The sequence below is a fragment of the Azolla caroliniana genome, unplaced genomic scaffold, assembly GCF_043228905.1.
Source record: "Azolla caroliniana isolate FFs.n. ecotype wild unplaced genomic scaffold, voAzoCaro1.0.p SCAF_11, whole genome shotgun sequence".
NCBI lineage: Eukaryota > Viridiplantae > Streptophyta > Polypodiopsida > Salviniales > Salviniaceae > Azolla > Azolla caroliniana.
This window is the reverse complement of record NW_028230446.1, coordinates 20,489,088-20,633,266: the sequence shown is the minus strand read 5'-3', so window position 1 is coordinate 20,633,266 and position 144,179 is coordinate 20,489,088. Positions and strand designations below refer to the sequence as shown.

The following is a 144,179-nucleotide window of genomic DNA, read 5'->3' as shown; positions in this document are numbered from 1 at the left end:
GCTAACCTCTGTTAGTCTTTGTATTTTATTAACTTAGCGCAGTTAATCAAAGCTCTGTTTGAAGACGACACAAGAGAAAACATGGTTCTCTCCTGACTCCAGTTCCCAACTATATGATTGGCAGATCTGTTCTATAGAGGTGTTCTGTAGACCTGCATATCTGGCTAAATCTATTTCTATTGGATGTGAAGAGGTTTTGAGCTGCCATGTGATACATCATTGAAAACATTCTTGCATGAGTATACCAATAATGAGTACCTACATACCTAGCATTTTGTTTTGATTATGTAAGCGCCCATCTTGAGTACCCTTGCATAAAGAGAGAAAGGGATTTGAACATGAGAAAGAGTTTCAACTCAGAGAAAGAAAACGCAAAGAAAGGGAAGGGAAAGAGAAAAATAAAAATAGAGAAAAGAAAATGCAGAGAAATGCAAGGGAAATAGAGAAATAAAAATAGAAAACCATAGAGAGAGAGGGGATTTTCACACACAATTTTGAATTTCCCCCAAAAAGTTTTCTCTCTCTTCTTCTTCTTTTTCTATTTTTCTACTTTTTTTACTTTCTTCGAGGTCTTTTTCTTTTTTTTTGCTTTATCTTTTTTTCTGTGCTTGGACGGCCCTGATCATCCAAGATTCCCAAGAACAGTTCAGGGTCATCCAAGCCCTAGATTCACTCTCTCTTCACATTTATGAACCTGAGGTCGAATAGTGACATTTATGAACCTGAGGTCGATAAGAGCTTTTCTCATGCTTATCCGTGCTACATGCCTCGCACACCCAATGTCAAAAAGATCATCCATACAACATTTAATGACATTTGGATGCACCTTTAAATGGTATACCTCATGTGGTGCACTTGGGTCATGGCCACTATGTTGATTGTATACAACAATGGAGAGTTGTTTTCGGTCTCCAATTAACCTATGAACATTCACACGAAAAGTGCATCCACATCGTTTGGTAGTCTTACATCGACGAATGCATTTGCTACCCCTTCTTGATTCTCCCCCACGATGACAAATATAACTTTCTAGATATTTGGCATTTGTATGACACTTCTTTAAGCATGTGGAGTACTTAACTTGAATGTCATCTAATACCTCCCTCAACATGGATTCTTCTACTACATACTCTTCATTTGGGGCGTTACTTGTATAATGATGTTGCATGTCTAAAGGGGTTGTTTTTTGTATGTTTTGACATCCACATGCATCAATGCATGCTTTCACATATACCCTTGATAACCCATGATATCGTGTGTCTATGGACCAACCTTTTTTAATTTCTTGCAATGTATCTTTTAACCCCAAATGACGAGTTTTAACATGGGCATTTGCCACTATTTCTTCCCATTGTTCAACATAGGGTATCCTCAAATTAGGAGAATCCTTTAAATATATTTCTTTATCTTCCATTAACACTAATCCTTGTTTCATTCTTTTCCATGATCTAAGATCCACTATCACTCCGTCATTGGCATCTCTCAATACCGCAAGTGATATATTACAAAGGCCTAATATATCACTAACCATTAATTGATAACATGCTTTATTAAAGGTAAAAAAACCCTTAGGCATAAATAAGCGTGCGTCGGGATATTTCACAAGATCTATATTCATTGGATTGACATTATCACTATCCATTGAGTCATCATCACTAGCACTCTCACTTGTTGTGTGTGCATCTGAATTGACAGAATCACTAGTGGTATAAATATCACTCTCATCTAATGACACCCATGCATCATGCGAAGCATTCGTATCGTGTTCCTCAATTGCATAAGAGGTAGAACAATGTGATGGACTTCTATTTAAGTCGAACATCGTTCATGCCCCTAAACACACATAATATTCAAGTTTGACATTAAAGATTGAAACCACGAAAATAAAAGCAAGAGTAAGTATGCAAACAAAATTTGGTAAAAGGGAATATAAGTGCATGTTTTACTCAATATCTTTCTAGTATGTGCTCATAGTGCTCATTTCTCCTATCTCTCTTTACCAATTTTCTGTTTCCCTCTTTATGTCTCAATATCATGTTTCATATATCACTTCTCCTATCTCACTTTACCAAATTACTATTTCCCTTTTTATGTCTCAATATCATGAGATAATAATGAAAACATATAATGTTTGGTGACATAATAATGAAAACAGAGAAAAAGACGATAGAGAAGTGGTCGACGAGGAAAGAGAGAAGAAGACACAGAATATGTCGATTTTGAACCCTAAATGAAAAAACAGAAAAAAGCATAAATATGTATGGGGTAAAATAGAAATCCATCATGTTCATAAGTGGAGAAAAGTTTATTTGCACACCTGTGATTCTTGCTTGTGATAAAGAGAAGAAGACACAGAAATTAGGTTATTCTTGCGTATGATAAAGAAATCAGGGTGCTCGACGAGGAAACAGAGAAGCGAGGAAACAGAGAAGAAGACACAAAAATTCACGATTTTGAATTTCCCCCAAATAGACCCCAAAATAGTTTTCTCTCTCTTACTTTTCATTTTTGTTTTTTAATGTTTTTTTGCTTTTTATTTTTTCTTATTTGTTTTTATTTGTTTTTATTTTTATTTGTGCTTGGACGGCCTTGATCATCCGAGATTCCCGAGATGAGTTCAAGGCCGTCCAAGCCCTAGATTCACTCCCTCTTCACATTTATGAACCTGAGGTCGAATAGAAACGAGGAAAAAGAACCATGTATGTTGGAGTTATACAAATTTAATGGGAAAGTAGAAAAGGGTTGGTTTCAGCACCTCCTCGCACATCAGGAAAGACTTTTGCAATAAGCACAATTGACTATTTCATAAATGTGAGAAAAGCTGTGAGATGCCTGTTAGAACAGAATAGATACAGCCAAGCTGTGAGATGCCTGTTAGACAGCAGTAGAAAAAATGGTTGGAAAGAGTAGGGACACAGTCAAAGAGTTGTGCTTGTTTGTAAGTAGCAGCTAAAAATAATCTCATTACAAAAGAGGCTGGTATAAGCCTATTTATACAAAATTGGGAATGGTTGTTTGGTAGTTAAGAGACTCTTGTACTACTAAACAGGTACATAAACTAGGAATAAAAATGGAATATCTTGGAAAAAGTGGAAGAGAGAAAAGGCATTTAAAGCGTTGGAGATTCTAGAGAGCGAAGACATTTAAAGAGTTGCAGATTCTAGAGAGAGAAGAATCTGGGAAGAGAGAGAATGTAGTACAGAGATAATAAAGATGAAAGAGAGTGCAGGTCTGGAGCTGCCACCCTCCAACAATAAACTGGTTCCCATGTTCAACTATTAACTTCAAAGTTTCTGACAAGGCATGGATACGTAGACCAGTCAACAACTCTAATTTACATATTTTCAGGTGTTCAGCCTACATGTATACACTATGCGATGCATGGATGAGGTACAGATGCAATCTGCTATCCCAAAAATGTAAAAGGGTATGAATTTTTGGATTAGGAATCAAAGAAGGAGGTCATCAACAGAGATTTTGTCTTTGATGAGGCCAACATGTTGAAGAAAGATTTAAGGAGCAATCTCTACAAAAGATCATGAGTTGGAATTCATCACTTCTCACACAATCCTTGACTCAAAGCATGATTATGTAGATGCAATTAACTAGGTGATCTTATGCAAATGCTGTGTGGAGGTGCATACTTGTTATAGCTTTGGCTTAGTAGAACACAACGTCAACTCTCAAGAATTCCTCTATTCAACCACTCATGGAAGGCTTCCAGCACAAGCTAAAACTAAACATCAAAGTCCTTGTTATGTGCATCTATAACATGAACCTGCATGAAAAAACTTCTCTGTCGAACCTTCCGTCATAACATCATCAAAGCTGAAATCATCACTAACGACCAGCAAATATGAGATTGCTGTTCCAGAGCAAGTGCAAACAGTTCCCAATTGTTTCGGCTTTGCCTTAACAATTAACAAGTCTGAAGGCCAACTTGTTTCCCACATGGGCATCCACCTTTCTGAGTCAATCTTTACCCATGGCCAATTTTACATTGCAATCATAAACGGCAAGTCTTCTCCACCATGAGACTTCTGATCTACAGAGCTTATGCCCCATCTCATTGAGGCAAATATAAAAGCATTGTTGAGAGTGAGACAATGGTCACATAGATGTATAGCCATAACTTATATAGTGCACATACTTTACGTAGAAAATAATAAGTTATTCAATTCATGCCAAATAGCAACAAATAGTGTCTGATAGATGAAGTCCTTCCATAGGTTATTCAACATTGTATTTAAATTCACCTAAGGATTAAGACTTCATGACCAGTACATGCAGATGTAGTATCCCTAACAATCGGCAACGGTTCGGGAACCGCAAAACCACGGCTTAACAGTTTGAACGGTTCGGTTCAGTTGGATTCAGGTTAAATTTTTTGTGAAAAATTTGGTTTTGATTTGGTTTGAGCCTTTATCGGTTTAACAGTTTTCAGTTTGAATGGTTTCAAACCACAAATCAAACGATTTGATGGTTTAGGATTGACACTCAATAAATTTCTTAAATATGTTTTTAACATTTTAAGCCTAATTTTGATCTTTTAAGAAAAATCTTTATATTTTGGAAATTTAAAATTTAAAAGATTGAAAAAAAATTAATTTAAAATGTCAAATTTTGAATTTTGACCTAACTTGAAAACCAAAACCGAACTGTGCAACCGCGGTTTTAACTGTTTAAAGGTTTGAAAGTCTCTAAAACCGTTTGGTTTGAGCTTGAATTTTTTTGTAATGGTTCGGTTTAAACAATTTGAGTTTGACACTCTCGAACCGAACCGTTGCCGATTGTTAAGTATCCCCACAACTAGATGATGTTTATATTCTTATTTGGATTCGTTTTGTACTTATTTATTTTGTTGCTATTGCTATATCCATTTCTGTTTTTACTGTTGTTTTTGTTTTACTTAATTTATATTTATGTTTCTAAATCAATCCAGAAAAAGAGGTCTCATCTTTGATAGTATAGAAATTTATCCGTTCATGCCCATCTATAGATATATCCACGCACATCTATATATATATATCCATGTATGTATACATGCATATATACATACACACATATTTATATATGTATGCATCCATCTATTCATGCACATTCATACCCATGATTATAAACATATCTATCTATGCATCCTTAGCTCAGTGGGATAAAGAAACAATATGCATATTTATCCATCCATCCATGGATATAGACAAGTATATCCATCCATGCATGCATATATACATATCCAAACAAACATCCGTACATATACATCGAAACAAGCATCCATAAATATAGGAATAAATATCGATGTCATAGACATACCTGCAAGATGTCACCAGCTTCAGTTCCGAAGAGTCCGGCCTTCTCAATGATGAAAAGTTGCTCTTTCTCCGTGGTCCACAGCATCCTCCACGTCGCAGAGAGCTTGTCATGGCCGACAGTTGAGATCGTCCCTTGCTGCAAAGACTGGAGGGCGTGGATGGATCGCACTATCTCGGCTCTCCTGCTAGGGTTCCTCTGAGTAGAGAGACCTCGATTCTGGTGGGAGAGGAGAGCGAGGAGATCATCGCGAGCAAGAGAGGTTTCAGCCGACGAAGCGGATGAAGAAGAAGATGAGATGATGGGGCGGGATGCTCTGTTTCTTCTTGCCACCACGGGTTGAGTTCTTCTGTTGAAGCAGCAGAAGAAGCGAGGGTGCAATACTGCTACATCCATAGCTCTCTCTCTCTCTCTCTCTCTCTCTCTCTCTCTCTCTCTACGCGCCACACAGAAGAATGAGATATAAGAGAGAAAGAGAGAGAAAGAAAGAAAGATATATTAACGTCTTGTCTTAATACAGTTGGTTTACAACAAAATAAAACAAAGTAAAAATAGAACTTAAACTAAAAGAGTTCTACTACGGTATTTATCCAATCATCATCAGAACTAAAATAAAACAAAGTAAAAATAGAACTTAAACTAAAAGAGTTCTAGTAGTATACAAAACGTGGTATGCTCGATAAAAGGAAGTGACTTTGCACTACGCCTAATTTCATTTCCACCCAAGCCTCTCGAAAAGAAGTGGGAGGTCAACGGGTTTTGGTGTGGGTGTGACCTAGGGTCTCAGTGTATAGAGTGCCCCAGCCATGGCTTCTAGGCGGTGTAGCTCATGTTCCCTTCTTTTCTTTATTGCTTCTACACCACGTCGAGTTGCTTTGAAACTCGGCATCCGATGGGCGTTTGGTTCTTCTTTGGTTTTCTGCTTCATCAAGGAAAAGGCCGAGTGGTGCAGGTGCGTCGACATTCGTTGTCTCCCCCTGTACCTGAAAAACTTCATTGCTTACATGTTGGTGAACATTAGCAACATTATTCTCAGCATTTTATAACTTATTCTCTCTATGTTGTTTTAGCTTTAGGATGTATCCGTCTAATTTCTTTATATATAGAGTATCAAATAGTTTGGGGAGAGTAGGAGAGGAACCAAGTATGTCTTGGTATTTTGCCCTCAACTCGACATAGGTGGGACACTTGCATGCAAAGTGGTACTCATCCTCTATCTCTATGTGGCATAACCTATATATCCTTTCCTCTCTAGGGACTCCATTAGTGCGACCATTCTCAATCTCAAGTTGGTGAGATGATATTCTAAGTTGTCCAATGGCAACCCTTAGTGCACGTGGAAAGAATACATCTAGATAGTATGGTCGCGTAATAAAACCTAACTTAGAGAAGTGCATGAAGTGTTGCTTATAGTACACCATTTTAGATGGGAGTGGCTATAATGGGGAGATCCATTTATACCGAGTGTAAATTTGTCATATTTCTTGGCATATTACTTTATTGCGGTACTTGCGAGAGATTAAAGTGTTATCAATCGCGTGGTTGTACCTAAGGGGAGGGAGGTTATTAATGTCTAGACCTTTCGCAAGAAGCTAACTCACCATCATGCTATACCATGAGCTAGTATAGCTAGAGAGAGAGAGAGAGAGTAATAATCGGCAACGGTTCGGTTCAACCGAACCTCGGTTCAAGTTTAGGTTTTTCAAAACGGTTTGGTTTTAATAGTCAGAAACTGCGGTTTAAACGGTTAAATTAACACTTTTTTGTATTTTTTATTTTTATTTTGTTTTTTAAACAATCTTTTCATTTTTAGACCTTATTCTCACATTTTAGGAACATCTTTAAATTTTAAATTTGACCTAAGTTGAAAACCGAAACCGAACCACAGTTTTAACAGTTTGAAAAAAGGTTTAATGGTTCAATTTAACGGTTTCGTGGTTCGGTTCAGGTTTCAAAAAAATTAAACAATTCGGTTTTGACACTCTCAAACTGAATTGTTGTCAATTGTTAAGAGAGAGAGAGAGAGAGAGAGAGAGAGAGCATGACTGAGTCTAATTCTAAAGATAAAGTACCTTTGAAATTTTGGTCTTAGTTTATCCACTTTGTAAGGGCCTTCATAATAGGAATGATATTCTTCCTCTTTTGGTGATGCACCCTCAAATATGGTTTCCACCATAAACCCACTCGTGTGGGATCTTACGTGAACGTGTGCACTAGTAGATATGTTCTTCGCAATAGTAGCATCACTAGCAAGGACTCCCCCGCAAGTTGAACATTGTTAAGGTTGTCGTAGAGGATTCGCACTACGTCATTTTGATGTGAACATTTTGTTCTGCCTCCAATGCTAGATAATGCCATATTAGGTTGCTTCTTGTTGCTCCAAGAGTTGACATTGCTACCCGTGGAATGTAGATTTGTTGGTTCGTTTGATTGCTTGCCTTTTTAACATAAAATCCTCTCCATTGGAGCTCTGGTTGTCTTCATCATAATCGAGCATTTTTTATGTCCTCCCTTTGTCAACGAGTTGAATTAAGAGCACAAGACTGTTGAGGGTGGTGGGTCTATTGTTGTCTCCATGTGCTTCAATCCCTCAATGATTTGTTGAGCCAATTGTCATATCCTACGTCTCAACATACATGAACTCTACAATTTGGGAGGCTTATAGTGCTTGTACACCATCCACTCATATATACGTTTTCTCGTCCTTGGTTGAGTTTGTTCCACATTTCCATATCACATGCGCATAAACTATGTTGTGAAACACTTTCCAACATGACAAGTCATGCCTATTTCTAGAGAATCACACTTATGGAGTCACATCATGCACTCCAACAATCACATGTTGATCCTCAAGTAAACCATTGTGGACATTACTAACAATCGGCAACGGTTCGGTTCGGTTTAAGAGGGTCTAAACCGAACCATTTAAAAATTTTGAAACCTGAACCAAACCATGAAACCGTTAAATTTTTTTCAAACTGTTAGAACATTAAATCGTAAAAACCGCGGTTTCGTGGTTTGGTTTCAGTTTTCAACATAAGTCAAATTTTTTATTTTTAATTTTTAATTTGTTTAAATTTATAACATTTCATTTTTTAACATTTTTAAAATTTTGAAGATGTTCCTAAAAATGAGGTCTAAAAATGAAAAGATTGTTTTAAAACAATTTTTTTAATTTTTTTAATTTTAAAAAAAACCGTAGTTTTTGGTTGTTAAAACTGAACCAAATGGTTTTAAAAAACCTAAACCTGAACCAAACCAAACCAAACCATTGAAGTCGTTAAGCCGCGGTTTCGTGGTTCGGTTCAAACCGAACCGTTGCCGATCGTTAGACATTACTTCCACCCTATACATGTGCAACATGTTCTTCTCATTTACTAGAGTGATAACGACTTCTATTATATAATGACTCTTTCTTTCTTTCCACTATATCATTCTCCTATAGTACCCATAAGTGAATTGGTGGTGAATTAAATGCCTACCCTCTCGAGGAATTTTGTAATCTCACATATAGTATTTTCCTCCATCATCAAATCAAATGCAACAAAACAAATCTTCGACAACTTCACCCTATGGTATGTATGGAAACCGTGTTGTCTAAAGGTGTTTCAGGATCTGGTGCGGCCCCCAGAGGAAGTGATCATGGACATATGGTTTGCGCTGATTAGCTTCTTACGAGTGCAATTGGACGAGGTTTGCAGCCATTCTAATGACGTGGTTACTGCCCGTTTGCGCTTTTGGCAAAAATTGCGGAACACGCCTATGGTGACACAAGGAGGAAGTGGCCCGAGGTGGAACTACCAGCCCCCACGTTAGTTGTTTCCGGCTCACTTACCACCCTCCCTTCGTTGTCAAACCCAGGAGGTGTCTCATACTAGTAGCCATCACTGAAGGGCACCGTTTTTAGCTATAGGTACTTACATTAAGTAGTCAGTCCGAAAGGCGATGTAACTAGTCTCATTTTCGTGAACCTAATCGGGGGGAGATTCCCTGTTCTATGTATAAGCCTCCTTGTACAGTCTCTTTGTAATAATTCTTCCTAACTAATGGGAAAGTAGCTTCATTTTGGAAAAAAAAAAAAAAACTTCGACAACTCAAACATATTTTACACCAAGTTTATGAACTTGCAGAAGAGTTTATAGAAAACTTTAAACTCTTTTTAGATGGATCAAAATACACACGATGAGAGTGATTGTCAATGGGGTAATGTACTTGCACCCACTAATTGGTGCAATTTGTGACCCCATACATAAGAGTGAATGACATCCAAAAAAATTGCTACTTACATTTACCTTATGTGGAAAATGGATAAATGTGTTGCTTCCCAAATTGCTATACTTCATGTATGTCATTCATCGTATTTTCTATGAAGAGCAAATGTCCACTAATGAATCCTTGCTTCCCAAATTGCTATACTTCATGTATGTCATTCATCATATTTTCTATGAAGAGCAAATGTCCACTAATGAATCCTTGCTTCCCAAATTGTTATACGTCATGTATATCATTCATCGTATTTTCTCTGAAGAGCAAATGTCCACTAATGAATCAACTTGATTGCATAGTATGTAACTTCTATAAGTTGAGGTGGTCAATCCACTTGTGTCGCATTTATATGCCTAATAAAGAAAACCTTTTGGTACACCTAGAAAATTTTATCTTGTTAGAATCAAGAATAAACATCCATCCTTCTCTCATTTTGCAGGCTACTAGTTTGCTAAGGAAGTAACATAAAAAATTGGGGGAAGTGTGTGTGTGTGTGTTTGTGTGTGTTAAAAGTCTTGTAATTTACTTACTCAATGAAAGATGCCTTAGTATTGAATGAAGCGGAAGCCTTAGATATCACACCCACTCTCCCATCATCATTGTGTTGTTAGCAATTTCTAAATTGTATGTCGAACTTCCATATAGGTTCTATATAAATCAACCCTCTCTTTTTGTAGCTTTACCTATAATATTATTTGCACCTTCTATGACTCATCACAAGAATTCTGCTATGACCATCACACTGAGAAGTAGAGACATAGTTCGTGAGTTGAATTGTGCAATTGGTTGTATCAATCTTCTTCTTTTTGACAATCAACATCCATTTGGCTTGGTTCTCCATAGTACTAGCACTTCTTGTTGGGTCAATGGTTGTTTTCTTTGACTTGGAAATTTCCCTGATATATTATGTTTCTTCCTTGGGAAAATTGAAAATTCAAGTCTTATCAATGGTGGACTAAAAATGGAGCATTCAACTTCACTCTTCTTTTCTGTCAATCTACATCCACGCAAATTGATTTTCCATAGTACTATCATTTTGTGTCGTTTTGGTGGTTGTTTCTTTGCCTTGGAAATTCTCTTTGTTTTTTAAGTTTCTTCCTTGGCAAATTTGAAATTTCAGATATTATTTATACAAATTCCATCATTTCTCATTGTTCCAACTTCCACCCACTAGTGGATCTTCATCCTCAACGTCTTATGAGAATGGAATGTCCAGTTTTCCAATCCAAAGTTCTTGTTGCCAATGTATTTTTCCTTTATGAGTAGCATTAATTATAGATTGGAGAATGATGGCAATGTCTCTAACAGCTATAACAGTTCTCAATGGACCAATTTGTTGTGTTCATCCTCTAGGACATATTTGTACCATCTCTTCCATATTGACCATCACATTGATTGATGCAAGTAAAAAGTGTAGCAATTAATAAAGATACATGTCTACTGTATATTGTTAATTTTTTGCCTTAGATGAAGATTTCGAGCATGCATGTTCGCAACAAACATTTTGCCTAGGTTGTCCACTCATCCCTTGATGTTTTGGCATCTTGTACATTGCCCAAAGCGTGATCTTGCTCGCATATTGCCAATATATAAATTACATGGTTGCCCCCTGCTTCCAACCCATGTAATCTCCTTCAATTATCCCTTGTCTCCTTCCAAGTAGCAATTTTATTTTTGTCCAACATTTTCTCCATTGGGTAGGCAATTACCCATTTCCACAATCATCCCCAAAATGATTTTGGCATATTTACTCCTTAATTGATTGTGGAAATATGCCAAAATATTTTGGGGATGATTGTGGAAATGGGTAATTGCCTACCCAATGGAGAAAATGTTGGACAAAAATAAATTTGCTTAATTATCTTCTTTCACAATATATGAGACATTCGTGAACTTCTTTGACACGTGACCTTTGTTGACTCACAACTAAATTCACACAAACAAGCCATTTCTAAGACCAAAGCACATCGACAAGCTACACTAGCAATCATACTCAAAGAGAATCATACAACAATCAATCACGACGGGAGATTGGTGAATATCATGTCATATCCAATGCATTTAATACGAAGAATATATTCTCGTACACTTACAACAAAGTAGACTTTAACGAAAGTTCTCTAATGACTGCATTCACATACTACGTGTGGTTAAGCGCGACTTCTCGACAATGGATTTACCTATTTCATATGTATCCCATGGATACAAGTGATGTCAAAATTTTATCGATGTGATAAATCTTAGTGCTCTAGTTTATTTTTTTCAAAAAAACACTACTTCGCATTAGTTAGCAAACCAAATACAACAAAGTTCAACTCAAATCCACAATGGGATCAGTATATACAACACGGAGGAAGAACTCCAAAACCAACAAAAAAACCCAGCAAAACTCATACAGCCCTTATCCCCAACAAAACTTAAACAAACCCCAATTTACACCATCTCTACTCATCCAAACGTACTCTTTTTCTGCTATACCTACATATTTACATCCCATGTACAATATTGGAAGCCATCGGTGGAAGCAGCCACCTATGTGTGTAGTAGTTCCACTTAGTGCTCTAGTATTGAGTATGTTCTAAAGATATTCTCCACCCATCTAAAGCCATATTGGCCACTTCTCTTAAAAACTTACCTCTACTACAATATCCATTCTCCTTTAGCATAATTTCCAAAATGTCATAATTTCTTAAATACATATCGTGTAGGAAAAAGATTCAAAAGAACGAGAAAAACTATCATTAGGTTTTAATTTCAAAGTATTTTTAGTTTGTATCATATTTTGCAATGTTAATTTGTATTATTACAGAAAGTAGAAAACAAATAATTAGGCACAATGACTAATTAAAACATAAAGGTAATTATCGAAAAGTAATAGCTTGTTAGATTATTGAAAATCGTCTAGCATACAAACAATTATTTCGTGGCATTTAGCAATAACGATAAATTAAAGGGGCATTTGGGAGTTATGATAAGTTGAGTAATTTTTTGATCATTTGCCCAAATATACAACCAAACATATTGTTGGGATTTCGGTCCCTTCGGATGGGATGGTCGGATATCGGAGATGAATGCCGACAAGCCCGGTTTCGGTTTCGGAACCGGATGATGAAGACCCCGGCTTCGGTGCCGGATGACGAATGTACCCGGAGAGCGATCCGGATGCAGGGACATATCCGTGAATATGTTCGCTATGGGCCCCTGAGGCTATAGTTGTAAATAGCCCAAAGTCATATAAGTATAAATATGACTTAGGGCAAACAGTTTTACTGTTGCTTCTCATTTTTCTGTTTTTCCACTTTAGAGGAGTGAAGAGAGAGCAGCCGTGAGAGAGATAGAGCGTGAGAGAGATAGAGCGTGAGAGAGGAAGAGGTCGACGCCTCTGTGTAATACCGCCGCCTGTGGCGAAGAAAGCGAGCTCAAGGTCGTCGCCTTGCAGCTCGCCATTGTATACTTCTCTGTATAGTGTTGGTTTGGAGTCTTGTACTCCCGTGGTTTTTCCCGTCTAGGGTTTTCCACGTTAATCCCTGTGTACTCGCGTTTTGTTTCTCTTTGTGGTTCCTATTTTCTGCTCCATTGATTCGCGCTTACTCGGTTGTGGCCGAGTGGTGAAGGTGAATAGAAGGGTCTATTCCTTGCAAACTGGTATCAGAGCGACTGTTGCAGAAAATGGAAGGCGGCGGCAGCGGGCATCCGGGGATGATGGTGCTGAATGCACAGAATTACGCCGACTGGAAGATCAAGATGGAGGATCTTCTGATTGTTCGGGACCTGTACGAACCGATCGACAGGTCGGAAATACCGAAGGGGGTACTTGAGTCGGAATGGAGGCTTCTGAACCGGAAAGCCGTTGCAACCATTCGGCAATACGTTGACGTGAGCGTTCTACAACATGTGGCGAACGACACCAACGCATATGAGATGTGGCGGAAGCTGTCGGGCCTCTACGAGAGGAAGAATGCGTTGAACCGGACCTCCCTGATGAGGAAGATAGTGAACCTCAAGTACCGGGACGGCGAGAGTATGGTGGAACACGTAAGCACGTTCATGGGATTCGTGAACCAGCTTGCGGCGATCAAGTTCCCGCTGGAGGACGCAATGCAAGCCATCATTCTGATGTGTACATTGCCGGAAAGCTGGGAGAACTTGGTGGTAACTCTCAGCACCTCCTACACCGAAGATAACTTGTCCTTACAAACGGTAAAGACAAGTATTTTGAATGAAGAAGCGCGTCGGAGAGATAAGGAACCGGCCTCCGACCCGAAGATGTTGTTTACCGAATCGGATCGGGGAAGACAATGGAACCGGAGTCCGCAAAGACGGGAGAAGTCGGGGACCCGGTCGCAGTCAAGAGGAAGGCCCACATGCTTCCACTGTGGGAAGCCGGGGCACTTCCGAAAGAATTGTCGGCATTACCGAAAAGACAATGGAACCGACAACACCGATTCGAAGAAGTCACCGAAGAGAAACGGTGCATACCGGGGAGCCACGGACCGGAATGGTTCGGATCGGCGAGGACAGGACCGGAAAGGAACGACGGCACTCGCGGCAAGTGAAGAGGAGATCATGCTCATCACCGAAGAAGGTGAACTAAACATTGCCGGCGATGAGACGACCTGGGTGGTCGATTCCGGAGCATCGTTCCACCTGACCCCGGAGAGAAGATACTTCTCATCCTACACAGCCGGCGAGCATGGCTGTGTTCGGATGGGAAACGAAGGTACGTGCCGGATTGCCGGCATAGGAGACGTGTGGTTGACAACCCCGACCGGATGCAAAATGCTGCTGAAGAATGTCCGACACGTTCCGGAGGTCCGACTGAACCTGATTTCGGCCGGGAGGCTAGATGATGAAGGCTACACGGGTAGCATCCGGAACGGTGTCATGAAGTTCAGCAAGGGGAGCTTGATAGTGGCTCGGGCCCGGAAGGTCAACACACTGTACCTGATGAATGCCTGGTTATGTCCGGAAGAGCTGAATGTGGCAGCCGACACTGCCGGTGAGCTGTGGCACAAAAGACTGTGCCACATGAGTGAGAAGGGGATGAAGAGGCTTGCAGAAGACAACCTTATTCCAGTGAAGCACGTGCACCTGGAGAAGTGCACCGATTGCCTGGCCGGTAAGCAGAACCGAGCCTCCTTCCACTCAAGGCCACCGACGAGACGTAGTGTACCATTGGAGTTGGTACACACTGATGTGTGTCAAGTAGAAACGAAGTCACATGGCGGAGCCCAGTACTTCGTGACATTCATTGATGACCACAGCCGGAAGCTGTGGACGGCACCGATGAAGACAAAGGACCAAGTGTTGTCCGTCTTCAAAGAACTCCACGCGAGAGTGGAAAGAGAATCCGGCAAGAAGCTGAAAGCGATACGAGCGGATAACGGAGGGGAATACCGGGGGCAGTTCCAGGAATACTGTCGCTCGAAGGGAATCCGGCTCGAGTTTACTGTGCCGAAGACGCCGGAACTGAACGGGCTGGCCGAGAGGATGAACCGGACCATAATGGAGAGGGTCCGGAGTATGCTGGCGCATGCGGAATTACCCAAGGGTTTTTGGGCTGAGGCGATGTCGACGGCGACATACGTGATAAACAGATCACCCTCAGTACCTTTGGGCGGAGACACGCCGCAGAGAGTGTGGACCGGTAGGGAAGTATCCTACCGGCATCTGAAGGTGTTCGGGTGTCTCGCATACGTGCACGTGGCAAAGGACCGGAGAGGAAAGCTAGATCCAAAGACCCGGCCATGCATATTCCTCGGATACGGCGACGACGAGTTCGGCTACCGAGTATGGGACCCGGTCGACAAGAAGATATTCAGGAGTCGAGATATCGTCTTTATGGAGGACAAGACACTCGCCGACTGGGAGTCGGAGAAGAAGATGAAGAGCTCCAAGTCGACCGGTGAGGATAAACTCTACGAGGAGCAGTCCCGACCGGCAAGGGACCGGTTAGCACTCGAGGATCCGGCCGAAGACGGTGAAGAAACCGAACCGGCCGAAGAAGACGAAAATGATACCGGAACCGGCCCCGATCCCGAAATGGATTCGGATGAAGAAGAATCGGAAGAACCGGTTACCGAAGCTCCGGAACGGAGATATCCTCTAAGAGAGAGAAGGGCCCCCCGGAGATTTCCGGAACCAGAGCACGTGCTGCTAACCGACGAGGGGGAGCCGGAGAGCTTTGAAGAAGCAAAGCATGACACCCAGAGCCGCAGGTGGTTGAGTGCCATGCAGGACGAGATGGATTCCCTGCATGAGAACCACACATATGAACTTGTGGAGTTGCCGAAAGGAAAGCGGGCACTTCGAAACAAGTGGGTGTTCAAGCTGAAACCGGGAGATGCCGGAAACCCCCCGAGATACAAAGCCAGGATCGTGGTGAAGGGGTTTCAGCAGAAGAAGGGCGTCGACTTCGACGAGATATTTGCCCCGGTAGTGAAGATGACCTCCATCCGGACGGTGCTGAGCATAGCGGCAAGCATGGACCTCGAGGTAGAACAGATGGACGTGAAGACGGCATTCCTTCACGGTGACCTCGAAGAAGAGATCTACATGCAGCAACCGGAAGGATTCGAGAAGAAAGGGAAGGAGCACCTGGTATGCCGGTTGAAGAAGAGCCTTTACGGACTGAAGCAGGCTCCCCGGCAATGGTACCGGAAGTTCGACTCCTTCATGACCGACGAAGGGTACCTCAAAACGCAGTCCGACCACTGCGTGTTTGTGAAGAAATTCGAAGGAGGAGACTCTCTAATACTCCTCCTGTACGTGGACGACATGTTGATCGTCGGACGAGACCAGGTCAAGATACGGATGCTGAAGAAGGCTCTTCACCGAACCTTCTCAATGAAGGACTTGGGTCCGGCGAGACAAATACTAGGGATGCACATCATCCGGGACCGGAGCAAGAAGCAGTTGTGGCTGTCACAAGAGAAGTACGTGACAAAGGTGCTTAAACGGTTCAACATGTCGGAAGCAAGACCGGTCGGATCGACCCTCCCGACAAACTGCAAGCTGTCCAGCAAGCAAAGTCCCAAGACAAAGGCTGAAAAGGAGGATATGATGAAAGTGCCGTATGCCTCAGCCGTCGGGAGCTTGATGTACGCCATGGTGTGTACGAGACCGGACATCGGATATGCAGTCGGTGTGGTGAGCCGGTACATGAGCAATCCCGGCAAAGAGCATTGGAACGCGGCCAAGTGGATACTCCGATACCTGAAGGGCACGGCAAACGTGTGCCTCCGATTCGGCTCCGGAAAGCCCGAACTCGACGGCTTTACCGATTCGGATATGTCGGCTGATGCAGATACCAGCCGGTCCACATCAGGGTATGTGTTGACGTATGCAGGGGGAGCTGTTTCATGGCAGTCGAGGCTGCAGAAGACGGTTGCGCTGTCAACCACGGAGGCGGAGTACATGGCGGCTGTTGAAGCCGGCAAGGAAATAATATGGATGAAGGACTTCATTAGAGAGCTCGGTATCCGGCAGGAGGAGTACCGACTCTACTGCGACAGTCAGAGTGCAATCCACCTTGCAAAGAACGCGGCCTATCACTCCCGGACGAAGCACATCCAGCGAAGATATCACTGGATCCGGGAAAGGATAGAAGACAAGGAGTTCGTGCTGACGAAGATCCACACGGACGAGAACGGGTCGGATATGCTGACCAAGGTGCTCACACCCGACAAGCTGGAAGCATGCCGGAAGAGGATCGGATTGGAGAGACATCCCATGCCGAAGTGAAGGGGGAGTTTGTTGGGATTTCGGTCCCTTCGGATGGGATGGTCGGATATCGGAGATGAATGCCGACAAGCCCGGTTTCGGTTTCGGAACCGGATGATGAAGACCCCGGCTTCGGTGCCGGATGACGAATGTACCCGGAGAGCGATCCGGATGCAGGGACATATCCGTGAATATGTTCGCTATGGGCCCCTGAGGCTATAGTTGTAAATAGCCCAAAGTCATATAAGTATAAATATGACTTAGGGCAAACAGTTTTACTGTTGCTTCTCATTTTTCTGTTTTTCCACTTTAGAGGAGTGAAGAGAGAGCAGCCGTGAGAGAGATAGAGCGTGAGAGAGATAGAGCGTGAGAGAGGAAGAGGTCGACGCCTCTGTGTAATACCGCCGCCTGTGGCGAAGAAAGCGAGCTCAAGGTCGTCGCCTTGCAGCTCGCCATTGTATACTTCTCTGTATAGTGTTGGTTTGGAGTCTTGTACTCCCGTGGTTTTTCCCGTCTAGGGTTTTCCACGTTAATCCCTGTGTACTCGCGTTTTGTTTCTCTTTGTGGTTCCTATTTTCTGCTCCATTGATTCGCGCTTACTCGGTTGTGGCCGAGTGGTGAAGGTGAATAGAAGGGTCTATTCCTTACACATATTGCATGTCTTTTAGTCAAATACGATCAACATGTTTTATGATATTGTAAATGTGATATCACATGCAAATTCAAGTGTGACATTTTGTTTCGCAAACAATATGTTTGGGTATATTTCTTAATAATTGTTGGTATGCATGAACATAAACAAGGATTGAGAGAGAGAGAGAATCAAACTATGATGCACTAGCATTGGACATCATGTTACGAGAATAACGGAATAAATAAAACTAAAACCTGTGGTGCAAACAAATTGAACTAGACTATGACGTCAATAGTTGTCGATTCATTATGAAACAACTCCATTTTTTTATATAAAACTCATTCTAGCATATCTGATTAAAAAACAACTCCAACATATTTGATTAAGATAAATCTCAACATATTCGATTACCATGATTATCACATTTTGTATATATATATATATATGTTGTCGCAAAGACTTCATCAATGATCTATGCTCTTCTTTGTTTTCTTTTAATACATCCATCATGTTCCACATGCCATGATTTTTGATTGTTTTTCTGAGAACATCAAAGAGAGCAATAATCATGATTGAACCAATTATTAATGCTCAACATCATCAACTATTAAAAGTGAGTTTGAAGAATAATATTATGCTTACTAAGCCAATTCTATATGCCTAATGTTTGATCGTAATTTCTTTTTAAAGCCATCGAGCTTCATATTTTCGAATTGCTCCCTTTGTGTCATTGCAATCATCTAAGCACGTCTTATGTCTAATTAATCGAACTACCACTTCATAATTTTGATTATTTTATTTGCGGGTTATTTTGTTGAAGCTTTTTTTTGTAGCATGCCCACATTCAATGACAACTTTGTTTTTTCATATTAGAATTTGTCTTTTCCCTATCGTAGCACCTCAGTGTGATTCGTGAGATAAACCATTATTTGAATGTCAGTGAACAACTAAGAGTGCATCACACTTTACGAGTGTAACTTCGATGTCAAGGGATCACAAATTTAGTAACTCCCTAAGTGTCACAACTTGATGACTCGCAATGTTTAATGGAACTTGTTACTAACAAGAAGAGGGTTATGGTGAACATTTAATGTGTTTAAGTTGAAAAAGGACCTAGCAAAGTTATTAGAATAAAAAAGGCCCATAGGGTGTTGAGGAAAGGTTAAGTGTGTTCCAAGTCCATTCAACAAATCTAAAGAGAGAGAATTAGCCATAAAACCAAATTCATGAATGGGTCTGTTTGAACTTAGAAAACTATCCATGGTATAGAGTTTTTTTTACTGTTGATTGATTTGTGAGTGATATGTGAATCTTGTTCACTCAATGGGTCATAAACCAATCTACTTTTGATCAAGCCGTAAACTTTCAACTCACTGAAATTGCTAGTCTTAGGATCACAACAATTTGTGGGTTACAAAACTTTCTAGGTTATGTCTTTATCTTATCTAGCAACATTGAAAACATGTGGCAAACAACTCAAGTGAAGACATAAGGATATTAAAACTTCTTTTTTTGTATGCACAAACGATGAATGATTGGGAATCGCTTTGTTCTAGGGTAAATTATTGTAAACAAAGAGTTTTTTTTCGTGAAACTCGTGTATTCTCCCACTACACTATCTTTAGAACAAACTATTTGAATATATTAGAGGATTGGGTTGTTATCAAGCATAATATCATAATGAGACAAGTTGACTAAAACCATTTTATATATAATTGAGACCATCGCTCGATATGCCTCCAAGTTTTTCATTCTCGAATTTCTCGTATTTTCTCATTCTTGGAGTGGTTCATTATAAAATTGCTAGTTGTTGGTTGTTAGTTGTTGTTCAAGAGCAAAAGCATCATGTTTTTTAATAAACAAGGAAAAGATTCACACAATAAGAGGTTGACATGGCAACATGTGATCAGAAGGGAAAATATGTTAATTTTTGGACCCACAAAAGGTCACATGTTCGTATCAAATAGTAGAATTCAAAATTATCAAGTTGGACTAACAATACAAGTCTCATTAACCAAATAGCCAATGTGAAAGTGTATTGAGATGTGAAAGGTTCTCCACCATCAAGACGTTTAAAGTGCAATGTGGGGGAGGAAAAGAAAATTCTCACCGAAGTAGAGTAAAGAGAAAGAGGAAGTAAACAATCACGTGATATAAAGGCGATTGATATATGATAAGCAGGATATTGTAGACAAAGCGATCGAACAAGAAAGATTATTGGATGGAACTCATCAATCACATGTGGAAAGATATACATGTAGAAAAAAAATACATAGTTGGATAAATGAAGACTATACTAGTTGGGTACATGATCAAGAGATAGAGGAACAATGAGACCATCAAATTGGGGATAAAAAAATAAAGAAAACCTAGGGATAAGGAGTAAGAAGAAAATATGATAATAAAGCCAGTTGTCTCTAAACAATGTTAACACAAAGTATCATTAATAAAACATAAAGAAACTGTATAGATGCTTTCAAACAATAAAAAAAGGCGATGGGACTATTGGTTGATGTTTGTGTAGATTCAATCTACACATTGTATCCTCAATAGACTCAAGAATGAGGTCGGCAAGTGCTTTGAGGTCGAAGAGATAATCTGATTTTGCAAATTGATTAGTTTTGTAATGCGATTTTTTTCGTGATCTCGTTGGTATTTATATCATTTTCCCCCTCTTGGCCAACATATTTGCTATTTATAAAGGAACATGCATACCTATCCTTTTACATATGTATATGATAGCATTGGACTCTGTGGTAGGTGCTAATTATTTTATCAGCATTTGTTTCGATTAACTTAAACACAAATTCACCACCTATATGTTGATTAATCGACATGTTTAAACAAGGTGGCAAGTTGAGCAATTTGTTGGCTGTTATGTTTAAAAAAAAATGATGCACTAAATAAGAGTGTGGTCGAATGCCTATGGGTAAATCATGAATATGATAAGACTTTTTAAGTTGGGCGTTTGTACACTAACATTTGACCTTCAAATAAGGTTTATTGTCAAGAGGCTAAGAAACAACTCCAACATATTTGATTACACGATCATATTTTTTAATCACATTCATACAGTTCATATCCAGCTGAAAAGAACATCATCTTTTTTCAGTATCAAGAAAAATCATTGTATTTTAATGTAGCATGTGCTTTTTATTCTTCCATGTAACATTAAAAGGGAACGTAATAAGATTGAACAAGTTATTGCATCCATTTAACATAAAAAGTAAAAAGTGAATGAAAAAGAATACGATACTCCTTAAGCTAGAGTCTTTAAGCTTTTCAATTTTTGACAAGTTAATTTGATTCTATTTTACAGTGTCCCATTGAGTTGTTGCCTTCACGTGTAAGAGGATGCCCATTTTATCCTCTCAAAGATCCCATAAGCACGATTATTTCTGAACATTGAAGCATTGTGTACTTAGTAGATTTTAATGTCACCTCAATATGTGATTCCCACGTTAACATGGTTGTAAGAAGATCATGGAAACCATTAAAGGCAAACAAGGGTACATTAAAAGCCATACTCTTAATGATCAAATCTTAGTACGAACATAGAAAAGGGCAATGATGGGAACCCCTAAGATAAAGACGATTGTCCAAACATAACCAAACGTTTGTAGAAACGTGTTCTTGAAGCTGAAGATATGCTAATTCATGACGTACAAGATCAAAGGTACATACAACATATGTACATGGTATTGTCAACATAATCCTTCAGATATTCCCATGCTTGTAGATAACTAAGGTCTTCCCATCTTGGTGGTTGGGTGTCAAAAATGGTCTCAAACATCACGAGTATTTTGTGGACACTTTGAAATTTCAAAAGGACCGATTCTAATGTCTTTTGTTCACTTGCCTTCCAACCAAAGTCATTAACGTGAATGTCACACTCTTTTGAGGGAAACATGATATACATGTTCTCTCTCCAAAAAACAACTTCACTTTCAAGTTTCCATTCATAAGTAACGTTGTCATATGTAAAAAAAATGGTGGAAAATTCCCATTTGCCTAACGGAAGCGAACAACTTTTAATAAGAATATGAAGACTTTATTTAAAAATGTTTCAAAATTATGATGGCTTTCCCCAAATTCCTATTAGGGCTAAAACTAAAAGTGTTTGGGTAAAATGGTTCCCTTGTTCAACACACACTAGTAAAGCTTTTCAATATGTTAATTGGAAGCGTGAATAAAAATGTATGTGTTATTTATTAAATCCTTTCACAAAATCCTTGTTATGGAAAGAATTAAAAGGAAGCTTGGCCAATTGGTACAAAATAAAATTTCATACTATAGGAAATGAGGCCTAAAAAGATTCACTCTCAGGTGAAAAGGTAGCTTGGGGTTCAAGCTTTAGTTGGGAAGGTGACTTGTTGCCGACTCTTTTTGTAGGTGGACAGAATAACACGAAGTGTCATACAACACCATCCAATAGAGTAAAGAGTACCCTCGCTCATCAAAAGTTTGAATAAAGGAAATGAATGTTGCGAAAAATCTATACATTCTCGTTCTTATAATTACAATTTTTGTGTTATTATTACAATTTGGAAAGGAAAGCGTGAGGGGGAAAACATTCCTGGAAACAAACGGAAAACTCGATCGAACAAATTTCAACATGTGTGAGACAATGATATACATATGCTCAAAACACAAACATGGAGAGAGGGACATATGCAAAGTACTACGCACTAAAAACGTTTCCTATTTCAGTTTTACCTGGGGCTACATGTTGAGGGCAATCGATTCTATTTGGTAGGCATGTGCCATACAATGATCCACATGCATATTTTCAAATGATTGGATTTGTTTCTTTTTAACCTACTGTAAATGGATAAAAGAGAATGGTCGATATGTTTCGTAACACAATTTGGGTGATTACTCAAGGTGCACGATTGGTCCCGACAATTAGAGAAGGAAGGTCCGGGATCACACAATTTGCACATCATGCACTACTGGGTCGAGCATATTATTACAACAACATAGAAGACGGTGAGGAGCTGGATCGGAAGGTGGGTAGGGTTTTCGACTAGTCGGCTGGGTCCCTCGTTCCCGAATCGCCGAGGGAATGGGGAGGAGATGTTCATAATTGGTTTGGACCAAAAGGAGAAACGCAGTGTGAAATGGACAAAGGAGAGAGAGCTCGAGTGTGAAACGGACAATCCAGAATGACACAGAGAGAGAGAGAGAAAGAAAGAAAGAAAGAAAGAGATACACACAAAAAAAAAACGTGGAAAAAGAGATGACGCCAGCGGTGATGCAAGCACTAAAAAGAAGAAAAAAAAAGGAAGGAAAAAGAAAACGAGAATTATGTATGTATGTACTGTATTGTGTAGATAACACATGAGGTAATAATTAAATTTAAATAAATTTGAGGAGGAAATAAATAAAATATGTAGCAGTGCAGCAGGCAGGCAGACAAAGGAAAATAAAAAGAAAAGGAAGAGAAAAATATAAAATATAAAAAAAAACAAAAAAGAGAGCAAATAGGGTTAGTTCACACCAGGCCAAAATATAAAAACACGAGCGCCGAAGTGGCGGCCCACACACAGAGAAACACACGTGTGTATGTATCTGTCTGTATGTGTATGTGTATGTGTATGTGTATGTGAATGTGTATGTGTATGTGTATTTGTATGTGTATGTGTATGACATATGTGTATGATAGTATGGGTATGGGTCTATCTATGCTATATGTAGTATGTAGTATGTACAGCTGTCTATATATATAGACACAGAGGTCATCTTCCTTCTCAGAAATCCTCTGTTTCTCTCAGACTTCTCCTTTCCTGCCTGCCTTCCTTCATCACAGGTCCAGCCAGCGGAAGACACTACAGATTCTCTCTCAACGATCCCATTCATTCTCCTTGTCCTTGGCCATGGCCACTTCCCTGTTCTCCACGCTCGGCCAAAGAGCCCTCCACACCTTCTCATCCCAACACTATCATAATCACAAGCAGAGCAGGACCCCCACCACCGATCCCTCCAATCCGAAGCTCGATGCCTTCGAATCGCAGCTTGCGCAGAAGCTCGAGGAACTCAAAGAAGACTCCCCCTGCAGCGGCACCACTGGCACCGGCAGGCCCCTCACCATTGGATGGCTCTGCAAAGCTATGGATGCCGTCCTTTCCACACACGCGGCCGCTGAGGCCTTCATCCCCGATCTCCGCCAGGCCCTGGGAGGCCGAGGAGCCGATACCAAATGGCTCGACGACTATCTCGATGACAGTGTCAAACTCCTGGACACCGTCCGGGCACTCCTGGATGTGGTCGCCGACATGAAGGCCTACAGGGAAAATGTCGATCTTGTGGTCAACACACTGGAGAACAAGAACAAATTTGGCCCGAGGAGGGCTAGGGTTGCACTCCATAGGTGTGTAGATGCATTGAGGAGGAAAGAGGAAGGTGTGAATCATCACATGGGTCAAGGCCATGGTAGTAGTAGTAGGTCAAGGCTTGAGCATTGCAGCTCAATGCTGAAAAGGATGGGAGAGAAGCTTAGATTGGAAGATGCCAACAAAGGTAGCAGCATCTTCAGGGTCATCTATGCCTCCCAAGTGACCACCATCTTCATTTGTGGGGTTCTGGCTAGTGCCCTCTCTTTCAAGCCGAAGCCCTCCTGCCCATCCATCTGTGTCGGTGGCAACTCACCCTGGTCTCAATCCCTCCGATCTTTGCAACTTAAAGTCAAGGAACACATAGAGAAGACCAAATCTAAGGGAAATGTTGCCGCCTTTGTGCTCGACGAGGTCAACAAGACCGACATGGCTGTCCGCTCGCTCTCGGTCAAGTTGGACAAGTCAATGCTTGGTGTGAAACCATCCTCGGCACCCGAATGCGGATCTGAGGTTTCACACGACATCGCGTTGCTCAAGGCACGATCGATCGAGTTGCAACGTGGTCTTGCTCCTCTCGAGGTGAGCATAGACGAGGTGTTCAAGGTTCTTGTCACCAGCCGAGTAGCCTTGCTCAACATTTATAGTCACAGGAAGCAATGAGAACCAGACATCCAGAAGTATCATTGATAATCCTTTCTTCCATCAATGTCGATGATGTATAACATGTCGAAAATGACATGCTGCTCATGTCAGATGCACATGGTAATGTCTTACTTAACACATCACCGGGCATTCATCGGCACAATGAATTCATTCAAAACGGATGTGCTTATTGAAATTCATCACGAGAAACCCCGATGTCCCAATACTGCCACAAGTTTTTAAGGCAGAATCCATTCAACTGGACTCATCGCGAAGCATTATTGGCATCACGAAATTTTGTTACGGTCATTTCTTGCACTGTAAAAATGATCTTATCTCTTCACCCGCCCAGAGCAAAGCTGTTGACCTTATCCTAAGTCAAATCCATTGGCTTATGTGCTTTTGTACATATAGCATACCCTTTTATGAGTTTGTAAGATATACGAGGCTTATATGAATAACAATTGTGAGTTAGCAAATATAAATTTGATGGGTACTCTTTATACATGTGTACAAACAATGTGATAGTTTCCTCCTATATGATATAGCTGATGATGTCAGAGGTGTACGGTGAATATTTGAAATCTGATAATTGAAAGAATCAGAAAAGTTTAGAATTTGTGGCGAGTGTGTTTAGATTGTAACACCATGAAAGAATCACAAGATTGAAAGACGGGCAGGACGAACATAAGAAAGAGTGGGGGGATTATGTTCGCAATGACTCAACCAATACTTGAATTGATATAACAAAGTGTTGTTCAACCAATACTTGAATTGACATAATGGTCACGAAGAATTAGTATCAGGTTCATGTAAGCCTTATTAGAACTTATTGGCCATGATGATTCGATATCAAGTTCATGAATGTGATGAGGGGTATGTAAGACACAAAAAGATATTAATGCAGGTCAATCAATAAGGTTGCATGGCAAAAACTAAGGGTCGTGCATCCCATACCGATATTTACCAATGTCTTCTAGTAAAAAGCAATCTGATCGGCCTGACCTGAGCCTAGGCGCATGGATGGATTGAATATGGTTTACACTAGTATACTGCCAATGACAAAGGGAGTAAGTAAGAGTACTTCCGATATTCTGAAGAAAGAGGATGAATAAGCGTAATGAAAAGTGTCTTGCTGATGTTCTCATTCTAACAGAAATTGATTAATCCTTGGACTTTATCTCATTTGGCATTTGGCATGTTATATTAATGAGACACATGTTCAAATACAAGTCACTGGTGTTTGGTGGATTTCCATTGATAGTTGAACTTTCGCGTTTCACTCAATCAATTGTTGGTACTATTGCCAAATGCCAAACTTTTATTTTTGAACAATATAATCACGTGAAGTATAGGAGGAGCTACAAGGCCCAAATTTTGCATTTCAATGATATGAAATACTATATTGTTGAAAAAAAGAAAGATAATATTTGGGGGGCGATGTACAATTATTTTGGGTCCATATAATGTAAAACAAAATAGAAATACTTGAGTGGCCTCGTGGCACCTCCCTTCAAACTTAATATCTAATGAGGTCTCTTCATATAATGTACACATGCTAAAGATGTCTATGTAACCTTATAGGTAATAGGACCATAAAATATTCTGCTGCAAATGCTTGAGAACAGTAAGACATCACAAAGAATATTCCCTACCGATCTTTGTAGTTCATAAGTGATCTGGTACATGATGTAATGGTTGTAACTTGTCACTAAACTATTTTCCTTCTCAAAAAACTTTCGTACCTTTTTCTTTCAACTCGTAAAAACATGAAGATGCCCATTAATGATCATTCATGGATCAAAACCAACTTAACTAACCATGTTCTAACAGTGAGTACATCAATCAAATGATACGTTCTTGTTCTTGTAGTAGTTCATTTTATTCTTAACTAATATGCTAGAGGTTATTGTGTCAATATCTTTGCAAATGTTTACTTCTGAAATCTTATATGATTGGTGCACGTTTGATAGTTTGCTACTTGACATTCACTTGTCAATGCCAATATCTTTCTTTGTACATTAATTTTGGAGTTTGCTACTTGACATTCACTTGCCAATGCCAATATCTTTCTTTGTACATTTATTTTTGAGTTCTAACTGTGATTGGTGTCATTTGATAATGTGCTATTGAACATTCACTCATAAATGCCCATACCTTTACCTGCATTATATAAATGTGCAAAATCCTCACAATATGACCTCAACCGTAGGCATAACCTAAGAGAAAGAACGAATTTCCATGCTTGGAGGTAAAATGTCACCTATTGGACCAACGCTACACATTCACACTGCGTGTGAACTCATTCATGAACAATAAACATTGCAATGTCAAAGTGGTAACCATGTGGATGTACTCCCCCATTAAGCTCCCAACTAATAATTAGCTAAAGGAACAAGATAAAAAATCGCATTAAGTACAAGTCAAGAATTTGAAGGCCAAATACTAAGTTATTAAGAACGCTTAAGTTCTTAACAAATAGAGTATGAGGGATAATATTTTTTGATGGTCTCTTGTCTATTCCAACTTTTACTATCATCCTCATAGATGTCAACTTTTGCATCTTGAATCTTCTTCAAAATCCCTTAAGACACTTCTTATATGTTGGGATTTGAATCAAAATGTTTACTTCCCTTATGTTTTTTTTACTTTGTTTCTTTTATTGAATCTCTTATATTAGGGGAGAGAAAGAGATAATTGAAAAGGCAAATACTGAGTTATTGAGAAAGAGATTAGTGAAAAGGCTGTATCGTAGGTGTTCAAAGTGAATCCAAAAAACAGAAGGCACAAAAATTTCCTTTACAGCACTGATCATCCAAAAAATTTAGATTTGGGACGACTTGTTCAGCCTAGTCGGGTCTTACTGATTGGGGCCATCCGCACAGAAGTGTGAACCACATGCTGGCCTTTTATGAGACAGGACAACAAAGCTTGAGCAAAGCCAGCTATGTAAGGATGTGATTGGGAGATGAATCTCAATTAATTCTGAAGTTCTTAAACCCGCTTTTCTTCTTGACAAGTTACAAACAAATGCATTGATTTTAGACCAATTCAGACCATCTAGGTTGACTATTTTGTTAAAAACAAACCAGACTGACCTCACTTTGTCCACCAAAGCACGTGGACTTTGACCACTACTCGTGTAACAAGTGAATTGGCATCCTATGGTAAGTGAAAGTTCTTTGAGATATTCTTCCTCGCCAAATCTTTTATTTGAAGAGCAACAGATTTAGCTCCTCAAAATTCAGTAATGATTCATTGCTTCTATACTAAAGAGTCATTATGATCTCTCCACATTGATCGGAAGTATTATGACACATGTATAAGCAATTTCCTCATACACTACATAAAGTTGACCAATACCATTTGGAATTTAGTATTAACCCCAAATACTAATAATTTGTGAAATCTGGATCTGTAATGTTTTTAATGGTTGACTAATCAATACACTAGTATGGCATTGAAAATGAACCAGAAAATTATTTGGCAACTAAGACAGTTAACAACAAGATCAGTAAGCAAATAAGTCAGTCAAACATACAACATCACTGCTCCAGAATTTGATTACATTGAAGTTAATAACTTAATAGATCAATTGATCCAATAGAATAGTGCTACCCCCATCAAGCAAGAGGAATCGAGACATTCCAGTTAGCAGTGTCGAACTTCCATATCATATGGTTCTGCATATCCTCATTTGTATACATTCCTTGTTTGTATACAAGGTTCTCTTCACAAACTTGGGGGGTGAGTGGCCAAAGCTTCTTTGAACTCGTATATATATCTCGGATTCAACTTAATGGTTCAATTTACAAGCTGAAGCCCATGGTAGCCATCCCAAGTGACAATACATGTAGGTGGCCATCTCATCAGATCACTTCCACTAGCAATTGCCATGAATGATAATACGCTCACCGCCGCACAAGGAAGATTGGTCGGCTGAAACCCTTTGAGCTATCCACGATATTCCGAGCGATGTTCTCCATAGTGCGAAAACCAATCTGCATCCGACACATGGATCATATAATATTGAACCCTCTAATCTCAAAAGAGCAAGTGAAATGTAAGTTACCCGATCAAGAAGAATCTCTTTAAATTGATCTGGACGCAAAATAATCTCATTGAAATGCTTACGAGCAACCTACAAATTAAAAACCTGAGCACTCTATTTTCTACCAGCCTTGAAAATACAAACTCAGTTTAGCACTTTACCTCAGAGACCAGACGATTATTCTTATAAGATTTCCATGGTTGTGGTTCAAGCACCAACACTCCACCCTGCACCACACTTAATCAAATGTGTAGAAGAAACTTAACTCCAACTTTATTACTCCATCATTAAATGCATATTTTGCCTAGATATCGTAAAAAAGGAACCTTATAGTATTGAATAGTGTGAGATTTTGTATCCACGATTTTAAATCCAATAAATAGGAAACGTAAGTCTATCTTCAATGAATCCACAACCCATGATTATCGACCATAATTGCAGGACATATTTCAAATGCTTGAATAGATTGACATCTCCAAAGCCATTTTCCAAGTAGATTGTTTCCTCCAGCCAATATTTTCTCACTCTTTTGTGTTTCCTTCTTTATTTAATATAAAGCATATAAGTGGTATTTTCTAGCATGTACATCTATGCAGTTAAATCATTGAAATGTTATAAGGACATTAGATTTGAATAAAATATAAGCTATTCAGGAATTTGGTATACTATATTCCAAGGTTTCCAAGGCATAGGTATCATCCTTGTTAATGAATTATAGTTACTTTATGCATTATTATGATACAGCAGGAGGGAAGAAAGTGTTAAAGCAAAAGCTTTTACCGGTCTCAGCAGATTTCTGATTTTTGCAAAAAGTCGGATCAATCCATCATCTCCCCAATTTAAATGAACCCACTTTGTCACACTCAAACTGCCGAAAAAATTAAATGTGGTTAATACCTATGAAAAAACAATGCACGAGAGTCAAATAAGTATTCCAAATCTCAAAATACCATAGCACTGTATCATATAATGCAGTAGCTTCTACACACTCTATGAAGTTTTCTGCCCTGAAAGATATTCTTTTTAAAAGCTCCTCATTGCTCAATTTGTAACTATTTGACGATGAGATTACTTCTTTGACACTCTCCTTTGCTTCTGTTTCTTTCAAATTATTCAAGCTAATGCCTTCAAAGTTCTTATCTTCTGTATCAGTAGATCTTTCTCCGTTACACTTGAGAAATTTCCGAGCTTTGTGTACCAAAGCTATCAACAAAGAACATACAACCTTATTTTCCTCTAGATGTTAGCATTTCATTTATTGGCTTCATTTCCTGAGAGGAAAGCTATGCAGTCTTATGCATGCACTATCACATTAGTGTGCCTATCAGTGGCTCAAAGTAAAATAACTTACAAAGAACTTTCCCAATCTTATAGGCTATTTTTCTTTGAGCCACTGATAGGCATGCTATTAATTACCATAAATACACTGCCAGAAAGCAAGACCAAGAATTCATATGCACTTTCAACTAACAAATCAAACCTGGATCAATGTCTATCCCCACCATCCTTTTGCATGAAAACTTTTGTGCTACAGAACAAACAAAATTGATTGAAGATATCAACCTATTAGATTTAGAAATAGTACAATGAGGTCAAAACCCAAAAAATTAATCCACCAGATGCTTTTATTCTACTTTTTTTCAGATTGATATACTGATGAGACACCCACCCGCACACAGACATACATACACAGACCCAGACACACACACACACACATACATACATACATACATACATACATATACAGAGACATAAATGCAGATAGATCAATGACAATAGCAAAGAAGCACATCATGACACAAAATTGGACATGACATAACCACAATACATCTCAGCCTAATATCCATCCCTCAAGTCACATGTTGGAGTTTATATATATTACAGGCAACTTTATTTTTTTCTGAGGCAACAGACACTCTCTTGTTTACGTGAAAGACTGCACTTTAGGGGAAATGGCTTACCAATGGATATTGTAAGATTTCCAGAATTGCAACCAACATCGAGACAGTCTTTCCCTTCAAACCATTCTCTTTTGAAGTGCTTCAGACGTGGATCTTCACCAAACTCATTCAAAACCTAGGCAAACAAACAACGGAAAATATGAAAAAGGTAAGATATGTAAGAGGAGAGAACATAAAGAAATAAAATATCCCATTCAAAACCTACACAAACAAATGGCAGAAAAACATAAACACATAGCATGGATAACAAGAAGTAGGAGCAAGAAAAATTTCATTCAGACATTAATCAACACTCACTCAAGGCAAGATGTTTGTAGCGATAAAAAATGGCAACCACAAAAAGAACCAAAAAATAAAAATACCTAGTTCAAATCCTAACCAGAAGACAAAGTAGCACAAATCAAACAAAATGGCACAAAGCTAACCCTAAACCCTAAACCACAATCCAATCTTCCAATCAAAACCTGTGTTTGAACTGAAGAATAGAAAAAAACGATAATTCAAAATGTAAGCCAAACATTGACACACATGTTATCGCAAAACCTAACCAACACCAATCCAAAACCACAGTATATAATCATTCAAAACCTAACAAACTCGTCAAAAATTCTAAAAGAATTGATGAATTCATCCTAAAACCTAACCAAAACCCATAAAAACCAACGTTAGTGATCATAGTTGCAAGTAAACACATATAACAAAAAAACATCAAACACACCCGGTAGCCATAGTAATGGATATAGTTGCCATAGACGAAAGATCTTTTCTTTCCAGGTTTCTCTTTCTCTTTTCGCTCTGGTTTCTTCCGTTTGTGAGAGAAGGAAGAAACTGCATCGCTTATCACCTCCACATTGGTCTCTAGCTTCTTCTGCTCATCGTCGATGTCTTCCACTGAGACAACCATCGCCTGCATCTGCTTCTGCTCATCATTCTCTTCTTCCTTGGAGAGAACTACGGCAATCATCGTCATCGCCGTCGTTTCTGTCTCCATCGCTGAGAACAGGGGCCTGCTCGAGGTCTTGCACTCAACTGTCTTTTCAAATTCCCAGAGACCTATTTTATATACGGAGGGAAACTTTACACAAAATTCTCCAAGCTGCCCCTTGAAATGGTTTCAAAAATTCCTAGAAGAAGTACCCCTCTTTTCCTCCTATGGTTATTAGGTTACCCTAATGGTAAGGTGTTAAGACTACTAAGCCTAAAACTTGGGTTCGATAATCAAGTTATTGCCTTATCCTAGTGGTAAGTGTTACAGAATTGTACAAAGAAGACAACTAGATGATTTGTCGAGTCTAAGACTTGGGTTCGATAATCAAGTTATTGCCTTATCCTAGTGGTAAGTGTTACAGAATCGTAAAAGGAAGACAACTAGGTGATTTGTCGAGTCCTAATCATTCGAAATTTGACTCTCTCTTCTTTTTCTTGTCGTAATTCGCTTTCCATGGTCATAAATTTTAGATTACTTGTTCGAGGACTTGGGTTGAAAACCCAACATTTACACCTCCTTATTACTCTATGCTTATATCCTTAATTTACTAGATCTCATTGTGGAACGTAGAGCTACATCCATCCATTTGGGATGCTCTCTCTATTTCTTTTATCATAATTCGCTTACCCTAGTGGTGACTTGGTAAGTCGCTACATTACTAGCACCATGTCTCGGGTTTGCAACCCAAATTTCCCACCTCTCTATTACTCCATAGATATCTCTTAATTAACTAGATGCCACTTTAGAATGTAGGGGTTGAACCCATGACTTCTTGGTCTCCATTGGATAATGTTACCAACTAAGCTACATCCATTTGGACTCTCTCTCTCTCTCTCTCTCTCTCTCTCTCTCTCACACACACACACACACAGTCGTGTGAATTGTATGTCCATTTTGACATCCAAGGGGATAGTAAAATCAAACTATCTCACAACTTGCTCATTCACTTTCTCTTCTCTTTCCCTTTGTTTGAAAAATCATATGTATCAGAGAGACGTATATATGCACAAATTTTTTAATGTCCATGAGAGACCAAACACGTTCTATAGAGCGAAGCCAAGTCCATAGTGAGGAGTAAACCTATAGAGGTGGGGATGGGGGTGAGAGTTTGGAACAACATGGGTATACTCAAGAATTTTGATAATGCCATGGGTTTTTTTACTATGGATATATTTTGGAACAAGTTATCTAACATCAAATACTCCCCATAGTTTGAAAAGTATTGTTGGATATCCCTTACAAACAATATCTTAATTTACTTTCTACAAATATAGTTAGGAATTGTAATATTTAGAATTCCCGTTGTAGGGCATGGGACAAGAGTCTATTTATTGGTAACCCTTGTTTGAACAACATAGCTAAAGACAACGATGCTTACCACCAAATATGATGAGAAAGGAGTTGGTAGCATCAAAATTTACACAAGGTTGTCCTCGTGCAAAGCCCCAACCAATTAAAATTTTGCATGGGAAGAATTAAAATAACTAGTTAGCTTTTGCATTGAGAAACTTGAAAAATCTCTATGTTTTCTCTTAATCACAGTACATACACAAGGGACAAGATGAAGAATCATCCCTGTGTATGAAATAGAACACACATAATCAATTATAGCAATCCCATGGAGAACTTGGAAGTTGAGAGTGAGTGTGAACATTCATAAAGGGCAACATTAATGAGTTAATACCCATTATCAATTATCGTGCGCAAATTATCGACTAGAATAGATTGGTCATTAGTTCATCACACATAATCAATTATAACAATCCCATGGAGGAATTGGAAGTTGAGAGTGAGTGGGAACATTCATAAAGAGCAAGACTAATGAGTTAATCCACATTATCTATTATCATGCACAAACTATAGACTAGAATAGATTGGTTGTTAGTAAGGTCGCAAACCAATTTAGCTTTTTTAGTGCATCCATTTGCCACAAAGAGAACACTTGAGTCAACATTTGCCCATATAATGACCTACATTACATTTTTTGAAGTTTTCATTGATGAAATTCTTAACATATCATCATTTCAAATTGTAGAGTATTATAGATAAATTGATTTCATGTTAACTTTAATCTATAAATTAAACCAAGGTTAAGGTTAAGAGCATTATATTAGGTGCTCATGTAAAAACCTGATACCATACATGTTCCTTTGTAAAAGGTTGCATTCTCATTAATAAATTGTAGGTAAATTGATTTGATGTTAAATCTCCTATATACATTAAGTCAAGTTGAAGATTAAGAGTATATCGTGCTTGTTTATAAACCTGATGCCATACATGTTCCTCTGTAAAAGATTGCATTCTGATTACCAAATTGTACCATGCGACATCTAGCTAGATCTTGGGACATTTGAATGTGAAGAGGTGTTCTCACTGCAATAACCATTGATTGAAGTGATAACCAATAATTATTTATCTGAAGCAATTATGTGGTAGGTGAAGACCTATAATCAATGAATGTATACACTTAAACCCTAAAGCCTAAACCCAATGAGACTGGTGCAAGATTTGAGTATGCATGCTTAAATCAACATATTCCAAACAGAACCATCAGATTTTAAGTACCATCTTTCTAACCTGCCATGATAGTTCGGTAACATAAAAAATGAAAATGTATAGTCATCTATCCAAGTCTAGGATGCACCCAAAGATCCAAAGCATGTAACAATTCCATTGTTCTCCATCATATGCACATACAGACATCAAGGAAAACAAGCACATACACAGGCATTGTGACCCATTACCAACAAATGGATGACACTACCTCGGAAAGAGACAAATAACTTGGTGCAAATTACAAGAGCTAGCCAACACATGCAAAAGCATCTTTTGCCCCTGCATTCTATGGGAAACGTTGGTGAGTTTTCTAGAGCATAGCATTTAAGAGATGTGTAGCTTTACTTAATATACTATACATCCTCATTCAAACATGACTTTAACAAAATTGTGTATGCTAACCTGATTTATCTCTCCTATGGATATTATAAGGTTGACATATCTCCTTAACAAGCTTTTGTATGCTCATGTAGTTGATTTCTCCCTTGGATTTTACACATCATAAAGTTGTCAATTGTTTTCTTCTACTAGATTTGCCTCCAAAGACCGCAACACTTGGACCATTGCTACTGTTGGGCACGTTCGCAATAGGAAGTGGCATATCTTTGAAGAATTCTTCAGGAAGAGTGTTTTCTTGAAGCCAAGGTACCATTTGGTTCTTGAAGCTTATAATTCTCCCTCGATTCCATGGAGCAAATTTAAAGGGCGCATGTATTCCTTCTAGAGTGGTATATACTAATTTCGATACTGGAGCTTCAGACTCTTCTTTATCACTTTCAGCTGTCCTCCTACAGCCATGAAAGGAAACAAATGTCTCTTTAAGGCATGCCATCATCACGTCACACCATACAGAAATGCAAACATCCAAGGGAGTATAAAAAGTACAATGAACAAATCAACACTCAAATTAAGGGCATACCCAGTAACTATGATGAACAACTCAGGCAGTTCTTCCATTTTAGCCCCAATTTGCATTTCTTCAAGCCATGTGATTACAGCTGTTGATGCTGCCCCCACAGACATTCTGCAAAACAATCACCAAAATATACGATCATCATAATTAAACTAGTTCTTTATTCATTTTTGTAACATAATTAGGGTTCCAATGCACCTACCTGTGAACATCCACAGACCATACTGTATTTGTCTTTCTATAAGCTTCAGGAAAGATACCCCGCATCCTCGCACCCTGCAAAACTCTTCCTGCACGTGATTTTTGACCCGACCACCATAATGCCTCTAGTAGTGCATTGTAGAATGTTGTATTACTTTCAATTCCTTTGACTTTGATTGAGTCAAAAGTGTGCTCAACAACTTCAGACCAGTTATTTGTTTCATCGAAGTTCCCTTGTATCAAACCAGCAACAAGAGCATGAAAACTGGGCATATTGCTATCTTGCATTTCCTCCAATATTTTGCGAACATCATCCCACCTATTGATGAAAATAAAAGTAATAATGATTTCTGTCAGAAATCATATATTTGGAGGGAATAAAATCAACTAATAAAGACACATATCTTTATGCACAAACATGTGACATACACTCCTAAACCCTCAACCCTCACACATTGTAAATGCATTTGGTATTGCACCCTGTTTGACACTAGGATCCTTTAAAATTCTTGACTATATTGCAAGAAATAATGACGTGGGGATTTATGGTTTTCATGCCATTATCATGCTCAATTACCCAATCAATCACTGGGCTCTCCTTCTTAACCAATTGTAGCATATTTTGTGTTTCTTTTATAGAATATGCTACTAGATGTTTAGACGTTCCCTTCAACCTAGTCTATTTAAGAACTTCGGTGGCTTCCTAAGATCATGCAATCAGATCAGTTGAAGACCAAAGAAGACTCACATATAGAAGCACCATGTCAGTCAAACCCCAAACACGTAGCACACCCATATGCTTGTATATTCAAGGCTACCCCACCCCTAAGCATAAAAAGGAGTACAAAAGAGAGCAATAAAAATATTTCAGGTTGTTTGTGCGCAAGAACATGCTTGTCCGAATACAATTACTACGAACATATAATGTCTCTGTGGCAACCCAACATTGTTTGACCAAGTAGCTGACCAATCAATTCCCTTATGAATCAGCCACATTTTCATGGGTGTGCCAATAGTCAAAGGTATTTCATGAGCTCACAAACAAAATGATACTCTGTCAATATGTTTTGCTTTATCTGAGCTGGGTACCAATGCACAGCCAACTTAGATGCTGGTGAGAGCTTGAATACAAGAATTTTGTAAGTCATCAATATGGGTCATGGCAGAGTAGTTGTGTTAATCATTATAATTCACAATAAGTTTCCAAGTAGGCTTAATATTCAACCTATATAGATGAAAGGGACTCTGAATTTTGCATGAAACGAGAATTGCTTGGATTTATAACAGCCACTAGGAAAACCAGCACCTAGAGGAGAAAACCAAGTAAGAATGGATTATGTTACAAATATTCCACAATATACATACTCTGACATCCCTACTAGGAGTAAGGAAAGCAAGAACATGAACATTCTCTACCAAAGTCTCTAAATTTCCTTTATATGGGGTAACAAATATACAATTAAATATTTAATGTTAGCCCTCATAGGAAGACATGATTCTGTATGGTCAAATAAACGACCCTAAGGCATCGGATAAGCGAAATATTTTGTGCCTAGAACACCAGACATACTAACCAATTTGTACACTATCTATATGGAAGGACACTTAACATAATAAAACTTTTGTGAAGGAAGATTAACATTGAAATTCTCTTCCCGCAACATGTTTTACCCCACCTTTTAGTATAGTTTCATTGAGAGGGAGGGATGAAAGATCTGTTTGATCATCCCCCTTTAAGGATACCTTGTCAGAAATGTTTTTGTTAGTGAACTCTGGAGGTGGAAAGGGAGGAGCGCTAACTGATAACCCACAATGCCTCAATATGTATAGTTTCACTGTGGGCAAGTGAAAGATAAAAACGTCACTTTTACTTGTTGTATCACACTGACAAGAAAATAAGTTCCCTTCTTTTGATGAAAGGCTTGTATTCCTTCCTGGTGCATGAAAGGTAACATTTGTTTGGGCAGAAGTCTGCATGAGGCATGAGGAGCAAAATCCACAAACGATACCAATAACAAGATGGAGAGCTAACATGGAGAGAAGTTTGTTTCTTTCAATGCAAAACCTTGTATTCTTGGTGCCTGAAAGTTGAAATGCTCATCCAAAGGTGCTTGCTGAATGGAGATATCATGTGGAGCAATGTCCACAATTACAAAGATAACAAGACGGATATTCAAGCACTGGGAAACTCCATGAAATAGAAAGGATTTGAAGGCAGATATACTTTTTCCCTCTCTCATCCTACTCGTCACTCCTACTCATTCTAAAAGTGAATCAAGGACTACACAAGTGGGCTTCCAAATAGGACATTGAAAAGGGGTTATAGATCGGGCAATAGCAATTTTCAGTGCACGTAGGCCCCGGCCTCGTGGACCATGATCTCACCACCCTTATCATTGAGAGATAAAGGCCATTATCTCCTGCCCTCGCAGATGCTTTCCTTGCTTCAGAGATCTCTCCATTTTGGATAGACCTATGGTAGATATCTTTCGAAGACAAAATATTCAATTCATCTGACTTGATAATCTCACATGTATAGATAACAAGATTCTTTAGTCACGTTTTATTGTATTTACTTTTTTATTTAGTTACATTATTTTGGCTTGTTCTCAAAGTGGAGATAACACTTTAAGATGTAATCTCTGTGTCTGTCTTATAGGCCATTTTGGCCTCTTAAAAGACCTCAATTTATTTCTTCCCAAAACTACTCATAAACAAGTGTCCACATAAACATGCATATATATTGCACAGATATTGCATAGGTAGAGAAACCCTTCTTTTTCTCACTGTAGAGCATGTCCATGTTACAAACAGCGGTTTTGGGCTTATAATAGCTTATTTTCCAACAACGGAACCCCTCACCACTAAGCCTCATCAAGAACTTTTCATCGTAAATCACATTCACTGTATATTTTCTTGTGCACTTAGTTTTGTTAAATATGCCAATATCTACTACACTTTCTAAAGGATTATGAAAATTGTTTCTCATCAAGGCTGGTATACTTGCTTTTCCTCTAAGCAAACAACAAATCAGAGACAAGAGCTACAATTATTGATGACCACAAATCCCACAGTAGCATTTGGCACAAACTTCTAATTTTATATCCATTAGAACAGGATTTACCTGCTTCGTCTTGCAGAAATGGATACCATTTGACAGTAAGATGTGATCTCTAGAGTCGGACCAATCTCTTTCATCTCTAGAAACTGTGCTTTTGCTTCATCAAACAGACCCGCAGCACAATACACATTGAGTAATGCTTCATATGTTGTTAGATTTGGAGAGTATCCAGCCTCTTGCAAATCATAGAATACTTGTTTAGCATCACGGAAAAGACCTGCCCTTCCAAATGCCTCTATAAAAGAGTTGTATGTATCTATTGTCATTGAAAACCCTGCTTTCTTCATGCTGTCTAATGTAGCTGTTGCTTCTTTATAGAGACCCCCTTTGGCATAAGCATGGATAAGGGAATTGAAAATGTCAGGATGCACTTTGCATTCTAACTCCTTGGTGCTTTTTAAGGCAATGTCTGCTTCCTGTGACCACCTCATAAAACAAAAAGGCAACTATCTGTTAGAGAATAGAAGCTGACAAAAAATAAAGGGAAATTTTCTGCAACACCCCTGAGTTTTCTTTATTCCCCAGGTGCCCTTGGTCAAGACTCAACACCCAAAAGAGCTTTTGTATATGATATCTGAAAAATTCATCTGCTTTTCTCAATTATATGTACTACTTGAGCAATTGTAGGGGTGATTCATCCCCTTCTTCTCTCTTTGGGTGGTTGCCCAAGGGCATTTTGGGAATATGCAAATTTGGGGGAATTTGGAGAAAAAGAAAAAGTCGGGTATTTCAGAGTTTTCCCAGAAGTAAAATGAATATAATAGAGCTAAGGACCTGATATAGAGCTGTTCGTCCATATGCATGGATGAGTCCATTGAAAATTTCTGCCTCAGGTTGTAAGCCAGACATCAACAGATGTTGATAAATCCTCTTGGCATCTTGATGTAATCCTGCCATTCCACATGCATGCAAAAGACCTATGTAGGTTTCCATATCTGGTTCGACAGTGCTGTCTGTCATCGCATCAAAGAGGCTAACGACCTCTTTAAAACATCCTCCTTTTCCGAATGTCTGAATAAGAGTGTTGTATGTCATAATATCAGGTGTTGTTCCACTTTCTTTCATTTCTTTGAAAAGATCCCTAACATCATCAAACCGGCCATGTTTCCCATAGCATTCCAACAATATAGTATAAGTCTGAACATTTGGATTGCAACCTGCATGTATCATCTGTTTGAAGACACCAGCTGCTTTTATAACATCTCCTTCTTTAGCAAAAGCCTCTAATAATACATTGTATGCAACAGCATCTGGTACATTCCCAGAGTTTTCCATTTCTTTTAAAAGTTTGGATACAGCATCTAAACGATGCACACTTCCATATGTTTCTACAAGCAATGAATATGTGGCTTGATCAGGAACCACACCAGCCTCATTCATAGTTTGGAAGACCATCTTAGCTTCATCAATAAGACGTCTAATGCTACAAGCACCAAGAAGTGTGTTGTAGGTTATGATATCTGGTTGAATGCCCTCATGTCTCATCTGTGCAAAGAGCCCAAGCAAGCCCTCCCAATCCATGCCTCCCTTAGCACATGCATTGATCACAGTGTTGTAGGTGATAAGATTGGGGGTTACTCTCTCTCTTTTCATCCTTGACAAGAGATGGAGAGAAGCTTCATATTGCCCATTGCGACCATACGCATTTATAAGAGCAGTAAAAGAATAGACATCCCATTCCACACCTTGACTTGGCATCTCTTCGAAGATATCACTACACTTATCTAAGAGACCCTCTCGCCCTAGTATACCTATCAATATTGTGTATATGTGTTCATGAGGTTTGCACCATTGCTGGCGTTGCATGTACTTGAAGAGCCTAACAGCCCTTTCCCAATCACCACGTTGACCAAACTCACGAAAGATAAGAGAAAAGTCCTTCATTGATAGTTTGTTTCGATAGCTTTCCATGCAACGTGTGATACTTGCCCGGGGTGCTAATGCACTCAACTGATTGATAGCATTTTCTACATCATAAATATATTTTCCAGGTTCTACTCTAATTGCATCTGGTATTACCATCTGCGGTCTCTTCTTTGCAGCCTTTGTAACTAGCCTACTACCATGTTTTCTTAACATTATACCTCTATTCCTTTGTGCCTTATCAAAGGAGGAATTCATGACTTCAGAGGGTAAACATTCTGACAAAGCTGAATCTTTATGTGAGAACAATGTTCTTTTCGAAAAGCCCCAGTCTTGAGGCTTCTGACCTGAGCATGAGCATTTACACATATCTGTTGTATATACAGTAAAAAAACACAGTTATTCTATTGAATATGAATTAAAGTAAGTAAATTTAATTAAAGAAAAAAATTCCAGAATAACCACGACTTGTTCTTTATTTCCCAAATGCCCTAGGTCAACTCTTGAAAGAGTTGTCATACCTACCATTAAGAGCAATTACAAGGTTGATTTGTCACCTATTTCTCTCTGTTGAGGGTTGACCAAGGAAGTTTTGGGGAAAGATGCAAAGTTGGGGTTAAATAGGGAAAAGTGGGAGATATTTCAGAGTTTTTCCTTCTTATTAATTATGATTAGCATTAGATCACTAACTGATTAACACTTCATTCATGAAGCTGATATAAATATAGCACAGTTGTTAAAAAACATGTATTTTATATTTAGAGTACGTTTCAGAATATTCTAAAGTATTCTACCGAAATAGTCTGAACTACTATGGTTAGAATTGCCATTTTAAAATATTTAACGTATTCTATGTATTTAACAAACATTTAATCTTTCAAAAAAGTTTAAAATAAATTTAAATTTAAATTGTTTTTGAAAAAAACAATTTAAATCTTAAGAAGTGTTTAACATATTTTACACACATTCTATGTATTTAGCTTATTCTACGCATATTTAACGTAATATAGAATACACATTCTAAGTATTTAAAGAAAAAATATAGAATAATTTTAGTATACGTAGCATACATATTCCACGCGTATTGTATGCTAAGTATTCTACAAGTATGGCATACCACAAAAATAAACTTTGTTCATGTATAAGCTGATGTTCATAAAGGAGAATAAACAATAGTTTACATCTAGCTAATCACAAAACATAAACATAGAGCAGACATAGTCAAGCGTGCATACAGTAAATATCAACATGGTATACACATAAGTAACAGTAAAATAAATGTAGTTTCCACATAATCTGATGTTTATAGTAAAATAAACATTCCCTATGAATAATCACATGTGCATACAGTACAGTACCATAGTTTACACGTATTGCAATATTCATGTAGTGCAGCAAACATAGATAACACACAGCTGAAGGGCATACATTAAAAAATTAACTACGCATGTTTACACACAAGCTAATCTGCATAGAGTAACACAAACACATTTTATGCATCAATGATGTGCAAACAGTAAAACAAGCATAGATAAACTCACAATACAGCAAATAACCATAGTTATACATAAATCATGATGTTCATATAGTAAAACAACTATAGTTTATACATAACCTGATGTTCATATAGTAGCTATAGATAAACATAATGGTGTGCATATAGCAAGATAAACATAGTATACACATAGTCTGACATGCATACGGGAAAACAAACATAGTTTACACTGTCTAATCTGCATAAACGAAAAACTGACATTGTGTGCACATAGCCTAATGTGTACACAGCAAAAGTCAAATTCATTTGCTCATAACATAATGTGCATGCAGTCAAGTAAACACATTTTATAAAAAATAAGCATTGTTTACACATAATTTAGAGCACATAAATTAATATTAGCATAGTTTACACAAAGCTTGATGTTAATATGGTAAAAGGAAAAAACAAATAGCAAAAGAAACGTACCAATTCGAGTAGTTTCATCAGGAATTGAAACAGTGAGAAACGGTTCATGATGAATGCCCGAGCGTCTACTGAGAACAAAAGAGAAGCTGAGAAAAGAGCTTCTTTCGTTCACAAAATGCCTTTTCTTCTTGCCATATAAGCCATGGTTTAACCTGAGAGACGAACAAATACATGCCGGAGTGACTGGTTCAGGCCCGCTTTCCTTCAGAGAGAAAGAAGGTGACACAGAAGACACAACCTGAGCTTTCATGGTCAATTCTAGAAGAAGAGTGAAACAAGGAAAAAGTGAAGAGAGAGGAAGAATGAGATAAATAAAGAAGACGAAAGAAAAAGAGAAATGGAAGTATGAAGAGAAGAAGGAGAAGAAACGATCAGGTGGCCATAACTGTCTGCAGCACCATAGCCACGTTTAGAACCTCTCCTCGGCAGCAGAGAGCCCCATATCCATAGTCTCCTCTCGAGAGAACAGTTAAATTTTTAATGACATACATTATACATACTGTATACATGTATAGATATGGATATGGTGTGTGGATAATTAATGATTTGTAGAGTTACCAAACCTATGCTCCTAACTTCCCCACATTTACAAAGGTATGCTTGCTTAATTAATTCATCCTCCCCATTCAAAATCTCAATTGTAGTGAGGAAGCCCTTACATATTGACATTAAGATAGAAAACGAAATACATAGTGCCCCCCCCCCCCCCCCCCCATCTTTCTCAACATGATTATGTTTTTTCCATGAGTCAGTTGACAACCCGAATACTGGGTAGCAAGGGTAATTGTTGCTTTGTTGAGGATTTGCTTAATGCATCGAAGCGTAGTTTTGAAGCGTTTTTTTGCATCGTAACAACAAAAGGATAAGCTACTTAACCATTTACTTGTTTTTTATTAGCATGTACCACTCGAAAGCCACTAACCTCATGTACCATAACCTCGCAAACGCTCTACCCAACTCTCTTGTTAATACAAACCTCACTAAAAAGCTCACAAGCGTCAAGGGAAGAACCATCACACATTTTGTGGATCCTTTGCCATAATATAAAACTTATGTCGTATTGACAGATTTCTTCTACGATTGAATAGAAATGTTGGCAACAAGAGAGAAAGATAGGTCAACTTCAAAAGGGAATGGATTGGAATGAAGGACACCGCATGGGATGTGAGAGGTATTAAATACCACAATAAGATGTATCAATTGTGGGATATGCAAACGGGGAATCAATGAGACATTATATGTGTAATAAAGCATAAGGATCATATGAATGTTGGATCAATCCCATATATGAATGGATGTCATCTCTTTTATGTAAGGAGAAGTCTAGGTCAGTATTATGTTGTGTTGATAATTATTGTGGATAAGGATCAACTAAGAGTAGTGACGAGCGACACGTGTGGTGGATGTAAGGCAATCGAGATTTCGTTCAAATGACAAATTTGATGGATAGTTGGTACATATGACCCAAATAATGAGGGAATGAAAACTATTATGGTAGTGTTTGACTATTGTTCTCAAGGTGGGATGACGAAAGAATGCAACGACTTGCAACGAACGGGCTAAACTAAGCATGTTTAATATATCAATAGATTCAATTCCTTGGGTAGTGGAAAATTTAATAAGAAAAATGATAATTATAACTGTAGTTACTTGTACTAGGTGGGTAGTTGTACATGTAGTGACCATTGAAATAACTTCAATGTAATGAAATAAGTCATAACATAAAAAGTAACTTATTGATGGAGATCTTATGTTCATACTCGTAGAACTACGCAATTGTTGTCCTTTACTACATGCAAAAAACCACTAAACCAACCAATAGGTTATGCTCGTTGAGCTCCTAGGTTGAACAAAAAAATCACCATTTCTTTTTCACTTCCTTTACATGATTTGGAAATACTACCCGATACTAGAGCTTCCCCATATGTTCGGTTTGATCCAATCCTACTTTTGCTTCGAAATCTAACTATACAAATCTACCGTGTCTTTTAACATTTATTCACCGAGTAAGAATCGAACCCAACAAGTAATGGATGCCCTCAAGTTGAGAGAGGGAGGGAGAGCTTAGTTGGTAAGGTTGCCCAATGGAGACTTACGAGGCCATGGATTCAACCCTTACATTCCACAATGGCATCTAGTAAATTAAGAGATATAAAAGAGGGAGGGAGAAGGATGAAGAAACATAACCATACATGGCCAACACGCATCAAATGATTCACTAATGGATGCCCTCGAATAGAGAGAGAAAGCCCAAACGGATGTGGTTCATTTGCTAAGGTTGTCCAATGGAGACCACAAGGTTAAGGGTTAAACCTTTACATTGCACGGTGGCATCTAGTAAATTAAGAGGAGGGCCTTAAGGGACTTATTGCATGGGTGATAATATGATGCCGATAGGATTAAAGGACTTAATGGATGGGTAATAATATGATGCCGATAGGATTAAATGACTTAATGTAATGCATGGGTAATAATAGGAAGCCGATAGGATTAAGGCACTTAATGCATGGGTAATAATGTGAAGCCGATACAATTAAAGGACTTAATGTAATGCATGGGTAATAGTATGAAGCCGATAGGATTAAAGGACTTATATTGCATGGGTAATAATATGAAGCCGATAGGATCCCATTCTTGAATTATTACCAAAATACAGATTTCCCAAATTAGGGTATAAACAGTAGAATTAAGAAGTTAAATTAAATCGAATATTTATTTGTAGTTTGTTTTACAGATGAATTATATAGGATGATAAATTAATGCCATGTTCAAAAACTGGAAAAGAATAAAATCTACAGACTAACAAATCAATCGACAGGAGCTTCTTTCTTTTCGTGATCTCTCTCTCTCTCTCTCTCTCTCTCTCTCTCTCTCTCTGTCTCCGTGTTCTGCGTGTCCGCGTCCGAGTCTGCGTGCATCGAAGCTCAGCGATGGCGGTCCTCTCTCTCTTCTTCTCTTCTAACGTCTTTCATCACCATCATCATCTTCTTCTTCGTCGTCAGCAAATTTATCATCATCTTCTTCCCCTTCTTTTGCTCACTCATGTTCTCCTGTCCGCTCCATCGCATGGATTCTATCTCCCTGGCGTGGCTCCCCGAGATTTCAACACGGTAATCCTCTTCGAAATCTCTCATTTCGAAACATCTCTGATCCTTTCTGCTTCTTCTCTCCGTCTTTTCGTTTCCAAAGACCTGTTTCTTCTACCTTTGTTTTGAAATGTTTCGTAGGTATTATAGATGCGGTTCTCTCTCTCTCTCTGAGTTCCATAGCAGAAACGTTAATATTCTAGCAGATTGTTCTTTTTGGACCATTTCATATATTTACAGCACCGCACATTGTCTTAAATTACTTGTCTTCTTTTTCCGTAGCAGAAACTTGAATCCTCCAGCATTTGTTTTTGGATCATTGCATATAATTGATATATGCAAGGTCTTGATTTTTCATAGTTTTTGCAACAGAAATTCAATTCTTTCTCACATTCATTCACTTCCATTTGTTGTTTTTCATGGTCTTTGTCATCATAGCTACTTAATTCTTCCAAGTATCGTTTTATGTCATACTTATTTGCATCTTTCACTTAGTTTTTCTTTGTTTTTAGATAAATTCCCGGAGTTTCAGGTAATCTTCTATTGCGTCATTTTCTTGTTTTTTTAAACCGTTTTTCTAGTACTTATTCGGATAATTTTCATAGATTTGGTCACATACAAACTAAAAAAATGCCTTTTTTTATCACGTTTTTGATTGTTTTTCCCACAGAAATATGATCCTTCTAGCTTTTTTTGTATCATTTAGTAGATTCAGCTGAAAATAATAATATTCAGTTCCTTCTTATACTTTGTTTTTATCACAGAACCAATGATTCCTCTAGCTTTGTTTTGGATCATTTAATCGATTTAGCTGCTGGTGATTTCCTCACTTATTTTGTTTTCTTTTTCTTTTTGATTCCTCTTGAATAATTTAAAGCATGTTCATGCATTTTCCAATTGAGAAAATTGATTAGAAATGCATTTCTTCTTGAATTCTTGTTGGATCTTATCTTAGGTTTAGCTGCATATAATCCTCTGAAATTGGTTAGATGCTTACATAGGAACATTAGAAAATATCTTAGAATATGTGTATGAATATTGAACACGAGAAAATACAGCTGAATATATTTCAATTGGTAGAGTTGCAGATAATCTATCTTCCATTGATCATGACGTAGATGCTTGTGCATATGCATTAGAAAATCTTGTAGAATTTTGTGTGTTCATTTTCAAAGTGAGGAAACTCAGCACACAGTCTTTCATCAATTGGATTGCAGAAAATAATCTTCCTTTTGTAAATGCTTATATACATAAAATTGGGAATATATTAAAACATGTGTATATCAAGTATCTGGAACCAGCACAATTGCTGTGTCTTTAGGAAAGTTCTGCAGGAATGCTTATTCTTTGTCTGGGATGGAAAATCTTTGTTCAATTGGATGGCTTGTGTATTTTCAATGGAATTCTTTAGTTCTTTTGCATGCATACTCAAATGGAGATATTTTATGGCGAGTCAAGTTCAAAACCTTCTTTTTGGTGCCTTTCTTTTGACACATGCTTATTTTGAAATAGTAACATCATACTGTATAACATAACTTGATGCAATGTCAAAACCTTCGTTTTGGTGCCTTTTCTTTGGCACAGGCTTATTCTGAAATTGTAACATCATACTGTGCATCATAACTTGATGCAATGTCACTTTGTCAGACTCAAATTTGTTTCTTCCTCCTTACTTGGCAAGGGTATAGGTCATCTTTTAGCTTTTGCAATGAATCTTTTTCCCCCTCAAAGTTTTTCATGTACATATTCATATGTTTTGAATTATCTGTGAAGATACTTAAGAAGTCAAATTTTTTACTTAGGAGTTGTGAGTGCTTACAGGAATGGTTAGAAAGCGAGTTTTAGATGATCTGAAACAATACGTTTTTTTTTGTTCTGCAGGGAGATGAGCTTAAAGTAAAAGTGAACAAGTTGACATCCACTAAGACACAACTTCCTTATGAGTATTACTCTCTAGGTTATTGTACGCCCCCAGTAATTGAAAACAGTGCAGAGAATCTTGGGGAGGTCTTGAGGGGTGATCGCATCGAGAATTCACCTTATGCGGTAAGTCAAATCTATTTATTAGATGTTGAAAGTAGTTGTGATTACTATCAGACATTTATTCCATGATATACTGGAAATGGATGGAACAGTCTCATGTTAGCTCGTTTTCTACTTTGCTTGCATGAGCTAGCATGAGGTGTTAACAAGTTTTACTACTTCATTCACCTTAAAATTGATCAAATTTCACATTAAAATTTGTCACTTACGTTCACTTCAAAATTTAACTTATATCATCCCATGGTGATATCTATCATCACCCCCGGCACTTGTGCATCTAAACATGCATTTTGGATCTGGGCCCTAGTTCCACTTGCCATGTGAATGCCATGGACGTTTCAGACTTCAGTGAATGCGTACTGTTCATAATCTACAGTAATGGATACACACACTATAAATTTTAAACACATCCAATTACCCTAATCCAAATTACATAACTAACATTTTTTAAGGAATAACAGTTGCTTGACAAATAGTTTCTTGTTTAGAGTATTAATGGCATAGGTGGCTTCACTCGATTGATTCATCAGTTTTCATGAAACTTCAGATACATTTATATCTGACACGTTGGCATTGCAGTTTTACATGAGAGAAGATAAGCTGTGCAGCTTTGCTTGCAAGATTGACAAATTAGACATATCCACAGTAAAGAATATGATGGAGAAGATTGATGAAGACTATCACGTGAATATGTATGTAGAAATTTTATTTTGCTATGCTTTGTATCAGCCTTGGTACAACATATAACTGTTGTTTTTATTAGGATTTTGGACAACTTACCGTTGGCTGTATTGACCCATGAACCAGATGGTAACCCCATAAACACTTACGAACATGGTTTTCCAGTTGGGTTTAAAAACGTTGTGGAGGTAAGCTGAGCAAGAGTCAGTATGGAATTTAAAGAAGATTTGAATTGATAATCAAATGTTTGTCACAACTTCTGTACAGGGAGGAACATCAAAGTACCTCATCAACAATCATCTTTCTTTTACTGTACTATACCATATGGATGCTGACAACTTGTTTTCCCGAGTAGTAGGATTCGAAGTGACTCCTTACAGGTTTAATATTTTATTCTTGTGTTACAAGCTTTATTTATTTATCCGGGGAAAGAATGTTCATTGAATTATTTTTTTCAGTGCCAAGTGTAGCTAGTGCCTCTGAAATACATTTCCAGCATATCGTTTTGCAAGAAGAAATTTTAAATTGTTTAGCTATATTTTAAATCATCTAGAGAACCTTAAGCTCAAGGCTATGTTTCAGCATCTCAAGAATAGGAATAGTTAATGTGATGTTAGATCATGGGGGTTTTGGGCTCCTTTATTGCTCATGCACAAAAATAAATAATTTTGATCTCTTCTATATTTGATAATTATATTTATTGCAAGATGTTAAACGTTTGATGGGCTTTTCTGATGGAAAAACTACCAAAGAAGGTTGTGGAGAAACGCTTCAGTTAGATCAGGTCTTCCTTGCTCACCCTACATTAGACTTGCCCCAGAAAGATGGTCTAACAACCAAAGAAGGTTGAGGAGAAACCCTTCAGTTAGATCAGGTCTTCCTTGCTCACCCTACATTAGACTTGGCTCAGAAAGGTGGTCTATATTTGATAACTATATTTATTGCAAGATGTTAAACGTTTGATGGGCTTTTCTGATGGAAAAACTTACCAAAGAAGGTTGAGGAGAAACATGAATGCAGGATCTTCCCTCCTTAGAGATGTTCTGATAAATGAAATCATAGTTCTTGATATTGAGCTCTAACAACCAAGAGATGCCTGTTTGTTTATTTGGTATAAACTCCATTCCCATATGACATCATGTCTTCAGCCTGAACTCATGTCAATAATCTAGAAAGGTGCTACTTTTTTCATACATGAATGCTGGAGCTATTCAAACAGTTTTCTACATTATTCTGTCCCTCTGTGAAGGTATGTGTTGCGGCTTGATGCGTGTGTGTCTGAAATGACTTACAGATGGCACCTGCTAGCTAACCTTAGTAAACTTAAGGTGACTAATCTTGTGTTCGTCTACTTCCCTCTAGCATCCGTGACTATTGGGCATGTCTGAAACTTGAAATGTGAACCCTTCAAAGGACACTAAGGCCTCAAATAGGATCAAATAGTGATGTGGGAATTATAATGATATGTAGATACCTATGATATAGGTGTCATATGTCGTTTTCATGATATGTGGATGACCCACAAAGGCCTCAAATAGAATCAAATAGTGATATGGGAATTGTAATGATATGTAGATATCTATGTTATAGGGCCTCATAATAGAATGAAATTGTGGCTGCATTGTAATGTGATCCCAGAAGTAATGCATTGTGAGCAATTGCTTCAGGAAGCTCCAATTATTTGATGATTTTGTATTATAATTATATTGATGAACTAATACCTACTGACATTGAATATCTTTGTGTGCGCATTATTGTGTGAATTTGTGTAAGTGTTATAGGCATTAACCTTTAAGGACCAATTTTAAAGCTATTTTTAATAAGTTACAGGTAGGATAGTTGGGAAATCAGTTATCCTAGGAATTAGGACAAACCTATAATGACCTATGACATGTGTTTTGGGAGCATTCGATGTTGGACTATATTGAGGGGACTAGCTACCCCTTCATTAAAGCATCTTGAGACATTGTCAAGACTCTATCGGTGGGGTTAACCTCTCTTCGTTGGATCTGTTATTCAACTACCAAATTATGAGAAGGTAATATTTGGTGATATTGGACACTGATGGTATTTTTTTTCTGTCTTGTCCTTTACTCCGTTGCTCCGGGGTGTGTGTAAGTACTTTCATTCTTTTCGGTAATTTCTTAATATATTGCTCATCATTAGTTCAATTGCACACCCTTCAAGTGAATTGTAACCATTGTGATGTATGAGATTTTGGCCTTGTATGCCCTCAGTGAATTACATGGATTGTCTTTTAACTCCTTCCCTACCTCGTATTATATTAGTTCTCCTTTGCAGATTTAGCCGTTTTAAGTTCCTTTTCTTGTTATGATTTCTGTAGACATTTCTCATGATTTCTATGCTATAATTCCAAGTTAAAATCTTTAAAACTCATGCTTTTTCTTGAGCACATGGACTGGAAGATCTAACTGATTTCTATTTGCTAATGTTTCAGTGTTAAGCATGAGTATGAGTCGCCCTTTTACAAAGAGAAACCTCAATTCCTCACTTGCAATCCAAATACAAAGACATTTGTAGACGGAACACGACCTCATCAAGAAGTTAAAGAGAATGAAGAGATCATATTTACATATGATGTGAAGTTCCAGGTATATAAAAGATTTACTATTCAACAACTATCTCATGTTTATGAATCTCAAATTGTTGTGTTTCGGCGCAGTCAAGTTCTGTCAAATGGGCTTCTCGTTGGGATACATATTTATTGATGTCTGATGAACAAATTCACTGGTTTTCCATAATAAACTCGCTTATGATTGTTATATTTTTATCGGGGATGGTTGCGATGATTATGATGCGCACGTTATATCAAGATATTGCAAGGTATAATCAACTAGAAACCCAAGAAGAATCTCAAGAAGAAACAGGATGGAAACTAGTGCACGCTGATATTTTTCGACCACCTTCAAATCCTGGTCTCCTTTGTGTATATGTTGGAAGTGGAGCTCAATTTCTTGGAATGACCATTGTAACCATGGTATTTGCACTTCTTGGTTTTCTCTCTCCTGCCAATCGTGGTGGGTTGATGACAGCTATGCTATTGTTATGGGTGGTCATGGGCACTTTTGCTGGCTATTCATCTGCACGCCTCTTCAAAATGTTTAAAGGTACAGAATGGAAAAAGAATACGCTCAGAACTGCATTCTTGTTTCCTGGAGTTATATTCTCTGTATTCTTCGTTCTGAACTGTCTCATTTGGGGTGAGAAATCCACTGGCGCAGTTCCCTTTAGTACCATGTTTGCATTGATTTTCATGTGGTTTGGTATATCTGTGCCACTTGTATTCATTGGAAGCTACTTTGGATTCAAAATGCCTCCTATTGAGAATCCAGTAAGGACAAACAAAATACCGAGACAGATACCTACTCAAGCATGGTATATGCATCCGATTTTTACTACCCTTATTGGTGGTATTCTTCCATTCGGTGCTGTCTTTATCGAACTCTTCTTCATATTGACATCGATCTGGCTTCACCAATTCTATTATATATTCGGTTTCCTATTCATAGTTTTCTTGATACTCTTGATAACATGTGCCGAGATTGCAATTGTGCTATGCTATTTTCAGCTATGTAGCGAGGATTATCATTGGTGGTGGCGATCATATTTCACTGCAGGATCATCTTCTCTATACTTGTTTCTATATGCTACATTTTACTTCTTCACAAAGCTTGAGATCACGAAAGTGGTATCAGGTATACTATATTTTGGGTACATGGTTATCATCTCATACTCATTCTTTGTCCTTACTGGGACAATCGGATTTTATGCATGCTTCTGGTTTGTGAGAACCATTTATGCCTCTGTGAAATTTGATTGAAGGCATAAACAAACATATGATCTTAGTTTCAAGACTTCCTTAATTTGGATACATATATACGTAATGGTAGGTCATTCTAGGCAGTGGGTAGTCTGATTTTTTGAAGCAATGAGAAAAAAGATAGAATTGCTTCATCCTCTTGCAGCACAGCTTGTGGCAGTAATCACAACAAGAAAATGGTTTGGGCTCCACTGTTTCCGTATATTTGGAACTCTTGGTATTAGAGCCTTTTGTATGCGTCTCCGTAGAAGAAAAATATTTACCTATCTATGTATCCTCACATTTCATTGAAAAAACATTATCTTTTTTTTGGCATGTAAATTTTGGACCTCTTTGAATGGGAGTACTTTTTATTTTTCACATCTGTTCTGCTTCAGCAATAATCTATAGAAGAGAGACCAACCTTGGTTTCTGATTGATTTATGTACTCGGCAAAAAACAGCAATTGAATACTCAGTAAAAGAAATAGGAAGGATTGAAGAAGAAAAAAGTGGCATGGATTTAGATTGATTCGTCAGATTTGGTTATGAATAGTATTCAGCATCTGGCGATTCCTTCACTCCACTAAAAAGTTTTTTGTATGCAAATTTTGCTATACACATTTTCTTGTTTTTTATTATCCATACTTACCGAAATCCTGAATGTTCCATAGGGTTCCGCATCATGAGATGAAGGTGAGATGCAACTTACACAAGGTAGAGGTATATTGGCCTTATCTTAATTTATAAAGAATGAGCAGCCATATATATTAGCTTTTACTCTTATATACTGATAAGAAAGAAAAATATGCCTACTTCATAATAGAATGATAAAATCATATTAAATAGGACAACTATAAAATACAATAGCAATGATAAACACTAATACGACCCCAACTTTTCTCAAACTTGTATGTATATCTAGATATACTTGTGTCGGTACATACGTACATACATCTGCATGCACATATTGTGTGCTGTATAAAATCTGGTTTTTGAATGGCTCTTCTATTTTCATATATTTTTATTAGAAAGACTGAAATTTGGTACCCATTCTTTTGCAAATGACTAATTCTACTTTTCTATTTCAAGTGAAGTTTATTATTATTTTATCATCCTTCAAATGTAAGGATTGTTGGTGGCAAGTGTCCTACTTGCATGAGTGAATGTGCTATAGGTCTACCATTGGTGATGACAATGGCTTTTCCTTTGGGCCATTTGATTGAGTTGAGGTTTGATTCGTAATATTTCCCATTATGATGCTTTTTCCTTAAAAAACTCTTTAAGGATGTCTTAAAGAATGTCATCGTGGAGAATATTTTAAAAGAAAATGGAATATCCCTTTGTGTTTTTCCCAAAGAACAATACAACTCGTACAAGTGGTTTTGCATTTCCAAGGGTCACTACCAATGTTTGCATTCATCATGATGTGCTTATATTGGGTTGAGGGTGTCACTTCTAATAGCAAATTTCACTTCATTCTTTCAATGCTTAATCACCTACCTCTCAATACCAGTCAACAATGGAAGATGTAGGCTTCTTAATATTAAGTAGGGTTAACGTATGCCTAAGCATGACAAAAATCAAGAAATTTTTCTTTGTTAATTAAATAGATCATTGAAAAAGAAATGTGGCTTTACCTATTAATTAGAGTGGAAAGATAAATGTAGAAAAGTCTTACAGTGGAGGCAATGAAGAGAAAATGAGGATCGTAAGGTAGCTCTAAAGTTGAAGCGCCAAATGGCATTTTTACATGAGAGATCTTGATCCTTTATTTAACATTACAAGCCCATTGGGCATAAGCCATTGAGATCTAATATGGGGTATTTCCCATTGAAAGTATGCTGTAAATGTATTACTTGTATACAATGGTTCATTCCTATATTAAACGAGTGTTTCTTCCATGCATTTAGGTTAATGTCAAATACGTTAATTGAAATATTAAGGTCATGTAAATATTGCAACATAATTCTTATTTACATCCTCACCTTTAAGGTTTTGTCTTTGAAAACTAGATATTTAAGGGCGGAATTGTTTTTTGAATGAGGATGTTCTCCAATGTGAATCCATATCTTGGGGTTGATTTGCACACTTGATCAATACTTGTTTGAAGATGAAGTTTTTAGTTCTTATCCCTTGAAAACATAAGATTGATTAGGGTTCATTTGACTCTTGAACTGTAGAGGTCTTGTGGTTGGGCCTATTCCCTTGTTTAGCCTTAAGGGATTGTATCTCAGTTGGCAATAGACATTTGTCCTAATACTTGTTGCATAATCCTAAAACTAAAAGGCCAACATAAGTGTATTTAGGGAATCATTTTGATGAAAAATGTTAGGCAATGTGGTGTTTGAACTTTACTCAGAATACAAGGAAACCATAACAACTATCTTTTGTGCAACAACATGACTAGATCATATAGGGATAATTACAATCTTGAAATTGAGTAGTGGCACAATATTTACATGCACTTTTTATTTTTTATGTAGTACAAGTCTATTTTTGTATATTCATTGATTGGCGACAAACATGTAAGTCCATATGTAAGGGTGGCATGTACAAACTTTGGATAACAATAACCTCGACTAAGGGCAACAACCACCCTTGTGCTTGTGCTTTCCAAAAGCTGTATTGTAATGATGTATAATGTTGGAGACTTTCTCGCTAGTGGTGATGATCCTACTCACAATCAATATGTGATGGCAAGCTCACCACAAGAGACGGGAATGAGGCTCATATACAAAGGCTACAAACTAGTGGTGGTTGGATGGGCGGGCTAGGTGGCTCACTCAATGCATGGACGAAGCTACTACGTGACTTAGTGGAAGGCTATCCTATGCTCTAGTAGACCAATGAAATTCGTTACATATGAGCGCCAACGTATACATAGATGATAGTAGTGCACAAAAGTATGATGGAGCACACAAGCTAACATGTGGTACACCTGGCGATGGCGTTGCTCGCGGATATTCGAAATCTTAAGGCCTTCCTTGGTGTTTGTTCCTTACATCTTAATTAAACCCAACTAACTTAATTAAACCCAACTAACTAAACACTTTCACTTAAATAAAATCCCCCCCCCCCCTACACAACTTCGAAATCCATATCCCTCGAAAATATCAACCTTCCATTGTAGCTATGTAATCCTCTGACGCGGTAAAACCAGCCTCTGTTTTCTTCTCATATGTTGTGATGAGAACCTGAGCTTCATGGAAGAATTCAGTGTTTGCGGATATTTTCATGGCTCCGTTGTTAAAATGAAAGCACTCTGAACATAAAGTGGACACAACTTCGTCTGCAGCCTCATTTGAATTGAATGAAAAAGTTTCAACTTCAGCTATGGTACCCTACCTACGTTGGTGATGGATTATTCACCTCGCAAATGATAGATTTATGCCTATTCCATGTGGGGATTCACCATCTACATCACAACCTGGTAGGTCCATGCTTATAACACCGGGGGGTGGATCTCATACATCTCATAAAAGCTTTATGTCTATTCCATGTGTGGATGTACCGCCTACATCACAACATGGTAGGCACATGCCTATACTATGTGGCGATGCAGTTCCCACGTTAAAACATGGCATCTCTACGTCTATAATGTCTGGAGATGGACCATATTCATATCATAATGGTAGATATATGTCCAAATCCATGTGCATACCAAAAGGGGATGCACCAACCACATCACAATATGGTAGATGCATGTCTATGCCACATGGTGATTTATCATCCACATCACACCATGGTATGTCTATATCTATACAACCAGGAGGTGCATTGTCCACATTACTGCATGGTATGTCCATGCCTATACCATGTGGGAATCCACAATCTATATTACAACACGACATGTCTATGTCTATATCATTCAAATCACGGCATGGTATATTGATTCCAATGCCATGTGAGAATACACTATCTACGTCACACCATGGTAGATACGTGTGTAAACCACGTGGAGGGACTTTGTCTACATCACAACATCGGCGAACCATGTCTATAATATCTGGCAATGCTCTCACAATTCAAAAGAGTGGTCTTCTTCTTGAGTTTTCAAGCTTAGACGAAGCATTTGATGCATTGCAGGGTTCGAAACAATTTCTTTCCTTGAACTCATTGTTGTGGACTCTGGAAATGTGCAGTAAAAGCAAGAACTTAGACAATGCGATGTATGTATACTTGCATTTATGCAATTATGGTCTGGAAAATCACAGATGGCTGGTTAACCACATTGTTCCAATGTTTGTGGAATGTGGAGGTGTATTCTCTGCTGAGCATGCAATCTTTCGGTCAATGAATTGCAATGAGTATTCTTGGACATCACTCATTCAAGGGTTTATTGAATGTGGACAGCTACAACATGCCTTAAGTTTGTATGATAAAATGCAACAGGATCAGATCCGTCCAAGTAAATATACATATGTGATACTCCTCAAAGCTTTTGGAAGGCAGAAGTGTGTGGAAAGATCCCTTCAATTACATACAGAAATTGTCACAAGGGGGCTCGAGACAGAAACCTTTGTGGGTAATTCTCTAGTTCGTATGTACTCTAGATGTTCAGCTCTACAAGAGGCACGGAAAGTGTTTGACAAGATTTTAGCAAGAGATATAGTTTCATGGAATTCTCTATTGGTAGGATATTGTGAAGTTGGACTAACTGGAGAGGCATTGGAGTTTCTGGAATGGATGCAATCCCAAGGAACATGTCCAGACCATATCACATATACTTGCTGCATAAGAGCTTGTGGAAGTAGAGGATCTATAACAAATGGCCAACACTTACATACTGATGTGATAAAGAAGGGATTTGAACAAGATGACATTGTTTCGAGCACGCTTGTGGATATGTATGCAAAATGTGGTGCACTTGAAGAATCTCATTACTTGTTTGTTCAGTTATCAGTGCATGACACAATTTCGTGCAATTCTATGATAGTTGGTTGTGTTGAGCAGGGACATTTTCAAGAAGCCTTAAACTTGTTGGATGAAATGGAGAAGTATGATATATCAGCGGATTGTTCCACATATGCTTGTACCCTAAAAGCATGCGGTACAATGAAAAACTTAGATAATGGTCGCAAGATCCACATGGAAATATTGAAAAAAGGTTATGAAAGTGATGATTATGTCGGTAGCACATTAGTGGCAATGTATTCAAAATGTGGTGTTTTTGTAGAAGCACATAAGGTATTTAATAAAATGCCAATTCGAGATTTAGTGACTTGGACCGCACTAATTGGTGGACTCACTGAATATGGTCATGCTGATGAAGCGTTAGTATGCTTTGATGCAATGCAATTAGATGGAATTTGTCCATGTGAACTCTTATTTTCCAATGCCTTAAAAGCATGTAGTAGCATTGAAGCTTTGGATAAAGGCAGGGAATTACATGCTGAGATTGCAAAGAAAGGCTTTGAAAGAGATTCTTTTATTGGAAGCATAATGGTCGATATGTATGCAAATTGTGGTTCACTGATAGAAGCCCGGCATGTATTTGAAAAGTTTGTAGTGCGTGATACGGTGTTATGGAGTTCATTAATTTCAGGGTACGTGGAATATGGATTTGCTGAGGAAGCATTGGAGTTTCTGGAATATATGCGAACAGAAGAGGTGTTTTTAGATGCTACTGTATTTGCTTGTGCTTTAAAAGCATGTGGGGCAATAGGAGCGATGGAAAGAGGTCAAGAAATACATTCTGAGATAATTGCTAAGGGTTTTGAACATGATCAAACTGTGAGCAGCATATTGATTGACATGTATGCTAAGTGTGGAGTCCTTCTCGATGCCAAAATGATGTTTGACAAGCATTCATCTCGTGACATTGTTTCTTGGAATACAATAATTTCAGCATATGCAAGCCATGGTTTTAGTGAGAAGGCATTGTACCTTTTCCAACAAATGCAAATATTGCGCCTACCCATAGATGCTATTTCATGGAGTTCTGTTATACTGGGATATGCTGATAACCAAAAAGGAAGCAAAATGGCCTTCGCATGTTTTCTACAAATGCAAGAACAAGCAATGCTACCAAATGATATTATCCTTTTAAGCATTCTGAAGGCATGTGGTGATACCTCATGCCTAGATGCTGGGAGAAGAATTCATGCCCAAATATGTCATGTTGATGGTGGACTTGTTTTTAATCAACTCAACCTAACCACCACTATCATCGAAATGTACGGTAAATGTGGGGATATGGCCTATGCACAAGAACTTCTTGATGCCACAACACCACGGAATGTAGGCATGTGGGATGCTTTAATAAGGGGATATGCACGTCAAATGGAATTTGTTCTTGTTTTCTCTTCACTGAGAAGAATGAGAGCAGAAGGTATCCAGCCAGACGGTATCCTATTCCTTAATATTCTCAATGTGTGCTCTCACCTCAGCTTGATAACTACTGCTGAAAATATCTTTCAGGCGATGATAGAAGATTTTTGCATAATTCCAACCATCAAGCATTATACATGCATGGTGGATCTTCTGGGGCGGGCAGGCAGATTGCATGAGGCTGTAGTGATGATAGAGAAGACATGTTCTTTGCAAGAAAACTCTGTAGTGTGGTGTATGGTGTTAGATGCGTGTCGGAAATGGAAAAACATTGAGGTTGGAAGGTTGGCATTCGATCGTGCTGTGAGAACACCAAAAGAACAAGGTTGTGCGCCATTTATCTTGATGTCAAGCATATACGCAGATGCAGGACGATATGATGATGCAAAGATGATCAAGTCCATGATGTAAAAGATACTTGGCTATAACACCTCTAATTACAACTGACATGAAAATCTCTATTCACTTTGCTCCTTCATGGCAATGAAAGGTAGGAGCTGGTATGAAACCATATGTGATGCTTGATCACCTGAGCCACGGGGATCGGCTATACCTCATAAGGAAAAGTGAGATAATGGAAGCCTGTTGTATCAAAAACTCTTCATCTCCAACTATATTATGGTCAACGTCCGACCTCATGTCCGGCATTCAGATCTTCACCCTTTCAGTTTCTGATGATACCAATGATCACGTACCTGCCTTCTTCTTTTGAGTGTTTGTAGTCTTAAGACACATTTAGTCACCTTGCTGGTCATTTCCTTGTAATCATCGTTTGTGGGTTTCTTCCTCACATTGAGGTTTATCTTGAATAATAAAATGTATCAATAGAAAATATAGTAATTTTTTGTGCCATTTCAATAACACGCCTTAATTGCTAGTTTGTGTCTTAAAAGATGCTAGTTAGACACTTCAAAAATGGCCTCTTTGAGCTTGGGGATTGTACGATGCACTGACATCCAGCACTATATGTAAACAGTAAGACCAAATGTGGGTTTTACATGGGATTTATGAACATGCATGTCAATGTCTTTGTGTACATTATACGGAGCACATGCATATTTTATTGTGAGATTTAAATAACTTTTGTAAGGCTTAAATTTTCATGGCTAATCAAGTAGTATTAAAGCTTGAAAATCGTAGTTGGTGTTCGATATAAGTTTGGCCTCATAGATTGATAAAAAGCAAATGTTTCATATCAAACATCCTCGTGAAGAATGGTTATGTACGTGTATTAATGTTGGTAAGAACTTGTTTAGGTAATTCCGGACGTTGATTTTAGAAACTTGTCATGCTTTAATATTTTCTTGTTGTACTATCCATAATAAATGGATGTTCGTTATCTAGGAGTATAAGTTGAGCTTAAAGAGATTTCATATTTAGAACTCATAAGTTTCAAGTTCACTACACAATGTGAGACCCAGGATGTGGCTATTACATTGTCACTAATGGTTTGGAGCCAAGTTGAACGTCATCTCAATAAATTTCCAAGTAGTATTAATTTGTTTTTGAACGCATATAATTTAATTTTGACATATTTATTAAGTTCTTAATCATGAAGCTTTCCACCGACATTTATAAAAAATTGGATATGTGTTGTATCTACAAGCTAAACTTATTCTAAGCCAGAGTGTCTTCGTAACATATCATAACTCACCAATGGATTTTTGCATATTTATGAAATTCCTCTTCATGAAGTTTTCAACGACCGTTTAGAAAAAAATTGTACTTTTGCTATAGCTATGACCTAGACTTATAAAGTTATACTAGACCACAATGCCTTGATAACATATCCTAAGTTCTAACTTCCTAGTGTTGCCATGGTTCAAACACTAGATCTAAAGAGAAAAGAAGTCATGTGTTTGAGAACAAATGATAAAGACGAGCATATTAAAGATAATAACACAATGTTCCACTTTAGACAACCATAAATATATTATATATGAGGGGAATTCAGCTCATTAAACAAGGCTATGGCATCCCAAAACAAAGATAGACTTCCATTATTGTGGTATGACTCAAAACCATTCATAATATTCTTATCTCCATTGAATTGCATACACACCTCATGCAATTGTGTACCTAGAATGGAGGATTGTTTCAGAATGTACATAAAAAACCATTTAACCACATCTTATAGGGCGTATGATATCATTTCACAAAATTGATTGCTTTGTACTTGGCAATGAACAAGTATAATTCAACTTATTCCGGTCCCTTTGATAAGTTGGATTCTTGTAGTGTCTCATTGATTACATTCCCCATCGATGGCATGAAGGAACTTTCTCGTAAACAACTCCATTCAGATTGGTTTAATATGTCCACCTTTTAAGGGTTTAAAGGTATGCAATAAAATATATTTTTTATCCAATGTTTAGACCTTTACTAATCAAGGTTTGTATCATATTGATTGATATGTTATACTAATGTGTAGACTTGAATGTTGGTTTTTCTTCAACAATGGTATGAGGTGGTACAATATTATGCCCTATTTTTAGAGTCATTTAATGGTTTAAAGGGCATGGCTACACATGTAACTAAAGAATCTTATGTAATCTATTCATCACATAGACATTAACAAGAAAAGGAAGGGAAAGTATCCCTACAAATAATGTCCTAACAATGGCAAAGGAACAAATCAATAAGGATGGAAAAAGAATGAGACATTCAATCGAGAGACACTAAGAAATAGAAAAACAAAACATTCTAAAGGTGAGGGCACATAAAATTACACATGAACGATTCATATAGTGTGAACTTCACATATTCATATTTAAACATGTTATGTATGTTTAAGGAATGTTTTATAGCATAATATCTTCAATTATAAAGCAAATTGCTATTAGTACCCTAGTGTATAGCCTAAATATTATACTTATGATCACAAGTTGGCACTTCAATATTTGTCTAATCTTTGATCTACCTTTATGTCAATAACTAGGAATACGGGACTTGACTATAGATGTTTATTGTTGAGGAAAAGGCCCCTATCTAAGTCAACACAATATTGGTTGCTAGTTTTTAATGTAAAATGAAGTTCATTTCCTAATTGGGATTTTAATTTCACTTTACGAGTAAGTGTTGATCCATCGAGGGGGCATATTTTCGTGGTTAAAATGTGCATATGCATTGCTACTTTGCCAATCCTAGCACCAATGTATCAATCTTTTTCTATCATGATCTTGTTTAATGCTAAACAAACAAATAAATAGGAAATAGCCTTATCCACTTCTAAACTATTGTTATGTCTTAGTTGCATTATGGGTTGATATCGTATGGCTAGTGTATATGCATTTGATGTTACATATGAATTTCGCTTATGCATAATCCTATTTTGTAATTTTGTTCTATTAATAAAACATAGAAACTCATGAACATGCATTACGTCCAATGGTTTATGAGAAAATGATTAGTGAATTTTGAATCTATTTCCTTTTGTGTATCAAAATATATTGTTACGTGCTCTTACCCATGCTCACAAACCAATACATCCTTGCCCCAACAATATTTTAAAATTGCACATTAAGGTACACCAATTGGTTTGCTTCCAAAGCTTATAAAATCATTGAGGAGCTTTCACACAAAATCCTTGTTTTTTTCTTGTAATGGGGTACTGACTGTGCCAAACAAAGTTATCAATCACAACAAGAGTTTATCCATATAAATTTCGGTAGTTTAAATGCCCTAATCATTCTAGGCAAGGCATACTTTACATTGCCAAATCTTGTCATTCTATTAGAGACTCACATAATCTCTCCTTTTTGCAAGTCTTTGGTTAGATGGTTTATTTTAAAAAACATTGTGAGCAAGAATTTATTAAGCATGGTTCTTAACTAATAGGAGAGTCAAAGATTCCTTGAAACATAAGGTTGTAGATACATTGATACATTAAGCCAACAGATGGAAAACTGTACACATTGTTTGTAGATGTTTGAACATGTCATACAAGAGACAAAAATCTGGGATATGAAATGTCAATATAAAATAACATTCCCCATTAAAAACACTTATTTGAGAAAGAGATATACATCAAGTTTTATCATATGTACATTCTGTATTTTAAACATTTAGAAGAATCTTAGTTTGGTAGGTAGGCGTGTGTTTTTGTCGGCACGGATTTTCCATGTATAGTTGGTTGTGTTTGCACATGTATGTAATGTGTGTGTGCAAGTGCATGTGCTGCTTTTGTGTTGTGTGTAACGAGTTGGATTTAATTTCTCTTTTGCCTGGTGAAGAACTTAATCAAACTACTTTTATGCTTAATAGGGTTTAAGAGTGTTGGTGTATTTGGTGAGCTTTGCACATCACTCAATACTTCCTCACTCATCTTTCGGATTCTTATTGTACTAGAAATGACATCAACATGTCCAAAACTAGCAATGCTCCTATCCCCACCTTCATCCCCTTTTTTCTTCACATTTTTGGGTGACATATCTTTCGTGGAACCTGTTTCTAAAGCAAGAATTGTCTCATGGCAGTCTCCAAGTTTTAGACTTCCATTCACAATTGAGTGTCCCTATGGCATTTCCAAACAAAAACCATTAAGAACCATGTTCCACATATGTAATAGCTTTATTTTGAAATATTTTAATAAATCATACAGCTTTATTTTTAAATATTTTAATAATTCACACATTGTCTCACACTTTATCAATGTTCTTTTTAGTCTATAATTTGATTCTCTAAAGCTAGCAATGAGGTTCCTAAAATAGATGGATTTTCATTACTAACAATTTTGATAGCATTTGAAATAACCTTGATGTCAATCTTTCTACATTAATCCCATTTGCACTTTTACATCCAAGTATTATAATGTGACAAAAATTTGAGACATGTATTAAAGTCATGAAGCCATTAAATAAAAATAAATCTTACAAGAACCATAACATTATTTGATTACCTCATCTATTTTCGCAGCAACAAGGACCGCCTCATTTTGTAAAATGTTCGAGTTAGCCCTATGAAAAATACTGGAATCAAAATTGGACTCACCCCATCAAACATACTACTGAAAACATACATAAAGGTTACCATGTAACGAGTCTCAGGACATCTTCGATGGTAGCAAATGCATTTTATTTGAATCCAGGGATAAGAATTGTTTTAAATAGAACTTGATCAATTTTTCACACAATATAGAGGGCATGCATATAGTGACTTCCCAATCTCAAAGAATTGACATGCATATAGATACACCAAGTTATGGATTTATGTAAGACATACCTGTCAAGGGACTCTTGCAACTCTTCTAGTTTGACCTCCAGGGCTTTGTTTCTTGCTTGCTCTTCATTGATACTTTGCTCAAGAGATCTCATCTTGGTAGTCATTTGGATTGTCTCAAATCTAAGGGATTCCATCTTTTCAGCCATTTGGGTTGATTCCAATTGGCTTTCTTTAACCAGAGAATCGAGCATTCCATTCAGTGCCTCACTAGATTGAAGTCGTTCTCGTGTTAGATCTCTTGACAACTCTACCGATGAAAGTTTTCTTCGTAGGCTTTCAATGAGTTGCTCAGCATTGGATAATTCCCTCTTAACAACCTCTACCTTTTCCTTTTCTTGTCTTATTACATCCTGAAGATCTGATTTTTCTTGTTTGATCTCAACAAGCATTTGCTCCATCATGTCAATTCTACTAAACTCAGCTCTCATGTGTGACTCTAATGCAGCCTTTTCAGCCCGAAGCTTCCTAAGTTCATCATTGATTTGATGGCCCCTTAAGCTAGCCACCTTTTCATCTGAAGTGATGAAACACTTCGTAGCAACATTGTGCTCAGAACAATCAGAATTACTGGCATTCGTCAAAAGTGATACTGTGGCATCACTTGAAACATCTGGCTCCACTGTACCTTGCACAGACACAGATGAAAGCTCTGATGTGGATCCTTGTGGTTCTTGCCCGCCTGTATATTCTCTGAAGCCTAATGAAAATGGTGCTTCCTTAAACTTCCTAACAATGCTAGTGTTTCGGATATTTATTGTTTTAATTTGGCTTAATGCTGAGGAAAGCTCAGCTATGAAATGTACAAGCTCCATTTGTCCATGCAAAAATTTGTAGCCGACTGAAGTAAAGTGCTTAGGATTCAAGCCAAGCTCAAAGGGTGAGATAGAGCTTACATTGTTAGGATTACCATCTTTAGCAACACTACAAGTATCGCGTTGAGCCAACGCTTCTAAAGCCATCTCTTCAACTAGCCACATGAGTTCACATACTGCTGACATTAGCTCAGGACTCGTTTTGAATGCTTTCTCACCAGTATCAAAACTAGATGGTATGCAATCCTTAAGAGCTACCGAGATATTGGTGACTTGAGCTATTGAAGGCATTGGATTTGCTTTTCCACAATCTGATCGATCTTCTTGTGCTGAAGACAAAGATGCGAGACGCTCCATCTCAACAAAATCATCTGTTGTATCCAACCAAACAAGGTCTTTGGTCTTAGTGGATTGCTCCAGAGCAGCCTTCTCTTTCTGAAATTCTGTTAGCTCAGTGACCAACATAGAAGCCCATGAATCTGCAATGCTTCTCTCATCATCATGACCATCTTCTGATATTGACGCTTGACTCAGGTCTTGCCTATATCCACGAGAAATAGGAGAATCTAACGCATCATTAACATGACATATTAAAGAAGATGCCCTCCTGAGTGAACTTTGAGGTTGTCTCTCAAACATTGCTAGCTTATCAGTGGGCCAACTATTAACAAGCTTTGCTGCTTGAAGCTCCTTGGACTTCTTAGCCAAAGCTTCTTTTGATGTTTTTATCTCTTCCATGGTAAGACCTTGGTCCTGAAGAAGTCTTTCAGACCTGAAGAACGACTCGGAATGTACAGATTTTGGAGAACTTACACCTCGACGGGAACCCATATTGCTTCTGTATTTTTTATTCATTACCTCACTCTTTTCAGCATCCAAACAATTGGTTTCTTGCTTCATCTGAACTAGAGACCCAGGACAAGGGAGTTTCTTTTGAACCAAGTTCTTTAGCCTCTGACACTCGGTGTCTAACTTATCAATCTTCTTAATGTCATCCAAGTGTTGCTTCCTAAATGTCTTGCCAGATCTTCTATTGATTTCTTTCTCTTGATTGCATATCACAAGCTCCTTGTTCAGAGTGATTATCTCATACTTCAACGATGCATTTTCTTTCTCAAGTGTTCCAATATGAACTTGTAGCCTTACCACCAATTCTTCAAATTGGGACCGAGCTCTCTCTATCTCTGAAATGGTATCAGATTGTTCTCGAACAATATTGAGTAGCTGGGCATTTTCATACCTTGCTGCTGCCAGTTCACCACTAGCATCCCTAAGCTTCTCCTCAAGTTCCAGCCTTATATTTTCACAATCTCTTGTCTTCTTGATGATTGCCTCATGGATTTTCTCTTCTTGTTCTTCTCGTTGATGTCTTAGATCCTGCATGCATACTTTGAGGGCTCCATCTAAATGAGAAATAATGTCCTCTGTAGCTTGTTTTTGCTCTAGTACAACTTCTAACTGATTTTTTATGGACATGTACTCAGATTTGTCCTTCTCCCAACCTAGAAAACCAGCATTTATGAATCAAAATATGCATTTCTTAAAACCTAGAACCATAATACTAAACCCAAAATCCTGAAAGCCGAAAGGTAAAATTGTATGATAGCCACAATGATGTCTAGAGAAATACATCATTTCTAGAAAAAATGGGGTGTGATATATGATGGACTTGTAAAATTGAATTAGCACCTGAAATTGCTTCTTCTGCCACTTTGATATGTTGCTTCACCAATTCATCAGCTGCTCCCAATCTTTCATTGAGATCCCTAATGTTTTCATCAGAATATATCGACGTCATCTCCAATGTAAATTCGGGTGTGCCCTATGTCATTCAAAACAGTGAGTCCCAATGAGATTCGACCAACAGCAATATATGGTGACCAAAGGAACCACAAGAGCAAATCCTATATTTATTGATCTATTATATGCTAAATAGAATGATAGGTAAATAGATTTCAATGTAATTATCCTGGTGCAATACATCATGCATTCATTGATCATCATTGGCACAGGTTCAACTCACATACTATGTGATTCATTTATATAGTTTTAAATAAGAAAATCATCAAGTCTTTAAATGGTGCATAATGTCATGTCACAAAACTGAGGTGACAATGAGAAAATGACTAAGATAACAAGATTCCCCTTGCAAGAGATGAAGTAAACCTATATTAAGGTTTAGAGATAGTCCCATTTGCTCGAGATGTGTCTTGGTCTCACAATACCTGACAATATCTTTCTTCCCACTGTTATTGGCCCCTCTTTAATGTTTAGAAAAACAGCTCAAACCTCATGTATTTAACAAATAATGCTCAAAACAATCTTACACTGACTTAATAATAATAACATGGTACTATACACTAGCATACGAATTAACATGATCTCATTGAACCCCAATCCATGTGAATAAGAATAATGCCTCCTCAAAGTTCATGCATTTAGCAAAACAAGAACCAAAAACAAAATTATCTCAAGATTGAAAATAATTCTTCTTAACATCATATATATAATAATCTTACCTCAAGATCGAAAAATCTTTGCCCTTAAATGATCATATCTTGATGCAAACTGGTATCATCTCATCCCACTTCCTTCATTTGTAAAACAATTTCTTCTCAAACTTCCTTGATTTCACAAAAATAAAACCTTAAATTACACTATAAAAAACTTACCTCAAAATCAAAGAGAAATATAAAGGAGAGATTTCATCCGATTGCTCTAAAAATCCATTCTTCTCAATTGCCTCATCTTGTTTTCTTGATTATATTATGATTACTCTATTACAAGGAAATTGGACCCTTAACACAAAAAAGGGACGAAAAGTTAAATAAGCTAATGGGTACCTCTGAGAACCTAAAGTTTAAGACTCTGTAATAATGTGTGTGTGTGTGTGTGAGAGAGAGAGAGAGAGAATGGGAGGGAAAGAGAAAGGAAACGAGATGACATGCAAGAAAAACAAAATGTGGGTTCTTAACGGGTGCATGGGGGAGTATAAATTTTTTTGAAGAAAAGACACAGAGTAGTTGACGCTTAAAATAAAAGTGAGAGTGAAAGGTGAGCAGATTCTACTATGAGAAAGAAGAATAAGAAGAAGAAGGGGGGGGGGGTCCGCCAGAGCTAAAGCTTCTTCTCGCAGGGGATTAAATTTTAAAATCAAAATAAAAGAAGGAAGAGATGAAAGGGCTGTAGAGGAGAGAAAGGAAAAGGCTACCTAATTCATTTGCTGAAGCGGCAGAAGAGTCATCCCCAAATTTAGCTGCTTCTTCTTCTTCTTAGCAATTGCCATGTATATAGTATTTTATTTTTTTCCAAAAAAACACTACTTCGCATTAGTTAGCAAAGTATATAGTATTAGTATTAGTATATGAGAAGATTAGTAGTCTGTATAGTGGAGCAGGGGAATTAGTTGTGCAAATGACTTGGGGGGGGGGGGGTTGTTGTATATACATATGTATGTATAGGTGAACAAACTCTTGTGTTCTGAAAATTGAATGTGAGGAAGCCTTCCTACCCACCATGATCATGAATCATGACCATTTGGTCGGTCCGGACTCGTGTTACTACAATATAATGTCCCCCCTGAATGGCCTTGGGACTCCGGACAAGGTTTTGTGCTTTGTGTGTGAACACATACTTTGATTGCCTTATATTAATGTCATCATGACCATTCCTCCTCCCGTGTTGTCACTCAAGCTTTCCATCGGGACTGCTTTGATCTTTGCCGGCCTTTCCTCGTACATATGTGTCTCTCGAGTCCTTATCCTTAAGATAATATCGATATTGTTGTTATGTTGTCGTTTTCTTCCTTCTCTTGTTGAATAGCATTAATATTCTAGAGTCGTTTTAACACGAACCGCCCATTAGAATCAATATTCTCAAATTAAATTTGCAAATATTTTAATGAGCTTTTAAGATATTTTCACAACGCTTTTGACCAAAACCTTGTACATTGCAACATTGTCTGTGAGTAGTGAATTTTGAGGAGCTTCCAAACTCATTCATATCACGATGTATAAAGGAGATGCTTTCATACTAAATCATGCATTGATCCAATTCGTTTCCTAAGTAGTACATGCATATTTCTTTGTATGATCAGTAATACAAAGTATCTTATACATATGTTTATATTGAAAGAAGAAGAAACTTACATTGCCAAGTTGAAATGATGTTCCTAGAAAAGTTCAATGTTTAAAATGTAATTTCGATTTTCAAATGCCTTATCAAAGTTCAATGTCTTATCAAAGTTTTCAAACACATGCACTTGATGTGTCTTAGAAAATGGATCGGAATATGCATGCTTGCATTAGGAGGGGAGAAGATAGACTCAAAGAAATAACTTGCCTTCTAACTCTAGTACCACTTATTCTCAATATCACGTCGGTTCTCTAGAGCTTCTTTAATGACTATGGTTTGTCCTCTTCCTCGTCGATTCATGTTCCCCTTGGTCACCTGATTGTATCTTAATTTTCGAAGATAAACAATCATTGACAAAGTTCTCCTAATTTGAAGACAAAAAGAAAAGAAATATAATATAGTATATTGACCTTCAATGTTTCAAACCAAGAACACGTCTACGCAAACATGACTATTCTATCTAATGGTGATAAGTGTATTCTAAACCTCATTGTACTTCATCATTAAAAATGTGACACATCATTAAACACCTTTTTTCTGCCTTGTCATTAAATATTCCTCATCATCCTTTTTTCCCTCAAGCCTTAGACATTGACAAAATTTCCTTTATCTTTTTTCTTGTGGCATCTTTTGCGACTTCTTTTAAATTAGTAGATATTAACTATGGTAAGGTATTGTTCTTAGAAGACCGGTTGTTATCATACCTTATTTCTATTTGCTTGTCTCTAAGATGAAGCACAAAACTTTGATTGTGTGTCAATAAACAAACAAGTTACAACCTGTCCTATTTACAACATTGCCTTATGGTTGCAACAACATGGGTATCATAAGCCCGAAAGATTTGCATAAGAAGATTTTGTCGTCTTTCAAAATGTGTATGACCTTTCCTACCAAAATTCCCCTCCTTAACTCTCTTGCAATTTCCCACTCCTCCACATCAACTCAAATTTAGACATTGGAAGGTACAATGCCTGCCAATCTCTTGGCTACAAGGAAGTTTGACACCACAAACTTTGCAATGTGCAAGATTTAAATAGAGGATATTCTACTCCAAAAATCCCAATCCTTATTCCTTACCAATGTCCATAATCAAGATCTGAGGACCTTACATTGTATGCATATTTAATGATTCATACACTTGACATAATTGGTGGTGTTCAACAAATCGAATGAAGGTTAACCATGTCTTATTGGAGATCTTAATTGTTTTGATGTGATGCTTATTCAATTGCAAGAACATTACATAATTTTGAGTTAAAAGTGCAAGAAATCTTCTTGTTATAACTCTTACCATCATCATAGGATACTCATCACAAGATTCTAGATAACTTGAACAATTATCTACCATGGATAATTTGATATCATTTTGGAGAAACACATGTGAGATCTTACAAGACAAGCTCCCCTTATCTTTGTATTAGAATTATTGAACTCTTGGCCAAATCTTATTAGGTGTACTATTATTTACAATGCCATCCCAATTCTATTCTACTTACCATGTCTCCCTTGTTACCACAAACATTGTTTCATTGGTCTCATACAATATTTTGGCCCTTACAAGATTTTTATTTCTTTTTGCCAAAGAGGTCTTTCGAGCACGTGCACATATTTTTCTTCACCCCTTTTTCCTTAGGAGAAGCACACACATATATGTGGGACTAATATAAACGATAAGAGAAGTTACGAAAGAGACAAACCCATCACTTAGTTTAATGAAGGTTTATGATGGCAATGTTGATGATTGTAGGAAAGGAACAAATGCGTAAGTTGATGGATGTATATGACCATCTATATGAATGTCATTGATATTTATGTATAGCATTGAGTGGGGAATGTGTTTATGCATTATGGTGCTGCAATATAATCTTGACCTCAAATTCAGTGAACAAATACACATCATCTTCTTGTAAACAATTATTAGAGAGCTTTTCCATATAATGTAATAAACTCTTATGCAATTCCATTTTTCATGTCTACATCTACATAATTTTAGTGATTGGGTGCAGCATTTCTACATAATTAGAGAACCATGTAAGAACTTTTTCATGATGCATAATTCCATATATCATATCACTGCATTACCCATTTATGATCCAACGCATGCTCACATGTTTGGCTGTGTCTGTGGATCATGGACCATACAACAATTTCATGACTCATAAACCATGTAGCATTTTCTTGAAACCCAACATTAATAAATCTGATGTATTTAACCAAGTTGAGAAAACCCATATATTCATTAGGCATTCAAATTTTCATGAACAATTTCCGTGTCTTTTCATGTATAATAGCAAATCATAACCATAAAGCATACAAGTTTACAACTAAAATAGCAATCTCTATTGACAAAAACCCTTGAACATTATTAATGTCCTTGCAGTTGCCCATTGAACATGATATAGTTTTCCTTTGGAAAGAGTTCTCACAGTTACAGATAAACAATAATCAGGTTGAACTTCCTCCTTTCACATCCATTCAAGCAAATCTCTACTTTGGCTTATTTTTTAAACTCCCTCAATAGAATTTATACATCACTTCACAAATTATATATTCATTAACTTAATAGAGAATCAATCTAAATATATGTTCTTGTTCATATCATAGAACTAATGGTTCATATCGCAATGAAGAGACCATAACATACTATAACCACAAAAAACTAACATAACTTCAAAGTAACCTAGAGAAAAATGGTTAGTTAGGGTGGAAATAATATGGCTACCAACATATGAGTAACGAACAATTCAAAAAACCATAATGCCAAAAAAACATGACTTGGAGGTAGAAAATAATACAGCTATGAACATATGAGTAGTGAATGATTCAAAAACCATGGTAAAGAAAAAAACCATGACTTGGCATGAGTTCTGGTAAGCATCAACTAGGTGCAACTTGTTTTACCTGGTTATTTGATAATTTAGTGCATTTTCTGGCTGTTTTATAGAAGAGTTCAATTTTCAAAGCTTGTGCTATTTTTTGAGTTCTCATGGAATATTCTTAAAGTGGTCGAATTGGTTGCTGGAAATGGGCTAAAAATAGAAACAAAACCATGACACAAACATAATATATCTTATGGGATTCAATAACTAAAAAGATAAAAAATGAACTGAATTACAATGTACCAAACCAATGATTTTTGAAGAACAGAAGAAGTTGAAAGAAAACATAGGGAAAATCACGGATAAAAGCACACACCCTTTACCTCAAGGAAGAAAATTGGAAAATCATCCATCACCTTCATTTCGCACATATCCTAGCTATGCTTCATATCAAAGAAAGCATGTTATAAAATAAGCAAAATATGTCATTGTTCATGTCTACCAAGTGTAGAAAGAAAATATAGGGAAAATGAGATCAGTCAAAAGTGCATGATTTACCTCTGGAAACTGAATTGGAAAATAATCCATCACTGTCCAGCAGATATCCTAGCTATGCTTTATATTGATACACCAAGGCTACCAATGCTCAACTTTGAACATATTTTGGGTTAAATGAATTGAACCTCAAAAGTTCGCAACAGTCTCAAACTGAGGCTCAATAAACTTCTTACAATTGCAAGAAAAAGCATATACATATACAGATTATACCCATATAATCACACATATGTATAATATTATACATATGATTTTGAAAAACTGAGAATCTGTATTTAAATTTGAAAACCCTCATCTGTCAAAAAAATGTCAAAACACCCAATGATTGACGTGAGATATTACATTGGCCCACTAGATGATACTTCCAGAAAAATGGATTGTGCATTTTAGCTTTTTTTAGAAGAAAATTAACAGAAAATACCAAATTTTGTAGTGAATTGTGATCCATGACTTGAATAAAAAACATTCAAGACATTGCAAGAGAACCATGATGTAGAGGATGCCAGCTTATGTATGGATATCATGCTTTTTACATTTCCATAATAAGGCTAGAGTTTTTAAGAAAAAAGCACGGTCAAGACTCCCAATCGACCCCAGAATCAAGAATCCTTTTTCAGCGTCCATACTTCTGGAACTCCCACTCACTGTTATCTGCAAGAATCCATATATAACAGATGTTAAAATTAAGTTCCATTTCTCAGTAGTATTGTTTTGTTGATTGGGCGAAAGAACAAGAAATCTTGCATGACGGGTGTTTACTAGAATACCCGGAAGTTTTCAGAAATTTCTAGACTACTGCATAGAAGTAGATTTTCTGGATTCCTGTACTTAAAAACTTTGGGTATTCTAGCAAGTACCTAACAAGCTAGAGGTTTTTTGGTTCTCTTTTTCAAAAAAAGAAATCAATCTAACCAAGTGGGCAAACTTGTCTGGTTTTCAGCCACCTGCTAATGCAATGGAAGTGAAAAGCATGATTGCACACACCTATGGAATAAAATAGGAAAATTTTTAAGCAAAAATAAACCCTGACAATGAAAGTACTACGAGCTCAATGAGTATGAAATACAAGTTCGCAATACTCGGTTGCATTCTGTCTGCCATAAGAGTTCAATAGGGTTCACAAATTACATACCCCAAGCAACTGTACATTCCTCGCTTGTTGCACTTGCTTGATTTGCTTGACATTCAATACCTAGGTTTAGTAGAAATCAATAATCTAAGTTTTCACAGTAATAGGAAAAAAGCTATTCTATACTAAATAGTAACTATTAGAGCTTACATAGATCCATGATATGATTCCTGCAGATAGCACAATTATCCACAACTATATCTGTGCATATTGATCAATAACTTGGTTAGCTCTTGAAATAATGATGAATATGAAAATCTTCCAATTATATACATTATGAAACTAGACAAGAACACATACAAACCAACAGAATTAATGCCAATTTGACTATAAATTATACAAAGCATGTGCATATGATATTATCAAGAGAATAACTCTGAAATACATGAGTTTCTCTTATTTTCCAAACATCATCGATCAACCCTTAAAGGAGCAAATCTGTATGCAAATTTCATTTTTTTTCTCGATTATATGTGCTATTGAGCAATTAATGGTTAATTTATCATCTTTCTCTCTCTTTCATGCCCTAGCAATCAGCCAAATGCGTTTGGACAAATAAAGAAAACTCAAAGAGGCACTTGGAGCAATAAATAAAAACTTGGGTATTTTGGAGTTTTTCCATATTTTTCTATTTAATCCCCCCTGTTCCCAGTCTGTGGAAGTCATAATTTATGTTCAATCAAAAATTAATGAGGTGCGTGTGCTAACACCCATTGTAAACACAAAGTGACACCCATGCTAATATATACAAGGAACTTAGCAAATAATTTCTGGAAAATCACATTATAGTTACAAAAGTAGGTGATAAAAGTGTGATGATCTCATTAACAAGAGTCAAAATATAAAACAGATAGATACATTCAACTGAATCTTCTAAGCTCTGGCTTCTTAGGCCTCTCATAATCTAACATTTGGGAACAATGTGAGGAACCATGTTTCTCATCAAAAAACATGCTAATCATGACATAAAATAGAAATTTTGAACAATCAATCATAAAATAGAGACTTCTCCATGTCAACGCTTGTAAATGTCAGGAATAAATCTCTGGTGGAGGAGATAATCCAGTAAGAAAAGAAGAATATACATTGCCAGGTATGAAATAAACCCTGTGACATAGATGAGTGAAAAGCACATGTAAAAATGTACATAGGTAAGGTTTATTTACATTATATTGAGGCCATATATGTAAACATCATCACAAATCTTCATACATGGATATTTAGAAATAACTAGATCATTGAGACATGGAAACATGACCACCAAAACAGATAAAGAGTCAAGATATTTGACATGAAATGAAAGTTAAAGAGTGCGTCTCTAATATCAAGACAAGGGTTATCAATGAAATAGAAAGGGAACGTAGGGATTAGAAGATAATATCAATTAAAAATGGTTCTGCTTTGCTAAAATAACAACCAAGAACAATTAATCAAACATCGATCATTTGTCATTTGTTTTCTGTCCAAATCACAGCATAGGCAATAACTTGAATATAGGGAAGCGATCATCACATGCATGCTCTTGAGTTTACACCAAGTTAACAATAGATGCAAATGTGGAGGCATTTTTTAAATATCCACATAAGCTATAAACTATATTTGATGAATACTTAGTTATGATATTATAAGCCAGACACTGCAACCTGGAATATTCAAAACTAAGGAAAGACTAAAACTGTAAACATCACATTAGACAATCATCAATCGTATGGGATCTTAGGTGATATCAAGACCCAATCTTTAATATGTGTCATCATTCACGTTTTGTGATAAACTGTGAAGTTATAAAGGCCACTTGCATATGAACAAATAGGGATCCAGGGCAAGAAATTTCTTGGAACAACAAATAATATAAATATTGAATGCTAGAATAGAAATGAATGCATATTTTGGCACAAAAACAGAACGGGGTTGGAATTAAGTGATGAATGATTAGAAACTTGAAAGATTGTCGGGGAAACTATGATTTTTAGCATGAACTGATCATGAAGTGTAAATGAGAATTCTTTTGAGAAAAGCCTTTTGAGTACCTGTGTGTATGCGCATGTGGATATTGGATGGATAAACCATAAATGGAATGATAGAATTGGATATTGTTATGCATCTATTGTTATGCAAACGTGTAAAAGTGTCTGTTTGTGATTCTTTGTGATAATTTCAAAGGATGAATGGAATGATAGAATTGGATATTTGCACACTCAAAAATGGTTTAACAGGCCAAGGTTTACATTATATGAAAATGTTTTGAAAAGAAGATTAACAGCATTCCATTTCTTAATCACAAAAATCTTGGGACATTTACTGATTCGAAATTCAAATAGCATATTGTGTGTGCTCTGAAAGGATGATTCTAGTGACTCAAACACAGCCTTTCGAATAAATAGATGATTCTTTATGCACGTAGAGATGATCAGTGATGTTCCACAAAGCATCACAAACAGACACTTTTACAACCTCAGAAAAAAAACCTTTATTGTTTTTTCACTAATTTGTCTTTACTATTTTCCTACTGTACAAACAGAGATACCAAAATGTCAATTTCTTTCTTTCTTTTGTCCCCTTGCTCTCTATCTCACAAACATCAATCCTGAACAATGGGTTCTATGTACGGCAAGAAGGCCTATTGATTGTATTCAACCTTACCTCATTGCTAACATGAATACTACCTCTCTTAGAGCCTTAACACTCCTTCACACTCAATCACGCAACCTATGAATTGAAGTTTCATAATGGAATCAAAATCAGCCAAATATAAAGGCATGTAAGGTATGCAAGGAGGGGCTAGCAGAGGAAGACTATCACTTGTTTTTTACATGCAATTCATGAAAGTTATGATAACATATTAAGAGGGGGTGATGATTTGAGTGTCACACTAAAGAGAACACCTAGAAGGTTGAGCTCATATGTGGATGCCTTATTCACACATCGAGATTTAGTGCTTCAAAGTATGAATATCCTTTCTTAGGAAGGAGACACACATCAAGATAACTTTTGTACCTAGGTCCCATGGGTCAATATTGGCCTCTCTATGGACGCTAAAAATATTTATCCATCTATCTATCTATCTCTTTCTTTCACTTCTTTCATTGAGATCTTTCACATACACCGCGTATCTCTTCCATCCTGTCTATTGAGTTTTGATAGCTAAATCTTGATTCTTGATGCGCAAAAGCTTGAAAATGACAACAGCCTATTATTTTGAAAGTGAACATATGCTGTATACCACCGTGGTATACAGAATCTGGGACTCCTATCTATTTCACGTAAAAGATGGGTTGCTTGCATCAAAATTGCTCAAAGGTTGTTAAAAACACATTTGCAATCGAGACAAAATAACAATTCAGTCTTTCTCGTTTTCTTCTTGCATGCTTATTAGGATCATGTTCTTTTTATACACTGGCCATTACCATTACAATATTTGTCACTGTTAAAGAACATGATCCTAATAAGCATGCAAGAATAAAAAGAGAAAGAACGATAGGATTGGAAAAATACAACGATACCGAACAATCATGGTCGCAAGAGAAAACAGAAAGCAAAATACAAGAGAGGATCAAAACACCAAAATATATATATATATGAAGTCCAGAGGAGATATCAGTATAAACGTTCGGACGTACGCACCCCAAGCCCAGAGCGAAACGGCATTCCACTTCTTGATCTCGAAATGTTTGTGACGTTTGGGAACAGCGGAAGTAGTGGGGGAGGATCTGCTGGAACCTTCTCCTCTTCCTAAGTCTGCCATCGCCACGGGGGGACCTCCTGCTTTTCCTTTTCCTTCACCTTCGCCTTCACCTTCACCTTCGCCTTCACCTTCTTCTCGCTCTTCCACCAACGCCATGGCGCTGCGTCTGTGTTAGTGCGTTGGACAAACAGAGAGAGAGAGAGAGAGAGAGAGAGAGAGAGAGAGTGTGTGTGTGTGTGTGTGTGTGTGTGTGTGTGTTGTATATAGTCAGTCGGTCAGTCGTGGTGGACATAGTGTCGACATTGGAAGTCCGCTTCTTTTGGTTTCACACCTGCCCAATCCAATCCAATCTAATCCGTCATAGCAACCATTATTCAAAACCACCCACCTCTTCGGAGCTTCCTTGCCCTGGGCGGGCAGGCGGGCGGGTGTGTCCGAGTGTTTTTATGTGTGTGTTGTTTCTTGATTTATTGTCTCTCGATTTATCAAGGAAGCCCGTTGTGGCAGAGGAGGGTTGTGGCGTTCTCTCATCAAAATCGTCGGTCCATCAATCACAAGGCAAGAGAGAAAGCTGATGACGATAAGCCATGCTCCAGAACCCCTATGTTTCGCCCATAAGTCTCTCCTTCTACAAAGGTCTCCCTCCCATTTCTTCTCCATACACCATTTGAGCATCGCCTGGGAAATCTTTGCTTGATCGCATGCTTTGTACTTCTATTATTAGGACATGTTTTTCTCTTTGTCAGAAAAGAACCTATGACGTAAAATTGGTTGGCGTCAAACTCTGCATATAGTGCATGCATTTGTTAGGGATTATATGCGCCATATTTTGAAAGACACAATCGCCATATATTTTTCGCTCACTTAAGAAAAAAAATTCACGAAACGGTTGTTTGGAATCACACTTTGCACACAATACAGGCCCACTTAAATGCTTTGTATTTCAAAAATACCCATTTACCTCATGTTTCGAAACTTTTGTCTTTTCATATAGTTCCACATGGGATATGAAGCTTATGAATGTTTGCAACCTCTAATAAGTTTGACATTTACCAATACTCTACATGGATATGTGTTCTACATATAGAACATGTGTTTGTCTAGTCACGTGCCTGGAATTTCTGAGAAAACATTCGGTAAGTGTTTTTTCAAGTGTGAACAAGAACCCACAACAAGAAGGGTGATGCATTTGCCATTGGTTATGGTAGAGCAATGAGGTGTTGGGTATAACTTGATTTATATTATTGTTATTAGTTCTTTATAGAGTTTATTTTTTCTATCTTGTGCCTTCTTTGTACTTTTACATGGTATTAGAGACTTTTGCCTAATCGTTACACTAATTAAGAAATATGTTAGTCTTAATAAAAAAGATAATTACTATATAAGAAATATGGTTTCTTATATAGACACCTAATCGATACAAGTAATACGTTAGTCTTAATAAAAAAGATAATTACTATATAAGAAACAATTTAGATCAACATATGAAGCTTTTGCGGCTTCCACGGTTACATGGAGTGGAGAGGTAAGTGTTTTTATGTGTTGATATATGAATTGGTCTGTGCCATTAGGGAGTGAAGTCCTCTAATCCCTTAGCTCATCGTAAAGAAGGTCGCCCCTTAGGACTTTATAGTAACCCTTAGAAGGGCAAAACTCCAATATATGTGTCGTGTTGGCCCCTTAGGAAAAACTCGAAGAGTAATATAATTGGGCAATATGAATAAAAACGCAAAACTCCAATATATGAGTCGTGTTGGCCCCTTAGGGAAAACTCGAAGAGTAATATAATTGGGCAATATGAATAAAAACTCTTGCATGATAATTCTAAATTGCCTCTACGTAGAAGTAGATTTTGTACTACATAGGGATATTCTAGTTATTACTTACAAATCTAGGTGATGTTTTTCCTAAGTGAAATCAATCTCACTAAACTACAAGTTCGTATGCTTTTCATATGCTTGTTATGTCATGCTAGTGAAAAGCATGATTACACACATATATGGAATAAAATAGAGAAACTTCCAATAAAAATAAGTCTTTATAACTACTTTAAACTTAATGGATATGAAGTACATGAAACACAAGGTTCCAATACTTGATTTCATTCTATATCTCGTTAGGGTTCACAAATTACTTTGAGAAAAGGTCAAGAGAGAGATAGGAGGTTTGGCAACTTGAAAGTTTGACAAGACAAACTTCACCCTATGGAAGAATCATATTGAGGACGTTTTAATTCAAAGAAAGCAATGGAGGTCAATCGATAAGAAAGGACCCACAAACATTGTGGAAGAGATGGTGGATTTTAATGGAGGATGAAGCATTTCTAGGGAGTGAAAGGGAGATTGTTTATGTGTTTATTAATTTTCAGATTTGGAGAGTGTTTTCCTCTTTTCTTTGTTGTAGATGATGGGGAAGAAAACTGTGAAAATCTATATCACTTTGGTTCCAGGCTCTACATGTTGCTAGCAGCAACATAAATTTTTTGACAGCAAACATTGGAACTCATTGGCAAAGTTGTATTCAAATTGCAGGGAGAGGCATTATGTGACATATGACGCTATCAATTTGCATCAAAATAGAAGAGATGTTGAGCAATATAGGTGGCATAACTACTTTGATAACGCCCAAAAATCCATATTCAGTTTGTAAAAAGATGGGGTTTTTTGAACCCAGTGTTGTTGAGACTGCTAAAGCTACACAAGCGTTCAATACTTCTCTAGTTAATTATGTTGCAATTTTCTTTGTAACAGTGGACTATTTTGTATATTGCCTTGGGCCATTTTATGTTAATACCAATGGAGGATATTTTTATGGGTAAAAAAGAAAGGACCCACAAATATGATTGACGAATGCATGTTTTAACATATTGATTAGTAGTGCTCTTTGGTGTTCTCCTCTCGTACACATGACATATATTTTATTCTATCAAATTTTCATTGTGTAAGAACTACTTGTCTAGTTATCTAAATGTTTACATGGTAAATTGTTGCTTGTGTATTACCTTTGCGTCATTGTTCAAGAAGATTCGAGGCATATGCATTGAAGAGATCCAATATGTTGTATGTATTTTATAGGTTGAATGAAGATGAATATGCAAACTTTGTAACTCCATCAATGATTAGAAAACCATACTAATTGCCAAGAGTTATGCATAAACCCTTGACATTGACTATAGTGAGATTTTTGCTCCCATAGGAATATGTCTAACAATCACTTGATGTTCCCCCAACCTAATGAGGGCATACTCCTAGTATCACCAAGTGTGGCAAGGGGTCATTAGCTATAGTCAATTTGCTTGAGGTATGAGCATAAAGGAGTAGGAAATTAGGGTGCATGTCGCGTTTTGGGTAAGAAAAATATGCGGGGTTGAGTTGGGAATAACGAGGAGGTTGAGATAGTTCGTTGACTAGAAGAATGAAGCAAGTGGTCCACTCAGAGCTTAGCTTAAGGGTAGGGAAGTTTTCATAATAGGGTGTGCCAAAGGTTAGATGTGGGATGTATGTCATTTGTATTGAGACTCTGAGACATTGTCTGTGGGATTGCCCTCAAGCTCAAAAGATCTAGGATAGAGTGACTCGCCTCCTTGCGGCATGTGAAGTTGAAGGAACAGCCTCGTGGAGCGCTGCGGCATGGATTGGTCAAAGGGTGGACGGACACCGTCAATACGGATAGTTGGTGCTATGTATGCACGAGAGGCAAAATCGTCAAGATCCGTTTCAAAAGAGGCTTGCAACCCGCATCCCCTAGGTTTCCAGAAATCTGGATGCTGATTGCAGGTTTCACCTTGTGGTACATATGGAAAGCGCGTTGCCTCAAGGTTTTCCAAGGTACGGTACGACCCCCGGAGGAAGTGATCATGGACATATGGTCCGCGATTATCAGCTGCCTACGAGGGCAATTGGAAGAGATTTGCAACCACTCCAACGACGTGATCTCTGCCCGGTTGCGCTTTTGGCAGAAATGGAGGAACACACCTATGGTGATGCAAGGCGAGAGTGGCCCGAGGTGGAATTACCAGCCCCCCCGTTGGTTGTTTCCTACTCACCTGTCACCCTCTCTTCGTTGTAGACCCCAAGAGCCAACTCGTACTAGGCAACATTGAAGGCCATCGCCTTAGATATAGGTAGCTTCTTACAGTAAGTTAGGTCGCAAGGCATTGTAAGTAGGCTGATCTTCTTTTACTTGATCGGAGGAAGACTCCTCGATGTGTGTATAAGTCTCCTTGTAGACTCTCTATGTAATAATCCTTCCTAACTAATGGGAAAGTAGCTTCATTTTGAAAAAAAAAAAAAAAGAAGCTATAGAAATCTAGAGATATTGTTTGCATAAAGCTGAAGAGTTAGGAGTAAAGACATGAAGTTCACCTTCCAAATTTACTATACCAACTATGGTGTTCATATTGAAAAACAACATAAAACTAAAGTTTTGTATCACATGCATTGACGCAAACCATTCTTGTGAAAGTGTTCCATGTTTGCAAACATATAACTTACATAAGGAAATAGGCAATTCCAAACTTCTAAAATGCTCCGTGTTAAATTGGAAAGAAGGCACAAATGTAGTGTGGGAAGAAATTGCATGTGAATGAAGGGAATTAATAAAAACATGAAAAACTAATTTGTGCACATTACTTCTCATGTAAGGGGGACGACGGACTAGAAGTGATGAGAGTACATGTGATTGAGAGGATAATATTTGTAGGTGGAATTTTTAAGCCATATCATAAGGACAGAACTATTAATGTACATGATCTCAAATAGAAAAATAAGCATTCCAACCTTATAATGAAATCAATTGAGACTCATTGCTTGAGTGTTCATTAAGGCTTCAAAGCATTTAGCACACTCCTTACTGCTCCATATTTATGCAGTTGTATGGTAAACCTTTCAACTACTAATTGGGGTAATTTTCATTGGATAGGTATCTTTAAAGTGAGAATGGTTATTGTACATCAATTTAAACATGGAAGTTATTTTTTATGATGGTAATGTTATTTTAGTTGAGTTTGTTTTTTTGGAAAAAAAACACTACTTCAGTCTTCACATTAGTTAGCAAACAAAATACAACAAAGTTCAAACATTAAGATCCACATGGACTAACCTAAGAGGGATCGATATATACAACAACTCCAAGAACATCAACAAATTCAGCAAAACTCACATTGTCCTCCCCCCCCCACAAATCATGTCATAATCCCCACCCCCTCACTTACAATAAAATTATCCCACCTACTCTTTTACAACAAAGTTATATGGGAACACAACTATGGTAACTTACTTGTAAGTTGTACTGCAACTATACATATTTACATTTCCTATACTACAATTTGTTAGTCATACAATACACATTGGATATCTCATCATTTTGATTTGCAATACTTTCTCCATGGTGTGTTTCGTAAACATCTTTATTGAGGATATATCTCATCTGCTCATAATCCAACCTCTAATATATGATAATGGACCGTGGTAAGGCAAGGATTTATAAAGCCATTATATTGAGATAGCAATGGATTCAAAAGTTGGCTTGCACAAAACCAACCGTTTGAGGCAAGAATTTTATATGATGATTATTGTACTATAGATACCACAATGTAAAGGAAAGATTTTGCTAAAAGCAAACTTTGCCTTTTGTGTCCACTAGATGTGACGAGACCATCGTTGATCTATAAATATAATTTGTGCTCCCATCAACCATATCGTGATATTCGACTTTTTTAAGACATGTTTACCTAAAGTTCTTTATCAGTTATGATGCCTTGCAAAGAACTCAACGTATTTAAAGGCAATACTTTTATTTATGTCAAAATAATATTTTTATAATACTCGAACACGCCAACGTACATATTAAAGCATTGGATACACTGACTCTCTTGATGAAGAGCGTGTGGTAAAAATACAAATTTATGATAAGTTTTGATTTAATGTGTAGAAAAAGTTGCTTTTGCAAAAAAGGAAAATATTTCCCCTAAAGGTTGGATATTACAAAACAAATGTGCATGAAGATGGCAATGTATATTATACTTTTCCATGGTCAAAACTCATAAGAGGAGAGACCCATCTACCCCGGCACACTATATAAAGTGCCAAAAGTAGGTTACAAAAACACATTAGACATATAAGAGGTCAAAGTTCTTACTATTGTGTTAACATGAATAAAAGCTTGTTCCAACAAAGTTCCCTTTTTGCCTGTTTGGATGTATATCGGTGGTGGTACATGATCAATTGGTGTAATAACCAAGATCTTTATACTAGAGCGATCTTCTTACCAACCATCTCTCCGGCGTTTTTGTAGTCTTTAGTCTTTTTCAACTTGTTTTCCCCTTTTTCCTCACGAACAAACCTTTTGACAAATAGTCCATGTTGAATATACATTCTTAAACATCCATTAGTCTCCCTTTTTTTGCATTGGATAGATAGTTTTCAGCTAGAAAAACCATCCGTCTTCTTCCAGTTTATCAATGGTCTTCTTGTCGATAAACCACTTCCCTTTGTCGATTGGGTTTCCGTCTACTTCTATCAAAATGTATCTATCTGAGTGGAACCGCTCAAACAAAAAAAGAAAGCGTTCCATTCTTGATTGAACTTGGTAAACATCATTATGCTAGCTAGCATATTATGCTACCCGTGTAACTCTATATGGCCACCTATCATGCTACCTTCAATTTAACACCTCTATCATGAGGCATGCGTATAAGATGACTATACATTAAACATTTGGTTTGTTGCGAGGTAGCAAAGAAATTTGTATGAAGACCTCCAAGTATCATAACTAATCGAATTCTCAAACAAAGTTCATCGCCAAATATTTTGAATCTATGCATGTTTTTATCATCTCTTGCTACTTAATGATAGAGGTGAAGATAGTCATTGCATAAATTCATCTCTATTGTTAATGTTGCTTCCAAAAAATTGTCCCTTCATTTAATGGGTCTTTTTCTTTCCAATCCAAATGGCTTTTTGAATCATGCAAAATACTCTATTTCCTATCTCTTCTCTGTTTGTCTGTCTGTCTGTCTGTCTCTCTCTCTTGGTAAAAGCACACAATTATATTAATTGTATGTAAAATCCACTTAGTTACAACACTTCTTAGTCTCCTATACTTATCGTATGCCTATGTAGGGAGAGGGACGTTTTGTAATGCTACTAAAAAACCTGAATATGCATTTGAGGAAATGATCCCCACATGCTCTAACATCCAAAAATTCCACATGAGAATACCTTTAAGCTTCTTTATATAGGCTTTCACCCCATGTCTATTATCAAATATGAAAGCATTATGCATATTCCAATTGTGTTGTAGACCCCAATAACATAAAAATTGGAACAATATCTCCATCTCATCATTTGATCCATTTTGAACATATTGAGAAAAAACCCATTGTTGAGGTCTCAAACAACAACGGGTTAAAACTTGCCAAATGTCTGATAAGTACTTCCAAATGGTACATGATATAGGACATTTAATGAAACCTATGTGTACTATCCTCCAATGGAACAATGCAAAAGAAACAAGTGCCTGAACCCTAGTCCTCGTCTCTTTAAGGCCAAACCTAATGGGAGCCCACCAATCATGACTCTCCATATGAATACCTTTGCACGAAATGGTATATGGGAATGCCAACCACGTTGTAATATTGTCCACCACCTTGCATCTGACTTACATACATTCCACACCTTTGTTGCTTTAGGACATAGCCAAGATAATGATGTCATCGCATGATGATACAATATATTTGTAGTGACCTGTAACAAGCGTGTACTATCTTGTAACCGCCAATCTAGCCAAGGTGCAAAATTGGTTTTCAATGGCAAAGATCCTTGCAACAATGGTATATCATGTAATTTCTCCCAAATAAATCCATAATTTGGGGGAATACATAACCATCTCTTGGCATCTTCAAAATCTAACAACCTTTGAGATTCATTATCAACCACATCTTCCAAATGTACAATCCCCAATCGAAATAAACGATTGAATTGAGATCTCAACTTCTCTTTCCCATGCCAAAACAACACTCGAGAAGAAACACGCAATTCGTTTTGTAATGAATTACAATATTCTCTCTCTCTCTCTCTCTCTCTCTCTCTCTCTCTCTCTCTCTCTCTTGTAATTAGCTTACTGTAGTGGTAAGTTGTTAACACTACAAGCACCGTGTCTTGGGTTGAAAACCCAAATTTCTCACTTCTCTCTATTATATACTTCATACATATCTCTTAATTCACTAGATGCCACTGTGGAATGTAAGGCTCTCTCTCTCTCACTCTCTCCCAACATGGTGCCTTCAATAGTCAATAAGAACTTCAATAATTTAGTGCATGATATAGTTAAAACTTAAAATTGTAATTCAATCCTACACTTTTTTTCATGATGCAAAAATAATAGAAGAATCAATTTATTTTTTATAGGTTATATAATCATCATTGAGATAAACTCGAATGGGGTTTGATGATCTACATAGCATACATATTTGCAAGATATAATGTTGTGAGACTTGATTGTTCATGCCTCGAGGTATAATCAATCCCCAAGCTCTATGCGATCACAACTTAAACGTAAAAACATGCATAATGACTAAATCTTATATAATAGATCATCCATAATACATGTAATCTCACCTAATCTATCTTCTATTGTTCTAATTATTAGCATTGTCTTTCTAAAGGGCAGTAGATATCATTTTCACTCATTGATATTGCACAAACACAAAAGAAACCCATTGCTCAAGAATTGTATGTATTAATTTTATTTTAGAAATCTAGTTCATGACCTTGGGATGATATAAACAATCATTTGCCTAAGCTTATTCTTTCACATTGTATATTGTTAGAATAGAAAGTGAATTATTAACTCAAAAGTGTGAAATCTTTGATAAAATATAGGGAAAAGTACCAGGATACCCCTGGAAGTTCTTCTATTTACCAGAATGCCCCTAGAAGTTCCAAATTTATAAAGTGTATACTTACTTTATAAAGTGTATTTTTTTGGATATAGGGGTAGTTTGGTAAATTTGAAACTTCCAGGGGCATTCTGGTAATAGACGAACTTCCAGGGGTATCCTGGTACTTTTCCCTAAAATATATTGTATACAATATAGTTGTTACCAATTGAATTTAGGAACACAAGTTTCAAGAAATTAACATATCCTTGCTATACTAGAATGTGAGATATGAACTTAGAAGCATGTGATACTTGATGAAGTATTGTATAATGTATTCGAATTATCAATTGAAACGTCATAAAGCAAAAGGTGTTGCACCACTCAATGATTGTCTAAGTTAAAGAATAAAGATAAAGAACAATATGGTCCACTTGATTAGAAAATGGGCCAAATATAAACAATTACCCACCCCATCAAAGTTAATATTGATTATACCCTAGTAAATTTGAGACTATCAATTTTACCCCTCCTAAAAAAAGTGATGCTATTAATGTTAATATGCCAAATTTAGTCAAATTCTCTCTTTATAGGCACAATCACATGTTGCACTCTCTTCTCCAAAGTCATGAATACTCTCACTTCTTTATCCTAAAATCACTACTTTCGCCCTTCATTCCGTGGAACCCCAACTCTCTCTTTCTCTTTCGCTCTCTCTCTCTCTCTCTCTCTCTCTCTCTCTCTCTCTCTCTCTCTCTCTCACTTGCAACTCTTCACACTTCCAACCATTGTGTCTCCCTAATCAATGCATTTGAGCTATAATTAGAGTTTGAGAAAGAGACATGTGATTAGCAATAATTGTTGGATGACCCATGGGTCATTTTTTGGAAAATTGTTGTTTCATATAGTGCAAGAGACGTGATATATGGTGTATCAAAGATATGCGAAAATAAGGATTTGAATCCATGTGCCTTACATAGACAACCTAATAGCTTAAGATTTAAAGCACCAATATCTATTTTTTGGTTGAGAATCAAGGGTAAACATTTATGCAAACAAAGTTGTATGTACATGTAAAATACCGTGATGTTTTGGAATAAATTTAGAGAATAGAACACATAATCAAAGTTTTTGATTTTTATTTATAATTTGTAAACATTAATAGTGATGCTCGTATATGCATCCACTAGACCTACTTCCATTAGATATTTTAATCATAGCTCTCTTAGAAGCTCGACATGACTTGAAGATAGAAAACCATTGATTCTTCTATGTACTTCAAACTTTGATGTTAATATAATGCAATAAAAATTAGACATTTATCTTTGAAGCTCAACAAAATATTGGAAACTGATCATACAACCATCATCCAACAATCTCAACTGTTGTTGCATGGTAGTTAACCTTGTTATTGTTAGAACTTTGGTCGTGTTTCCAAGTTATATTGACGGTTTGTCTCTCGTTTTGTTCATCAACATCCATTTGTTTATATCGACACTCAGAGCTACAAAATGCTCGATCACCTCTGCAAAAGTTTCCATTAAGTCAGGTCAAACAATTGCATTGTTGCAGCGAGAAATAAAGCATATTGATCCAATTTCATTACAAATTGTTTGAGGTGTTTATATTATGGCTCTTTAGTTTGGGAGAAGGGAATGATGTACGTCTTATGTTTGCCAATTGATGTGATATTTTTTTTGTTATCTAGTTCAATAATTTACCTTGACCTTGTAAACAAACCCTCAACTACTAAGTGCACAATAATGATATATTAGGATCTATTTTTGAGCATAAGTTATGTGTAACTTTCCTTTTGGAAACCCAACAAAAAGCTCAAATAATTGTACATCAAAGTCATGACAAAAAGAAAAGAAAAAAAGGATATCATTAAAAGAGGCAACTAATTTATTATTTTCCTTTGGCTTTTCGTCGCTTGTGTGTGTGTAGGGCCTAGGCTATCGGTCTCAAAAGCGATTGAAGGAGGTAAAAAAAAGGATATCATTAAAAGAGGCAACTAATTTATTATTTTCATTTGGCTTTTTGTCGCTTGTGTGTGTGTGTGTGTGTGTGTGTGTGTGTGTGTGTGTAGGCTATTGGTCTCAAAAAACGATTGAAGGAGGTGTGTGCACAATATTGAACCATGCCACCTTCCACCTCTAAGGAAACCAAACAAAATAGGCAAAACCCCATTTAGTTGCTCTTGAGTGTCCATGTACTTGTGGGCTTTTACATATGAAAACATTGGAAATTAAGAATGGTAAGCTCATGGGCCAATGGTATGTGGTTGACATCAATTTATGTTCCGAAAAGAATGCCTTACTATGAGGTTAAAAGTCTCGAAATGTCCATGTTCCCATTGCCTATAACATAACATGCCGGAGTAAGACAAATGACCATGTTCCAATTGCCTATAACATATCGTGCAAGTGTAAGACAATATCGATCCAGCACAAGGATTGACGCATCAGAGAATAAGATGAATGGAGATTAGGTTTCTAAGCATGAAGAGGTCTTACTCTACTAGGAAAACTTTGTGTGTGTGTGTATCCCTTAAAAACTCTACCTAGTCAGGTATGCAGATCCTCGCTAGCTAGCTAGTAAATGTGATGGAGCTCGAGTAAGTCGTGTATGTCCTAGGGTTCCTTGGACCACACCTAGGTAGTGAGTGATGCGAAGCTGTGCAAACACATGTACGAAGAACGAAGCTCAAAACGATCGTGCCGGACCTTAGTTAGGTAGGGTAAGAAGCGATGCGTATAGGTAGGTTCCAAATGGAAAACCCGACAACAACGAAATGACCCGAAAAACACACACGAGGGGATTTGGTTGGTTACCTATACATGTAGAGGTCAGTGTGGGGGGTAAGGGGCCGGGTGCACCAGAAGCATTCGCCGAAGCTGGCCGGCAACGAATGGCTACGGGCCATCGGGCGGGGGAAGGCGATGGGCGGAGGAGGCGGAGATGCCGCGGTGAAGAAGATGGAGCGGCACCGGGCTGCTGCCCCTCCTTCATGGCCGTGTGAGTGTCTGCGGGCTCTACCTCCATCTCCAATGACCGGCCGGCCCCCGTGCCGGCCAACACCTGCCGGCCTGCCGGCCCCGGCCCCGGCACCTCCTCCTCCAATTCCAGCAGGAGGTGCCTTGGCTTGATCCGCCATATCCTGAGTATGAGGTGCTCCTGCAGGAGGTGCGTAGGATGAGGCGGCAGCCCCCTGTGGGGCCATGCTCATCCCTACTACCGCAACCAATTTGTCTCGGGTGAGCACATCGTCAGTGAGGGAAGGGCGACGAAGAGCTCCTGCTAAGGAGGAGGCCTCATGATGGCCTACGCTTCTGTTCTCGTCTTCTTCACTGGGAGGATCCACGACGATGATGCTAAGGCCCACAGGGCTGCAAGATTTGGGGGCCGGACATGGAGGCGGCGGAATTAGGAGGAGGAGATCATCACCATCCTCACCATTATCATGGATCCATCTGTTATGAATCTTCTGATTATCATCATGAACAGCAGCAGCAGCAGCATCAGTAGCAGGACTAAGATTGTTGTATCTCACACCTCCACACATCTCTCTCACTCTGTGTTTCTTTCTGAGTATCAGGTGAAGAAGAAAGAGGAAGGGGAGCCTCTCTCTCTCTCTCTGTCTCTTTCTCTCTGTCTCAGACTGTCAGTCTCACTCTTCACTCTCTTTTTAATAGGATCACCATCGCCCTCTCCGTTAGATTTAACGTCCGTCAAACTCTCTCTGATCTTTTCCTCCCTCGCTCAATTATTCCACACTTGTAGGTCTCCCATGATTTCACACTTCCTTTAGGGAGACAACACTATAAGAGAGAGAGAGAGAGAGAGAGAGAGAGGAGGGGCCCTTGAACCGTCCATTGGGCTCCGCTCGACCATTCATTCGATCCATCGTCCCCGCATTTGACCATGTAACACTCACTCGTATATGTTTCTCCCTTTTTTATATATATACATTTAACGACAAAGCGTAGTGGTTCACATGTCAAGCATTCAAATACATGGTGGCCACCCCATGCTCATCCTCGCCACCTCGGACAACTATACTGCTCGAGATTCTCTCTCTTTCTCTCTCTCTCTCTCTATCCCTGAACATAACATCCATTGTCATCAATCGATGGTATCTTGTTCCTCTTGCAATCCTCTATATTACCTCATTCTCGCTCTTTCTAGATTAAGTAAAATGTTGAAGCCGTAAATTCGGTTAGGTCTTGTTGTTCTATAAACTCTTATGTCCTCATAATAATATAGAAGAAACCAGACCATGCATTCTCTAAAAAGGTCAAAACTTGATAACTCTCCCTTAACTCGGCACCACGTAATAATTGTGTTAAAACGATCACATGAGTGACGTATGTTTTTACGATTTAATGAAGTCTATGCATGATCCTGCGTCGTAAACCCGATTAATGGTAAACGAATATGTTCGAGCTAACAAGATTTTGCAAGGTGTGTTGAAGGATGAGTTAAAGAAACGAAAAATCATCAAGAGATGCCCAAGATTGTTGATGGAATGTACAAATCGAGAAGAGGATATGATAAAAGAGTGGTAAAATGTGATTCGGAAAATTTGAGTATCGTTGAAAGTGCTTTCCATTCTTGTAACTTACTTTAATCCAACATTCATAATTGATAAAATTCGACCTCACACAAATATTAACATCTTTAAGCTTTATTCCATGGATTAGTCATTAGAAACCTAACACGAGCACTTTAGTGAAGGTACACATCACGTCAGGTCTTCCCTCATGTGCTAGAGACTATGTACCCCCACCATGGTTCCATAGTCGCATAATGTTGAGCTACTTGTAATACATATTTTTGACAACTACTAATATTTATAATTAGTTGTTTTAAAAACAATGAACGAGATGGCAAGAAATTGAGAGACATGTATGTAAACCAGGGTACCATGCACAAAGAAAAGCTTGATATTTTTATTTTGTTCTATAGACCCACAAGCGATAGACACTTGAGGGCAAATGCAACTAGTTTGAAAATTTGGCCAATTTATCATTACTTAATTGTGTGATTGTGTGTGTGTTCTTTTTTTTCATCTCTCTCTCTCTCTCTCTCTCTCTCTCTCTCTTTGCGTTGGGAACTTTTCCTCTTTATAGAGATCGAGCAAGAGTGGCCTACACTTTTTTTTGCTTACATGATTGCAAAACTGCCACAAGAACAAAGCAACAAAAGCGAAAAATCACACACAAACTAACCCCATTCTTTGTGACTATTGTGTTGTAACTTGTTATTATGAATAAAGTGCAAGATTTCAAAAGATATTTCGGAATCTCCCACATCAAGTGTGTTTGCTTTTTGAATTCTAGCAAAATAGTCTAGTTGGGGTGGGGGCCCCCCTTAATAATAAAAAACTATGGGTTGTCTCGTAGAGGTACTAATAAAAGTAAAATCCGTCCACAATATATTGAAAACAAGCACCTTTGCGGTTCCATTACCTACTTCAAGTAGGCCTTCTCTCTCATCTTCGTTTTTCTTCAAACATCGATTTTCAACACATCTTGATAAAATTTGAAAGAAGAAGGCAAAATCTAATGCTTTCAATTCAACTTATCAATTTAGTTCACAACATACGCGTGTCATTGTATATGTTCTCTGTCGTTTATAAGCATGAATCCATGAGTTATTTAATGCCTTTTAATTTTGTTTAGGGGGATGCAAGGGACTTCTAGCTTTGATGCTATTGTGCAATGTAGGCATGCACACAAATGTACACACTCAATCACATAGTAGATGGTACATGACCCTTCTTCACTATTATTTCGTAGCACATTGTGTGGGGCATTTACTTTTTTTTGTGGCATATTACGTAGCTTGAAATTCACATCTCTTTGACACTAAACATATACTCAAGAACATTTTCATTACAATATACTTGATGTCATCATTATAAATATTGAGTGATCAAATCATTCGACTTATTACAATAATGAAAGTGTGTATGAATTGTCATCTACACCAACACTATTAGACTACATACTGTGTATGGGAGTTCAAATATATTATACATATATATATAAATACATATGCCTTCTACATAACATGCATTCAAGGCTTCGATTAAAGAAATCCCTTATCTTTCAATTTTGTATGGATAAAATACATCATGTCTGTATTCAATATGTGAATACTCCCTTTCAATTGCACCCTTAGAAAAATGGAACTATAGAACTATAGAACTTAAAAACTTCCCTTCTGTTGAGCCCATGTGCTACATACCACATTTATGGATGACATAACCCCCCCACCCTTTCGATCTAATCATTGTGCACCATATGGTTATTGTTTATTGTTACTTGTGGCACGGGACCCTTGATCTAAACTTGACCAAGGCTAGTTTTACCTTTCCATGATCACACTTATATATATATATATATATATTGCTATGTAGCTATACTTTCTCACTGACATATCCAAAAAATACCCCCAAATTGTGTTTTAGCACACGTTGTCTCAATTTGTTTGGCACCAATCACCTTGGAAATGTTTAGTTGTTCAAAATGTATAATATATAAGGTTTATATTTAGTTGACCCATTTCCATCCCTTTGTTAATTGCTACCTATCAAGTATTTCCTTATATAAATACAACATTGTTAATCAATGATGTTATTACTAGTTTATATAGATTGAGTAGATACTTGCATTTCAACCATTAGAAAATAGTAGACACTTACATATGATTAAATTCATTAAATTGACAATTTCCTTGCTATCATTCTTGAGTCCAATCACTTACATGGAGAAGAAGAATTGCCTTCATGTTTTTCATTGTGAAGATGAAATGAAATGCTTGTTTAAAAGAAAATAAAAATCTATATTTGTTGTTTAAAGAAGGGATACCTTAACATATTTCCACATTATAAACTCAGATTCCCTACTCTTATCGAGGCATGTGGTGCCCTAAAGGAGAACTTGTGGTAGGCCCTCACTTTTCTTAGTTGATTTTAGTTATACCTACGTGCACACATGTGAATAGGCAAAGACTTGCAACTCGTGCAAATTCTATGAGGCAATTATATAGGAACAATTTGCGTCCACTAAAAAGATGTTGATAAAAAAGACACCACCACAAAAAGTTTAGTGCTTAGAAAGTTGACTCACCTTTAATTAAAAGTAAGTTCTCTCACATGATCGATTCATGAAATTGTTGAGGTAACAAGTCACAAATTTTGATGCCTACTAAGATCAAGTGGGAGATTCTAAGAAGGCTCAGAGTGTGATACACTAAAGCATCTTCAATATCACAATCAACACACATTCACATGTAAAACATTCAATTGCATATCTACTTTGATGTTTAAAGTTCATGACACAATCAAATGCAATGGTGATGTAAACTTGAAATAATTTTTTGCTAACACAATTCTAGTTTTCATTACAATAAGGTAATTTCAAGTATTCCACTCTTTTTCTCATTAGTGCAATTTAATGGCAATGAATGTGTTATGACTCCTTGTTGAGACTATTAATAACCAAATTGACATAATTGAACATAGATTAGAGCACAAAAAATCATTAAGAGTAAAATTAACACATTTGACCAATGTTCATGTATATTTATACTCATTTCCCTCCAAGTTAACTTGAAATCAAATACAATGGTGATGTAAACTTGAAATATTTTTCGTTAACACAATTCTAGTTTTCATTATAATAAGGGAAATTCAAGTATTCCTCTCTTTTTCTCAAAAATCTATGTAGTGTCAAATTAGTGCAATTTAGTGGCAATGAATGCATTGTAACTCCTTATTGAGACAAATTAATAACCAAATTAACATAATTGAATACAAATTCGTGCACAAAATATCATTAAGAATAATATAACACACATAACCACTAGGTTTATATATTTCTGCTCATTTTCCTCCAAGTTATGCTTGTGAAACAACAATTGGGCATCAATGATTAATTCAATGATTTTACTTATTAATCAACCTTTGCAAGAGGCAACAACACATTACTATATTATTCTAATTAAGTACCGATTGACTTTTAATAAAGGGAAATGGGGATTTTCTTCAGTCTCTTGGTGAATTCTTACCATTACTGAGGTATTGATAAATTTGGGTAGGAGTACAAGTAAAATGTATTGGTGGTTGGCAGTGGGCACGGCATAACATTTTGTCATAATGTGTCATAATGCATCCACCTGCCTTAACATTTTGTTTGGTTGATTTAAAAGAAGTTTCATGATTGTAAAGTGACAATACAAGGAATTTTAGACAAGAGCGAAAGTTTCATGAATGTATCATTCAATACGACACTTCTATGATTACTTGAAAGAGTGGAATTTTGAACCATTCCACTCAAGAAGATGTTTGCATTAAAAGCATTAAGATATGCCGCTCAAACCGAAGTAGTGCTGATACTTAACTTTTCCCATACATGATACCAACCAACATACCTCACAATTTCCAAAAGTTACAAAACACCCCTGGTTTTCCACACTCCAGCATATTTAGTAGTTCCATGGGTATACAAGTTACAAATCCATTGGTTGCTAAGTAGCCGTAGATGAGTAGGTTAACTAAACTTCATTGGTTAGGGGCAATTTTACCTTGTTATTTTAGCAAATAAATTAATCTAAGAAAGAGATATCTTGGCCAACATGCAAAATTCATGAACAGCTCATGAGTAGGCAATTTGCAAAACAATAGCTTTAACACAATGGATCACCTCCATATAAAGAGAAAAGATTTGGATGATCCAAATACGTATGTGATTTGCAATAAGGCAATATTTCCAAAATTTGATTGTGTACATCACATTGGATACTTTAATCAAATAAATTTGTTAAAAAGACTTATCAATATGAATTGGCTGCTAGACATAGCACTCCTATTAAGCCTCCTATAGCGATTCAATATTGCAACAAAAAATTCGTAAGAAAACTATGCAAACACAATTTGGTTCTTCATTCTAACTTCATAGTGATGACAATGGCTATACAAGGAGTGTGTCCTGGTTTTTGGTAGAAACAAAACTCTAAAAGAACAACAAAATAAAGTTCGTAAAAATAATATGCACCTATATCTTGTTTCTTTATGTTTTCTTCATATACGAGGTTTGTCCCACAGTTTTGCTAGAAACAAAACTTTGAAAAAGTATTGCATCACATCACGATTTCTTATCTTCTCATTGTGGAAGGTTTGAAAATACAATCATCAATACACAAGCCTTGACAATATAATCAATGAATTTATGTAGTATTATACTACAATACATAAATTTTTGCCTTTGCTGGGTCCAGAGGACCTCCTTCAATGGAGAGTTCTTCACAATAATAAAGTTTTCCATGTCATCATCTGTTTCTTCCAAGAACAGAAGTTTTTTCGTACAGCTTCTGATTCATGGGCAGAACTCTACAAAATTTGCTTTTCAGCAATATACATATTATATATTACATACATATATATATATATATATAATGAAAAAAAACTTTTGAAAGAGACATTGGCTCAATACAAAGTTTCTAAGGATTAAAAAAGAAAAAAGAAAACTAGCCAACTTCCAAATCCTAGAGTCAAGACATTGAAGAAATCTTCACTTCAAATGTGGTTTGAGCTCTCCACAAAAGATCAGGATGAAATTTCTACCGCAACTTCCACTAGATTGACAGTGTACATCATCTCAAAAAAAGTATTACGAAGGCTGAGAAACAGAGCAAATGACATTTGCTCATATGAATCAAATGCTAAGCAAATGGGAGCAAATCAAACTTTTCTTCTTCTTTTGTTCCCACAGAAAATCAACCATTTTGCATTCAAATGTGCATATTATATAATATATAATAGGCACATATATGTATATGTATAAATACATATATGTCTTAACCAGAATGCATAAGCAAGACAAAGCTTTCAAACCTGCTATTCTGGCCAGCTGTTCTTCGACATGGCCTACCACTTGGGCTCACGACTGTCTGATTAGTGTTAGAATCTGACCCTTTTTCAATAGACTTTGAACAATGCATTACCTTCTGACTCTTCCATCTTTCTTGCAAATCTCCCTTTCTTACTCTTACTGCCATTCTACTGCTTCTCTTACCTCTTCCATACCAGAAAGGTTGGGAAGATACCGAACCTCGATCTTTGCGAGAACTACACAAACGATTTTTCTATATTTCATTCAATGAAAACATGAGGCAAAGTAAAAATAAATAAATTTAAACTAGAAAAAAGACATTTACATTACATAACCATTTTGCAAGCTTCTGTTAAATATGCGATATAAAGTAAAATATAAAAACTAGACAAGATATTTGAATTTCTTATCTACATACAGAACATATATTAATGTGAGATAAAGCAAAATCAATCAGGAAGCATGACAAACACAAACTAGGCAAAAAAATGAAGCTAGACAAATTTTTAACATACCTTTTCTTCAACAGAAAATCAGGACTCTCGTCCGGTTTACAATTTGGACAAAGGAACTCTCCTGCTGATCCAAACTTCTGAACCATATCAGGAGATTCATCATCACAGCTATCAGGCTCTGGAAGGGTCACACAATCAGAGTGATACCATTCACTACACGAATCACAAGCTATCATTGCCCTTTCTTTATCATATGGTTTCCTACAAATGCAATATAGGACAGTCCTTGATCTTAAATCCTGCAAAAATACCATAAATAATTTCTGTCTCACCACATGAAATAATCATTCAGATAAACTTGATTTAATGATCATCACAGTGACATTAATACCTCAATCTCTTTACTGAAAGCAATAGGAAGCTGTTCACCCTCCAATATGAGTTTCTGAACATCCTCGAGCGGAGTAGTACCATCGTCTTCTATGGCCTGAAAACATTCACCGTTAAAGTATTTTATTGTTATCAAATTAGAGAACAGTTAAGAATAGTCAGGGATTATCACCATTTTTGTTTCACTGAGCCACACAGAAGCCATTGTTTCCCATGTTTTTAAATCCTTCAGCACACAGTCATGTGATAGAAAAGGTATAGCTAAGCCCTGATATAAGCAAGAACAAAGTCGTAAATGTCAATACTTATATGCATGACTAATGAAATATGATTTATGAGAATCTATTCTGGTGCCATCGAACTGTTACACAGTCATCATTCAATTTTACCTCTTTCAAGGCTCGACAGACAGTTCGATAGGAAGGCTTAGTCGAGCTTTCCATAATACTTGTTGCTTGCATTCGCCATGCGTTCACAGAGAGAGCAAGAGCCAGTTGACAATTTTCATCTTGTTGGATTTCCATGGTTCCTGCTATCTGTTTATCCAAATTCACCATTATTGATCTTCTTGCAGGATATGCTAATTTTACGACTAATATAGAATAATTTGGCTAAATATTTCACCTTCAAAGCAGATAACAAGGACGATGAAGAATACTTCTGGTTGGTATGTGAGCGCAAAATTGGCTCTAATAATTTCTGTAAACAATTTTCCCACTCTTGTACACTGGATATTATTGCTTCGAGCAATTCTGCTTCTCTCATTCTGCCAAAGAAAGCATCAGAATGCACTTGAATCAAACACAATAGTTCTTGATAATAAAAAATCGCATATTATGTGACACACGGTTCACACGTCACAGTCACCATTGACGCATTGGTATATTTCATGACCCTAATGACTTGCTGGAGGAGTTGAAAATCAGTTTCTTATGTGGAGCAATCTATCCTAGATGGGGGGGGGGGGGTTGGATCCTTCCTCAAACAGTTCACGCCCATAGAGGCCTATGAGATCACTTTCATAGCTGTGTGCGTGGCTCACACGTGATAGTTCGTACTAGTTACAAATTTAATAACCCAGCAGCATATTTTTCAGCATGAAAGACAGGCATCCTATTGGGATTTACAAACCCCCTCCTCCAATGAGATCACTTTCATAGCTGTGTGAGTGGCTCACACGTGATAGTTCGTAGTAGTTACAAATTTATTAACCCAGCAGCATATTTTTCAGCATGAAAGACAGGCATCCTATTGGAATTACAAACCCCCTCCTCTCTCTGATTTCTGTCCTCTCATTGAAGGTTTTATTATGGTGATTTGTATCATTCTGTCCTTTAAATTTGTATTTTACCTCAAGCATTGTTGCTAGCTCCATCATACCATAGCCTTCTTTTAAGCTTTCAAGTAAATAATATATTGACTTCTAAATAAATTTGGAGAGCCTAGTGGGTACCAATAGCAGTTAAAAAGCATAACATTCCCTGAGCTGAATATAAAAGCATTTTTACTAACACTAATAGAGTAAAAAATGCAAACTGCAAGATACCTGAATTGAATGCCTTCAGCAGACTGTAAAAGTTCTTTTAAGGCATTCATTGTTGGTCTTTTAGTGATGCATATCTGAAGACACAAAACAGCCCACAAACAACTATCATTCATTGGTGAATTAAGTTTGCATACTACAGCATGTATGTACCTCCATATGAATATGTGAACACGATGATCTTTATGTGTGCACGTCGAAACCATGCTAAAAATACATTAACCCTTTAGCCCACAAACATACCTTTGACAGAACATCTTCATCCAACCACAAGATTCCTGCTGTGAAGGCATTACAAAAAGAGCAAACGAAATGTTCTTGTGGCCAGTCTTCACAATGATCCAATCCTAAACATGACCTGTGGTATCTGTATCAGAAGCAACATGTATAAGCGCTTATTTCTACATTTTTCAACAGCACATTCAACACTGGATGCATACCTATCACTGCAATTATCACATGCCATTAGGCTACTGCTTGTACAGTCGACATGTTTCTTGCATAGATGGCACAAATCTTCTCCTTCTGAGTAAGAATAGTGCCCTTCGATATATGTTTTTTTCTTTAGTTGGTGCAAAGCATTATCTACTGATGTTTGCACCTGAAAACAAATTGTTAAGAAAACTTATCCATAACAAGCACAACATAAATCATGAAATAACCTATTTCATTAGATCACACCTTTACAAGAATCTCTGTCAGAGGAGTAGTAAGAAAGTCTGGCTGGCCCACCAATTTTACTGTACATTTAGATAACCATGTCTGAACCTTTTTCATCTCAAATGTCAACGCCTCAGCCTCATCAAACTTTATTCTACTTGAGTTACTAACTTCCTGAGATGCAAACATTAGAAGTTAGCTTTCAGTAAATTTGGTCATCTAGGGTTCCAAATCATACAAGTATACCAAAAAACGCACACCTGAAGCTGATGCAAATCTTCCCACGAAATAGAATGAACTCGAGAATGCAAGCATTTCAATATCTGATTTTGTGAGGTTCTATATGCATATATATCAAAAGATATTTGTTAACCCTTTCTTAAGTATCTAAAATAGTAAAATTGAATGCAGAGGAAAAAATAGATGAAATTTACTTGTGACAGTCCAGCAACTGTTCAAGATGGTCAACATCATTGCAGATGTTGATGTGCAATGCCTGTTTATATAAAATAGCAATAGAAAATGAGAACATGTACAGAAGAATTCATCAATAAACAATCAATCAGAAGGAAGCAAATTCACTGCTCGGAAAACATTTCTACACTGAAGATATTGGACACATACCCTGCCTTCAGTCAATAGTTCTTCCAACTCATGCACACTGCATTTGACCTGTGAGTCATGGTGTAACATCATGTTCAGCTTATCAACCCATTTCTTCCCATCATTGATTAAACACTGAAGTTGTGGAAAATGGCCAATACAATCGGCGAAATCCATTGCTTCTTCAACAAGAAATTCTAGTTCCTGTACAAAATAATATTTTTCATCAGTTTTCTGCCATTATATTATCTCAGAATTCTTTTGTTTAATATGAATGTGCAAATGTTACCTGTATACTGGGACGCTCTAAAAGCATGTGTAACATTTTAAGATTCCATTTAGTTGCTACAACTAAAGTACTTAACATTTCCAACTCTGGAAGATCAAAACCAAGCTGCTTCCCTTCATTGTCTATTTTCTTCAAGTCCAGTAGCAAATTATCATTTTCCCCAATGATTCTTGATTGCATCCCTGCTGCTTCATCCATAGAAAAATGTTCCATAAGTTGACATGAATGAAGGGTTTTCGTAGACTGATTAATTATAACAATAGCCCTATTCTTCCAAGATGAGACATCACTGAAGATTGCATCCAAGAGTGCTCTCTCAGGGAAATCAATCTTAAAGCTTAATGATTGATTGATTAACTCCTGCATTGTCATCACATACTTTTATAAGTTTAAAATGTGATGAAAAAATCTCCACTGTAAAAGAAAATTGCAGTGTACACTTTTAAAGACCTCCAGTAATGTAAAATTGAGAGCTGCCTTTTTATGCGGGTTTAGGAATGCCTCTGCATGATGCAAGAATGACTCCACTTGTATTATTCCTAAATTGATGTCAACCCAGCCAGATAGTGATGCATATATCTTTCCAGAATCCCTGAAAATTTTCAAGAAATCCTATCAGTAAGAGCATATTCAAAAGTAGTCAACTGTAATGCTGCCTTCTCAATAGAAAAGGAAACCTTCGAAGAGCTTTAAAATCTTCCAAAGATGCTCCATCTCGCAAGAATATTGAAGCTTTAGCCTCCCACATACTAGCAGCTTGAGCTATATGAAAGAGTTCTATATATTCAACTTCATTGTCCAATGATAAACTGCACATATAAGAGTTCAATTATTTGATAAGCAAGGTATAAAACCTCATAAAATTGTAAAATTCTACCTCAGTATGAATTGAATAAAATGCAGTACACATTGATTCTCTACAGTTTTTACGTTCATGATTGGTACTAATAAACATTTCTTTGACAACGTCATGGATAATGCATAGTAAAACATAACTAGATTCAACATTTTGCGACTATAAGAAGAGATTAAAAATTTTTGACTGACAAATATAAAAAGAAAGTAATGAAATCAAACAAAAGAAACATGTTCACAAACATAGCATGACTGTATTCATTTACCCTACTTCTCAGAATTGTTTGATCAACTGTAAATGCATAGTTAGACTGAAAGTTAAGCCATCCAACCAACAAAGGAACCACTAAGTTTCTATGACATCTCAAGGGGTCTTAGGCAGACATAATTACAATGTTATTGGCTCAAAGTAAGATGAAGATACATATTACATCCTACATATAGCAGTGCCTTCAGATGAGGTGTATGTTTCATCAGGCTATAGTAAGCAGAACCTCAGCAAAACAAAGTTTTTTAACAGGTCTTACTGTTGTGCCTCCTTGATAAGTTCCATCAACTGCAATCTAGGTAACTGGCTTTTTAGACCCTGAGAAAGAATAGAAAAACCATTAGCTGGAAAAATGACACCATAAAAATCACATCTCAATGAATAGGACTATTGAAACCTTGGAAGCTTTTTCCAACCAGGAAAGTCGTTTAACCTCTGCTTTAATGTAGTCCAATTCCTTCACTGGTAAAATGGATGTTTTGTCAATACAGAAGCAAAACCGCAATCAATTATAATGAAAAGCATAAGATAAAAAATGTATTAACCTTCTATTTTCAGTGACTCGCCAGATCTCAAAAGGGCTGACAGCATCCCGATGGATGCCTGATAATATTTTTGTTGTTTAACATCAGCAAGAACTTTATGTGCACTTCTAATCCACTCTTTTGCTTCATAAACTCTTTTCTCAAGTATTTCTGATTCATGAAAATACACTGGCACATTCTCTATCTCTGAGAGGAACTCTTCAACAGCCTGTGTAATTGCATTATTAGGAATACTTACTAGATAGTTGCTTTAAAAAAGCAACAGGGAAAATGTTTACAGCTCACTAACCTGCAAAGACATGGTACATTCAACCACTATTTTTGCCCGGTCTTGCCATCTTTCCAATTTCCTTACATAAGCTTCTAGTATCTTCATTTCGGGCAGAATCACACATAATTTTCCTGCCTGTACCAACCATTGAAAAACCACATCAATGCCTGTAAAAATGCAAAGACAAAAAATCCTGTTGACCCCACTATCAATCGTTCTCAGGGTTACCTCCATCTGCAGAATGTGTAATTTGTCCATATCCGTATTGTTTTTCTCGCCAGAAATCCAGCACTTCCGTGACTCCAATAACAGATTTTGCACTCTCTCTCTCCAAACCTGGTATATATATAGCGTTCAAGCTTTTATTATTTACATTGTTCTGTTGTTGAAGAAAAAACTCTATGAAAAACATACATTACAAGACGAAACAAGTCTCTCCAACTTCTCTGCCTCTGGAAAATTTAAAGGAGACTTTGACGCCTTAAGATGTACTTCCTCTAACTCTGGCAACTAGAAAAAAGAGAAAAGGAATTGTCAGAATCCAATATTGATGATGTACACCGTCTCATAATTTAAACTCCCAATCCAGGAACCATGCAATTTGAACAATATATAAAGGAAAACGTGTTAGAATGATTTTAGCATAACTGCCAATAGATATATAACAAAATACCTGCCACGGAGGACTTTTGGAAAACAACAGTCGAACTTGCTTCCGCAGGAAAAGTGTGGTATCTACTATTTCCTACAATATTTCATGTAATAAATTTAATCATAATGCATCGTATTCTAAGCTATAACTCAGATTGGCTGTCAATGGGAGGCTTGTACCTGAAGCTTCAAAATCAATCCTTCCATGTCACAGGGGGGTGGATTCATAGACAGAAGCTTCTGTGCTGTAGCTAAATAGCACTTCTGTGAACTGTTCTGGGCTTCAAGTTTTACATCCACTGGAGCAACACAAGCTACTATAGATCGGGCCCAATTTTGTGCTGATAGAAGCCTTTTTTCCAGCACACTCACCTAACATTACCGCAAATGAAGATAAGCAAACATACATAACCAAAAGATATTTATCTTCTTGAATACTTACGTAATCCATATCATGGCCAGCCCATAGAAATTGTTCTGCTTCTGTGAGTAAATTTTCAATTTCTGAAAGCTTTGGGGTCATTTTAAAGAATTTTTCAGCTTTTTCACACCAAGCTTCGGCCAATTTTGTATGGTACACTGCGCAGCCATTGATCTACAAGTACAACATCATGTATGAAGGAGGAGAAAAACAAATACTCACACAATTACCTCATCTAGAATACTCCCTCAACTAAAAATATTGACCTTTTTTGTAACTGGATTTGGCGGTCTCCCTCTTTTCTTTTTTGCTCCCACTATCCCACATGTATATGCATTAGCCATATCAAGGTTCTGTAACTGCAATTCTAGATCATCCAACTCAGCAAGACTGTATCTGTAAAGGAGCTGCTGCTGATCCTTATTACACTCACAAAGTTGCTCACAGTGCTGCATGAGTGGAAATGTGTATGAGCAGAAAATCCAGAGACTGATAATTACATAAAGAATTAGCCTTCAAAGACCTGTAAACAAACAAATCTTCCAGGACAGCAGCTGCAAGTCAAACCAGAAATAAACAAATAATACTGGCAAATCACGCACTCTAGATCCTGAAAAAATAAAACCAAGTTATAGATTTTAGAGATACGACTGATAAAATATCATAATGTAAATAACCTCAAAAAAAATCAGTAACTCAATTTGTACCTCTTCTGCACCAATCACATCCGGACACTTTCGGGGTAACATTCTCGAACTTCGAACAATGCCGTTTTTCCAGAGCTGCATTCTTTGCCTTCGCTCTAGTGTGATCATGCCTTTCAACTCTTCTTTCAGCCAATGGCTGGACCTCACACAGTTTTGTGCATTCTATTGGAAATATATAAAAGAGCATAAGTGAATGAATAAGGTTCTCTGATCATTTTTAATCAGCAAAAAGTCACACACACGCAAGATGATATCAAAATATGAAATTAACAAAAGAGATAACAAACCTTGGCTACAACACAGAGTAGCTCTTCATGACAGAGTACAGCTGCTTTATGATATAGTCTGGTTCTTTCCACTCCAAAACGACCAAAAGGCAACCAGTCTAAAGTGGCAAAGTTAACTGCTTCTGCACAATTGAAACCTGCAAGTGCCAGAATACATTCAAAATTATTTTCCCGGTAACAATAAACCTTAAAAGTAGCTTGCAGTTGACAGCTTGAGTAGTTTAAGAAGAGAAAATGCTACATATAATCATAGTCAGCATACCAGACGAATTCTTACTACTCACCATGGTTGAAGCCACCATGATAAGATCTAGGAAAGGTGATGACAAAATTCCCCTTCTCCTATAAATGAGAATAATAGATATAAATTTCTTCATCAATTAGTTCAAGTTTAGAGCAAAATTTCATGACTGTGACAAATTAACTGGCATCAAATATATTTATCCCTAGAATTGTACGCTTTCTTGAATAAAAGGGGCAGTGGAAAAAAGAATCTGAAATTTTGTTTCTAAGATTTTGAAGTTATTCAATGTTATTGTTTTTACAAACCTGGTTGACATTTTTTTAACATTTTGTTTCGTATGGAGCACTTTTCTTTGAAACACTATAATACAATTGACTGTATACATATAAATTAATCATTCATGAGGTTTATCACATTACATGCTTATCTCAAAAAATCAATAAGTCACATGTCTAGGCAGAAATCATACACAGTAAGCCTACACAGAGTTTCAAGAATGATCAAGACATGACCACAATCATTTGAACCTAGCTGAACTCCATTGGTTGATCTATAGTCCAAACTCAACACTCCAGGGCATTTTAGCATGCATTTATGCTAGATTCAATAAAAATGCAGCTGCATGAGTTTCATGATTAAATGGGGACATTGTACAACAAATATTTAAAAAAAGGTTACTTACAGGTGCTTATTTCCTATGTTCCTAGAAGAAGTAAGTTCAGTTTTCTTCAATTCTCCAAAAAAGGAGTATAAATCATCATTTTGAAAATAAGCTTCTGGTTAGACATTTCTAGCTCTTAATGGAAGTCACATATAGTGACTTTTTGGTTATTTTGTTGTGAACGTTTTTTGTTGATCCTCACCTCATATTGTGGTTTTCTACAAGCAATGTAATGTATTACAACACAAAACTAATGTCAGATTTGAGTTAGATTATTTCTCATAACAGCAGGTGCGCTTCCTAGACCTTTTGCTGTGAATCTCTTAGTCATTGATTACAATAGAATCCCAAATTTAACCACCACGGAGATCAGAACTACAGCAGCAGGAAGTGCTATCACTAGGAACACTGCATTTTTCTTTGGTAATCAAATCCCATTTTGTCATCAATATTTACACTCAATTTTACACCTACAGAAACATATTTAAACTATGCACGTTTTGGCAAATGAATAGGAAAATTTATATGTCATTTTTACACTCAATTTAAGCTAGTTAACAAAATGGTGAAATGAATAGATTCTCAATGAAGTCTTTATTATGATAGTTCAAAAGAATTATGAGTGTTCATAAGAATCCATAATCATAACATGCTTATACCAACTGGAATGACAGCAAACCTGAATTGTGGTACAGACAGGCACATTATTGTCATGCAGCACCTTTGGATTTAGCATTGTTACCAGCTGAAACAGCAAATCTGGCTGTGCTTCAAACAGATCGGGAAACATTTTATGCATGACCTGGAGATAGGTACAAACCACCACTTAGATCCTCCATGAAGGAGCATTGAATGCTGAGACAACAAGAATCACCACTATGTATAAGTAAAGAGAAAGATATATTAATGGTTTTTTGCTAGACCTGTTCAAAAGCACCAATAGCGCTACCAGGAACACCGTACCAGCATTTAGGTTCTCCCCTGCAGATTATAATATAAGTTTTCTACAGATTGCACATGGAAAATAGTAATAGATTCATATCAAATAATCAAAAGCAAAATTTCTATAAGAAGTCAACGATTGATGTCCATTATCTCTCTTTAATTGTCCATAACTGAATAATGTAAATTTAGCACTGAAGGATAACAAAGTTTCATTGCACATATCAATTCCAAGGTATTGGAAAACGTTAATGAACAAATTAGAGCTTGAAACTTTGCAAGAACAGAAAAAATCTAAAGAAAAAAAGTAAGGAGAAAAAAATACAAAATCAAACAAGCATACAAAGCCAAAATTTTGGGTTCACCCCCCACAGCATCCATCCCAGAAGTGTGCAAGCCCATCAATTTCATGAACCACAGCATGGTCAAAATTATACCTACTGAATTCATCAGTTGTGCAAGTCAGCGTGGGTTTATAAAGACGAGCTAGTGATCTGAGTTTTTATCAGATCTCAAGATGCAATCAGTAGACTCTATATCAACACTAGCAGAAGAAAAATATAAAAGTAATAAGTAATGAATGCAACAAAAATATTATTTCAATAATTTTGACTAACTCAGAATGCCAATTTCCAACTATATTCAAGACACTTAACAGTGTATTTTGCAGAGTGATTCATGCTAGCTGTAAAAATTATATCGCACATTGGATGTGCCATAAGACCAACCTAAAACTGCTTGAACATTTACAAACCGATTTAAGAAATTAATGGTCCTGATTTGTTGACAAAGAGAACTGGAAACTAAGAGTTGATGCTCATATAGCCTGCCTATAAATAATTATCGAACGAACTTCAAAGCTAATGTCTGGGGAAGAGGTATTTCCCCTTCTTGTGATGAGTAAAAAATTTAAATTCCATCATGATACCATTTAAACTCCATCATGATACCACAGGAAACACCAAAGTTCCAAACTAAGACCACTAGAATATCTTGAGTAGATAAGTTTAAAAGAATACATTTTGAGCTCTTACCAATGAAGGTAGTTGATAGAGTAGAAGCATTGATCTTCATAATGCCAACAGAATGATGAAAAAAGCATCCCCATGTACACCCATGGAACAGTTACGCCAGGAATGTTGTCTCGCACATGCTTCAATACAGAACCATCAAGCTTTGTAAAGTTGTTGAGATTCCATGGACTACTTGCATATTCATTCCAGGAGTTTGGATCTGCCCATTCTGGGATTGGATCAGAAAGCCTTGGGAAACCACTACCATATTCTTCACTTGCTAGATCACTTCCATATAATACCTCCACAGGACCCTTCTGCCTCTCTACTACACTCCAAAATTCCTCTTCGATTTCAGAAACAGTGGCTTCTTTTGTCCCAAACCATCTTTTCCTGAAACGTTCAGCCACTCTTCGGAAAGAATCGAAACTGTGGACTTCGCCTGTGATGAAACCAAAGCTTTCTTTCTCACATGTAAGGCAATCAAAACAATACCAATTCCCAGAAGGTACTGATAAGAGTGGGGGTGTTAAGCAATACAGATGCCAACCACGGTTACATCTATCACATAGGAGTATCGATTGCTCATGCACCCCACTCTGGCATTGCTCGCAAATTTGATCAATCTTTGAGTCCCCTTCTTCTCGAATATCATCTTTAACCTTGCTTATATGGTCGGATTCTTCTACACACCATCTCCTTGGCTTTCTTCCCTTTGAATTAGGCTTTGCTTCTTGTTCATTTACAGTCCTGTTCCTTTTCCTTGATATCGGTATTGATACTGATCTGGACTGATATTTCTCAAATTCATACAAATGGGTCTCATAAAGATTCTTTAAAGAAGACCTTAGAGATTCTGATCGCAATGCCAATGGATCCAAAATTTGCAAGACCTCTCCCCATTTGTTCTCCCTAGTCACTTTCTGACAACCACCATGCCGTTTTACGGCACCAAATAAAGTACATAGGTCTAGTTCTTTGCCCTGAAAGGTGGGCCAATTCTCTACCTTAAAACCTTCTTTCTCAAGAAACCTGCTATATTCAAGTCTGAAGGTTTCTCCATCCCTAGCAGCTGGGCGTTTTTGCAAATGATGAATTGCCTGAAGCTTGGTAGGAAAAGCAAAAGATGATTTATCTATTGCAAAAGGAGGATTCCATTTCTTTGGAGGTACAATCCTACAGATACCATATACCTCTGCTTCTTGCCTTATTTTGTCTATGAATGCAAGTGGATCTCTGAATTCCTCTTCGGTAGGGTAATATACTGGAGCTTCAGGGAGCCCCAGAAACCCAATTTCTGATGTCTTATTCTCGACTTTTTGAAGGGCAAGTTCTTGTATGCCATTTCCAGTGTCCATTATACAGAAATTGGACATGAATAGCTTATAATCCAGACTGGATCAAGGTGTTCTTTTTTTGTCTACGCAAACCACTTTTTTCCTGCAAAACCATGCAGATTGACGGTGATTCTGGATGCACATCAAGAACATATTTATCATTAAGCTGCCACAACTGATACATGAAAGGGAACCATATCCTTATCCTGCGAACCCTAGAAATGGTCACGATACATATGCAGATATAAAATACAGAGGCATATCGAAGACAAAACAAATGTATAACCGCATGTACGTGGAGAAGAAAACTCTAATACTAGATGTACCGTGTAAAAAATTAACACACACATAAGAGACATGTACGACAAAGAGTTCATATGCCAGATGTACAAGGATAGACATCCGCATACATGTAAAATCACACAAAAAGACATGTGGAATACGAAACCCTAATAGCAGACGTGGGATAGAAAACCCCATTATCATGAGATTTGAAGATGATACTGGCTGGATGTATACAGACGTACAATCAGCTTCAGACTAGCACAATTGATTTACATGTACAAAAGACATGACACAGACATTTGGGAGACCAAACCCTAATACCCTAGAAATTGAACATAATTCTTTAAAGAAATAGTTACCACAATTAATAGATGAAAGACAATCTTTAAGATGTTAGTAATGAATAAGGCCATTATAGACATGCAGATACATGTAAAAAGACATAATAGAGACATGTGGGTAGCAAACCCTAATATCATAAAAACTGAAGATGATCTTGGCTAGATGCATAAAGGACATAGTTACCACAATTATACATGAAGAACATGATCCCTATAATGTTATCCATAGAAATGGCCTATACAGATATAAAATCACATGTAGGAGAGCGAACTCTAATACCAGATGTATGTCAAACATCATCTGAAAATATCAAATTCCATACGTACATGTAAAAATACATAAAGACACGTGAGGAAGAGCAAAACCTAATACTAGATGCATGTAAAAACATCAAATTGCATACATACATACTTGAAAGTTAAATCATATGCATACCTGTAAAAAACACATATAGAGACAATTGATGGAGCAAACCTGATACCAAATGTATGGCAAACATCATGTGTAAACATCAAATCACATCCATTCATAAATAAATCACATACATACATACATACATACATGTATACATACGCTCTGTCCTGAATAATGAAAAGTGGTCTTCTGAATTACCTCTGCTTCGATGCTCTGTTTCAGCAATTTGTCATGAAGGGCAACAACAAAAACAAAAGCAAAAAAAAACTTGGGTCTTCTCCACATATGGCCGATGCAACATACATACATACATTAAATTATATTCTTTTCTTCTTTTTTGTGCTTCTTTCACCACAAGCAATTGTAGCAAGATATTGCACCACCACATACTGTAGTCGTATAGTATTTAGAAGTCCCTTACTACTTCTCTTGTTGTTGTTATTTGTTGTCTTGGTAACACTCTTGTGTAGACTTATGTATCTTGTTATCATGTATCCGTATTCGTGTACGGGTAGTTATAGTTAACATCCTAGAAATACTTGTCTATCTTGTTCTATATGGATACGCATCGGACAAATACTTGTCTATCTTGTTGTGTATGTCTATGTATGTGTCCATATACATATACGAATAGATAGATAGTTGTAGTTGTCTTCTATCTACATGTGTATCTTGTTTTATCTTGGCTTATGTATATGGATTGTATTTATGTCCTAGACTCCTATGTATGCTTTTGTATCTTGTATATGTAGATGTAATTATAACATTGTATACAAATAATTATTATTGTTGCCTTGTATGTATTTTTTTTATATTGTTGTCTATGTATATGTATATGTATATGTATATGTATATGTATATGTATATGTATATGTATATGTATATGTATATGTATATGTATATGTATATGTATATGGATTGCTATTGTGGTTGTCTTGTGTATGCTCTAGTATCTCGTTGTGTATTTGAACGTATTCATATTTGTATATGTATACCTTTGTGATCTACCTTTTATATCAATTTTTAATGGTCTTAGGTTGATATGTTGATCAAGGGAAAGATCTTTCTTTGTCTACCCTCATCTTTCTTTATGTGCTATCTATAGGAACTTGCCTTCCAATAATGACTATTTCTAATGTTATACCCCTTTCTTCCTAATTTCATTGTTTGTGTATACTTAGTGTAGAAAACTTAAGAAGGCGTGTTATGTATTTGTATATCCATGATACTATTTTCTTTCAAGTTGTTCATATCTCATATGCATCATCATATCAAAATGTATGGTTTTTGCTTGTATATTGATGAAGGAAAAGGAATGTAGAGCCAACATTCTCTACTTAACCATTGTATAAATATTTTTTGTTAGCCATAGGAACTTGACTTTAGCAAAGGCTTTTCTAAGATTAAGCTTCTTTTATTCCTATCTATAGAGTATGGTACAGTGATATCTTAAGGAACATGTCATGTATGTCCGCATGTGTTGTTTGTCTATGTGTGTGCATGCAAATACGTGCCCCATCTGGAGTATTTTCTTTTCTTGTTAAAGTTGTTCTAGTGTGTCAACATGTTCAATTTGTATCTATGTTTAATGAATGTACCTATGGCCTTTGTTGACTTGTATGTTGATCAAGGGGTACAAATTATAGCCATCTTCCAACCTATCTACGTGTCCTATTATATTAACCTAATAACCACGTGAATATGGCTTTGTGAGGGTTGTAATGGTGTGCCCCTCTCTTTCTATATTAATTACACAACTAGATAAATGTTTAATGTAAAAATTTGTGAAGTATGTTAGTATATATGTTTGTGCATGCACATATATATGAACATTCAATATACTTGCTTACATGACACTACGTTCTTTCAAGTAGTTCAATTGGGATTTATAGTTTTTAGGGAAAAGTACCAGGATACCCTTGGAAGTTCCAAATTTACCAAACTACCCCTATATCCAAAAAATTTCACTTTATAAAGTAATTATACACTCAAATCTTTGGTAAATAGGGCTAGTTCGGATCCATTTCTTCCATCTTTGCTAAATAGGGCTTGTAGATTTGAGTGTATAATTACTTTATAAAGTGTAATTTTTTGGACATAGGGGTAGTTTGGTAAATTTGGAACTTCGAGGGGCATTCTAGTAAATAGACGAACTTCCAGGGGTACCCTGGTACTTTTCCCTAGTTTTTATGCAGACAATTTTTTTTTCTTGGTACACTTATTTACTAGCCCCTTTATAATTACATAGTTGGATTGGTGTAAAATTTTAAGAGGGATACTAATATATATGTGTGTTTGTTGACCATTGATATATCGTATAATGGTTTTATTGCCACGTGATGGTGTCGTATTATCGATCATTAGCCACCTCACTTACAACAAACAGGAAAAAGAAAAAGAAATGATAGGCAACAACCGAAAAGAGCTTTAGGAGAACATCCAAAATTTTCGTATAAGGGGAAGATGTGGAACACATAAATGGAGTAGAATTTTCTTCAATATAGCTTAGTAGATATTTTATGAAGAGATTAGTTGGAGATATGGACAAGTTTTTGTAGAAGAATTTTGAGCTAGTAATAACGAGCTTTCATATTGATGTACAAGGACAAGGACCCGCAATGAATCGACAATAAAGTTGGTGGGAGTCGATCCGTTCAATTGCATCACTCCATGTGTTTGGCTTGGGTTCTTTCATTTTTGTTGGTTTGTCCTTGTTTATTCGGCACCTCTTAGAAACAACCTCAGGGAGCTTGTGATTTGATTTTACCTCCTTTCGTGATCGTTTAAACATTGTCTCATGTATATAGTGACACAATTTGTAAAGTTTGCTTTTTGATAGAATACATAGTTTAGTTTTACTTTCGAAAAATATCTCCTCCAAACTATTGTCACATATCAACTATTGCTAAATGTGCATGGTTGCAAGTAGGGTACATGCCCATCAATTGTATGTTGATCAAGGAAAAAAGACTAAAGTCATCATATGTGCTTGAGAAATGTGAATATATACACATATATAGGTTCATCTTATATGTATGTATGTGTTCCATTCGTATACATATTATACAACACACATGATGAGTCAATGTATCTCAATATGTGATGTTTCTTTCAATTAATTCACATGTTTTGCTTGGAACACAATCGTCACAATTGCTAAAAAACTAATATTGTTCTATCGAGAACCACCATATTCCATTAAGAGTCCTTGCACAAACAATTGGCTATAAATTGTACATTGCATATGAAAAAATAGTTATGTTTTTTTTGTATTCTCATATAATGGATTGTTTTTGCTAAAAATAGTTGAACGTCTTGTTAACACGGGACATTTCAAATGTCATTTTTTCTTTTATATGTTATGTACAATGTATGTAAGTATATTTATGGTCTCCTATTTCATCATTGTTTTAACACATTTAGGTGGAAGGTAGTGCATTAAGTGTGAATGTTCCGTTATGGTTTATTAGCAATGTCATGCTTCAAAATTAGTCTACAACTCTACCTTGAAGGTGAATAATGATATCAATCCAATATAAGTTTATTAACTCAAAATTTTGATAATAATAACCAAAGGTACTTACATGAAAAACAATTACCAAGTACAAGGTTGTATAAGGAATCGTTTACCGAGAAGTGAACCCCATCGACTGAGAGTTTAATGATGATTTGGTATAATCTAATTTCTACGCTACAGGGAAAGTTTGACAGCCTTTAGGGGCCCTCTAATGCAAGTGAAGAAGCTAGATACTGCTTCCTTCTTAAATGGAGAGGTTCTCCGATGTTACAGATGGTGGATGGCAATGCAAAGTGGATTTATCAGCCACCTCGATGGCTGTTTCCTCCTAGGGTACCAAAACATAGAGGTAGGTGCTAAATTGTGAAGAGATTGGAGGGTGTCTTTGCTGAATGTGGGTTGTGTGAGGCTCATGTTAAGGGGAGTTTGTCGAGTAATTCTGTGACGAGGCTTTGTTGCTTCATTTATACATGATGTTTTCTTGTAGCCATTGCAAAGTGGCTCGTAACATATGAGTTATATATTATCCTATGTACTTTTTCTTAACTAATGGAAGTAGAATTGTTTTGGAAAAAAAGAAGAATCCTATGTTTTGTTCAAAACTATAATTGTGAATGAGTTCTAACTTCTAGTTATATAATAGTTATATAATATATATATTATATTATATATCCTTGGAGTGGTTTACATAGAAAAAGTAACTAAAGGGTTTTCTCCATGTGAGCATAGGAATTTGCACACATGAAAGGAAAATGTAAGAATTTAGCCTCGTACTAAGAGTAATATCAAATACCCTTTGCTTCTATTGAAAATATTGATTATATCCTTCTTTAGAAAGATAATGTAGTTAAGGTAGTTTAATGATGTTATTATCGAGATTATGAGTCACATATTGGGATTGAACAAAAATATATATTAATTTTGAGGTACCCTATAGACCCATCAACAAGCATGTGCCTTCTTATGTGGTAGAGACAATATGTGGTTCCACATCTCATTGTCATAGAGATCTTGCACCTCTTCATATATTGCTTTTACCCCAAGAGAATTACAAGTTAGAAGCTTTTTGGCTCATGGATAACCACTACTTCCATCATAAAAAAGCATAGTGTTCTGCCATGTAGTCAATTAAACCACATAACTATATTCTTTCACAATGGAGTGGCTATGGTTGCGTTTGTACCTTTTTCAAGTCTTTACCCATGTCGAGTGTTCTTATGATAGACACTCAATACTTGTGATCAATCAACAGAATCAAGCTTGTGAAATTGATGTTCTTCCTCTTTGTTTGTGTTCTAGCAATTGTCTTCATACATGGGCAACTTAGCCTTACTTTCGTCATGTTGGGTGATGATTACATTGTGCCATGAAGTACTTGAAATCAATTTGTTGACGTAGTCATGTGGTGTTCAACTTGGACTAATCCTAGTGTGGGTGAGCCCAAATGAGTCATGGTCAGGTCTTCGAAACTCATTTGGGTTGATCATCAAGCTCAAAGTCAAATTGTTGTTGTAGTCATGTGGCATTCAACTTGGCTTAGTACTAGTATTGGTGTTGTCCTCGGCGTCCATGGGTGTGGCCAACTTCAAAGTGCACCACAATGCCATTCATCAATGAAAATATCACTTATCATAAGAACTTTGGGAGCATAAGCGTTGTTGACTTGTAGCCTTTTTATTCGTGTGAACAACTCATGAAGGTGCATTTTTTTTAGTAGGGATTGACCTTGGTCGACACATCACATGGGACAATGCACATATGCAATGCATCACAACTCTTTGGAATGTGAGAATATTTCCATACATGACGTGAACCGTTCTGGACACAATTGCCACCTGAATTAAGCATAGGATGTCCTTCTAATTTATCCAACGCGAGGCATCGACACACTCTTGCTCATTAGAGGTATGTTATCAGATCATTAGAGAAATATTCTCCATTGTCAATGAACTAAAGACATCAAAGCTTTTGGTTTGCTTCTTTCACCACAAAGAAATTTAAACTTTTGATAGTGAGTGAATACTTCACTCTTTGCAACCAGACATCAAAACCAGAAAGCTTTCAATTCTTATGAGAGATTGGTAAAATAAGTATTGGGTATTTATAGAGTATAGTGTCGCGGGGAGATCTGGCGGATCCATGAATATTAGTAGACCCATGTGTGTCAAGAGTGGTTATTTGAAGGTACACAAAACTTATATCCACCAAGGGTTGGGTTATGTATGGGTTTCCAAACATTTAAGTGGATGACATCTAGGAGTTTGCTAACTTTCCCATCCTTCAGAAATGATTGTTTGTGTTGCTTCCCAAATTAGCTTGCTACACACACACACACACACACACACACACACACACACAAAACACAACACAACCTAGTCATTCCACATCCCTTGAAGTTTTAGAGTTCACTCCCAACTCCACTTGATTTCCTAGCATCTTTTGATGTCTTTATTGATAACTTTTGTATAATTAAACATACCTCAAAATATAAGGGACAAGTGTGGTGCAAGGAAAAGAGATAAGAAGAAAGAAACCTAAAAGCATAATGTGAAAATGTCTAATGAGTTTGTAATGAATACAAAAGCCTTAACCTCCTTTATTTTTTTCCAAAACAAATATCCTTCCATTAGTTGTATAAAAAGGGTCATAACAGCTACAACAGACAGTTTTTTCCCCCCCAACCCGTCTTGTGAAAGACACTGGTTGAGGAAACAAATCCAAAATAGAGAAAACAATCCACTAATTGTAAGGTATTCCTTAGACACAATGCAAGGTATCATATCCATAGACAACAACCAAAGTACTTATATTCGGAAACAAGCCCTCGCAGGTCATAATTATGAACCTTTCAATACTTCTTCAACCTACTCCTGTACAACATAATCTTTATCCAAAAAAAACCCCAATGCTACTAGAAACTTTCAAGGTAGATAACAATGTATCCCATGCATGTCTATTGCAGATTTGAAGGCGATCCAATACATTTGTAAATAATCGGGTATGATTCTTGTGTAACGGAAGAGATGAGTGTTATGTGTATGTGTGAGAGGAATTAGAGGAGAGATGAGAGAACACGAGATAGATAGAAAAAGGAATACTCAAGAAGAAGAAGATATATATTTCACAAGTAGAATGGATATACAAAATTGTAGCATTACAAGGAGTCATAACCGACTTAGTATGAAGTATGAGGAGGGTGCTTTATATAGAGTCACCCTCTCTCTTCATTAACTTTACAACAACCACTCTCTCTCTTGGGGAATGTGAAGACTCGTAGTAATGGGGAATATGTAACTAATTAGTTATGTGTCATAGAATATGATTCTATGACACATAATTAATGTGTAAAGAGTAGTGGTGTGACTCTTGACCTTTGAGTAATCATGGATTCTCAAAAGGTGTGTTCACATGTTGCACTATGTTAAGCTTGATTCTCAACAACATTATATTGTCAACTCAACAAATATTGCCGGTTACCACCAACTTCCTATACATCACAAATTGGAAGGCGATCCAATACATTATACTATCAACTCAACAAATATGCTTCCTTTTTCCACATCAACCATCTAGACGATTACCACCAACTTCTTGTCATACAACAACACATTAAGTCAATTTTCTCCTCTCCTCATGAACTTACGCTTTGGTCCCCACACCATCATCACTCATCCTTATCAAAAACCTACAAATTGCTTCGTGAAGTCCGCATCAACCATCTTGTCGATTACCACCAAAATCCTACACAGTGACAATAAAATGAGTTTAAATTCCTCATCTTCTCATGAGAATATGCGTCGGACTCCACACCATCATCACTCATCCTTATCCAAACCATGAAAATTGCTTCGTTAAGTCCACATCAATCATCTCGCTGAATACCACCAAAAAATTCTACACATACAACCATACAACGAGTCTTGTTTCCTTATCTCCTTGTGAGAATATGCTTCACCCTCCCACACCACAATCACTTGTCCTTATAAAAAAAAGAATTGTGCTTCATAAATTGACATCAACCATCTCACTCACGTTGATTTACCACCAAAATTGTGTACCTACAAAAACAAAGTAACACCACTCTCCTCGTCTGCTCATTAAATATGTTACAACCCTCAACACCTTCATCACTCATCCTTATCCAAAATTAGAAGATGCTTCATTTTCCACATCCAACATCTCACCCCTATCACTCCACACGACTGCCCCTATCACATCTGCCTCTTTTATGTCATTCCTGTCAAACTGTAAGTTAAAAAGAGTAAGAAGAAAAAACTATATACCTCACAATTATCTTTGAAATAAGAAAGGACTCGGAGGAGGTAATAGCCAACGTGGTGGAGCATAATTCCAACGATCTTCATGTGATTCATCCAGCCAGAGAGGTATTGGCCACCATATTTTACGAAGTTTTCGCCTTTTCTTATGCACCTTTCATGGCTATTTAAGGATTAAATATTTAAGGGACTAAGAGTGATTGATTGTAACCCCTCATGGCTATTTAGGTATTTGGTTTAGAGTTCTTTGGTGTTTGCTACTAGGCTTAGGAGTGGCTTTACATCCCCCTCCTACTCGTTTCTCCAACAAAAGAGTAGTGTTGTCCCAAAATCTTAGAGTGGTAAGAACCAAACCTCCATACATTGTACGACAAATTAGAATGCTCATTTCTCGACCATCACCTTTTTGCACAACTATATCAAATGATTGCCTACTTTGTTTGTATCGTTGAATTGAACCCAACATTGTAATCTACAACCATTATTCATTATATTGCAAAAGTTTGAGCAAAACTTCCTAATAAAAACTAAAATTGGATGCATGGTTGAGATGGGGGATTGTATCATGTTGTATATCGTTGGTTCCAAAACAAGCCTCCAATCCTTTTGGGGGTCCATCAAATATGTTGGGCACACAATTATGTTGCCAATCAAGCCTACTTCAAAAAACCTTGAAACATGGAATTTATGCCAACAAATTTGATGTTGAGCAAATTAATCTTTGGCTTTGCAATTATGCCAGGTGCAAGGCTAAATCAAGTGGGGAAATATATGTTGGCTATCATGGCAGACCCCAGTTGGCAGATACGAGCATCAGGAGGAGGGGATGACTTTGGTGATAAAAGCACAAGAAGTTTTTTTCCCCACCATCGGCAATGTCCACTCAACTCCTCTTAATGAAAAATCTCAAGTTGTGTTGGAATTGGTCAACCCAATAACTCTTTGGATTCTGTGGAAACAACGGTGTAAACGGGTCTTCTCCAACCAAACCGCGCATCCAACAATGTTACTGCAAGAGATATGGAGTGAAATTGTAGCCACTCTAAAGAGCCAATATGATGGCCTCAAGGGCAGCTCTGATGGAGTTGAAAGACAATGAATAGCCTTCATCCAACAATGGTCGTCCTCTCCCTTTCTTGAGTCAGTGGGCATCCACATAAGATGGAACTATCGTGTCCTTACAGGGATTTGTACATAATCATCTCATTTGTAAAATTTTATAACTAATGGAAGGAGTTTTTTTTTTGGAAAAAAAAACTTTGGCTTTGCCAAGCACAATATTGAAACCTTGGGATGGCTTCCCAAAGATCATTGTTCTCATAAGCCATTCTGTAATTGATCCCATTGGTCCCTTCTCTACAAAATTTACATAGTCTTCTTGGTCAAACTCAATATCCTTTATATTTCAACAAAAAAGTATAACTTCATGCTAAGGAGGATTATAGTGAGAGTTTAATCCTCATTTCAAAAACGTATGTACATAGTTGAAGCGAACATTAAAAGAAAGACACGAAATTTCATATAAAGTTCTAACCCATTCATTTTATTAGAATGAGATAATGATTCAATTCAATACATGTGCATTTCTTTGCCATTTGAAACTGTTCTAGATGGAGTCACATTTTGAGACCACAACCTAGTACATGTGTTATAGAAGCTCTTCAAAAGAGCTTGTGGGTACATTTGTAGTTACCAAATATGCAATGCTTCATTCCAATATCCTTTGTTTGTATGGATTTGATTGGTATTTGAATTTTTTGGTCGAAATCATTGAAATGATACATTAATGCAATGTTCAGGGTCCTAATCAATGGCGAACATGACCATATAATGGCTTCCACTTCAAAGTTATGGCAGAATTATTTTGATCATGACGCATTTGTATACTTACAACTATAGAAGAGTATAGCAAAACTTTAATGTATCCTTCTATGTACCAAACAATATTACACTCTTGAGAAAGCATAGACAACGATAAATTTACAAGCAAAACTCACTTCATTATGATACTACTTTTCACATGATAGCACACGCATTTGGATTCTCATCACTAAAATATTGAGGAGGATATGCATATGAGTCGTGTAGTATGATTACATGCTTTATATCAGTTCCAGTAGTTATTTGTTTGTTAGCGTCACTACTTCCTTTATTATCTTCTTTCTTTGGAGGCACAATTTCGACATGCTTTCTCAACTTCTTTTTTATCTCATCACATACTTTCTTCGGATCTAAGTCTTTGCCTTGAATGGTCACCTTGTCTCCATCCACTTTAACACCAAATACATCTAGAATTATTTCACAATGAAAACATTAGCCATGTCCTCGTAATATTATTTTGAATACCTTTTTCAATATTTGACATTTTGAAAACAATAAATCCAATAATTGAACAAATTAAGGAAATGGTATATGAGACTTAAGATTGGTATGATAAATTATTTCCACTCAAAACTTGAACGTTCGGTGAGTCTACATTGAAAGCAATTACCTTTTATGTTCCATGCAATCTTTTCCAACTTTTTCTTGCAATCTTCACAATGGTTATACACTTTGAGCACCACCGTGACATCAACGGGCTACAAATGAAACAAATAATTGTGTGGTTATTGTATTGTCCTTGAGAAATATACACCGAGAACAACAAATGTGATGCTGAAAAAGCACTATAGTTAAATCTAATCCTTTGCACAAATTAACCTTTGATATCTTAATGTGTGTGCACATAGTTTTAGGAGAGACATGTTGTATAATGCATCCAACTTCACTTCTTTTTAACATTTTAATGCATGTATAATGTGATTGCCATATTGACAAAAAAACATGTGATTCCATGGGAGCAAATGTTTCAAGATTGATTAGTTTTGTATCATCGAAAGACTATCAAGTTTATGGGCTCAGGTGGAATGAAACATGCAAAAATATAAGCATAAACCAGCTTGTGTTTGCACTTGCACATACATACATACATACATACATACATACATACATACATACATACATACATACATACATACATACATACATACATACATACATACATACATACATAAATACATACATACATACATACATACATACATACATATATATATATTTCCAATTAGTTGTAAACTTAAGGGAACACCATGTGTGTCCTTCCCCCTCTATGTCTTGGGGATCCATGTTATAGCAAACATTTCTATATATAATGTCTTAGATTAGGTTGTTTCTTAGAAGTGAAGCCTAATCATTCTAATGAACATTTCTAAATCCGATGTCTTACATTAACTTGCTTCTTAGATGTGATATCATACCTTTTTTTCCTCATTTTTCTTCTTCTCCTTTTCCTCCTTTTCCTTCTTCTCGAGCTCCTTGGGATCAGGATGAACGAGTTTAGTGATCCTCCCTCCAGATCTCTTCTTTACTTCATCAAAGAACTTCTTGGCATTCACACTCGGAGCTTTCAAAGTCACCTTCTTAGATTTAACATCAATGTTTATGTCCTCTACACCTACAATACATGTTTAATGCAACCCGTTAAACTTGTTTATAGTGGAGGTTACAAAGGGTATTAATAAACATGTTAAACCCATAGGGTAATTAGACAACTACACTTGTCCATTGTCAAACAAGTAAAAATGCACTCCCAAAACAAATTTTGTCATCTTGTTGTGTTGTATGAGACTTCAAAACCAGACGACTAATGTAATGAATGTCAATAAGTCTAGAATCAAGCGTTTGGTGTCATGTTGGCACCGAGAAGCTAATATTGTGCGAGCTCACTCTAGTTTATTAGGTTTCCCATTGAGTGCTATTGTTGTCCTACTTGTAATCCATACATATGTCCTAAGTATAATGGCACTAGGAGGCCTCAATCCAATCATGCCAAATTTGTTTTGGTCAAGTACATTTTGAATCTAAACATGACACTCAAACAATGGACAATAATCACATGAGCTTCATCAAATTCTCCTTCAAACAACCAAGTTCGATACCTCATATTTCAACGTCAATGGTCAAGAGTAATATCTTAAGCATGTGAAAATGATCACAAAGCATCAATGCAAATGGTGGTTTATTATTTTCATGGCGCTCAACTAACCATGGATCATCTCATGTTGTGTCGATATTGTGTTTCGTAAGTGAGCATTCCTAACATATGCCAACTTGTGTTATTTCTTTAGGATTAATATTTCCAAATGACATGATTTCTTGATGCTCAAGTGTATTTTCGCTACCTAGAAAGGGGCAACTTGTTGGAAAGGGGATCCATTTGTGTTGACAAACACATAGGAAAGAGCCAAAGAACATAAAGGTAAAATAAGACACATTGCACCGGGAAAGCTTCACAAAAAGAGTTTGAAGGCCTTCTCAAGTGTCAAAACAAAGGGGGATTCCAACAAAGCATTGTTAACTTCATGTCGAGAAAGCACCTATTTAAATTTTAAGTATTTCATATTAAAGTGCCAAGGCAATAATGGATAAGCCCAAAACTGCGAAGTATGATAAGCGTTTTATTTATTGTTTCCCAAATGTCCCCAAGTCAGGACAACCCCTGGAACGAGCAATTATACATATCGATCAATTTAAATGTGCTTTTTCTCGAGGTTATTGAAGCCACTTTTTCTCTCTTGCGGAGTTGACAAACGTTAGGTCGTTGGGGGGACGACCGATAACCTTAAGGAGTGTGTCAAGAAACAAAGGAAATTGATAATCTAAAGGGAGCATTGTTATTTCTATGTTTTCCCATAACCTACACCTAATAAAAACAAAAACAAAAAGGTATACCTAAGGCTTGTTTTGCTAGGTCAAAGTTAGAGCCTCCTAATTACACAAAACTTCAGATTTAAACACACAATTAGTGCACATTAAGCCATAATTAAGAATTCATTGTAAAGGTTAATTACAAGGCTTGATAGCTCATTAGAAAGGTGGGTTGACCTTCATTAGGCTAATTAGTAAACCCTAAACTAGGAAGGGCCTCCATTAATTAGATGCAAAATTAATTAAGACGTAATTAGATGCTACATGAATTAATCTACATAATTAGATGCAAAAATATATAATTTTTTCTGTGAAAAACATTATATAAAAGAAAATGGCAAAATAAAAACAGAAAACTAATTGCATATATTTATATAGAAAGCCTACATATAAATATTTAAAAAAAATGGAAATATATGCATTTATGTATATAATTGCTAATTAAAAAATATATACAAAATGGAGAAAAAGCAAGGATTCAAAGGTCTAAGAAATAAACCTGGGTAGCCAAGAATGGCATTTCTGACTTTGTCTTCAGTTGATTTGCAGTGAACTTGAGCTTCCATTATAATCTTCCCTTCATTCTTCTTGTCCTAGATTAAACAAATCGTTCATTCATTCAAGACAAGTTCAATTAGGATTCTCTAATGCATCGATTCAATCTTGAACATTAACACTCATTAATCATAATTTCATGTCCTCTTCACAAAAATCGCTCTCTTGATTTTATTTTCTTTCATCGATTTACAAGTCAACTATGGCACAGTTGGCTTAATTAACTATTCACTTTAATCAAATCAGACTAATCCATCATTTAATAGCTCGATATTCATAAAGAAATCATTCGATTCATGTGTCAAGGTATAGCATAAACTTTTTATTGCATGCAGATCAACCAAATTTGATTATCCCAAAAGTGTTAATCACCTCTGCCATTGTATCTGACTATTTGAAGTTGAGGTAAAAATCTCCGTTCGATCGAAATAGGGCAGAAACAGGAAATAGGCGGTGGAGATATTGATCGGAAGGTAATGGGCTGTGGAGATTTGATCGAAATATGGGGTAAGCAGGAAATGGGCGGTGGAGATTTTGACTGAAATGTAATGGGCTGCGGAGATTTGATCGAAAATAGGGGTAAGCAGGAAATGGGCGGTGGAGATTTGATCAAATAAGGCGGAAACAGAAAATGGGAGAGAGAGAAAGAAAGAGAGAGAAAGAAAGAGAGAGAGAGAGAGAGAGAGAGAGAGAGCTTGATCAACAAGCTTTTGTTTACTGGAAATTTGTAAAGAAGGAAGTTATTTATAATTAGAGAATTACCGCTCAACGGAAGAAATCTGAATAACACGTATATATATGTATATATACGTATATATATCATATATGTACATGTATATATGTATATGTATATGTATATGTATATGTATGTGTATAATGTATATGTATACATGTATATATATATATGTGTGTAGCTACATAAAAAGAAAAAGAGATAGACTAAGTCAAGTCAAGAATTTTGTTTGTTTAATATGAATGTGTGTGTGTGTGTGTGTGTGTGTGTGTGTGTGTTAGTAAAAAAAAGAGAGAGAAGAGAAGGCCCCACAAACCTTTTTGGTAGAGTCTAGGGTCCTTTTGACTCTTATGAGTTGCAGACCTAAGGAGGCTTCCTACTCACCTTCTTCTTCTTCTCCATGGTTTGCTTGGAACCCCCCCAAACCATTGTACTTGCCTTTTTGACCCATTTATGTGTCATGTTCCTTAGAGTTCGGGGAAAAATCTATGTCTTCTTGTAAGGAAGCAAGCCAAAGTCCGAGACATAGCAAGTGGCACATTAGTCAAGGAAGGATTGCTGCTTTAAAGTTGAAATAAAATGTCCAAGGCCTAAAAATGTATGGGGCAAATCTTAAGTTTTTACACATAGAGTCACCTAGTTGAGGGCCATTCCAAGTGGCATATTAGTCAAGGAAAGATCGCCACTTTAAAGTGGAAAGAAAAGCACAAGGCCTAAATGTATGGGGACTCAGTCGTAGTGGACTTTTTATCCTCAAGTAGTTTAAAAATAACACAAATTTGGATTTTATTTTTTTATTATCCTAGTAGTCTTTTTTTTTGTAAGTTAGCTTTATCCACAAGCACCATAATTGTAGCTACTAAAACTGAAATGGTGCTTATACAGTCAAATGTAAGATTAAAGTTTTGTACTAGAGCCGAAAAACTAATTTTAGTTCTACTTTTAGCTTGCAAATTCTACATTGGGAATATCCACCTTAAGAATAGCGTGGCACCAAGTTAGTCATAGTCACACATGTGGCATCAGAATTACCCAAAAGTGACACATTTTACCAACAAAATGACAATTTTATAGCGCAATAAATAGCTCACCATGGCAAAGAATCAAAATATTATGGATATGTCACTTAATTGATAAGGTTTATTAGGGGAAACCCTAATGCAAATGTATCGAAAGGTATGAAACAACTAGGTGCATGGAATGGCTCAATTTGTAATGTAGATGTTTGACAATGACAATAAGTTTAGAGCCAAGTGCGTGGCATGACTTACCAATAAGGTGATACAAGAGACAAATATAAAGTGCATGTGTGCACACGTGTTTGAGCGACAAGTTACAATAAATTTCGAATATTCAGGTTCTCCTTTTGTGATCCCTTCACATTTGTTGTGTCTCTCAGTAGTGCCATTGGTGAACATACTTCTCTACTATTATTCAAATCTTTCTAATCGGGCATGTTGTGATGTTTTCACTTTTCAATTTCTCATTAATAATGAGAGCAATTGTTAGAGACAAATAGCTTGTATTATTGACGTTGAAGATCAAATATCACGTATAACCCAGAGTATAACATTTTCACTCATTATGTGTGAAGTCGAGAAGTGGTTCTTGAAGTTCACAATTTTCTCAGCTATTGGGGATATGGCATAATCAGGGCATTATTGGAATGCATTTGTCCTTGATGCTTAAGATGGACTTCCAAGCATATTTTCACAAACAATCTAGGTTGTTACGGGTTAGCCTTCAAGTTGTTAGCCTTTTATCATCGTTTGTTCGTGTTAAGAATGTCTTCCATAAATGTAGGGTGAAAAACAAAGATGATTGTTTCATTAGATTGTTAACTAAGTCAACAGTGAACTACCTTTATGAACGTGTTCGATAAACTGGTTGAAGCACGTTGATTTGTAAAGGCTTTGGCAAGTAAAGTAAACTATACTCGTGTGTGCATCAAGTTGTTTGTCATTGGTGGTTATATATATACTAAATAAATTCCATTGGTAGTTATATATTAAATATTTACTTGATATCGAAGATTCTCTAAAAAACATGGTTCTCATGATCTACTTCAATATCGAATAGAGAGGATGTATAATGTTGAATAGAGGTAATATATGTCATACCACCACCTCAGAGACTAGGCATACATCACGTCCAAGTAGCCAATAGATCACCCCCGAGGAAATACTTATCATTTAAGGGAGTGGGGTATAATTGGTGTTGTTTCGTATCATCTACAATAAGCCCAAATTTGACCCATAATATATCATAAAGAGAAAAACTTTGAGATAATCCTTCCATTTTCCTTTGAACCCCTAAAGACCCTACATTCTCATTATTTTAAACCAAATGTCTTTGACAAATTATTACATGATAGATTCATTCCTTTTCTCCTCTTTAAATGATGGATTTTATGAGACATTGAGCTCTTTAAATTGTATGTGTTGTTTAAGGGATTACATGATGGATTCATCCCCTTTTCCCCTCTTTTGAGGCGCAACCAAAACCAGTTGGGAAATAATGACGACAATCGAGGGAAATATAGAAAATAGGCATAAGTATTTCTTTGTTTTTTCCTATAAATATACACCTTTCTTGTACGAGGGGGAAATCAACTTTGATCTTGTAGTCACAAATATTAGTAATACTCTTCAAAAAGTCCGACTGATTTCCCAAATTTAAACATTTATATCTAGTTAGTTGGAAAACATGTGTATAATTGGAGAGGAGCTAAACGTAGCCATTATGGTGCTAATCATGTAATTTGATGTGAATCATTCTTACTGTGATATTGATTACATGTGATAATTTGAAAATTAATTTGAAACATTATGAAGTCGATATATGGATGCTTACACATCCATTATATGATGGCTTCGTGAAGCCAATTAGGACTGAAAAGTTCTATTTCATTTATACCCAAGTGTATCTCTAAAATAATTTCCATGAATCATACTAGGACGTTTTGTTCTTGTGAATAGTTAGGTGGTGAGGGCAAGTATAAGTGTCGTCTTGAAAACTATATTACTTTTCATTGAGGGGGATAAATTTAGTATTTTCAACGTCACAAAAAATAATTTTGATATTATCCTTATTATGAAGAGTATTTTTTATTTTATTCCATTGATCTAATGCAATAAAATAATTTATGCTCGAAATTGGCACTAGTCGTTTTTCCTAGCTAGAGATTGAAAACCGATAAGAACGACGGTGAAGAGTATGCGCCACTCTCTGCCTACTCACACAATAAGTCCTCAAACATACAATCTTTATGTAGAATGGCAAAAGTCAAAACTAGCTAGAGTAGGGCCTATTGAGAAATGATATCTTAATGTCATAGAAGAGCCACTTTATCAATTATTGAAAGCTTCCATGAATGATAAAGTTGAAATAAATATGTAGAGGAGAGACAATAGATGACAAAGAGAATACTCCAATACTACCTTAATGTTGTTGTTCATCCGTCCAATAAATCAAGGGGAGCCACCATATCAATGACACATGAGAGTACACACAAATTAGACAAGAAGAAAACTTATTTGACAAGTAATGAGTTAAAACAACCTATGATTATGGAGCCTCCAAATGAGGGTGTGGGACTTAAAATTGTGCATTTTGTAGTAGCACATGAAGGGAAAAAGAGGTAAATAATTTGCAAGACCCTTATAATTACACTAGACCCCAATTTGTTATAGAGTCTGAGTGGAACTCTAACCTTAGGTATCTAGCTACAATTATTGTTTTCGGCTCATTGAAACTAGCGAGAACTTTCCATTACGTGTAGAAAAGGGTTCCTTAAGGCCTAAATTCAGACAACCACCAAGGCTTAACAAGTTTACCACAATGGTGCTCATGTGAGTTTCCCTCCCTCACTTGCAATGACATGAACACAACAGAGCTCCCTAGAGTGAGATGTTTGAATGATTGATCACACTCTCACTCTTAAATAAGATAAGGCCTAGACAAATAATTGATTGCATGCTACATTCTCCTTCTAATTACTCATATATCTCTGTCTTGTAGAGAAGTGGTATTGTCAAGGATAAAGTGTTACACAATCAAGATAATTAGTGATTGTGTGTTTGTGTGTGTGTGTGTGTGTGTGTGTGTGTGAGAGAGAGAGAGAGAGAGAGAGAGAGAGAGTGTACACAAGATAATGTCAAATTAAGAGAAATGCGGGATGATAATATATGATTAATCAACACTAGAATGATACTAAATACACGACAAGAGTTGGTTTATATACTACATTCTAAGGCTATTTATATCAAATCATAAACCAATCTATCATGATGGCAGTGTGAGTGGAATAACAAGAGTTAACAATTCCATTCATATTACTATACATTTTATACAAGGGAGGGCTTTCATACATATTCTCCAATGGGCGTGTTCTTAGACAAGGTGTGTGGTTGAGCTTGACATCTCAACATGCCCCTTCAAGTTCAATTATGTCACACAATCATTTGGACAATGAACAATTTCTTACTCCCATGCCTACACTCCCCCTCTTGTTGGACAAATCCACAAGGCAAGTTTGAACAAGTTTGGACAACACCAATTTGATCTGAAGGGGAGAGAGCACCAAGCACCAAATTTGTGAAATCTAAGAATGGGCGAATGATCAATCATGTTCAATGCCTTCTCCTTATATAGGGCCTTATATGGCCATTGGGGCTAGCCAAGGGGGGCTAGCCATGGGGACTACATGTTGGGACTAACCATTGGGGTGTGCTTGTTGGGACTAGGACTAGTTTGTCTCGTTAGTCCTAGTCAATTTTTGGATAGTCCGCAAGATGTGACAAATTGAGGGCACCACACTAAAGTGAGTCATATCTAGCATATCTAACTAGTAACCTATACTTTGTCCAAATAAAGTAAACAAAATCTCACTTTCCCATTCGGATTAGAAAATACAATCCAATGTATAATCCATGTTATACATAAACCACATAAATGGAGAGTTGAAACAAAAAATAACCTTAAATGAATAAGTATATACCTAATTCTAAACGAACAACATATGGCCTTTTTCACATTCGAATATATAGCTAAAAGCACATCACAACCAATATATCGAAGTTGAAATAGAACCCCACCCGACCCAATAATAGCAAAAATAGAAAATGTTGAAAAGGCCTCCCACGATAATATAACTTGACCACAACAATATCAAATGCCTGAATGAGCAAATAAAACAATATCACATGTCGTTCAATTAAGGATATTATATGTGTTAGGAAACAAGTCCCTTCGGATGGGAAGAGGAGCACGACTCTAAGAAAAGGAGAGCTGAATCGATTGACAGCAACTCGGCTTAGGCCGATAGGCCGAAAAATCAAACCAATTGTTCGATTCGGGCGTGGCTGAAAAATCAAATCCAAATCGATTCGGCCAATAACTGAATCAGTTGAAGCCGACTTGGGCCTATATCTGTAAATAGAGTTAATGAGCCCTCGTGGGCTATATTTGTAAATAGCCATGAATGTTGTATTAGTATACATACACCTAGAGCAATCATTATGTGGTAGTGAGGATCATTGTCTTATAGTTGTTGAAATAGCTATAGTTGGTAGTTGCCTCAATAACTAAGTGTGTGTGAGAGAGTGAGAGTTGTAACTCAGTTGTCGTTTGTTAGACAAAAGAGAGCCCAAGGTCATTGCCTTAAAGCTTCTAGTTGTACTCCTCCTACCTTAGTGATTCTGTTCGGAGTTTGTGGATTCCTACAGTTTTTCCCTTTCGGGTTTTCCACGTTAAAATATTGTGTCTTAGTACTTGAGTTGTCTGTTTTCCGTTTTTCTTGTCTTCTTGATCTTTGTACCCGCATATAATACACACACACACACACACACACACACACACACACACACACACACACACATGTGCTAACCGGTTGTGGCCGTATCGATTCTCAACAAACTGATATCAAAGCGATGGACGAACATTTTGGTGGAATGTTCAAGTTAACCGGCTCCAACTATTTTGTGTGGAAGTCGAAGATGCAGGATATGCTAGTGTGCAAAGATCTATGGTTGTTGGTGCAATACGACAAGACTAAGCCATACAAGATTGATGCATCGACTTGGGAAGTAATGCATCTGAAGGGAGCAACATACATAAGGTGTTTTATAGACACGTGTCTATACAATAACTTTGATGAAGAGACGAGTGTCGATGTCCTCTAGAAGAAGATCAACATCATGTTCAAGAACACAAACGTCGTTAACAGAGTATCAGTCTTTCTGAAGATCGTGAGACTGAGGTATCAAGATGGCTCTAGCATGGCGGAGCACCTGAATGCTTTCCAAGGATTTATCAATCAGATGACCTCTCTAGAAATACCTCTTGTCAATGAGGTACTAACATTATTGTTGTTGGGATCCCTTCTGGACAGTTGGGAGAGGCTCGTTGTCACATTGGCCAACACCAAATCAGAAGGGAAGCATTTATCCGTAGAGATGGTGAAGTCAAGCTTACTAAATGAGGAAGCTCGTCGGAAGGACAGAGAGTCCATTACCGACCCAAAGGCCTTAATCATGGAAGGTGACACAAATCGGGGAAGAGGCCGAAATAGAAGTCCCTAGAACCGAGAGAACTCGGGGACGAGGTCTGTTAGGAATATGTCCCTCCTATGGGAGAAATCGACAGTCAATGTTTATGAGAGAAGTCGGCAGTCGAATAGAGACAAGCCAAACAATGGATGGTTGGTTGGATCGATCAACGAGTCGACGGGATTGTCGATTGCTCTACAAGAGATAGAGAGAGTTGACTACATCATGAATGCCCCAGGTCAAGGAGAAGGTCGACTAGTCGGATAGTTGACATGGAAGTCTGCTAGTTGGGCCGATTGGAAAATCGACATAAGAGTCTACTAGTCGAATGATTGACTGCGATTAAATAATAGTAATAATAATAATAATGAAAGCTATGTTTGTAAATAGCCCATACTATGTATGAGTATCAATACACCTAGGACAAACATAGTGTTAGCGGGGTGTGGTGCAGAACATAACGAAGTGTTTTCTATACTAAGTGTAATAGAGAGTTTAAGACAGAGAGATGCCAGAGCGCTCGACCGATAGCGGTGGCACAATTTAGTGGAACTTAGCGGGGTATTCTCCGAGTTTCAAAGATTTGTGTATTTTGTTGTTTTTTCTGTTTACCATGTGAATACTTCAGCACACCTTTCTCATCTACACATTCTCCACAAACTGGTATCAGAGCGTGAAGTGCAGAAATGGAAGGAGGCGTGAGCGGCTTTCCAAGTATGATAGTCCTAAACTCACATAACTACTCTGACTGGAAGATCAAAATGGAATATCTTCTCATTGTCAAATATATGTACGAGCCTATCGACAGAGAAGAAATACCCATAGGGGTATTAAAGTCTGAATGGAAACTCCTGAACAGGAAGGCGGTGGCCACCATCAGATAGTGCGTAGATGTGAGGGGTTGCCTATTTTGCGTATGAGAGGTATACCACTTAGTCTAGAGTTCTTACCGTTTTAGGGTTAGTGTTTTGTTTAAGGTTTTCCTTATTCATCTTTGGTTAGGGTTTTCTCATAGTCGTTTGGTGCGGCCCATGCGGCCACCATTGTTGTAATCATTCGTTTGTTTTAATATATCTTGTTGAGTATCTTACCTCCGCCGATCTCTCCTTCTATGTGGTGATCTTATTATTTCTTCTTCTCTTGAGCTAAGCCTCCATATCATATCTTATTCTTTCTCCTCTACTCCCTAGTCCAAGACCCCCGTGATCCCGCCCCTTCTACACTCACGTGCGTAACAACGCGACATCTTTGGTGAACCCGACGTGAAGGGCGGCAAGGGAGCATGGAGATGGAAGAAGACTTGGACTTCTAGGAGATGATGGCAAAGATCATGATGGAAGCCGGACGGAAGATGGCGAAGCAAGATGCGACTAAACAAGCCGTCGAAAGGATGGTCGATCGAGTCGGCCGGTTTAATGGAATGAGGTCCCAAAATTTTTGGGAGCCTACAAGGCCGAGATGGCGAAAGGGGGTGTAGACGAGGCGATGCGGCTAGAGTAAATTCCTCGAGTGGCGGCCGTATCGGTGCACAAGGAGGTCAAGGAGCTACGAGAAGCTCACGAGTCGTGGGTGTCCTTGGAGGGAGCCCTATTGGAAGCATACGGGTATGCGAAATCGGAGGGGCGAGGTCGGCATGAGTTGGACCGATGGGTGGCATCAATGGAACGCCATCAGAGCGCGATGGATGCATTCCGAGAGTTTGAGCATTGTTTCTCTCAACTCTCGGAGCGAGATCGAAGATTGGTGGGGGCGGACAAAGTCCTCCTATTTTTGAAGACGATCCATCAAGAGGAGAGGATGGACATCTTATTCGAGCTTCAAGATGATTATGGAACGCATGGTCTTGTTGGGTATGTGAGGAAGAGTGGGAAACACACAAGAAGCTCAAAGAAAGAAGCACTCACACAAGGAAGGCAATGGCTGGAATAGCTCTCTATTGATGAATGTTCCAAAAAAAAATAGGAGCTGAAATATATATCCCTAAGTACTAAGTACCACCACTTATGAGTGACTCATGTATGTGGTAACATGGGGAAAAAACCTCTAGCCAGCACTAGAGTAAAAAGTGCCCATGTATAGGGAAAATGGTTCACATCAAAGCTACTAGAGGAACACGCAAGTGTAACAAACCCCCCTGGAGCGAATGATGTGAACATGTACAAGGAGTGACAGATCAGCCCCCACAAGGCAATAAGCCTAAAGCTTTGCGAAAAGCTTCAAACTTTTCTCGTGGAAGAGCTTTGGTGAATATGTCTGCCACGTTATCTTGTGTAGGCACATATACCAAATCAATATCTCCTGCATGAAAGCGCTCTCTCACATAGTGATAATGCACCTCAATGTGTTTGGTCCGTGCATGAAATACAGGATTTCGTGCAACAGCCAATGCACTCTGACTATCTGTGAGAATACGTGTAGCAACTTCAATCTCCATGCAAAGATCCATCAAAAGGCGTCTTAGCCATATACACTCCACTGTAGCTGTGAAAACTGCCCTGTACTCAGCTTCACAACTTGATGTCGCCACTGTAGGTTGCTTTTTACTCAACCAAGATATACATGAGTTTCCAAAGAAAAAGCAATTACCACTAGTGGACACGCGAGTATCATAACAACCAGCCCAATCACTATCTGTAAAAGCATGCAAGCATGGCTGAGTATCTCTGCCATAAAAGAGACCCAAGCTCAAAGTGCCTCTAAGATATCTGAACACACGTTTCACTGCTTGCCAATGCTTAGTGCCAGGGCTATGCATGAATCGACTCAATTGGGAGACTGCATACTGTATATCCGGCCTTGTATTGCATGCATATATAAGACATCCCACAGCTTGTTGATAAAGAGAAGTATCAAACGCATCACTAGAATCCTCAACAGAGAACCTAAATCCTGTCTCCACAGGTGTATAAACCGGCTTGCAATCCTCAAAGTCAAAACGCTGAAGTAGTTTTTCAACATACTTTCCTTGATGCATAAACATTCCCCCCTCAACGGATACAAACTGGATGCCAAGATAGTAGCTCAAAAGACCAAGATAAGTGACTTCAAAAGTATGCTGCAAATCAGCCATAAGAAAATCGAGTTTTGCATCACATGACCCAGTCAAGAGTATGTCATCAACATAAAGAACGAGCACTAGAAGATCAGCCCCATCTTTGCGTACATAAAGTGTGCTTTCAATCGGACTACATGTGAAGCCAAGAGAAATCAAGTGCTTATGGATTTTTTCATACCATGCACGCGGAGCTTGCTTGAGACCATACAAGGCCTTATGCAAGCGACAAACCATATGCTCTTTCTCTTTCGTAGCAAATCCAGGAGGTTGCTTCACATAAACCTCTTCTTGCAAATCACCATTTAAAAAGGCTGTTTTTATGTCCAATTGATGCATTTTCCAACCTCTTTGGGCAGCCAATGCAACCATGGTACGAATGGTAGTCATGCGTGAAGTAGGTGCAAAAGTTTCCTCATAATCAATGCCATATTGTTGGGCATATCCTTTGGCAACCAATCTAGCTTTGTAGCGATCAATACTACCATCGGGCTTTCGTTTAATCTTGTAAACCCACCTAGTACCAATCACATTCTTTCCTTTTGGCAATTCACATAACTCCCAAGTACCATTTTTATGAATGGAATCCATTTCTGATTGCATAGCACTCATCCAATGTGGATCATCACATGCATCTTCAAAAGTAAGTGGCTCCTCATTACATGCTATTGCAACAATAGAATAATCCACAAAATTACCTGATGCATGGCGAGAGCTTGATCTTGTTTTACCAAGTAAAGGTGCACTCAATTTGCTATCTTGCAAAGTTTGTTTCAGCCACCTCGGCATAGTTTGTGACCTCTCGATAGCCATACGTTCATTATGTAATACATCTTCAACATGTACATCATGCGTGGGCTGAATTTCATGCTCATTTTCAGCCACATTTGGTTGGACATTTCGTGCATTTTCAACACTTATTTGCTGGAAATTTTTATCCCTTTGAGACTCACTTGGCTGGTCTACATGTCCATGGTCAAGCGCAACACTTTGGAACAAAGGCATGAGTGTATCAAACACATCTTGTGAGCTAACTGTTGGTTGTTTTTTGCATTCAAGAAAAGGGAAAGCTGAATTTTCAGCAAATACTACATCTCGACTCACAATAATTGTGTCCGTCAATGGATGATACAAACGATATCCCTTACTTTCCGCACTATAACCAACAAATATGCATTTCTTTGCCTTGTCATCAAGTTTGTGACGTTGTTGTGATGGCACAAGAGCATATGCCAAACAACCGAACACACGCATATGACTAACCATAGGTTTATGTCCATTCCAAGCCTCATATGGCGTAATGACTCTCAACGCTTTTGTAGGGCAACGATTCAACACATAATTTGCACACATAACCGCTTCCATCCAAAACTTGTTAGGAAGATGCTTTCCTTTAACCATACATCGTGCCATCTCTAAGAGTGTTCTATTTTTGCGTTCTGCAACACCATTTTGTTGAGGTGTATATGGCACCGTACATTGATGTAAAATACCTCTTTCACAAAGAAAAGAATTAAACTCATGTGACATATATTCGCCACCACGATCCGTGCGTAGAGTCAAGAGCTTATTTGCGGAAAAAATTTCAGCCATAGCTAAAAATGATTTGAAGCAAGAAAAGACTTCATTCTTTGCCTTCATAGGATACACCCATGTATGACGAGTAGCATCATCAATGAAGGTAACAAAATATACATGCTTTCCAAAAGATGGAGTCTTTACAGGACCACACACATCACTATGAACAAGTTGTAATTTTCTTGTAGTGTGTGTATGACTATCTTTTGGAAAAGAAGCACGATGCATTTTTCCAAGAATGCAACCTTCACATGCATGTTTTTCAATGGACTCAAGTGTAGGCAACCCAATAACCATATCCTTCTTTTGCAAGTGAAGCAAACTATTGAAGTTCAAGTGACCAAAACGAGCATGCCAAAGCTCCATTTCAGCCATGGAAGAAGTATGTACAGCCAAGGCATTTAGAGAAGCCCTCTTGTATGTATCTAAACGGTACAAGCCATTGCATAATGTACCGGACATCACGATAACATCACCATTGCTATAATCGTGAACCATGCACTTATCATCAACAAAATGTACATGAAGTCCGGCTTTGGCAATCAAAGGAACCGAAATTAAGTTCTTCTTGATACCGGGCACATACAATACATTCTTTAAGATGACAACACCTCCATTTGCAGCCGAAAGCTCAATTTCTCCTACTCCAATGATAGGATAAGAGGCATTGTTTGCACACACCACATGTCCACCTTTGGGTGCATCTTTCAAGGATGCAAAAAAACTTTTGCATGAAGTAATGTGCTTTGAAGCACCACTATCAAAGAACCAATCCGAATCAATCTCACTTACAACCATACATTTAGAGTGCAATGATGCATCATAATGATATGTAACAACACATGCCCAATAATCTTGAGCCATGTTGGCCTCATCACTCTTTGCACTTGAAACATTTTCAGAAATGGTCATGCCGGATTCCTTCTTCTTCTCATTGCGCTTAACAAGCTTTCTACATTCTTCAATCGTATGGCCAACCTTTCGACAATATTTGCATCTTTTCTTCTTTTGCAAATCACCATCATTAGAGGAATAAGTGAAAGAGGGAGGTTGAGGCTTTGGTTTTGAAGAACCAAAAGCTGAACCATGCTTGCCTTTTCCTTTTTGTGAGATAGCAAGTGCTTGTGTTCCCTCTATCAAACCACTTCTATTCACTCTAGATTGTTCTTCTTGCAAAAGAAGAGACACAACCTCATCAAATGCGTACATATCCGTATTCCCTTTTGCAACCAAACGAATAGTAGTAGCAAAGCTTTGAAAAGATTCGGGTAATCCTTTCAACAACGTAGAGACAAGTGATGTATTCGAAATGATCTCATCAATGTTTGCCAATTGCTCTTTCAAATCTTTAATGCGTGTCACATACACATCTACCGACTCATTTTCAGCCATATATACATCCTCAAGTTGCTTTCTCAAATATGCAACACGTGCTTCGTTACGCACGGCATACAACGAAGCAAGAGTGTCCCATGCTTGTTTGGACGTAGAGCATGACCGAATATGTGGAACTATATGACGCTTCACAGAAAGTGCAATCAATGCATGAGCTTGAGCATCTTTTCCATCCCATCTAAGTTGCTCTTGTGTTGGTGGAGTAGATGAAGTCACTGTGCTCGAAGATGAACCTGTATCTGTGATAGTAGACTGTGAAGTAGTAGGACCGGCGGGGCGTCGATCTACATCTACCACTATGTTCCATAGTTGTTTGGCAACAAGAACGTGTTTCATCATGTAGGACCACATTGGATAGTTTGTCCCATCAAGCTTATCTTCAGCTTGAAGCATGCCAAACAAATCACCATTGTTTGCCATTTTACCAAAGAACAAGAAAGTGGTAAAATATTACCTCAACAAATCGGAAATGAGTGCTGAAAATGCAGCTCACAAACTATCACTCGGATGACGATTTCGACTACACGAACGGCTTCGAAATGGGGGTAAAACAACAGGGTACCTGCTGAAAATGCGCTCCAAGTGCTGAAATACACTTCTCTATATTCGGAAGTTGATTTGCACAATGAAAAGTGCGCGCGCGCCGCGACACCGCGATGCGGACAACCGAAGATGGAGAGGATGAAGAACTTGGCTCTGATACCACTGTTGGGTATGTGAGGAAGAGTGGGAAACACACAAGAAGCTCAAAGAAAGAAGCACTCACACAAGGAAGGCAATGGCTGGAATAGCTCTCTATTGATGAATGTTCCTAAAAAAAATAGGAGCTGAAATATATATCCCTAAGTACTAAGTACCACCACTTATGAGTGACTCATGTATGTGGTAACATGGGGAAAAAACCTCTAGCCAGCACTAGAGTAAAAAGTGCCCATGTATAGGGAAAATGGTTCACATCAAAGCTACTAGAGGAACACGCAAGTGTAACAGGTCTCACTAAGGAGTGGTCCGAGGTGGAATGGGTGTGCCGACAACATGATGCAAGGCGGTCGGCCACAACACGGCCCGTGAGTGGCAGAGAAGAGAGAGCGACGAGTGACTACGCACTACCGCTGGAAGAGAGCTCAATGCAAAACGGTTCGGAGGAGCTCGACCTAGAAGTGCTAATACGGGAGGCATGCGAGCTTGTGAAGGCGAAAATCGAAGCCGAAGAAGGGCTTATTATGGAGTCGGGCCGGAGGCGATTGGAGGATGTGGAGGAAGAAGCCTCCCTAAGCATAGAAGACGGGGCCTATACGGAGGCCGGAAGAGCGTGCGACGGCGACATGGGAGAGGGTGCGGAGCAAGCGACCCTCTTGCCTTGCGGTGAAGGGACGGCCATGGAGGCCGATAACTACGGATTCGGGACATGGGAGCCCGAACCATCGAGTGGGGAGGAGACAAGCGGCGGTGCCGCGAGCTTACACACACCAGCCCTAAAGGCTCCGACGGTCGGCCCGAGTGCCGGTGTGAGACCTAGAGCGACGGGCGGTGACGGCGGCAAGGCGGGCAACCAAAACAACGACAAGGAGATCGAGGAAGAGGAGGCGGCAAGCGTAATCGAGGCTTGCGCAATCAGAGACGGGGTACAAGACCGGAGAGAAGGGTGGTGGTCGTGAGGAGGCATGGCCAGGAGCGAACACGTACCAAGATGAGGATGTGAGGCCCGGAACAGGCATGTACGAGAGGACCGACGGAGAGGTCGGGAGCGGCAAAGAGGAGAGAGTCGGGAACCGACCCGACCGGAAGATGAATCGGTCGATAGTCCGACACGACCGGAAGACAACGCGGAAGAAGATTGGAGCGAGGTCCGGTCAACCGGACCCAAACCGAAGAAGAGCCAGAAAGGCCGGATTTGTTCGGACAAACATGTACCGGCCAGTTACGATTACGGAAGGGAGCCGACCAAACCGGAACTCGATCGGCCGAGACCGATCTGGGCGAAGGCTAAGTCGGGGCATGATTGGAGATCGAGGCGGACGAGCCACAACACCCGGTGGGAGCCGGTGAGCGTGAGAAGGAGGCCAAGCATGCACGAGGAGTACAACTCGGTAGGAGGCCAAGAGCGAGAGGAGCCCTCCACATCTATCCTTGAGACTTTGGCGGTTGCGGATCGACGTAAGACCAAAGAGACGGCGGGTGGCGGCGACGAGTCGGAAGCCGGAGCGGACGAGGATACCGGAACGGGTATCCGGTATGGAATGACGGACGAGGGGGCCCAAGACGATAAGCTGGGGTCGGAAGGGGCTACGGCAACGAATGGAGAAGAGGCCGACGCGGAGGTTGGGACTACGACGAGAGAAGCGTGTAACACGAAGCATGCACTACGGCTGACAAAGGGCCAAGAAGCAAGCATGTACTCGGAAGAGCGGCAATGAGTGACCGGCAACGGCGGACAGGTCGAGCCTTTGAGAGGCAAGCACGCGGCAAGAGACGGAGCGGTGAGTTTCTAGGATCGACAGATGAACGACTAGAGCGAAGGATGGTGCGCGGAGAACAACGGGGTACACGCCGGGAAGAGAAGACATGGCGGCTTCCTGGAGGGCATGCAAGGCCAAGCGGGCCAAGAGGGCGCAAGTTGAGGTGAGGCGATAACGAGAGCCCCGAGGGACACTGACGCGGAGGTCGGGATGATGGTACGCTCTACGGCGAGAGAGCACGGCGGGCAAAGGAGAAGCAAGGAACGCGGAATGGGGTTGCCTAAGGGCCAAAGAATGAGCACATATTCGGGGGATGACATCGGCGCACGGGAAGAGCCTACAGAAGGCATGCGCAGAGTAGGAAGAGTCGACACACCGAGGTGTCCGGCATGCGGAGACGATAAAACCAAAGGAGCGGCATGCAAAGGGCGGAAACCGTAGTGCAATCGGAGAGATCCGGAGTGCATCCAGAGGACATACGAGGCGAACCAAGAGGGTGTACCTCGGGGCGAAGCGGCAACATCGGAGGTTGCGGAGGACACCAAAGACGAGAGCACCGACACAAATGTCGGGGAAGCAACGTACCTTTTCGAAAGGGTACGCAGAGCAAAGCGAAGTACGAGACGTGCGATGTGGCCGCGTAAGGGCCGAGTGACAAGCACGAGGATGATCGACGACGAAGTTCGGCGCGTGGCAATGCCGAGTCGAGGAAGCGGCCGAGGCAAATCAAGCGTGGACGAAGAGCCCACGGTGCAATATTCGGCAAACAGTCGGGAAGAACGAGGATTCGATCCAAGGTCACACACAGTGAAAGAAGGAAGACTGAGAGAGGTGTGCGAAGACCGGGTTTGGCGAACCGGGTAGAGACAGTGGTTCGGCAAACTTCGTCGAGTATGGTGGATCGGATGGAGCCGACGGTTCGAGAGCATACGACGGATATGGCGGACCGGGAGGCTACGATGGTCGATATGGGACGGATGGGCTTGCTCGAAGTGGAAGACGAAGCCGGGCAAAGCTGACAAAGACGCTAAGGACTCGGTTGACTGCCATGGTTGAAGATCTCACCTATTTCCCCTTCTTGGCACATACCCGTGGATGTGCGGTTTGGTGGCGGCGGATGTCGTGAAGATTTTCGTCCATAGGCGAAAACCGGGGTGGAAAGGGCAAGTCGGTGGTGTGCAACATGTGCACACGTATACTAGGACATGGTGTATAGAAATAAGAGGGGAAACTTTATCCCACATTGTAAGGTCCCTCCCTCCTTGGGCTATAAAAGGAAGGGAGGGGTTGCCTATTTTGCGTATGAGAGGTATACCACTTAGTCTAGAGTTCTTACCGTTTTAGGGTTAGGGTTTGGTTTAGGGTTTTCCTTATTCATCTTCGGTTAGGGTTTTCTCATAGTCGTTTGGTGTGGCCCATGTGGCCACCATTGTTGTAATCATTTGTTTGTTTTAATATATCTTGTTGAGTATCTTACCTTCGCCGATCTCTCCTTCTATGTGGTGATCTTATTATTTCTTCTTCTCCTCTTGAGCTAAGCCTCCATATCATATCTTATTCTTTCTCCTCTACTCCCCAGTTCGAGACCCCCGTGGTCCCGCCCCTTATACACGCACGCGCGTAACAACGCGTCACGGAGCACTCATAGCCCAGGAAGGTAGAACGAAATATATGCAACCGAGAATAAAGGTCGTGAATTAGGGAAAGTTGTTGAAGCACAATAGGCTATATAAATTGTGGAACAACAAAAGAAAACAGGGCAAATATATGCATACGCTATGATATAAGAGAAGAGTGACTAATATAATCGGTCGGTGTTACCTTGTAATCGATTGTATTCTGTAATCAAGACATATACTTTTTGGGTCATCTCTATGTCTGTTCTGCAATCTGTACTGTTGTTTCGGTTATTCTTAAGTCGTAAGTAGTATACCGGTTGTGGCCGGTTATCGTATAACTGTTCGGGCCACTCGGCCCTATCGTACCCTCCTACGTAACCACGATCTCTTGACCCGATTACTTAGGGGAGTAATCGAAGTTGTATCCCAAAGAAGGAGATAACATATGTCGCTAACGACACCAATGCTACGAGATGTGGCAGAAGTTGTCAGGGTTGTACGAGAGGGAAAATGCCCTCAACAAGACACCTTTGATGAGAAAGATAGTAAGGTTGAAGTACAAAGATGGTGAAAGCATAGTAATGCACATCAACACATTCATGGGGCTAGTAAATCAACTTGCGGCAGCCAAGTTCCCCCTTGATGATGCCCCGATTGTTGTTGTGTACCTTACCAGACAGCTGGGAGAACCTGGTGGTGACTCTCAGCACCTCGTGTCAAGAAGAAAACTTGTCTCTACCAGTGGTAAAGACAAGTATCTTGAATGAGGAGACAAGAACGAATGACAAGGGTGTCTTGACCCAGTAAGAGCCAAATGTGTTGTAACATTCGGGCAGAGGAAGGAACAAACAAAGAAGTCCACAAAGAAGGGACAAGTCCCATGACAAATCCAAATCTAGGGGTAGGTTACATGCTTTTATTGTGGAAAACTTGGACACTTCCAGAAGTACTGTCGATACCTTAAGAAGGACAAAGGCGTCTCAAATGATGTTGAACCCAGAAAGATTTCTAAGGATAAGAGCACTTCAATCATCGCTACGATTGATTCAGAAGAACATCTATTCATTTGTGAAATCTTGCAAATGAAGAGTGCACCTTGGTGATTGACACCGGTGCATCATTCCATATAACTCCCTCGAGAGAGTGCTTCTCGTCTTACACTGCTGGTGACTATGGCTATGTGAAGATTGGAGATAATGGAGAATGCAGGATAGTCAGCATTGGAAGTGTGTGCCTGATAACGCCGACTGGTTGTGGGCTAACCCTAAGGAATGTTCGACAAATTAGGCTGAATCTGATATCAATTGGAAGATTGGACGATGAAGGCTATAGTGGTAGCTTTCGAAATGGCAAATGGAAGTTCTCTCGAGGGAACCTCATAGTGGCACGAGCACATAAACAAGGCACATTGTATATGATGCAAGCCAAGTTGTGGAAGGATGAAGTGAATGTGTCTACCAACTCGAGTGGAAAGATATGGCATAAGAGGCTTGGCCATATGAGCGAGAAGGGAATGCATATCTTAGCCGACAAGAAACTCCTTCCAGAAGTAAAAGGATTGCACTTGGAGAAGAGTGTCGATTGCTTGGTCGGAAAGTAGAACAGAGCAACATTCCACTCAAAACCACCAAAGAGGAGAGAATGTGCACTAGAATTGGTCCACACGGATGTGTGCTATGTGGATGCTCCATTGCATCGTGGTGGACAATACTTTGTGACATTCATCGATGACTACAGCAGAAAGTTGTGGGCTATCGTGGTAAAGTCGAAAGATTAAGTGTTGTCGGTCTTCAAAGAATTTCAGGACAGTGTTGAAAGGGAGTCTGGTCGAAAGTTGAAGGTTGTCCGGACCGACAACGGTGGCAAGTATAGAGGATAGTTCGAAGAGTGCTGGAAGACCCAAGGTATTCAACTCGAACAAAGACCCTTGAGTTGAATAGGCTTGCAGAGAAGATGAATTGACAATCATGGAAAGAGTGAGAAGCATGTTGTCGCATGCAAAGCTGCCGAAATCGTATTGGGTTGAGGCGATGTACACGATTGTTTATCTAATCAATAGGTCTCCCTCAGTGCCCCTGAAAGGTGATGTCCCACAGAAGGTGTTGACAGGTAAAGATGTCTCCTACCAACACCTGAAGGTGTTCGGATGCCTGGTATATTTGCATGTAGCTTAGGATCAGAGGTCGAAACTTGACAACAAATTGAAACCATGCATATTCCTAGGGTACTCAGAGGATGAATTCGGCTACAAGTTGTGGGACCTTCTTGATAAGAAGATTGTTAGGAGTTAAAACATAGTGTTTATGGAAGACAATACAATTGAAGACCAGAAACAGCAGTTGGGGTCGTCTTCCCGGCCGACTCCGAACACACGATTAGTCGACATGACACAATTGACTATTAAAAGATAGCCAGTTGGAACTGCTGAATCTGAGATAGTCGACTCGAAGCAACCGACTGATACATATGAGTCAAAGTCGACAAAGCTACAGGAGTCGGTTGAGGCATATGGGTCGGAGTTAGTTGAACTCCAACAACCGACCAACATGCATGAACACGAACCGAATGAAGAGTCAGCTACAACATCCGAACCTGAGCCGACTATGAAAGACAAGAGATATCCACTCAAAGACATCAGAGCACCCACCCAATATGCCAATCAATATGTCCTCTTGACTGATGAAGGCAGGGCGGAATGTTATGATGAAGCCATAGCAGATGAGCACAAAGAGAAATGGCTGAGTGCAATGCAAGAAGAAATGGACTCCTTGCATGAAAATTATACTTACGAGTTGGTGGAGGTACCAAAAGGTAAGAGAGCACTCAAGAATAAATGGGTCTACAAGATGAAGACTGGAGAAGTCGACAACACACCCAGATATAAAGCCCACATTGTGGTGAAGGGATTTCAACAGAAAAAGGATGCCGACTTTGACAAGATATTCGCACCAGTCATGAAGATGACATCAATCCGAATTGTTGTCAACATAACTGCCAGTATGGATCTAGAGATTGAACAGTTGGATGTCAAGACATAAAGAAGATCGTGAGCTTGAAGAAAGCACTAGGCAAGTCGTTTGCCATGAAAGATCTTGGATCGTCCAAACAGATTTTGGTGATGCACATAGTTCGGGACAGAACTAGGAAAGTGTTATGGTTGTCACAAGAGAAATATGTGACAAAGATCTTGGAGAGGTTCAACATGTCAGAAGCAAAGCCAATCGGTATGCATTGCCGACAAACTACAAGTTGAATGCCAAGCAATGCGCAAGAAGGGAGAAAGAAAAGGTTGAGATGAGGAAAGTACCATATGCCTCGGTCGTCAGCAGTTTAATGTATGCTATGGTTTGTACGAGGCTAGACATAGCATTTGTCATGGGAGCAATAAGCCGATACATGAGTAATCCATGAAGAGAACATTGGGCAGCAATCAAGTGGATACTCAAGTACTTGAAAGGCACCTCGGGGGTGTGCCTTAGGTATGGTGTCAAAAAACCTATGCTCAAAGGGTTTACCGACTTAGACATGTCGGGGGACGTGATTCAAGCCGATCCACATCAGGTTAAGTGATGACCTATGCAGGGGGAGCAGTGTCGTGGCAATCAAGACTACAGAAGTATGTGGCCTTGTCGACTATAGAGGCGGAGTATATGTCCACGGTAGAAGTCGGCAAGGAGCTTATATAGATGAGAAATTTTCTCAGAGAGTTGGGAATGAAGCAAAGATAATTCTTACTTCATTGTGACAATCAGAGTGCCATACATCTAGCCAAGAACATTACTTACCACTCTCAAACGAAACACATACGGAGAAGGTGTCACTAGTTGCAAGAGAAAGTGGATGAAGGAGAGTTTACCCTTGTGAAGATCCATACTGTGATAATGGATCTGACATGCTCATTAAGAACCTACCTATGGATAGACTCAGAGTCTGTCGACAAAAGACTAGAATGACCGACTTCTCTCCATAGGAGTTTGTTAGCAATATGTCCCTCATATGGGAGAAGTCGACAGTCGGTGTCTATGAGGGAAGTCGGCAGTCGAACATTGGATGGTCGGTCGAATCGACTAGCGAGTCGACAACCCTGTCGACTACTCTGAAGGAGATAGAGAGAGTCAACTATAATAGTCGACTACATCATGGATGCCCCAGGTCAAGGAGAAGGCCGACTAGTCGCGTCGACTGGAAAATCGACATAGGATTCGACTAGGCTTCCATTATCGCCTCCAAGTAAAGATATAATACAGAATCGAGCTTTTCATAGGGAGAACTTTGTGATAGGAATCGATCGGCCACAACCAGTTTACGTTCGTATTCGTGTGCAGAAACCAAGAACTAGTACACAGGCAGAAAAACATGAAGACACAGAGACACCGATATTTTACGTGGAAAACCCGAAATGGGAAAAACCACGAGGGTCCACAAACCCCAAGAAAACTGATCATTATGGTAGAGAGGAAGTACAAATACGGAACTCGAAGGCAAAGACGTCAAGTTCTCCTTCGTCTGAAGGACGGCTACAGAGTCACACTCTCACTCTCTCACTCACGATTGCAGAGGCAACTCCCTCGCTCTCACTTTTCAATAATGATCAACTATACATCACTAAAGTTTGCCCTGGTTGCTTATAAACAAAAGCAACTTTCTGAATATTTACAAGTATAGCCCACAAGGGGCATTTTAGACTATTTACAATTATAGTCTTCCGAAACGATTTCGATTTTCGATTCCCCTTGGGGAATTTTGTATTGCGGATGAGGTGATTTGTTGAGTGATAAGATCCTACTACATCTCACCACCACAGAAAGAAAGAAAGAAAGAAAGAAGACAAAAAGCATTGAGGACTCGAGAGTCGAGAGTCTCAAATAGAAAGAAGATCACAAAACACTCAAAAAGTCATA

General features: G+C 37.7%; 11 protein-coding genes and 1 long non-coding RNA gene across 19 annotated transcripts in view; 3 read left to right on the top strand and 9 right to left on the bottom strand.

The window, feature by feature from the left end:
• LOC147858445 (Plastid-lipid associated protein PAP / fibrillin family protein) overlaps nt 1-5,752 on the bottom strand; it is a 14,763-nt gene extending 9,011 nt beyond the window's left edge. Inside the window, exon 1 of the mRNA XM_087326900.1 lies at nt 5,311-5,752. Coding sequence (XP_087183026.1) covers nt 5,311-5,703 — 393 coding nt within the window. The 5' untranslated portion in view covers nt 5,704-5,752. The remainder of the gene's footprint in view (nt 1-5,310) is intronic.
• A 17,961-nt stretch (nt 5,753-23,713) lies between these two features.
• On the top strand, nt 23,714-25,384 carry LOC147858444 (protein BPS1, chloroplastic-like). The gene has a single exon (XM_087326615.1). It carries the CDS (start codon nt 23,806-23,808, stop codon nt 24,922-24,924), a length of 1,119 nt encoding a protein of 372 aa, XP_087182741.1. The 5' UTR covers nt 23,714-23,805; the 3' UTR covers nt 24,925-25,384.
• Nucleotides 25,385-28,202: 2,818 nt separating this feature from the next.
• LOC147858443 (S-adenosyl-L-methionine-dependent methyltransferases superfamily protein) lies at nt 28,203-31,933 on the bottom strand. Of its 2 annotated transcripts, none has more exons than XM_087327678.1 (8): nt 31,637-31,933; nt 30,919-31,033; nt 30,438-30,485; nt 29,908-30,160; nt 29,738-29,825; nt 29,119-29,184; nt 28,979-29,047; nt 28,203-28,907 (listed from the first exon to the last, which is right to left on the bottom strand). In XM_087327678.1, the coding sequence occupies exons 1-8, from the start codon at nt 31,907-31,909 to the stop codon at nt 28,818-28,820; spliced, it is 1,002 nt and encodes a 333-aa protein (XP_087183804.1). In that variant the 5' UTR covers nt 31,910-31,933; the 3' UTR covers nt 28,203-28,817. The 2 variants fall into 2 exon arrangements, 1 of the variants encoding a protein (XP_087183804.1); XR_015530519.1 differs by having other exon boundaries at nt 28,838-28,907; nt 29,119-29,194.
• A 2,713-nt stretch (nt 31,934-34,646) lies between these two features.
• On the bottom strand, nt 34,647-42,997 carry LOC147858442 (pentatricopeptide repeat-containing protein At1g74850, chloroplastic-like). The gene is made up of 6 exons (XM_087327677.1): nt 42,524-42,997; nt 39,472-40,931; nt 38,701-39,113; nt 35,578-35,895; nt 35,382-35,486; nt 34,647-35,250 (listed from the first exon to the last, which is right to left on the bottom strand). Exons 1-6 carry the CDS (start codon nt 42,771-42,773, stop codon nt 34,962-34,964), a joined length of 2,835 nt encoding a protein of 944 aa, XP_087183803.1. The 5' UTR covers nt 42,774-42,997; the 3' UTR covers nt 34,647-34,961.
• A 2,372-nt stretch (nt 42,998-45,369) lies between these two features.
• Nucleotides 45,370-52,534, top strand: LOC147858441 (transmembrane 9 superfamily member 7-like). The gene is made up of 7 exons (XM_087327025.1): nt 45,370-45,633; nt 47,491-47,655; nt 48,232-48,344; nt 48,416-48,521; nt 48,601-48,713; nt 50,792-50,945; nt 51,017-52,534. The coding sequence occupies exons 1-7, from the start codon at nt 45,454-45,456 to the stop codon at nt 52,172-52,174; spliced, it is 1,989 nt and encodes a 662-aa protein (XP_087183151.1). The 5' UTR covers nt 45,370-45,453; the 3' UTR covers nt 52,175-52,534.
• A 2,780-nt stretch (nt 52,535-55,314) lies between these two features.
• Nucleotides 55,315-59,108, top strand: LOC147858440 (pentatricopeptide repeat-containing protein At4g39530-like). The gene has a single exon (XM_087327282.1). The coding sequence runs from the start codon at nt 55,543-55,545 to the stop codon at nt 58,894-58,896; it is 3,354 nt and encodes a 1,117-aa protein (XP_087183408.1). The 5' UTR covers nt 55,315-55,542; the 3' UTR covers nt 58,897-59,108.
• Nucleotides 59,109-62,449: 3,341 nt separating this feature from the next.
• LOC147858439 (filament-like plant protein 4) lies at nt 62,450-66,540 on the bottom strand. Its single transcript, XM_087327323.1, has 5 exons — nt 66,499-66,540; nt 66,207-66,339; nt 63,706-66,019; nt 63,383-63,440; nt 62,450-62,998 (listed from the first exon to the last, which is right to left on the bottom strand). Exons 1-5 carry the CDS (start codon nt 66,505-66,507, stop codon nt 62,693-62,695), a joined length of 2,820 nt encoding a protein of 939 aa, XP_087183449.1. The 5' UTR covers nt 66,508-66,540; the 3' UTR covers nt 62,450-62,692.
• On the bottom strand, nt 66,538-67,561 carry LOC147858438 (uncharacterized). The gene is made up of 3 exons (XR_015530478.1): nt 67,190-67,561; nt 67,037-67,108; nt 66,538-66,742 (listed from the first exon to the last, which is right to left on the bottom strand). It is a non-coding gene; the product is annotated as an uncharacterized LOC147858438 (long non-coding RNA).
• A 4,715-nt stretch (nt 67,562-72,276) lies between these two features.
• On the bottom strand, nt 72,277-77,057 carry LOC147858437 (uncharacterized). Of its 2 annotated transcripts, XM_087327530.1 has the most exons (5): nt 76,779-77,049; nt 73,305-73,355; nt 73,158-73,217; nt 72,938-73,009; nt 72,277-72,676 (listed from the first exon to the last, which is right to left on the bottom strand). In XM_087327530.1, the coding sequence occupies exons 1-5, from the start codon at nt 76,993-76,995 to the stop codon at nt 72,639-72,641; spliced, it is 438 nt and encodes a 145-aa protein (XP_087183656.1). In that variant the 5' UTR covers nt 76,996-77,049; the 3' UTR covers nt 72,277-72,638. The 2 variants fall into 2 exon arrangements, with proteins under 2 accessions (XP_087183656.1, XP_087183657.1); XM_087327531.1 differs by lacking the exon at nt 72,938-73,009 and having other exon boundaries at nt 76,779-77,057.
• Nucleotides 77,058-86,836: 9,779 nt separating this feature from the next.
• Nucleotides 86,837-89,385, bottom strand: LOC147858436 (uncharacterized). The gene is made up of 2 exons (XM_087327912.1): nt 88,552-89,385; nt 86,837-87,242 (listed from the first exon to the last, which is right to left on the bottom strand). The coding sequence occupies exons 1-2, from the start codon at nt 89,280-89,282 to the stop codon at nt 87,083-87,085; spliced, it is 891 nt and encodes a 296-aa protein (XP_087184038.1). The 5' UTR covers nt 89,283-89,385; the 3' UTR covers nt 86,837-87,082.
• Nucleotides 89,386-94,897: 5,512 nt separating this feature from the next.
• On the bottom strand, nt 94,898-109,193 carry LOC147858435 (transcription factor jumonji (jmjC) domain-containing protein). Of its 5 annotated transcripts, none has more exons than XM_087327812.1 (34): nt 108,943-109,193; nt 106,443-107,861; nt 105,390-105,447; nt 105,146-105,268; nt 103,846-103,903; nt 103,562-103,698; nt 103,275-103,436; nt 103,091-103,177; nt 102,834-103,016; nt 102,589-102,741; nt 102,327-102,518; nt 102,169-102,240; nt 101,910-102,005; nt 101,724-101,831; nt 101,514-101,630; nt 101,225-101,432; nt 101,077-101,141; nt 100,939-100,997; nt 100,234-100,365; nt 100,007-100,148; nt 99,557-99,916; nt 99,289-99,471; nt 99,099-99,160; nt 98,925-99,003; nt 98,686-98,838; nt 98,445-98,605; nt 98,248-98,371; nt 98,008-98,081; nt 97,086-97,227; nt 96,851-96,997; nt 96,634-96,729; nt 96,463-96,558; nt 96,132-96,370; nt 94,898-95,852 (listed from the first exon to the last, which is right to left on the bottom strand). In XM_087327812.1, the coding sequence occupies exons 2-34, from the start codon at nt 107,795-107,797 to the stop codon at nt 95,582-95,584; spliced, it is 5,694 nt and encodes a 1,897-aa protein (XP_087183938.1). In that variant the 5' UTR covers nt 107,798-107,861; nt 108,943-109,193; the 3' UTR covers nt 94,898-95,581. The 5 variants fall into 5 exon arrangements, with proteins under 5 accessions (XP_087183938.1, XP_087183933.1, XP_087183937.1 ...); XM_087327807.1 differs by having other exon boundaries at nt 106,443-107,964; nt 108,998-109,193; XM_087327811.1 differs by having other exon boundaries at nt 108,998-109,193.
• A 9,306-nt stretch (nt 109,194-118,499) lies between these two features.
• LOC147858434 (heavy metal-associated isoprenylated plant protein 8-like) lies at nt 118,500-122,523 on the bottom strand. 2 transcript variants are annotated; one of them, XM_087327754.1, is made up of 6 exons: nt 122,377-122,521; nt 122,267-122,346; nt 121,839-121,932; nt 119,890-120,086; nt 119,085-119,172; nt 118,500-118,881 (listed from the first exon to the last, which is right to left on the bottom strand). In XM_087327754.1, exons 2-6 carry the CDS (start codon nt 122,273-122,275, stop codon nt 118,610-118,612), a joined length of 660 nt encoding a protein of 219 aa, XP_087183880.1. In that variant the 5' UTR covers nt 122,276-122,346; nt 122,377-122,521; the 3' UTR covers nt 118,500-118,609. The 2 variants fall into 2 exon arrangements, with proteins under 2 accessions (XP_087183880.1, XP_087183879.1); XM_087327753.1 differs by having other exon boundaries at nt 122,267-122,523.
• Between the last annotated feature and the right edge of the window lie 21,656 nt (nt 122,524-144,179).

Excerpts from the sequence above, each read along its gene's own strand:
- LOC147858444 (XM_087326615.1), top strand. The coding sequence starts at position 23,806 with ATGGCCACTTCCCTGTTCTCCACGCTCGGCCAAAGAGCCCTCCACACC.
- LOC147858443 (XM_087327678.1), bottom strand. The coding sequence starts at position 31,909 with ATGGAGACAGAAACGACGGCGATGACGATGATTGCCGTAGTTCTCTCC. Across the intron at positions 30,161-30,437 it reads GGGGATAGACATTGATCCAG|CTTTGGTACACAAAGCTCGG; the intron begins GTTTGATTTGTT and ends CTTTGTTGATAG. Across the intron at positions 29,185-29,737 it reads TCAGAAATCTGCTGAGACCG|GGTGGAGTGTTGGTGCTTGA; the intron begins GTAAAAGCTTTT and ends AGTGTGGTGCAG.
- LOC147858442 (XM_087327677.1), bottom strand. The coding sequence starts at position 42,773 with ATGAAAGCTCAGGTTGTGTCTTCTGTGTCACCTTCTTTCTCTCTGAAG. Across the intron at positions 39,114-39,471 it reads GACGAACAGCTCTATATCAG|GAAGCAGACATTGCCTTAAA; the intron begins GTCCTTAGCTCT and ends AGGTGGTCACAG. Across the intron at positions 35,251-35,381 it reads TTGTTCATCATAGTTACTGG|GAGGACAGCTGAAAGTGATA; the intron begins GTATGCCCTTAA and ends TCATGGCTGTAG.
- LOC147858441 (XM_087327025.1), top strand. The coding sequence starts at position 45,454 with ATGGCGGTCCTCTCTCTCTTCTTCTCTTCTAACGTCTTTCATCACCAT. Across the intron at positions 47,656-48,231 it reads TCGAGAATTCACCTTATGCG|TTTTACATGAGAGAAGATAA; the intron begins GTAAGTCAAATC and ends TTGGCATTGCAG. Across the intron at positions 48,345-48,415 it reads GAAGACTATCACGTGAATAT|GATTTTGGACAACTTACCGT; the intron begins GTATGTAGAAAT and ends TGTTTTTATTAG.
- LOC147858440 (XM_087327282.1), top strand. The coding sequence starts at position 55,543 with ATGCCTATTCCATGTGGGGATTCACCATCTACATCACAACCTGGTAGG.
- LOC147858439 (XM_087327323.1), bottom strand. Across the intron at positions 63,441-63,705 it reads TTGCAAGAGTCCCTTGACAG|GGCTAACTCGAACATTTTAC; the intron begins GTATGTCTTACA and ends TATTTTTCATAG. Across the intron at positions 62,999-63,382 it reads TTGCTGCGAAAATAGATGAG|GGACACTCAATTGTGAATGG; the intron begins GTAATCAAATAA and ends GAAATGCCATAG.
- LOC147858437 (XM_087327530.1), bottom strand. The coding sequence starts at position 76,995 with ATGGCGTTGGTGGAAGAGCGAGAAGAAGGTGAAGGCGAAGGTGAAGGT. Across the intron at positions 73,356-76,778 it reads CGTTTCGCTCTGGGCTTGGG|ATATAGTTGTGGATAATTGT; the intron begins GTGCGTACGTCC and ends CAATATGCACAG. Across the intron at positions 72,677-72,937 it reads CAGACAAGTTTGCCCACTTG|ATAACAGTGAGTGGGAGTTC; the intron begins GTTAGATTGATT and ends GGATTCTTGCAG.
- LOC147858436 (XM_087327912.1), bottom strand. The coding sequence starts at position 89,282 with ATGTGTGGAGGTGTGAGATACAACAATCTTAGTCCTGCTACTGATGCT. Across the intron at positions 87,243-88,551 it reads ACTGACCTCTACATGTATAG|AGGTGATCGAGCATTTTGTA; the intron begins GTAACCAACCAA and ends AAACTTTTGCAG.
- LOC147858435 (XM_087327812.1), bottom strand. The coding sequence starts at position 107,797 with ATGTCCAATTTCTGTATAATGGACACTGGAAATGGCATACAAGAACTT. Across the intron at positions 102,742-102,833 it reads CAAATCCAGTTACAAAAAAG|ATCAATGGCTGCGCAGTGTA; the intron begins GTCAATATTTTT and ends TTGTACTTGTAG. Across the intron at positions 96,730-96,850 it reads TCTGTCGAGCCTTGAAAGAG|GGCTTAGCTATACCTTTTCT; the intron begins GTAAAATTGAAT and ends TGCTTATATCAG.
- LOC147858434 (XM_087327753.1), bottom strand. Across the intron at positions 120,087-121,838 it reads TGCCATTCTTGGCTACCCAG|GTGTAGAGGACATAAACATT; the intron begins GTTTATTTCTTA and ends CATGTATTGTAG. Across the intron at positions 119,173-119,889 it reads AGAAAAATGAGGAAAAAAAG|CCCGTTGATGTCACGGTGGT; the intron begins GTATGATATCAC and ends TTTCATTTGTAG.